Consider the following 114,794-nt stretch of genomic DNA (forward strand, 5'->3'; position numbering starts at 1 on the left):
ACGACAGAATCAGATGTTACTATGGCACCCACCACAGTGGCTGACGTCACTAAAGAAACTACTCCGAAGGCTGATGTCACTTCTGCAACGACAGAATTAGATGTTACTATGGCACCCACCACAGTGGCTGACGTGACTAAAGAAACTACTCCGAAGGCTGACGTTACTTCTGCAACGACAGAATTAGATGTTACTATGGCACCCACCACAATGGGTGACGTCACTAAAAAAACTACCCCGAAGGCCTACGTCACTTCTGCAACGACAGAATCAGATGTTACTATGGCATCTCCCACAGTAGCTGACGTCACTAAAGAAACTACCCCGAAGGCTGACGTCACTTCTGCAACAACAGAATCAGATGTTACTATGGCACTCACCACAGTGGCTGACGTTACTAAAGAAACTACCCCAAAGGCTGACGTTACTTCTGCAACAACGGAATCAGATGTTACTATTGCACCCACCACAGTGGCTGACGTCACTAAAGAAATTACTCCGAAAGCTGACGTCACTTCTGCAACGACAGAATTAGATGTTACTATGGCACTCACCACAGTGGCTGACGTCACTAAAGAAATTACTCCGAAAGCTGACGTCACTTCTGCAACGACAGAATTAGATGTTACTATGGTACCCACCACAGTGGCTGATGTCACTAAAGAAACTACTCTGAAGGCTGACGTCACTTCTGCAACGACAGAATTAGATGTTACTATGGCACCCACCACAGTGGCTGACGTGACTAAAGAAACTACCCCGAAAGCTGACGTCACTTCTGCAACGACAGAATTAGATGTTACTATGGTACCCACCACAGTGGCTGACGTCTCTAAAGAAACTACTCCGAAGGCTGACGTCACTTCTGCAACGACAGAATTAGATGTTACTATGGTACCCACCACAGTGGCTGACGTCACTAAAGAAACTACTCCGAAGGCTGACGTCACTTCTGCAACGACAGAATCAGTTACCATGGCATCTACTACAGTAGCTGACCTCACCACAGAAACTACCCCAAAAGCTGACGTCACTTCGGCAACGACGGAATCAAATGTTACTATGGCACCCACCACAGTGGCTGACGTTACTAAAGAAACTATCTCTAAGGCTGACATCACTTCTGCAACGACGGAATCAGATGTTACCATGGCATCTCCCACAGTGGCTGACGTCACTACAGAAAGTATTTCTAAGGCTGACGTCACTTCGGCAACGACGGAATCAGATGTTACTATGGCACCCACCACAGTGGCTGACGTCACTAAAGAAACTACTCCAAAAGCTGACGTCACTTCGGCAACGACGGAATCAGATGTTACTATGGCACCCACCACAGTGGCTGACATCACTACGGCAATTAAAGAAACCACAGCTAGTGACAGTAGTGTGTCAGGTTTGGTCACAACACAATTAACATACACAAAATATGCCAGCACTACTGAGGATGTGGTTTCTACCAGTGATCAATTTACAACCCGTGGTTTGTTTAGTTCTGGTGATGGCTTAGACACGTCAACTAAAACCATGTCACAATATACCTCTTCTAATGGTGTTCCTGATAGTCAATCCACAGTAGCAGGTCTTACTATAAATCCAACTGTCGATGGTGATGTGTTTGATATGTCAACTAATCAGTATTCAAATCTTACAAGTTTAACATCTACTTTTGGAAGAACAATTGAGCAGTTATCTACTGAATCTGATGTCTCTACTCTATCTACCACTACTTTAGATCAAGTAGAGGTTACAACTACTTCACAATATACCTCTTCTAATGGTGTTCCTGATAGTCAAACCACAGTAGCAGGTCTTACTATAAATCCAACTGTTGATACTGAAAACATAACTTTACCGATGGTTACAACAGGTATTTTATTTAAATAGGATTTTTGGTGTTTTGTTAATAAATTTTGTTTTTAAATTTCTTCTTTTTTACCAGAGCTCCATTTAAGACTAAGCTGTATTGGATATGTTTAGGTTTAGGTATTTAGCACCTTAATGTAGTGCATGTATTTATTTTAGAATATTTGTTTTTGAGATTTTTAGTTTGATTTTTTTTTGTTTTGAAGCACCAATATTTTTTGTTTTAGAGCACCAGTTCTTTGTAGCATGTAATTTTTAGACAGGTTTTCGCATGGTTTGAAGTGTTTTAATTTTAATAATTTTAAGATTCTTACTAAAATATTACTTATATTTAGGTATCAACCCAACTGCGGGATATCCGAACGGTATGAAAATGAAAATATTAAATAACTGTTATAATTTAATTTTTGTTTAAAATTATTTATTTATTATAAATTTTAAGTTAACATTTATTATTAAGTTAGATTCTAAAAAAATCTGACCTATTATCAATTTGTATTAGGTACTGCAGTTCTTTATGTTGATTCTGGGTCAGATTATAAGTCAGTTTTCCTCAAGTTTGAACCACTTATTCCAGTTGATTCTTACAATGTCACCTTAGCAGAAAGTGAAGATCCAAACACTATTATTGATAATTTGACCATTCCATACAAACCAGATGAACCAGTATGAAATATGAACAAGTGTTAATAATAATAATAAAAATTAAAAATTACCAGTTAAAGAAAAGCTTTTCATGGCATGTGTATTTAAAATATTTATAAATATTTTTTTTCTGTTATAGGATTTCACTGCAACATTTTCTAAAAGGCTACAACCTAAAACAAAGTTTAATGTGACTGTGGTTCCACTGATATTTGACAAATCCTATCCCTCATTGTCACATGAAGTCACCACAGGTTTGTTGTTGTTTTATTAACATATAACAAGAATGTGGCAATGGCAAAAAAAATGAATTTTATGATATTTTTTCTTATAAAACAATTTGGGTTTAAAATATTTGTTTCAGATGCATTAGGCAGGCCTGAGGACATTGTAATTACTCATGTTACTTTGACTTCATTCAGACTCCACTGGAAATCTTTGCCAAATGCTCAGGTATATTTAATTAATAATCATAGATTTCATCATTAACTATTTAGATGCTAATATACTTACGAACAATTATTTTTGCCTAATTTTACATATTAATAATACTCTTTAATACGACATATAAATTGGTATTTTTAGAGCTATATTGTCCAGTTAATTCTCCCCAACCGAGTTGTGAAAAGAGCGATTGATGAAAACAATTTACTTGTTTACGAACTTCCTGATATCCTCTTCAACTCCACTCAAATAACTGGACTTGAACCCGGGACAATTTACACGATTCGTTTGTTGGCGGTTATTAATGGATTTAGAACAGAATACATTGAGATAACCCAAGCAACGCGTAACTTATTTTTTAATTTATCTGTGTAATTTTATAATAACTATAAAATCTTTTTTAAAACTCGCATTATTTGTACACGGTAAATATAAAAATCCTTTGTACGTGTGAATTGGCTCTACTTCATATTATTGCATACTTTTTTAATAACTTGTTAAAATATAATGTGGTTTAAATTTTTTATAATTAAAACCTTTTTGTTTTTAGAACCCAACCCAGTATCCTTTTTACATCTACAGCAGGAAGGAGTTTATGATATTGGTGTTACATTTGGAGAAGCAGAGGGAAATGTTCAGTATTACAAACTAACTATAGCACCACTGACTAACACATCGGACATTGCAGGGACAATTACAGTAGGGTTTATAATACAGCAGTAATTAAACTTAATTTTTTTCACCTTAATTATTGTTTAGTTCTATTAGTTATGCAATTAGATTTTTTCATATTTATATACATTTAACAAAATTATAAAAGGGTTGTATAGGTTACTTTTTATAAATTTTAATACTATAATTCATATAAAAGTTGTAGCTTATATTACATAATACTTGTGTTTTAATCTTAATGTAAAATTTTAGTTAATGGAAGTTTTACACAGGTTCCAAGCGAAAATGTAACTGGAAATGCAACAGTCAAGTTTACCAACCTCACTCCAGATACAATGTACTTTGCTACTGCAACAAGTCATGTTTTAACTGAATCGAGTGTCCCTGTGTCTCTATCTCAAGCTAAAACCGGTAATTTATTTAAAGTTGTCAGCGCATGAGGTTAATTCTTTGAATGCTGTTTTGTAGAAAAAAATATAGTTTTATTTCCTAAAGATTTAAATGAAAAATCTGAATGTTAGTTGTAGATTTGTTGTAGGAAATGAATAATATAGATTCTATATGTTTGTTTCTTAGTAATAATAGTTAATAATGTTAAACTAGTTATGTTACATAAGTAGTTTTTTATAATTTGATTTATGTAAAAAAGCTTGTTAGTAAATGTAAGGCATGATTATGAAAAATTCCAAATAGATTTTTTATTTACAAAAATGTTGTTAAATTAGAAATTATTTTAAAAAGGCATGTTTAATATTTGCATGTTGCATGTCAACTTTCTTGCAGTTCCAGAGCCAAGCAGTGCTATTACCACAACTACTGAAGGTAGTGTGTCAGGTTTGGGCAATTACACAACACAAATAACATACACAAAATATGCCAGCACCACCATAGGTAAACTCACAGAATTAATAACAGGCACAAAAGAATCGTCAACACAAAGCAAAACAACCATATCTGAAAGTGAACAAACAACCAATAAAAATTCTAACCAGTTTCAAACCACTTCAAATTACGTTGACTTGAGTGCAAGGGATGGTTCAACGACAACTTCAACCTTGCGCAAAGATGCCACAACTGATATTTTCCCAGAAGATGATTCCACTATGTATACTTTAGACATTTTCCTAACAACACCAATAATACTATCAACTAGAAGAACACCAACTACAACAGAACATCAATCTACAACTAAGATTAAAGACAATACCACAACGGCAAACATTGTAACACAATTTTTAACTGAACTATCCACAATAAATGAAAAAGTTATAACTGCTTACCAAGATTTAAACAATGAAACAACCTCACTTGATAAACCCATCGTTGAAGTTACAACTGCTTACCAAGATTTAAACAATAAAACAACCTTACATGATGAACCCATAATTGAAGTTACAACTGCTTACCAAGATTTAAACAATGAAACAACCTCACGTTATGAACCCATCGTTGAAGTTACAACTGCTTACCAAGATCTAAATAATGAAACAACCCCACGTGATGAACCCATAATTGAAGTTACTACTCAAGATTTGTTTTTCTCTGGTGACGATTCTACTTCAGATGAAACTAAAGAACAATATTCGAATATTACAAGTTTGACTCCTACTTCGGAACAAACAACAATTTTATCAAGCATTTTTGCTGAACCTACTCAAAGTATTTCAACTATTGCCGATAATTCCAAAACGGAGGTCAATTCTCAAGATTTAACTCCTGTGGATGATCACGCAACTACCCCGCAATATACTGAATCTACAACAAATGATTTCATTACAACTGAAACTTCTGATTCATATACAACAATTTCAGTGACTCCACCAAGTGAAGATACTTCCACTGTTTTGTCAACTTCTTTAAATCAATATTCGAATATTACAAGTTTGACTCCTACTTCGGAACAAACAACAACTTCATCAAGATTTTTACCAAAAAACATAACTTTATCAGCTACAACTGAGGCCAGATCAACTTTAACAACCTTACCTCATACTACTACCGTTCAGGGTCTGGATAGTGAAACAATTAAACCGGAAGAAATAAGTACTATCAGTGACAAAAGTTTGAATAATTCTGCATCTACCACAGAGCCTGACGTCACTTCTACATTGACAAAATCGGTTACCATAGCATCTACTACAGAAGCCGACGTCACCACAGAAACTATTACGAAGGCTGACATCACATCTGGAATGACAAAATCTGTAACAATGGCATCTATCTCAGAGGCCGACGTCACTACAGAAACTACTACAAAGGCTGACGTTAATTCTACAACAACAGAATCGGTAACAATGGCAACAACCTCACGTGATGAACCCATAATTGAAGTTACAACTACTTACCAAGATTTAAACAAAGAAACAACCTCACGTGATGAACCCATAATTAAAGTTACAACTGCTTACCAAGATTTAAACAATGAAACAACCTTACTTGATGAACCCATCGTTGAAGTTACAACTGCTTACCAAGATTTAAACAAAGAAACAGCCTCACGTGATGAACCCATCGTTGAAGTTACAACTCAAGATTTGTTTTTTTCTGGTGACGATTCTACTTCAGATGAAACTACAAATCAATATCCGAATATTACAAGTTTGACTCCTACTGCGGAACAAACAACAACTTCATCAAGCTTTTTAACAGAAAACATAACTTTAACAGGTACAACTAAGGCCAGATCAACTTCAACAACCTTACCTCATACTACGAGCGTTCGGGGTCTGGCTAGTGTAACAATTAAACCTGAAAAAATAAGTACTACCAGTGACGAAGGTTTAGTTGGTTCTGCATCTACCACAGAGGCCGACGTCACTACAGAAAGTACTCCGAATGCTGACGTCACTTCTGCAACAACCAAATCAGATGTTACTATGGCACCCACCACATTGGCCGATGTCACTACAGAAACTACGTCACAGAATGACATCGTCACAGAAACTACGTCACAGGCCGACAACGTTACAGAAATTATGTCACAGGCTGACGCCACTTCTGCAACAACAGAATTCAACGTTACCATGGCATCCCTCACAATGGCTGACGTCACTACAAAAACTATTCCTAAGGCTGACGTTACTTCTGCAACAACGGAATCAGATGTTACCATGGCATCCCCCACAGTGGCTGACGTCACTACAGAAATTATTACAAAGGCTGACGTCACTTCTGCAACGACAGAAACAGATGTTACCATGGCATCTACCACAGTGGCTGACGTCACTACACAAACTATTCCTAAGGCTGACGTAACTTCTGCAACGATGGTATCAGATGTTACCATGGCATCTACCACAAAGGTTGACGTCACTACAGAAACTACTACAAAAGCTGACGTCACTTCAGCAACGACAGAATTAGTAACAATGGCATCTACCTCTACAAATCAATATTCGAATATTACAAGTTTGACCCCTACTGCGGAACAAACAACAACTTCATCAAGCTTTTTACCAAAAAACATAACTTTATCAGCTACAACTGAGGCCAGATCAACTTTAACAACCTTACCTCATACTACTAGCATTCGGTCTCTGGCTAGTGAAACAATTAAACCGGAAGAAGTTAGTACTATCAATGACAAAGGTTTAGTTGATTCTGCACTTACCACAGAGCCTGACGTCACTTCTACATTGACAAAATCGGTTACCATGGCATCTACTACAGAAGCCGACGTCACCACAGAAACTATTACGAAGGCTGAAATCACATCTGCAATGACAAAATCTGTAACAATGGCATCTATCTCAGAGTCCGACGTCACTACAGAAACTACTACAAGGGCTGACGTTAATTCTACAACAACAGAATCGGTAACAATGGCAACAACCTCACGTGATGAACCCATAATTGAAGTTACAACTACTTACCAAGATTTAAACAATGAAACAACCTCACTTGATGAATCCATCGTTGAAGTTACAACTGCTTACCAAGATTTAAACAAAGAAACAGCCTCACGTGATGAATCCATCGTTGAAGTTACAACTGCTTACCAAGATTTAAACAATGAAACAACCCCACGTGATGAACCCATTGTTGAAGTTACAACTGCTTACCAAGATTTAAACAAAGAAACAGCCTCACTTGATGAACCTATCGTTGAAGTTACAACTCAAGATTTGTTTTTCTCTGGTGACGATTCTACTTTAGATGAAACTACAAATCAACATTCGAATATTACAAGTTTGACTCCTACTTCGGAACAAACAACAACTTCATCAAGCTTTTTACCAGAAAACATAACTTTATCAGCTACAACTAAGGCCAGATCAACTTTAACAACCTTACCTCATACTACTAGCGTTCGGTCTCTGGCTAGTGAAACAATTAAACCGGAAGAAATAAGTACTATCAGTGACAAAGGTTTAGTTGGTTCTGCATCTACCACAGAGTTCGACGTCACTACAGAAAGTACTCCGAATGCTGACGTCACTTCTGCAATGACAGAATCAGTTACCATGGCATCTACTACAGAAGCCGACGTCACCACATACACTACCCCGAATGCTGGCGTCTCTTCTGCAACAACAGAATCAGACGTAACTATGGCATCACTCACAACGGCCGATGTCACTACAAAAACTATGGTTGCTGACAGCGTCACAGTAACTACATCACAGGCTGACATCACTTCGGCAACAACAGAGTCCAACGTTACTAAGGCATCTACCACAGTGGTCGGCAATGTCACAGAAACTACGTCACAGGCTGACATCACTTCGGCAACGACAGAGTCCAACGTTACTAAGGCATCTACCACAGTGGTAGGCAATGTCACAGAAACTACGTCACAGGCTGACAAAACTTCGGCAACGACAGAGTCCAACGTTACTAAGGCATCTACCACAGTGGTCGGCATTGTCACAGAAACTACGTCACAGGCTGACATAACTTCGGCAACGACAGGGTCCAACGTTACTAAGGCATCTACCACAGCGGTCGGCAATGTTACAGAAACTACGTCACAGGCTGACATAACTTCGGCAATGACAGAGTCCAACGTTACTAAGGCATCTACCACAGTGGTCGGCATTGTCACAGAAACTACGTCACAGGCTGACATCACTTCGGCAACGACAGAGTCCAACGTTACTAAGGCATCTACCACAGTGGTCGGCAATGTTACAGAAACTACGTCACAGGCTAAAGACAATACCACAACTGCAAAAATTGTGACACAATTTTTAACTGAACTATCCACAATAAATAAGAAAGTAACAACTGCTTATCAAGATTTAAACAATAAAACAACCTCACTTGATGAACCCATTGTTGAAGTTACAACTGCTTACCAAGATTTAAACAATAAACCAATCTCACATGATAAACCCATTGTTGAAGTTACAACTGCTTACCAAGATTTAAACAATAAAACAACCTCACTTGATGAACCCGTCGTTGAAGTTACAACCGCTTACCAATATTTAAACAAGGAAACAACCTCACGTGATGAGCCCATCGTTGAAGTTACAACTGCTTACCAAGATTTAAACAAAGAAACAACCCCCCGTGATAAACCCATAATTGAAGTTACAACTGCTTACCAAGATTTAAACAATGAAACAACCCCCCATGATAAACCCATAATTGACGTTACAACTGCTTACCAAGATTTAAACAATAAAACAACTACACTTGTTGAGCCCATCGTTGAAGTTACAACTGCTTACCAAGATCTAAATAATGAAACAACCCCACGTGATGAACCCATAATTGAAGTTACTACTCAAGATTTGTTTTTCTCTGGTGACGATTCTACTTTAGATGAAACTACAAATCAATATTCAAATATTACAAGTTTGACTCCTACTTCGGAACAAACAGCAACTTCATCAAGCTTTTTACCAGAAAATATAACTTTATCAGCTACAACTGAGGCCAGGTCAACTTTAACCACATTACCTCATACTACGAGTGTTCGAGGTCTGGCTAGTGGAACAATTAAACCGGAACAAATAAGTACTATCAGTGACGAAGGTTTAATTTATTCTGCATCTACCACAGAGGCCGACGTCACTACAGAAAGTACTCTGAATGCTGACGTCATTTCTGCAACAACCGAATCAGATGTTACTATGGCACCCACCACATTGACTGACGTCACTACAGAAACTATTTCTAAGGCTGACGTCACTTCTGCAACAAAGGAATCAGATGTTACCATGGCATCTACCGCAGTGGCTGACGTCACTACAGAAGCTATTTCTAAGTCTGACGTCACTTCTGCAACAAAGGAATCGGATGTTACCATGGCATCTCTCACAGTGGCTGATGTCGTTACAGAAACTATTTCTAAGGCTGACATCACTTCTGCAACGACGGAATCAAATGTTACCATGGCACCCACCACAGTGGCTGACGTTACTACAGAAACTATTTCTAAGGCTGACGTCACTTCTTCAACAAAAGAATTAGATGTTACCATGGCATCTTCCACAGTGTCTGACGTCACTACAGGAACTATCCTTAAGGCTGATGACACTTCTGTAACAACAGAATCAGATGTTACCATGGCACCCACCACAGTGGCTGACGTCACTACAGATACTATCCCTAAGGCTGACGTCACTTCTGCAACGACAGAATCAGATGTTACTATGGCATCTCCCACAGTGGCTGACGTCACTACAGAAACTATTTCTAAGGCTGACGCCACTTCTGCAACGACAGAATCAGATGTTACTATGGCATCTCCCACAGTGGCTGACGTCACTACAGAAACTATTTCTAAGGCTGACGTCACTTCTGCAACAACAGAATCAGATGTTACCATGGCATCTCCCACAGTGACTGACGTCACTACAGGAACTATTTCTAAGGCTGACATCACTTCTGCAACGACGGAATCAAATGTTACCATGGCATCTCCCACAGTGGCTGACGTCACTACAGAAACTATTTCTAAAGCTGACGTCCCTTCTGCAACAACAGAATCAGATGTTACCATAGCATCCACCGCAGTGACTGACGTTACTACAGAAACTATTTCTAAGGCTGACGTCACTTCTTCAACAACAGAATCAGATGTTACCATGGCATCTCCCACAGTGGCTGACGTCACTACAGAAACTATTTCTAAAGCTGACGTCCCTTCTGCAACAACAGAATCAGATGTTACCATGGCATCTCCCACAGTGGCTGACGTCACTACAGAAACTATTTCTAAAGCTGACGTCCCTTCTGCAACAACAGAATCAGATGTTACCATGGCATCTCCCACAGTGGCTGACGTCACTACAGAAACTATTTCTAAAGCTGACGTCCCTTCTGCAACAACAGAATCAGATGTTACCATGGCATCCCCCACAGTGGCTGACGTCACTACAGAAACTATTTCTAAAGCTGACGTCCCTTCTGCAACAACAGAATCAGATGTTACCATGGCACCCACCACAGTGGCTGACGTCACTACAGAAACTATTTCTAAGGCTGACATCACTTCTGCAACGACGGAATCAAATGTTACCATGGCACCCACCACAGTGGCTGACGTTACTACAGAAACTATTTCTAAGGCTGACGTCACTTCTTCAACAAAAGAATTAGATGTTACCATGGCATCTCCCACAGTGTCTGACGTCACTACAGGAACTATCCTTAAGGCTGATGACACTTCTGTAACAACAGAATCAGATGTTACCATGGCACCCACCACAGTGGCTGACGTCACTACAGAAACTATTTCTAAGGCTGACATCACTTCTGCAACGACAGAATTAGATGTTACTATGGTACCCACCACAGTGGCTGACGTCACTACAGAAACTATTTCTAAGGCTGACATCACTTCGGCAACGACTGAATCAGATGTTACCATAGCACCCACCACAGTGGCTGACGTCACTACAGAAACTATCTCTAAGATTGATGTCACTTCGGCAACGACAGAATCAGATGTTACTATGGCACCCACCACAGTGGCTGACGTCACTACAGAAACTATTTCTAAGGCTGACGTCACTTCTGCAACGACAGAATTAGATGTTACTATGGTACCCACCACAGTGGCTGACGTCACTACAGAAACTATTTCTAAGGCTGACGTCACTTCTGCAACGACTGAATCAGATGTTACCATAGCACCCACCACAGTGGCTGACGTCACTACAGGAACTATTTCTAAGGCTGCTGTCACTTCTGCAACAAAGGAATCGGATGTTACTATGGCACCCACCACAGTGGCTGACGTCATTACAGAAACTATTTCTAAGGCTGACATCACTTCTGCAACGACTGAATCAGATGTTACCATGGCATCTCCCACAGTGGCTGACGTCACTACAGAAACTATTTCAAAGGCTGACATCACTTCTGCAACGACTGAATCAGATGTTACTATGGCACCCACCACAGTGGCTGACGTCATTACAGAAACTATTTCTAAGGCTGACGTCACTTCTGCAACGACTGAATCAGATGTTACCATGGCATCTCCCACAGTGGCTGACGTCACTACAGAAACTATTTCAAAGGCTGACATCACTTCTGCAACGACTGAATCAGATGTTACTATGGCACCCACCACAGTGGCTGACGTCATTACAGAAACTATTTCTAAGGCTGACGTCACTTCTGCAACGACTGAATCAGATGTTACCATGGCATCTCCCACAGTGGCTGACGTCACTACAGAAACTATTTCAAAGGCTGACATCACTTCTGCAACGACTGAATCAGATGTTACTATGGCACCCACCACAGTGGCTGACGTCATTACAGAAACTATTTCTAAGGCTGACGTCACTTCTGCAACAACTGAATCAGATGTTACCATGGCATCTCCCACAGTGGCTGACGTCACTACAGAAACTATTTCAAAGGCTGACATCACTTCTGCAACGACTGAATCAGATGTTACTATGGCATCCACCACAGTGGCTGACGTCACTACAGAAACTATTTCAAAGGCTGACGTCACTTCTGCCACAACAGAATCAGATGTTACCCAAGCATCTACCACAGTGGCTGACGTCACTACAGAAACTATTTCTAAGGCTGACGTCACTTCTGCAACAACAGAATCAGATGTTACCATGACACCCACCACAGTGGCTGACGTCACTACAGAAACTATTTCTAAGGCTGACGTCACTTCTGCAACAACAGAATCAGATGTTACCATGGCATCTCCCACAGTGGCTGACGTCACTACAGAAACTATTTCTAAGGCTGACGTCACTTCTGCAACAACAGAATCAGATGTTACCATGGCATCTACCACAGTGGCTGACGTCACTACAGAAACTATTTCTAAGGCTGACGTCACTTCTGCAACAACAGAATCAGATGTTACCATGGCATCTCCCACAGTGGCTGATGTCACTTCAGAAACTACCCCGAAGGCTGACGTCACTTCTGCAACGACAGAATTAGATGTTACTATGGTACCCACCACAGTGGCTGACGTCACTACACAAACTACCCCGAAGGCTGACGTCACTTCTGCAACGATGGAATCAGATGTTACCATAGCACCCACCACAGTGGCTGACGTTACTACAGAAACTATTTCTAAAGCTGACGTCACTTCTGCAGCGACGGAATTAGATGTTACTATGGCACCCACCACAGTGGCTGACGTCACTACAGCAACTACTACGCATTCTGTCGTCACTTCTGCAACGACAGAATCTGTAACAATGGCATCTATCTCTACAAATCGATATTCGAATATTACAAGTTTGACTCCTACTTCGGAACAAACAACAACTATATCAAGCTTTTTACCAGAAAACATAACTTTAACAGCTACAACTGAGGCCAAATCAACTTTAACAACCTTACCTCATACCACTAGCGATCGGGGTCTGGCTAGTGCAACAATTAAACCGGAACAAATAAGTACTATCAGTGACAAAGGTTTAGTTGATTCTGCATCTACCACAGAGCCTGCTGTCACTTCTACAATGACAAAATCGGTTACCATGGCATCTACTACAGAAGCCGACATCACCACAAGAACTATTACGAAGGCTGACATCACTTCTGCAATGACAGAGTCTGTAACATTGGCATCTACCTTAGAGGCCGACGTCACTACAGAAACTACTACAAAGGCTGGCGTTAATTCTACAACAACAGAATCGGTAACAACGGCAACAACCTCACTTGATGAACCTATCGTTGAAGTTACAACTCAAGATTTGTTTTTCTCTGGTGACGATTCTACTTTACATGAAACTACAAATCAACATTCGAATATTACAAGTTTGACTCCTACTTCGGAACAAACAACAACTTCATCAAGCTTTTTACCAGAAAACATAACTTTATCAGCTACAACTAAGGCCAGATCAAATTTAACAACCTTACCTCATACTACTAGCATTCGGTCTCTGGCTAGTGAAACAATTAAACCGGAAGAAATGAGTACTATCAGTGACAAAGGTTTAGTTGGTTCTGCATCTACCACAGAGTCCGACGTTACTACAGAAAGTACTCCGAATGCTGACGTCACTTCTGCAATGACAGAATCAGTTACCATGGCATCTACTACAGAAGCCGACGTCACCACAGACACTACCCCGAATGCTGGCGTCTCTTCTGCAACAACAGAATCAGACGTTACTATGGCATCACTCACAACGGCCGATGTCACTACAAAAACTATGGTTGCTGACAGCGTCACAGTAACTACATCACAGGCTGACATCACTTCGGCAACGACAGAGTCCAACGTTACTAAGGCATCTACCACAGTGGTCGGCATTGTCACAGAAACTACGTCACAGGCTGACATCACTTCGGCAACGACAGAGTCCAACGTTACTAAGGCATCTACCACAGTGGTCGGCAATGTCACAGAAACTACGTCACAGGCTGAAGACAATACCACAACTGCAAAAATTGTGACACAATTTTTAACTGAACTATCCACAATAAATAAGAAAGTAACAACTGCTTATCAAGATTTAAACAATAAAACAACCTCACTTGATGAACCCGTCGTTGAAGTTACAACTGCTTACCAAGATTTAAACAATAAAACAACCTCACTTGATGAACCCATCGTTGAAGTTACAACTGCTTACCAAGATTTAAACAATAAAACAACCTCACTTGATGAACCCATCGTTGAAGTTACAACTGCTTACCAAGATTTAAACAAAGAAACAACCCCCCGTGATAAACCCATAATTGAAGTAACAACTGCTTACCAAGATTTAAACAATAAAACAACCTCACTTGATGAGCCCATTGTTGAAGTTACAACTGCTTACCAAGATTTAAACAAAGAAACAACTCCCCGTGATAAACTCATAATTGAAGTTACAACTGCTTACCAAAATTTAAACAATGAAACAACCTCACGTGATAAACCCATCGTTGAAGTTACAACTGCTTACCAAGATCTAAACAATGAAACAACCCCACGTGGAGAACCCATAATTGAAGTTACTACTCAAGATTTGTTTTTCTCTGGTGACTATTCTACTTTAGATGAAACTACAAATCAATATTCAAATATTACAAGTTTGACTCCTACTTCGGAACAAACAGCAACTTCATCAAGCTTTTTACCAGAAAATATAACTTTATCAGCTACAACTGAGGCCAGGTCAACTTTAACCACCTTACCTCATACTACGAGTGTTCGAGGTCTGGCTAGTGGAACAATTAAACCGGAACAAATAAGTACTATCAGTGACGAAGGTTTAGTTTATTCTGCATCTACCACAGAGGCCGACGTCACTACAGAAAGTACTCTGAATGCTGACGTCATTTCTGCAACAACCGAATCAGATGTTACTATGGCACCCACCACAGTGGCTGACGTCACTACAGAAACTATTTCTAAGGCTGAAGTCACTTCTGCAACAAAGGAATCAGATGTTACCATGGCATCTACCGCAGTGGCTGACGTCACTACAGAAACTATTTCTAAGTCTGACGTCACTTCTGCAACAAAGGAATCGGATGTTACCATGGCATCTCTCACAGTGGCGGATGTCGTTACAGAAACTATTTCTAAGGCTGGCATCACTTCTGCAACGACGGAATCAAATGTTACCATGGCACCCACCACAATGGCTGACGTCACTACAGAAACTATTTCTAAGGCTGACGTCACTTCTTCAACAAAAGAATTAGATGTTACCATGGCATCTCCCACAGTGTCTGACGTCACTACAGGAACTATCCTTAAGGCTGATGACACTTCTGCAACAACAAAATCAGATGTTACCATGGCACCCACCACAGTGACTGACGTCACTACAGGAACTATCTCTAAGATTGATGTCACTTCGGCAACGACAGAATCAGATGTTACCATGGCATCTACCACAGTGGCTGACGTCACTACAGATACTATTTCTAAGGCTGACGTCACTTCTGCAACAACAGAATCAGATGTTACCATGGCACCCACCACAGTGACTGACGTTACTACAGAAACTATTTCTAAGGCTGACGTAACTTCTGCCACGACGGAATTAGATGTTACCATGGCACCCACCACAGTGACTGACGTCACTACAGGAACTATCTCTAAGATTGATGTCACTTCGGCAACGACAGAATCAGATGTTACCATGGCATCTACCACAGTGGCTGACGTCACTACAGAAACTATTTCTAAGGCTGACGTCACTTCTGCAACAACAGAATCGGATGTTACCATGGCATCTCCCACAGTGACTGACGTCACTACAGATACTATCCCTAAGGCTGACATCACTTCTGCAACGATGGAATCAGATGTTACCATAGCACCCACCACAGTTGCTGACGTTACTACAGAAACTATTTCTAAGGCTGACGTAACTTCTGCCACGACGGAATTAGATGTTACCATGGCACCCACCACAGTGGCTGACTTCACTACAAAAACTATTTCTAAGGCTGACGTCACTTCTGCCACGACGGAATTAGATGTTACTATGGCACCCACCACAGTGGCTGACGTCACTACAGCAACTACTACGCATTCTGTCGTCACTTCTGCAACGACAGAATCTGTAACAATGGCATCTATCTCTACAAATCGATATTCGAATTTTACAAGTTTGACTCCTACTTCGGAACAAACAACAACTATATCAAGCTTTTTACCAGAAAACATAACTTTAACAGGTACAACTGAGGCCAAATCAACTTTAACAACCTTACCTCATACTACTAGCGATCGGGGTCTGGCTAGTGCAACAATTAAACCGGAACAAATAAGTACTATCAGTGACGAAGGTTTAGTTGATTCTGCATCTACCACAGAGCCTGCTGTCATTTCTACAATGACAAAATCGGTTACCATGGCATCTACTACAGAAGCCGACATCACCACAAGAACTATTACGAAGGCTTACATCACTTCTGCAATGACAGAGTCTGTAACAATGGCATCTACCTTGGAGGCCGACGTCACTACAGAAACTACTACAAAGGCTGGCGTTAATTCTACAACAACAGAATCGGTAACAACGGCAACAACCTCACTTGATGAACCTATCGTTGAAGTTACAACTCAAGATTTGTTTTTCTCTGGTGACGATTCTACTTTAGATGAAACTACAAATCAACATTCGAATATTACAAGTTTGACTCCTACTTCGGAACAAACAACAACTTTATCAAGCTTTTTACCAGAAAACATAACTTTATCAGCTACAACTAAGGCCAGATCAACTTTAACAACCTTACCTCATACTACTAGCATTCGGTCTCTGGCTAGTGAAACAATTAAACCGGAAGAAATAAGTACTATCAGTGACAAAGGTTTAGTTGGTTCTGCATCTACCACAGAGTCCGACGTTACTACAGAAAGTACTCCGAATGCTGACGTCACTTCTGCAATGACAGAATCAGTTACCATGGCACCTACTACAGAAGCCGACGTCACCACAGACACTTCCCCGAATGCTGGCGTCTCTTCTGCAACAACAGAATCAGACGTTACTATGGCATCACTCACAACGGCCGATGTCACTACAAAAACTATGGTTGCTGACAGCGTCACAGTAACTACATCACAGGCTGACATCACTTCGGCAATGACAGAGTCCAACGTTACTAAGGCATCTACCACAGTGGTCGGCATTGTCACAGAAACTACGTCACAGGCTGACATCACTTCGGCAACGACAGAGTCCAACGTTACTAAGGCATCTACCACAGTGGTCGGCAATGTCACAGAAACTACGTCACAGGCTGAAGACAATACCACAACTGCAAAAATTGTGACACAAATTTTAACTGAACTATCCACAATAAATAAGAAAGTAACAACTGCTTATCAAGATTTAAACAATAAAACAACCTCACTTGATGAACCCGTCGTTGAAGTTACAACTGCTTACCAAGATTTAAACAAAGAAACAACCCCCCGTGATAAACCCATCGTTGAAGTTACAACTGCTTACCAAGATTTAAACAATGAAACAACCTCACTTGATGAGCCCATCTTTGAAATTACAACTGCTTACCAAGATTTAAACAAAGAAACAACCCCCCGTGATAAACCCATAATTGAAGTAACAACTGCTTACCAAGATTTAAACAATAAAACAACCTCACTTGATGAGCCCATTGTTGAAGTTACAACTGCTTACCAAGATTTAAACAAAGAAACAACTCCCCGTGATAAACCCATAATTGAAGTTACAACTGCTTACCAAAATTTAAACAATAAAACAACCTCACGTGATAAACCCATCGTTGAAGTTACAACTGCTTACCAAGATCTAAACAAGGAAACAACCCCACGTGATGAACCCATAATTGAAGTTACAACTCAAGATTTGTTTTTCTCTGGTGACGATTCTACTTTAGATGAAACTACAAATCAATATTCAAATATTACAAGTTTGACTCCTACTTCGGAACAAACAACAACTTCATCAAGTTTTTTACCAGAAAATATAACTTTATCAGCTACAACTGAGGCCAGGTCAACTTTAACCACCTTACCTCATACTACGAGTGTTCGGGGTCTGGCTAGTGAAACAATTAAACCGGAACAAATAAGTACTATCAGTGACGAAGGTTTAGTTTATTCTGCATCTACCACAGAGGCCGACGTCACTACAGAAAGTACTCTGAATGCTGACGTCATTTCTGCAACAACCGAATCAGATGTTACTATGGCACCCACCACATTGACTGACGTCACTAAAGAAACTATTTCGAAGGCTGACGTCACTTCTGCAACAAAGGAATCAGATGTTACCATGGCATCTACCGCAGTGGCTGACGTCACTACAGATACTATTTCTAAGTCTGACGTCACTTCTGTAACAAAGGAATCGGATGTTACTATGGCACCCACCACAGTGGCTGATGTCACTACAAAAACTATTTCTAAGGCTGACGTCACTTCTGCAACAACAGAATCAGATGTTACCATGGTACCCACCACAGTGGCTGACGTCACTACAGGAACTATTTCTAAGGCTGACGTCACTTCTGCAACGACGGAATCAGATGTTACTATGGCACCCACCACAGTGGCTGACGTCACTACAGAAACTATTTCTAAGGCTGACGTCACTTCTGCAACGACGGAATCAGATGTTACCATGGCACCCACCACAGTGGCTGACGTTACTACAGATACTATTTCTAAGTCTGACGTCACTTCTGTAACAAAGGAATCAGATGTTACTATGGCACCCACCACAGTGGCTGACGTCACTACAGAAACTATTTCTAAGGCTGACGTCACTTCTGTAACGACGGAATCAGATGTTACCATGGCACCCACCACAGTGGCTGACGTCACTACAAAAACTATTTCTAAAGCTGACGTCACTTCTGCAACGACGGAATCAGATGTTACCATGGCACCCACCACAGTGGCTGACGTCACTACAAAAACTATTTCTAAGGCTGACGTCACTTCTGCAACAACAGAATCAGATGTTACCATGGCACCCACCACAGTGGCTGACGTCACTACAAAAACTATTTCTAAGGCTGACGTCACTTCTGCAACAACAGAATCAGATGTTACCATGACACCCACCACAGTGGCTGACGTCACTACAGAAACTATTTCTAAATCTGACGTCACTTCTGCAACAAAGGAATCAGATGTTACCATGGCACCCACCACAGTGGCTGACGTCACTACAGAAACTATTTCTAAATCTGACGTCACTTCTGCAACAAAGGAATCAGATGTTACCATGACACCCACCACAGTGGCTGACGTCACTACAGAAACTATTTCTAAATCTGACGTCACTTCTGCAACAAAGGAATCAGATGTTACCATGACACCCACCACAGTGGCTGACGTCACTACAGAAACTATTTCTAAATCTGACGTCACTTCTGCAACAAAGGAATCAGATGTTACCATGACACCCACCACAGTGGCTGACGTCACTACAGAAACTATTTCTAAATCTGACGTCACTTCTGCAACAAAGGAATCAGATGTTACCATGGCACCTCTCACAGTGACTGACGTCACTACAGAAACTATCTCTAAATCTGACGTCACTTCTGCAACAACAGAATCAGATGTTACCATGGCACCCACCACAGTGACTGACTTCAATACAGAAACTATTTCTAAGGCTGACGTCACTTCTGCAACAAAGGAATCAGATGTTACCATGGCACCCACCACAGTGGCTGACGTCACTACAGCAACTACTTCGCATTCTGTCGTCACTTCTGGAACGACAGAATCAGTAACAATGGCATCTATCTCTACAAATCGATATTCGAATATTACAAGTTTGAATCCTACTTCGGAACAAACAACAACTTTATCAAGCTTTTTACCAGAAAACATAACTTTATCAGCTACAACTGAGGCCAGATCAACTTTAACAACCTTACCTCATACTATGATTATTCGGGGTCTGGCTAGTGTAACAATTAAACCGGAAGAAATCAGTACTATCAGTGACGAAGGTTTAGTTGATTCTGCATCTACCGCAGAGGCTGACATGACTTCGGCAACGACAGAGTCCAACGTTACTAAGGCATCTACCACAGTGGTCGGCAATGTAACAGAAACTACGTCACAGGCTGAAGACAATACCACAACTGCAAAAATTGTGACACAATTTTTAACTGAAATATCCACAATAAATAAGAAAGTTACAACTGCTTACCAAGATTTAAACAAGGGAACAACCTCAGTTGATGAACCCATCGTTGAAGTTACAACTGCTTACCAAGATTTAAGCAAAGAAACAACTTCACGTGATGAATCCATCGTTGAAGTTACAACTGCTTACCAAGATTTAAACAATGAAACAACCTCACTTGATGAATCCATCGTTGAAGTTACAACTGCTTACCAAGATTTAAACAAGGAAACAACGTCACTTGATGAACCCATCGTTGAAGTTACAACTACTTACCAAGATTTAAACAATGAAACAACCCCCCGTGATAAACCCATAATTAAAGTTACAACTGCTTACCAAGATTTAAACATTGAAACAACCTCACATGATGAATCCATCATTGAAGTTACAACTGCTTACCAAGATTTAAACAAGGAAACAACGTCACTTGATGAACCCATCGTTGAAGTTACAACTACTTACCAAGATTTAAACAATGAAACAATCTCACTTGATGAGCCCATCTTTGAAATTACAACTGCTTACCAAGATTTAAACAAAGAAACAACCCCCCGTGATGAACCCATAATTGAAGTTACAACTGCTTACCAAGATTTAAACAATGAAACAACCTCACATGATAAACCCATCGTTAAAGTTACAACTGCTTACCAAGATTTAAACAATGAAACAACCTTACATGATGAACCCATATTTGAAGTTACAACTGCTTACCAAGATTTAAACAATGAAACAACCCCACGTGATGAACCCATAATTGAAGTTACAACTCAAGATTTGTTTTTCTCTGGTGACGATTCTACTTTAGATGAAACTACAAATCAATATTCAAATATTACAAGTTTGACTCCTACTTCGGAACAAACAGCAACTTCATCAAGCTTTTTACCAGAAAACATAACTTTATCGGTTACAACTGAGGCCAGGTCAACTTTAACCACCTTATCTCATACTACGAGTGTTCGAGGTCTGGCTAGTGAAACAATTAAACCGGAACAAATAAGTACTATCAGTGATGAAGGTTTAGTTGATTCTGCATCTACCACAGAGGCCCACGTCACTACAGAAAGTACTCTGAATGCTGACGTCATTTCTGCAACAACCAAATCAGATGTTACTATGGCACCCACCACATTGACTGACGTCACTACAGAAACTATTTCTAAGGCTGACGTCACTTCTGCAACAAAGGAATCAGATGTTACCATGGCATCTACCGCAGTGGCTGACGTCACTACAGATACTATTTCTAAGGCTGACGTCACTTCTGCAACAAAAGAATCAGATGTTACCATGGCATCTCCCACAGTGGCTGACGTCACTACAGAAACTATCTCTAAGGCTGACATCACTTCTGCAACGACGGAATCAGATGTTACTATGGCACCCACTACAGTGGATGACGTCACTACAGATACTATTTCTAAGGCTGACGTCACTTCTGCAACGACGGAATCAGATGTTACTATGGCACCCACTACAGTGGATGACGTCACTACAGATACTATTTCTAAGGCTGACGTCACTTCTGCAACAACAGAATCAGATGTTACCATATCACCCACCACAGTGGCTGACGTCACTACAAAAACTATTTCTAAGGCTGACGTCACTTCTGCAACAAAGGAATCAGATGTTACCATGGCATCTACCACAGTGGCTGACGTCACTACAGGAACTATTTCTAAGGCTGACGTCACTTCTGCAACGACGGAATCAGATGTTACTATGGCATCTACCACAGTGGCTGACGTCACTACAGGAACTATCCCTAAGGCTGATGACACTTCTGTAACAACAGAATCAGATGTTACCATGACACCCACCACAGTGGCTGACGTCACTACAAAAACTATTTCTAAGGCTGACGTCACTTCTGCAACAAAGGAATCAGATGTTACCATGGCATCTACCGCAGTGGATGACGTCACTACAGAAACTATTTCTAAGGCTAACGTCACTTCTGCAACGACGGAATCAGATGTTACCATGGCACCCACCACAGTGGCTGACGTCACTACAAAAACTATTTCTAAGGCTGATGTCACTTCTGCAACAAAGGAATCAGATGTTACTATGGCACTCACCACAGTGGCTGACGTCACTACAACAACTATTTCTAAGGCTGACGTCACTTCTGCAACGACGGAATCAGATGTTACTATGGCACCCACCTCAGTGGCTGACGTCACTAAAGAAACTACCCCGAAGGCTGTCGTCACTTCTGCAACGACGGAATCAGATGTTACTATGGCACCCACTACAGTGGATGACGTCACTACAGATACTATTTCTAAGGCTGACGTCACTTCTGCAACGACGGAATCAGATGTTACTATGGCACCCACCACAGTGGCTGACGTCACTACAGAAACTATTTCTAAGGCTGATGTCACTTCTGCAACGACGGAATCAGATGTTACTATGGCACCCACCACAGTGGCTGACGTCACTACAGAAACTATTTCTAAAGCTGACGTCACTTCTGCAACGACGAAATCAGATGTTACCATGACACCCACCACAGTGGCTGACGTCACTACAAAAACCATTTCTAAGGCTGACATCACTTCTACAACCACAGAATCAGATGTTACCATGGCACCAACCACAGTGACTGACGTCAATACAGAAACTATTTCTAAGGCTGATGTCACTTCGGCAACGACGGAATCAGATGTTACCATGGCACCCACCACAGTGACTGACGTGAATACAGAAACTATTTCTAAGGCTGACGTCACTTCTACAACGACGGAATCAGATGTTACCATGGCACCCACCACATTGGCTGACGTTACTACAGAAACTACCCCGAAGGCTGACGTCACTTCTGCAATGACGGAATCAGATATTACCATGGCACCCACTACAGTAACTGACGTCAATACAGAAACTATTTTTAAGGCTGACGTCACTTCTGCAACGACGGAATCAGATGTTACCATGGCACCCACCACATTGGCTGACGTTACTACAGAAACTATTTCTAAGGCTGACATCACTTCGGCAATGACGGAATCAGATGTTACCATGGCACCCACTACAGTGACTGACGTCAATACTGAAACTATTTCTGAGGCTGACGTCACTCATGCAACAACAGAATCAGATGTTACCATGGCACCCACCACAGTGGCTGACGTCACTACAGAAATCATCCTTAAAACTGATGTCACTTCTGCAACGACAGAATCAGATGTTACTATGGCATCCACCACAGTGGCTGACGTCACTTTAGAAACCATCCTTAAGGCTGATGTCACTTCTGCAACAACAGAATCAGATGTTACTATAGCACCCACCACAGTGACTGACGTCACTACAAAAACTATTTCTAAAGCTGACGTCACTTCTGCAACGACGAAATCGGATGTTACCTTGGCACCCACCACAGTGGCTGACGTCACTACAAAAACTATTTCTAAGGCTGACGTCACTTCTGCAACGACGGAATCAGATGTTACCATGGCACCCACCACAGTGGCTGACGTCACTACAAAAACTATTTCTAAGGCTGACGTCACTTCTGTAACAACAGAATCAGATGTTACCATGGCACCCACCACAGTGGCTGACGTCACTACAAAAACTATTTCTAAGGCTGACGTCACTTCTGCAACGACGAAATCGGATGTTACCTTGGCACCCACCACAGTAACTGACGTCAATACAGAAACTATTTTTAAGGCTGACGTCACTTCTGCAACGACGGAATCAGATGTTACCATGGCACCCACCACATTGGCTGACGTTACTACAAAAACTATTTCTAAGGCTGACGTCACTTCTGCAATGACGGAATCAGATATTACCATGGCACCCACTACAGTAACTGACGTCAATACAGAAACTATTTTTAAGGCTGACGTCACTTCTGCAACGACGGAATCAGATGTTACCATGGCACCCACCACATTGGCTGACGTTACTACAGAAACTATTTCTAAGGCTGACATCACTTCGGCAATGACGGAATCAGATGTTACCATGGCACCCACTACAGTGACTGACGTCAATACTGAAACTATTTCTGAGGCTGACGTCACTCATGCAACAACAGAATCAGATGTTACCATGGCACCCACCACAGTGGCTGATGTCACTACAGAAATCATCCTTAAAACTGATGTCACTTCTGCAACGACAGAATCAGATGTTACTATGGCATCCACCACAGTGGCTGACGTCACTTTAGAAACCATCCTTAAGGCTGATGTCACTTCTGCAACAACAGAATCAGATGTTACCATGGCACCCACCACAGTGACTGACGTCACTACAAAAACTATTTCTAAAGCTGACGTCACTTCTGCAACGACGAACTCGGATGTTACCTTGGCACCCACCACAGTGGCTGACGTCACTACAAAAACTATTTCTAAGGCTGACGTCACTTCTGCAACAACGGAATCAGATGTTACCATGGCACCCACCACAGTGGCTGACGTCACTACAGAAACTATTTCTAAGGCTGATGTCACTTCTGCAACGACGGAATCAGATGTTACTATTGCACTCACCACAGTGGCTGACGTCACTACAGCAACTATTTCTAAAGCTGACGTCACTTTTGCAACGACGAAATCGGATGTTACCTTGGCACCCACCACAGTTGCTGACGTCACTACAAAAACTATTTCTAAGGCTGACGTCACTTCTGCAACGACGGAATCAGATGTTACCATGGCATCCCCCACAGTAACTGACGTCACTACAGAAACTATTTCTAAGATTGATGTCACTTCGGCAACGACAGAATCAGATGTTACCCATGCATCTCCCACAGTGACTGACGTCACTACAGATACTATCCCTAAGGCTGACGTCACTTCTGCAACGACGAAATCAGATGTAACCATAGCACCCACCACATTGGCTGACGTCACTACAGAAACTATTTCTAAAGCTGACGTCCCTTCTGCAACAACAAAATCAGATGTTACCATGACACCCACCACAGTGGCTGACGTCACTACAGAAACTATTTCTAAGGCTGACGTCACTTCTGCCACAACAGAATCAGATGTTACCCAAGCATCCCCCACAGTAACTGACGTCACTACAGAAACTATTTCTAAGATTGATGTCACTTCGGCAACGACAGAATCAGATGTTACCCATGCATCTCCCACAGTGACTGATGTCACTACAGATACTATCCCTAAGGCTGACGTCACTTCTGCAACGACGAAATCAGATGTAACCATAGCACCCACCACATTGGCTGACGTCACTACAGAAACTATTTCTAAAGCTGACGTCCCTTCTGCAACAACAAAATCAGATGTTACCATGACACCCACCACAGTGGCTGACGTCACTACAGAAACTATTTCTAAGGCTGACGTCACTTCTGCAACGACGGAATCAGATGTTACTATGGCAACCACCACAGTGGCTGACGTCACTACAGAAACTATTTCTAAGGCTGACGTCACTTCTGCAACGACGGAATCAGATGTTACTATGGCAACCACCACAGTGGCTGACGTCACTACAGAAACTATTTCTAAAGCTGACGTCACTTCTGCAACGACGGAATCAGATGTTACTATGGCAACCACCACAGTGGCTGACGTCACTACAGAAACTATTTCTAAAGCTGACGTCACTTCTGCAACGACGAAATCGGATGTTACCATGGCACCCACCACAGTGGCTGACGTCACTACAGAAACTATTTCTAAGGCTGACGTCACTTCTGCAACGACGGAATCAGATGTTACTATGGCAACCACCACAGTGGCTGACGTCACTACAGAAACTATTTCTAAAGCTGACGTCACTTCTGCAACGACGGAATCAGATGTTACTATGGCACCCACCACAGTGGCTGACGTCACTAAAGAAACTATTTCTAAGGCTGACGTCACTTCTGCAACAACAGAATCAGATGTTACCATGGCACCCACCACCGTGGCTGACGTCACTACAAAAACTATTTCTAAGGCTGACGTCACTTCTGCAACAAAGGAATCAGATGTTACCATGGCATCTCCCACAGTGGCTGACGTTACTACAAAAACTATTTCTAAGTCTGATGTCACTTCTGCAACGACGGAATCAGATGTTACCATGGCACCCACCACATTGGCTGACGTTACTACAGAAACTATTTCTAAGGCTGACGTCACTTCTGCAACGACGGAATCAGATGTTACTATGGCATCCACCACATTGGCTGAAGTCACTACAGAAACTATTTCTAAGGCTGACGTCACTTCGGTAACGACGGAATCAGATGTTACTATGGCAACCACCACATTGGCTGACGTCAATACAGAAACTATTTCTAAGGATGACGTCAGTTTTGCAACAAAGGAATCAGATGTTACCATGGCATCCCCCACAATGGCTGAAATCACTACAGAAACTATTTCTGAGGCTGACGTCACTTCTGCAACAACAGAATCAGATGTTACCATGGCACCCACCACAGTGGCTGACGTCACTACAGAAACTATTTCTAAGGCTGACATCACTTCGGCAATGACGGAATCAGATGTTACCATGGCACCCACCACAGTGACTGACATCAATACAGAAACTATTTCTGAGGCTGACGTCACTTCTGCAACGACAGAATCAGATGTTACTATGGCACCCACCACAGTGGCTGACGTCACTAAAGAAACTATTTCTAAGGCTGACGTCACTTCTGCAACGACGGAATCAAATGTTACCATGACATCTCCCACAGTGGCTGACGTTATTACAGCAACTACTACGCATTTTGAAGTCACTTCTCAAACTGCAACGACAGAATCAGTAACAATGGCATCTGTCTCTACTAGCGTTCGGGGTCTGGCTAGTGCAACAATTAAACCGGAAGAAATAAGTACTATCAGTGACGGAGGTTTAGTTGATTCTGCATCTACCATAGAGGGCGACTCCACTACAGAGACTATTTCTAAGGCTGACGTCACTTCTGCAATGACGGAATCAGATGTTACTATGGCACCCACCACAGTGGCTGACGTTACTACAGAAACTATTTCTAAGGCTGACGTCACTTCTGCAACGACGGAATCAGATGTTACTATGGCACCCACCACAGTGGCTGACGTTACTACAGAAACTATTTCTAAGGCTGACGTCACTTCTGCAACAAAGGAATCAGATGTTACTATGGCAACCACCACATTGGCTGACGTCACTACAGAAACTATTTCTAAGGCTAATGTCACTTCTGCAACAACAGAATCAGATGTTACCATGGCATCTACCGCAGTGGCTGACGTCACTACAGAAACTATTTCTAAGTCTGACGTCACTTCTGCAACAACAAAATCAGATGTTACCATGGCATCTTCCACCGTGACTGACGTCACTTCAGAAACTATTTCTAAGGCTGACGCCACTTCGGTAACGACGGAATCAGATGTTACTATGGCAACCACCACATTGGCTGACGTCACTACAGAAACTATTTCTAAGGCTGACGTCACTTCTGCAACGACGGAATCAGATGTTACCATGGCATCCCCCACAGTGGCTGACGTCACTACAGAAACTATTTCTAAGGCTGACGTCACTTCTGCAACAACAGAATCAGATGTTACCATGGCATCTCCCACAGTGGCTGACCTCACTACAGGAACTATTTCTAAGGCTGACGTCACTTCTGCAACGACGGAATCAGATGTTACTATGGCACCCACCACAGTGGCTGACGTCACTAAAGAAACTATTTCTAAGGCTGACGTCACTTCTGCAACAACAGAATCAGATGTTACCATGGCACCCACCACCGTGGCTGACGTCACTACAAAAACTATTTCTAAGGCTGACGTCACTTCTGCAACAAAGGAATCAGATGTTACCATGGCATCTCCCACAGTGGCTGACGTTACTACAAAAACTATTTCTAAGTCTGATGTCACTTCTGCAACGACGGAATCAGATGTTACCATGGCACCCACCACATTGGCTGACGTTACTACAGAAACTATTTCTAAGGCTGACGTCACTTCTGCAACGACGGAATCAGATGTTACTATGGCATCCACCACATTGGCTGAAGTCACTACAGAAACTATTTCTAAGGCTGACGTCACTTCGGTAACGACGGAATCAGATGTTACTATGGCAACCACCACATTGGCTGACGTCAATACAGAAACTATTTCTAAGGATGACGTCAGTTTTGCAACAAAGGAATCAGATGTTACCATGGCATCCCCCACAATGGCTGAAATCACTACAGAAACTATTTCTGAGGCTGACGTCACTTCTGCAACAACAGAATCAGATGTTACCATGGCACCCACCACAGTGGCTGACGTCACTACAGAAACTATTTCTAAGGCTGACATCACTTCGGCAATGACGGAATCAGATGTTACCATGGCACCCACCACAGTGACTGACATCAATACAGAAACTATTTCTGAGGCTGACGTCACTTCTGCAACGACAGAATCAGATGTTACTATGGCACCCACCACAGTGGCTGACGTCACTAAAGAAACTATTTCTAAGGCTGACGTCACTTCTGCAACGACGGAATCAAATGTTACCATGACATCTCCCACAGTGGCTGACGTTATTACAGCAACTACTACGCATTTTGAAGTCACTTCTCAAACTGCAACGACAGAATCAGTAACAATGGCATCTGTCTCTACTAGCGTTCGGGGTCTGGCTAGTGCAACAATTAAACCGGAAGAAATAAGTACTATCAGTGACGGAGGTTTAGTTGATTCTGCATCTACCATAGAGGGCGACTCCACTACAGAGACTATTTCTAAGGCTGACGTCACTTCTGCAATGACGGAATCAGATGTTACTATGGCACCCACCACAGTGGCTGACGTTACTACAGAAACTATTTCTAAGGCTGACGTCACTTCTGCAACGACGGAATCAGATGTTACTATGGCACCCACCACAGTGGCTGACGTTACTACAGAAACTATTTCTAAGGCTGACGTCACTTCTGCAACAAAGGAATCAGATGTTACTATGGCAACCACCACATTGGCTGACGTCACTACAGAAACTATTTCTAAGGCTAATGTCACTTCTGCAACAACAGAATCAGATGTTACCATGGCATCTACCGCAGTGGCTGACGTCACTACAGAAACTATTTCTAAGTCTGACGTCACTTCTGCAACAACAAAATCAGATGTTACCATGGCATCTTCCACCGTGACTGACGTCACTTCAGAAACTATTTCTAAGGCTGACGCCACTTCGGTAACGACGGAATCAGATGTTACTATGGCAACCACCACATTGGCTGACGTCACTACAGAAACTATTTCTAAGGCTGACGTCACTTCTGCAACGACGGAATCAGATGTTACCATGGCATCCCCCACAGTGGCTGACGTCACTACAGAAACTATTTCTAAGGCTGACGTCACTTCTGCAACAACAGAATCAGATGTTACCATGGCATCTCCCACAGTGGCTGACCTCACTACAGGAACTATTTCTAAGGCTGACGTCACTTCTGCAACAACAGAATCAGATGTTACCATGGCATCTCCCACAGTGGCTGACGTCACTAAAGAAACTATTTCGAAGGCTGACGCCACTTCTGCAACGACGGAATCAGATGTTTCCATGGCATTCCCCACAGTGGCTGATGTCACTTCAGAAACTATTTCTAAGGCTGACGTCACTTCTGCAACGACGGAATCAGATGTTACCGTGGCACCCACCACAGTGGCTGACGTCACTAAAGAAACTATTTCGAAGGCTGACGTCACTTCTGCAACAACGGAATCAGATGTTTCTATGGCATCTCCCACAGTGGCAGACGTCATTACAGAAACTATTTCTAAGGCTGACTTCACTTCAGCAACGACGGAATCAGGTGTTTCCATGGCATCTCCCACAGTGGCTGACGTCACTTCAGAAACTATTTCTAAAGCTGACGTCACTTCTGCAACGACGGAATCAGGTGTTTCCATGGCATCTCCCACAGTGGCTGACGTCACTACAGGAACTATTTCTAAGGCTGACGTCACTTCTGCAACGACGGAATCAGATGTTACCCAAGCATCTACCACAGTGGCTGACGTCACTACAGGAACTATTTCTAAGGCTGACGTCACCTCTGCAACAAAGGAATCAGATGTTACCATGGCATCCACCACAGTGGCTGACGTCACTACAGAAACTATTTCTAAAGCTGACGTCACTTCAGCAACGACGGAATCAGATGTTACCATGGCATCCACCACAGTGGCTGATGTCACTTCAGAAATTTTTTCTAAGGCTGACGTCACTTCGGCAATTAAAGAAACCCCAACTAGTGACAGTAGTGTTTCAGGTTTGGGCACAACACAAATAACATACACAAAATATGCCAGCATTACTGAGGATGTGGTTTCTACCAGTGATCAATTTACAACCCGTGGTTTGTTTATTTCTGGTGATGGCTTAGATACGTCAACTAAAACCATGTCACAATATACCTCTTCTAATGGTGTTCCTGATAGTCAAACCACAGTAGCAAGTCTCACTATGAATCCAACTGTCGATGGTGATGGGTTAGATATGTCTACTAATCAGTATTTAAATCTTACAAGTTTAACATCCGCTTTTGGAAGTACAATTGAGCAGTTATCTACTGAATCAATCGTTGAAGTTACAACTGCTTACCAAGATTTAAACAATGAAACAGCCTCACTTGATGAACCCATCGTTGAAGTTACAACTGCTTACCAAGATTTAAACAAAGAAACAACTTCACTTGATAAACCCATCGTTGAAGTTACAACTGCTTACCAAGATTTAAACAATAAAACAACCTCACTTGATGAACCCATCGTTGAAGTTACAACTGCTTACCAAGATTTAAACAATAAAACAACCTCACTTGATGAACCCATCGTTGAAGTTACAACTGCTTACCAAGATTTAAACAATAAAACAACCTCACATGATGAACCCATAATTGAAGTTACAACTGCTTACCAAGATTTAAACAATAAAACAACTTCACTTGATGAACCCATCGTTGAAGTTACAACTGCTTACCAAGATTTAAACAATGAAACAACTACACTTGATGAACCCATCGTTGAAGTTACAACTCAAGATTTGTTTTTTTCTGGTGACGATTCTACTTCTGATGAAACTACAAATCAATATTCGAATATTACAAGTTTGACTCTTACTTCGGAACAAACAACAACTTCATCAAGCTTTTTACCAGAAAACATAACTTTATCAGCTACAACTGAGGCCAAATCAACTTTAACAACCTTACCTCATACTACTAGCGTTCGAAGTCTGGCTAATGAAACAATTAAACTGGAAGATATAGGTACTACCAGTGATCTGCGTCTGGTTTCTGCCACAATCAAAGTGGAAGACAAAAATACTACCAGTGATCAGCGTCTAGATGGTCAAACAACGAAAACTGATGATAGAATTACTACCAATGAACAAGGTTTAGTTGAAATCGCACAATATTCAACTGGTCGAACTAGTGAAGTTAATACAACTACACCTATTATTGAAGCAACAACAAGTTCCCCATTTGATGTTTTACCTCCTCCCACTCCACCACCACCGCCTCCTTTTCTAAGAAACTTTACTACAATTAAACCAAATGTAACAACCACTGCTTTGTATGCCACATCTGATGTTGGCACCTATAACTCTACCATTTCTGCTAAACCCACTCAAAGTTTTTCAACTATTGCGGATAGTTCTAAAGCGGAGGTCATTTCTCAAGATTTAACTCTTGTGGATGATCACGCAACTACGCCGCAATATACTGAATCTACAACAAATAATTTCATTACAACTGAAACTTCTGGTTCATATACAACATTTCCAGGGATTTCACCAAGTGAAGATACTTCCATTGTTTTGTCAACTTCTTTAGATGAAATTACCAATTTAATTGTTACCTTACCGCAAGGTACAACAACCAATGACTTAGATTTTAATGTAACAACTGCTGAAATGAAAAGAACTGAAGTTTTTACTCAGAATAAGAGTTTATTGGATGACACCACAATGTTGGTTGATACAACATTGTCAGATTCATTTTCAGGAGACGATTCAACATTACTCCCAACATCAACTATATACATGACACGGCCTATAACACAAACACAAACATTGCCAAAACCTATAAGCACTACCTTCACATCAGCTGTGAGGGACACCACGTACACACAATCCACACCACTCAATATTTCAGTAACATTGCTCAATGGTATGATTCTTTATTTATTTAAGCATGGTTTATAGGTTGTTTTAGTTGGCATGGCATTTAGATAAGTTGTGTGCATTTGATGTGTTGTTATTTTCTTTTTTTTTAACGTTTAAGTTACAATTTAAATTTTGTTCTATTTGGTTTAGATGTTCTAGTAACAACTACTCCTTTTGTCTCCAACACAACTCGTGAGTATTTTATCTCTTATTATATTGTTACCAATCACAATTAAATCTAAATAGTATTACTTTTTAACAAAATTTTATTTAAAGAACCCGCGACTTTTCCTACCAATACAACAAGTGGTAATAACTATTTGGTTCAAACTAATAAATTCTTGTTGTTATTTATTAAATCTTTATTAACTGGGATTATTTGAACTAGTTTGTTAATACCTTCTTTTAAAATCTTATCTTTTGTTTACCATATATCTTATTTTCTGCTTGTTGGAATTCTAACTTGGTTTAAATCTTTATTTTTTTTTAATTGCATGGTTGAGTTTACATCTGGTACTAACATGTTTAATAATTTAAGGTTATAATATTAACAATGTGAATTTAAATTGTTATTGGTATATTTATATATTTTAATACAACAATTTATTTGATATATATATATATATAGACATTAACCACACCATAAGAAGGATTAAAATTATATTTTTTTTATTTTAATTTAGCTTCACAAGAAATTGTGGTTGAAATTGTAAGTTTGGACGCCACAACTGCTCATTTGAGGTGGAATAAATGGCCAGGTAAGACAAAACTTTTTTTCAAAAGTCTTAGTTTAAACTGGTTTTATTCTATTTTTATGTTGTTTTACACTAAATATTAGGGGCTGTGCTTTATGTTACCCCACTCACTGGGGATGGAGTGACCAAGGTATTTAATGAAACCTCTCCCTATGTTTTCCTAAACGACCTTGAACCTGAAACCAATTATTCCCTTCAAGTTTTTGCTTCTTCCCCAGAGAATAAAATCCTCGCAGAATCAGCTCCACTTGCTTTTACAACTTGTAATTTTAAATTAGAATATTATTTTAAAAATGTTTTAAAATCAACAGACAATAGTTAAAGATATATGTATTTATTGCTTGTAATATTTATTAATTGTTTTAAATAATAAGAAGCATAGAAAACAAAATCCGTTTTATTTTAGTGCCAGAATATGGAGTTAGACCCATCGCAACTTGGTCCAATCCAGTTTCAGCTTATGTTATATTTCAACCAATTGATGACAACATTGAGAATTATTTGATTGACATCGCACCATTTGCCAACCTTACAAATATTACTGATACTGTCATGCTTAACTACACTGGACCGAACTCGGTAAATTATTTAATAAAAGTTTAATTTGAATATATTTTTTAAAGCATTTTACAGTATCCTAGGTTTAGCTACAGCTTAAAGTTTATTTTAAATGGTGTAAATTTTTATTTTTTGTTTTAGACGTACAACGCATCTTTTATTGACAACTTGGTTCCATTAACTCACTACCAATTCATTATTTCCACAATTATTGGCCATGTTCAAGGAAATCCTGTTCATGTGGATGTTACTACAAGTAAGTTTCTACTGAGTGTTATCATTTTAGTTTTAAATTTGCTAATTTTGGTTAACTATGTCAAATGTTTCAGAGTATTCACTTAAAGTCAAGTAATTTTATAGCATTGTAATAAAGATTAACTATTATTTTTTTGGTTTAATTGCAAAAAATATTTTTTATTCATCAAATTTTTATGTTATTTCAGAATCATTTGGAATGCCTTCAAACATAAAAGTAACTGATGTTACTCCTACTGGGTTTACCTTGGATTGGAATCCTGTAAAATTTGCTGATGTAAGCATTTTTTATCCTAAGGATTAATTTTTGTGGATAAAGAATTTGTCTTTACATTTTGTATCAGTTAAAATCCAATTTATTTGGTTCCAAGACTTACATTTCTTGAATTAAAATTCAAATCAATTTTAGGGATACATTGTAAGAGTGTTTCTGCATGACAACTCAATGCTGCGAACATATAACGGAAATCAATCTTTAACTTTTGTCCAAGAGGAAATATTGCCCGACCCTCATGCAGTTATAACGGATCTCAGCTCAGGGACTGTTTATCTTTTGCATGTACATGCTCATGTTAATGGATATATATCTGATCATGTGGAATTACAACAAGCTACAAGTATTATATCTAAGTTTTGAAAATTAGAAAACTAGGAATCTATAAATGTGTGATATTTTTAGTTTTTTTACTTACTGACCTAAAAGTCAAGCTAATAGTCTGTTAAATGTCCTAAAAATGCTTACGATTTTATGTCCATATAGTGCCCGTTTCAGTTAATAACCTTGAAGTAACGAAGTACGGACTTACTAACCTGACAGTTCAGTTCACCGGGGTGGCCAGTGGAGTTTCTTTTTACACTCTCACTATATCTCCCTCTGATGATCCTAATAACGTGATCCAAACAATAGAAGTCAGTACATTTTTATTTAATATTAAGTATTTATTGCAAAAAAAAACAAAATTAAAAACTATAATATATTTGAGTTTGGTAACCATGCCATAACATTCTTAAAATCTTTTTTTGAACATTATTAGTGATGGCATGTTTTAAATTATTAAATTGATTTTGTCATTTTTTTCTGTCACACTAACGTATATTTTTTTATTTATTTTTAATAAAGGCGCGTAAAACCAAAATAAAAAAACTGGCATGACATTTTTAAAGGCCGTATTTTAGTAGAGCTTCAGCTTTTTAATTTACTTTAACATTTTAGGTGGACCCCCTTGATGCGAGCCCGAATGCGACCGAGGTTTTTACTGATTTGGATCCTGGCACTGAATATTTAATTTCGGTTACAACTGTTCTACAAAATGTTCAGAGTGATCCTGCTACTGTGTTGGCTACCACATGTAAGTACATTAGTTTTTGTTAATTTAAAATAAAAGTTGTGACTTAGTTTTTTTAAATTATCATGAAATTATTTTTTGAAATTTATTTTGTAGAGTTTCCAATTATTTTTGAAAATTTATTTCAGTGCTTCCCCCACTTCCACCACCATCTGGCATCGTAGTACCAAGCGGGGACAACTCAATCATGGTGACCCTTGACCCTTCCCCTTCAACAGGGGTCACAACCTACAATGTTCAACTTTTTACCTCTGATGACCTTGACACAGTAGTGGACAGCAGAAATGTTGTTAATATTTCACCCCTCCCAGTTACCAGGTTTACTTCACTAACAAGTGGTCAAGAATATGTCGTATTTGCTTCTTCTTTGATTGACACGACTGAGGGCCCATCTAATAACCTGGGATCTGCTGCTTTGCGTAAGTTGATTTGCTTTTTTGTTTTTAATTTATTGTTAGCAACAAAAATTTTTCTTCTGTCATTTAATTTTTTTTACATAAGAAACTTTTTTTCAATCTAATTGGTGTTATTATAAAAAAAAACTTTTATGTTTAGCGCCATCGCCTGTTGAGGAAGTTACAACCTCTCTTGAGGGTTCGAGGGTCATTGTTAGATTCTCTAGTGCCCCTGGTGTTGCTGAAAGTTACTTCATTGCTCTACGAGATGCTGCCGACCACAACCCAATTATCATCAATGCTACAGTTAACGCTAACCCCAACTTTTCCCCTCAAACTTTCACTGTAACTTTTACCGGGTTAAGACCTGGGACAAACTACAACGGTGAAGTGATCTCTTTAAGTAATGGACTGGAGAGCATACCTAAGACCTTTGATTTCGAGACAAGTATGTTTTATATTTTTTGGTAATAAATAAGAATAGCGTACTGTGGTTAAAACACTTCACTTTACTACATGACATTGTTGGTTGGATACCTGATGTTATAAAAAATGTTTTTTTAGGTGTAGCAAGTTTACCAGAAGTTTTACATTTTGGATTTGGATTTGTTTATGTCAGGATTCCATCTTCAATATTTCTTCCCATCACCAACATTATATCCCTCGTTATGACCTCTGATCCCACCCAATCCCTTCAAACCCAGATGGTTCCATCTGGTCAAGTCTCTAGCACAATTGAGTTTAGTGGGGTCACCGCTGGAGGGCAGTACAGGGTCGTGGGGTCACGATCTGGAGCTATCAACGATCAATTTGAACTTGATTCTTTTGTCATGCGTGAGTTTTGTTTCCTTGTTTATAAAATCTGAAAAAGTTCTAAAATTTATTTAAAATTTTTATACATTTCAGCCCCAAATCAACCCCGATTTGGCCGAAGTTATATTGGTTCAACTCGTGCTGATGTTGATTTCACTCAAGCTACTGGATTTGTGGATGATTACAAGTAACTTTTAATTAATTTTTTATTTATGGAAAAAATTCTAAACCTTGATTAGAAAAAAATTTAAAAATTACTTGCATATGTAAAAGTTAATTTATAAAACAATAAATACGTTATTTTAAAATAGTATATTTATTGCTGAAATATGAATACTGTTAAAACAATATTTTAAATTGTAAGTTTTGTCGTTAATTAACGGTTTTGTTTTAATTGTTAAAAAACCTTAATAATTGTGTTTCATATATTTTGTTATAGAGTTGAACTTATGACCATGGATGGGAAGGTCGTTTCCACCCAAACAGTCAAACATATTCAAGGTCAAACTGAAAATACTTTGACCTTCAATGATCTGACCTCTGATACAAAATACCGAATCTCGATGTCGAGCGAAAGTTTTGGGGTTCTGGGCTTCCCTGTTACTTACACTTTTACTACTTCTGCCAGTGTGTTAATATAGTTTTTAAATTCAGTATTAATTGCTTTTTTTTATTTAGTTTATGTAATAATAAACCTAGGTAACTTTAAATAAATGATGTCTAAAAACTGTCACTTTTTTATCTAATATTTTGCATTATCTCACAATATGTTAATTTTTTTTAATACACATAGATGAATGTTACAAATATGATTTAACTATTTAAAAATATTTTTATACGCACAGTATTCAAAGAATTTAATCCCCCAACTGCAAGCAGTTCCTTCCAACAATTATTACTGCAAGCCTCTCAAGTAAGTGATCCAAGTAAAACTTACATTGCTCGAGCTTTCTCTGAGGCTTCGCTTTCCAACCTGGAAAGTTTGTTTTTTAACCTTGTTCCTGGTGAGCGGTATATAGTGCATAAGGTGGAGTTTGTTGGTGGAAGATTTGAAGCCGGAGATTTTGTTGGTTACATTGTTACAGGTAAATGTGGCTCAAAATGAATCAAAGATAGGTTAAAATTTATATTGGTTCATAAAATTTACTGTTTTTTATATTATATTTTTAGCTCCACGAGCTATATCACAGGCCCGTGTTATAAAGTCAAGTTCTTCTTCCTTGGAATTCCAAATTACCCCAAGTTCTGTTGGAAGGACTGAACAGTATCGGTAAATAATATTTATTACAGGTTTTTGTTACATTATTTTTAATTTTCACCATTAACAACAATACCAGTATGAACTTCTGCTTAGCCAGCACTTAATCAGCAGCTTAATTACGGGCAATTGTAATTTATATAATATTCCAAACTGCCACAGGCAACTCGAGACTGGGTCAGGGTAACTGATGTTACTCTGTTGAGGTCGTGTGTTGGACTTTTTCACATTGAGGATAAAGAAATATACAAAAAAAAATCTTTTTAAAAAAGTTTGCAAAAATTATTATTTTAAAGATATGAATTCTTAATATTTGCTTAATAAAAATGTTAAAATTTAATTTTTTGTTTAGGTATGAACTAATGACCGGAGGTGTTGTCGTTAGACAAGGAATATTAAATGAAACAAGTCAACCAGCAAGTGGCGCTATTGTATCATTTGATGGTTTATCCCCAAACACAAATTATGTGTTTAATGTTTGGAGTGTTAGTTATGGCAAAGAAGGACCAGTTTATATTTTAAGAAATGTTGTAACTCGTAAGTTTACAATTGTTGCACAAAATTGTTGTTTTTTATATTTTGGATGATAATTCTAAAAATACATGCTTACATTTTTTTAATTTAAATTTCCATTAACACAAAGACATTTTCACTGGTTAACACAAAGACATTTTCAATAGTTGTACTAAAAAAATGTTGTTTTTTTTATTTTGGTTTTTCTCACATCGATAAAAGTAAATAAAAAATACGATATACAATTAATATTACAACAATACTACGGGAAAAAATGACAAAATCAATTTAATGATTTAAAACATGCCAAAAGTATCAATGTTTACATAAAGATTTAATTTTTCCTTTAGCAAACCTTCCGGTTCCTCGTCTCGTCTTCTTCTCCAAGTCTGGAACCGACCTCGATGTTACCGTTTGGCCAGGATTATCTGAATGGGCTCAATACCGGATCGCTCTGACACCAGAGGGTGGCACAGAGCAGTTATCAGCGATTATTAACGTGAGATGTTGTATTGTTTTTTTAGCAAGGTCAACAAAAGCAGCTTAATAATAATGTGGCATTAATGATCTCTGTATTGTAGGCAACTGATGATCTAAACCAGGAAATCACGGCGAAATTTGTTGATTTGTTGCCAGGACAACGGTATAGTGGAACAGTTACTTCTTTGGTTGGAGGGCTGACTGGGCAACCTTATTCATTTGGACCAATCACTATTAGTAAGATTTGTTTATTTTTTCAACCATCTAACAAATCTTTAAAAAGTAAATTAACTGTGTGTTGAACTAATTTATTTATACAACATATGTTGATACAACCATAATTTAAAGCCAGTTTAAACTCATTACAGACCCAGCAAGAGTTACAACTGGCCGTTTAACTTCAACCACGTCCTCAATTCAACTTGATTTTAACCCAGTACGCGGCAGAGTTGATTATTATAGAATGTATGTGGTGAGGACTGACTCTTCTTGGAACTTGTTACAGGTTTGTCTTGTGTTTTAAATTTTTGTACTAACTATTTTAGGATGAATTATTTTTTGTGGTAAATTTTTACATTGTACAATGGCAAATCATGTTTAAAATTTATGTTTATATTTTTTCTTGCAGACTTTTAATTACCCATTTGAGGCAGGAAGAACGGAATATTCTTACAACTTTGATAGCTTAACATATAACAACAGTTACTCTGTTTATGTTATAACATCCAGTTATGGCTTGGACAGTGAACCCACTATTCTAAGAGCATCAACAGGTCAGTTAAACGATTGAAATTTTTACTGTTTAGTATCTTAAAAACCAACCTTCTTCTTGATTTATTTTGAGTTTTGTTTTAAATTGGTTACATTTCTTGTTTTTTTTGCAGTTATTCCCCCTCCTCCCACTGGAAACTCAACCGTAAACATGAACAACACTCTGACCACGATATTGATCCCAGTCACCCATCTTCCCGTCACCAGCTACGTTGTAAGCGTTGCTCTTTCCACCTCGCCTTTCAGCTACATCCAGAGCAAATCAGTGGATCAGGGTGATGCCCCTACTGTGGAATTCTTCCATTTGATCTCGGGTCAAACTTACACAACGACCGCCATCTCGAAAGTGGGGTCAGATGAAAGTATTCCAGGGATTATAGATGTCGATACTTTATGTAAGTTGGAATAGCTGTAAATTTTTGCTATAATAAAAGTTTTTATTTTTCTTTTGTGAATAAAAATTTATTTGTTTTAAATTTAATATTTGATGTTTTAAAATTTATAGACCCCGGTCCTGTGCAACCAACCGTGGTGATGACCCCAACGACCTCTGACATGAGTTTTGCTGAACCCGAAGGTGTTTCTGATAAATATCAGATTTCGTTGTTTGACAAAGATCAACCAACCGTGGAGATTCGACGAGCAGAGTTTGATAGAGTACTAAGGGGTAGGTTGAGTTTTTTTGTATTAAACTATCCTCGATGCGGGAACGGTTGACTTTGACGACCTAAACATAGAGTAACATTTGTTACCCTGACCCAGTCTTAAGTTGACTTTACCAGTTTGGAATTTTATAGATTATAATTGCTCAATAATTAAGCTGCTGATTGATTTTTGGCTCAGCAGGAGTTTATACTGTTTTTGTTCAAGGGCGTAACAGCATGAAAGCAACAGAGGGCCTCATGTGGTAAAGCCAAGTCTCAAATTGTTTTTCCTATATTCAAAAGCCAACCATTTTAAACAATATTTTAACTCTTTTTAGGTTTGGTTCCTTTACATCACACGGTGTTCAGGAACTTGACACCTGATCATGGTTACCTAGCAACTGCATTTGCCTTTAGTAAAGGTTTGCAAGGAATGGTCACAACATTGGATCTAAGGACTTGTGAGTTTTGTTTCAAAATAATTTTTATTGAAAAAATCCTGTTTTTAATGAAGGTTATAAAATTATTTTCTTAAAGTAGTTTATTATTTTATTCAATGCATCAAAACCAAAAATTTAAAATCAATTTTCAGTGAAACCAGCTCTGGCTAGCGGCATACTGAGTGAGGTTACTGACCGTGGTTTTAGTGTGACTGTTGTGCCACCATCAGATCAAGAGTCTGCCTCACTAGTGTCACACTACAATGTTCTTATAGCTTCTGAGCCTAATAACGATATTTTTATCCGGAATGTAACAGTTTATTCAAACGATTTATCACCAATTAGGTTTGTTTTTTATTTATTTTGTTACCAGTAGTTTTTACAAGTGTTAACAATTTTGTCATAACATATTTGCTACTTTAACTTTATATATATTATAGCAATGTTTGTTAACTTTTTTATGATTCAAATTAAGATTAAGATGCTACATAATTTGCTTGTTGATTTTTAATAAAAAATTAAATCATTTTTGAACAGATTTTCGGACCTGGAAGCTGGGCAGAGATACACGGTTTATATTGTTAACACTGTTTCTGGTGTGGAGAGTGAACTTGCTAATGTTGGGAGAGTTGTTATTGGTAAGTTCTATTTCGAGCTTTTAATTTTATAAAATAAAGTTTTAAATTCTGTCGTATATTCTTCAGCTAAGTAAGTTTTTTTAAATAAAATAAGTATTTTAAATATAATCACCCATATTAAGGTAATGTTAGGTGCTTTATAAGGATATAAACAACAGTAGAATATTTAAGCTAATGTTTTTTACAGTTTTTTGCTTATAAAGTTTATTTTTATTTCAACTAATATAGTAAAACTTTAATCTTGAATTTAGACCCGAACCCAGTGTCGGAAGGAAATGTTGAAATTGATTTCACGGACATGGATTGGACGTTTCAAACTCCTGAAGGAAAACATGATTTTTATTATTCCTATCTGTTCAAAGCAAGCGACCCCGACATTATTATAAGATCTCAGAAGGTAATTGAAAATAAATAAACTTTCAATAAATAAAGTTTGTGTGTATAAAATGAACAAATATAAACTGCTTCATGAACAAATATCAAAATATTGATTATGTGTTTTAAGTTGTAATATTTTTGTTTCAGATCACACCTGAAGCAAATGCAAGTAGTTTTGTTGCTAGTTTTAATGAACTGGAGCCTTCAACTGAATATTTGGTTGGAATTGTCACCGATAGTTTCTTTGTTAGAAGTCCGATCACTTTGTTTGATGCAACAACGGGTAAGTTTAGAAACTAAATAATTTGTGCTTTTTAACATTTTTGTAAGCTTGAAAAATTTTTTTAGAAAACAACCAATAACAGAATTTATTTTGATAATGGTTCAACTTGTGAATATACTTAATTTAATCTGTTTTTTTTAGATACTCCACCAATAGTTAATGGAGAAGTAAGGGTAACAAATGAGAACACAATATTAGTGACCATGCTTCAGCCAGCAACCCCGTTTCAATCTTTCCTAATTAAACTTTTGTTGAATGGAGTTGAGGTGGACAGCAAAGTTATTCAAAGCTCGGATGACCCACTGCAGGTAATAAAATTGTTTACATTTAATTTAGGATGGTCAGCATTTCACGTTCTTTATTATTGTTAAACTTGCGATAAGTTTACTCAGCACATACTACCTTAACTATTTACTTAGAATAGAAGTGGTAGCAGTGCGAGCTTAAACTTTAAGCCTAAGACTCTAGCATGTTAATAAATTTGTTTATTTTAAGACTGAATTTACTGAAGGATTGATTCCTGGAGAGAAATATGAAGTAGAGTTTATGATGAGGGTAATCAACGGTGAATTTACACCCCCTGAATCTTTAGGGGAGGCGGTTTTAAGTAAGATATTTCTATTTTAAATAAATTTAAGTAGTCTTGGTGTACTTATATATAGGTAATCTGCAAAAGTGCAAAAAACTAAATTGAAATTAATTTTCATTTTCAGAACCAGCCACTGTGTTGGATGGAGTAGCAACTGCAGATTACGAGCATTTGTTCCTTACATTTTCACCAGCAGAGGGCGTATATTCAGGTTACAGAGTCCTTGTAGTTGAGCGGGATTCCCCTCTTTTAATACAAGACCAATTTGTTGTCACACCCGATCAACTGGAGGCTGGAAAAGTAAAAGTTATTTCAAAGTTTTTATTAGATTTTATTTTAAACTACAAGTTGTGGTGTTTCACAAACAATTTTATTATTCTCAGTTCAACACCAGGGCTGAGGTGAAGCCAAACACAGACTACACTGCTTATATTTTTACTCAATCCAATGGAAAGGAAAGTGTACCAGCTATCTTTAACGTTACATCAGGTTTGAACTTTAAATTTTACTTGACAGAAAAATATGATTGGTATTTTTAATTTATTTATCTCTAAAAACCATATTGCAACCTGCTATAAACTTAAACAATATCAAAAATTTTAGATCCCCTTCCAGCCAATGGAATAGGAAATGTAACAGTAACGGGACCAACCGAAGTCTTTATTCAATTTACAAAACCTGAAGATTTTGACACTTTTGTCGAGTACACCGTCCACCTTGCCACATTAAACAACCCCTCCTCCCCTGTTGCCACATGGGTGTCACCCAATAACTTGAGCATGTCTTTTAATCACACCTTTGATGGCCTCACACCTGGTGAGGGTTATGTTGCCACGGTAACGATTGTCCACGAGGGGGAAGCAGGCGCTAATCCGATCAATCTTGGGAGTGTTCATTTGTGTAAGTCTGTAAACAATTTTTTTTGTTAATTCAAATTAAGAGCATTGTTAATAGAAAAGTCTCTTGTAGATTTCCATTTACTTTCTTTAACCAAGTATATGTTAAATATAAACTAAAATATATTGATGCTGTTGCACCAAAGTTAATTTAATACCGTTTTTTTTTAGCACCAGCTCAGGTAGTATATGGAGAAGTAGAAAGGGATTATGTTAATGCAACTTTAACTTTTACTGAGGGGGTCGGAAAAGTGGAAAATTATTTCATTACCTTAACTCCAGCTGATGATAATGATTTAGTAAGTTTGTTTTGGTGGTAGTTTTTGTATGTCTATCTTTTTATGGTTATCTAGTTTGTTAGTTGTTATATTTCAGGTACTTCACTGAACTATTTTTTTCTTTGTTTTAACATTATTTTATTAATTTTAGATTTTGAACCAATTTACTCGGACCCCAATTTCTTCAACTGAAGAACATGAAAACTTTGTGGCTCAATCTGGATCCAATTTAACTCCAGGAGCTAGTTATACTTTTCATATCTTACCTGTGGATGTCGTGAATGGATCAGTTGCAACGATTGAATTCCAAACTTGTAAGTTTTAATGTTATAATGTTTTTATATTAGTTCTATTTTACTACTGGCATTATTTTGTAAGATTAACCTTTAAAGGTGCTTAGTTTGATTCTTAATGTCAATGGAATTCTAGTAGGATTTATTAGTTGTTATTTTCAGTCAATGCAATATAACTTGATTATTCTAATAAAGAACTATATATTTTTAGTAATTCCTCCAACGGCAGAAGTTGATAGAATAAATTCAACTTTAAATTCACTTTCTGTTCAGTTACTGAAGAATTCTCTTCCCCATGCTCACCAGTATATTGTAACAATAAATGGGTGAGTTGAAATATTACCTGTGAAATGTTAATAAACTGGCACGTGGTGTGGTGGTTAAAACACTTGGCTTTACTACATGAGGTCTTAGGTTTGATTCCCACTGCTGCCAAGCTGTACTGGCCTCAAGTTAGGTGCTATAAACAATATGAACTCCTGCTGAGCAAATATTTAATTAGCAGCTAAAATATCGGGCAAATATAATCTATATTATATGCCAGACTCCTAAAGTTAACTCGGAACTGGGTTCGAGTCGACCTTCTTACATTAAGGATAAATAAAAATAAAAACAAATATTGGTGGTATGAAAAAAACATTTTGTTTTAAATTAAGTGGAAACACTGCTGAGAACCAGACTTTATCGTCAAACTCGAATGACGTCATCGCCGATTTCACCAACGTTGAACCAGGGTTGACGTATAAGGTTCAAGCTTTCATTCAAATTGATGGAGTTGTAGGAGAACCTGCTGTGTTGTATCACACTATTGGTATGCTTTTACTTATTTATTTAGTTCTCTACAATATAAGTCAACTCAACACCGGCAGCATGGTTAAAACACATGACTTTACTACCTAAGGGCTAAGGCTTAATCTTCATTGCTCTCGCCTCTCATGCTGTAGTGTCCTTGAGTAAGGCACTATAAACGGTTTAAACTTGGCCTTCTCAGACATTAAAGATACAAAAACTTTAAAAACGCAGAAAAACACGTTGGTTAAAATTAAAGGTTACTTTACTATTTTGTATCACAATCCTGGTTTGTTTTTCACTATGTCATTTAACTCTTTTCAATATAAGTCAAATAAACACGTGATTTAAATACTTATTATTCATTATTCAGCTCCCCTAAATGTCTCCATAACTGAGGTGGATCCAGGTACTACAGATGTTGCGGTTACCTTTGTTCCTCCCAAAGAAGGAAATGTCGACTATTTTAGGTGAGGTTTAAGTTTCTGATTTTCTCGAATATTAATTCATTAAATATAAAAACGGCGGCGTGGTGTAGCCGTAAGAACACTTTCCACACCACATGAGGTCGTGGGTTTAATCCTCACTGCTCCCATGCTGTAGTGCCTTTGAGTAAGGCGCTATAAACGGTATGAACTCCTGCTGAGCCAGCACTTAATCAGCAGCATAATTATCGGACAATTATAATCTATAATATTCCAAACTGCCACAGGCAACTTAAGGCTGGGTCGGAGTAACTGATGTTACTCTATGTTTAAGTTGTGCATTCGACCTTTCCACATCAAGGTTGAAGACATACACAAAAAACTAGATTCGTTTAAAATTTGAAGACTTTTTTTCCAAGAGATAATTAATAATATACTTTTTATTTTAGAATAACTTTGTTTTCCTCGGTTAACGACGTTGATGCTATTGTCGCGCAACAAACTATATTATCAACAAACAGTTCGTCTTATGAAGTCACTCTTGATGAGAATATCGCACCATCACGTGACTATGTTCTATCTGTCGTTTCTATTAGCAACACAACGGAAAGTGTGCCCACTAGTGTTCCACTTCGAACCGGTAAAAATTAATTTTAAGACACAAGATCAAATAAGAACTAGATATAAACAATTCGGCATTTAAACTTGATTTTAAACTTTTAAAATCATCTTTAAACTTAATTTGTCTTCCATAGATGACTCACCGACCCCCAGTGGCCAAGTTACGAGCACCAATTCATCCGTGACGATTATCTTGAACTCTCCTCCAGTTCCTGTAAACAAAACAACGTAAGTTTCATCTTTGAGTAAAACTTAAATTTTCTTTATTCAAAATCGACTTTGAACTCAGGTTTAAAATCGAGCGTCTTGCTGCACCATTTGACGTCATCACCAACATAAACATCACCGATGACGTAACAATGTACACATTCAACGATGGGACAATACCTGGTGAACTGTACCGAGTTAGTGTTCAATATTTTATCAAAAATGTTGGCGGCCAGATGGCGCACTTTGAAGTTAATGCAGGTTTGTTAATTACGGGTTTACTAATTGAACTTTTAACAAATGGGGATTTAAATATTAGGCACAAGCCTTGACTTTTCAAAATCATGTTTGTTTTTTATATAAAAACCTTTTTTTCAATTTTTTTTTTATTTATTGGTTGACGATTTATAAGTCGCTCGTGAATTCTTTTACTTTTAGTTAAAATGACGTCATAAATATTTATTTTACGTCACAATAACAAATAACGATGTTTATTAAAAACGTTTCTGTTTCAGCGACGTAATTTCGGATTTAAAGTTTAATTATTAATTAATTTAATAAGGAAATAATTACAATCGCGTCGAATTCCTTTTAAATTGTAGATTTTTTGTTCGTTATTTTTTGTCATTGCAAATACATTTAAATATAACTGCAGACTTAATTATTGCATGCAATAAAAGAATCGCAAGAATGTTAATTACACGTTGCACAATACTCATAAAAACTTTTAATTCTTTTAGTTCCCGCACGGATCGAATCTGCTGCAATTACGCCAACAAATTCGCAATTCCAAATCACATTTCCCCCCGCACTAGGTGTGGTTGATTTTTACAACATCACCATCTCACCAAGTTGTAGTAATTGCTCAACTAAGTTTATTGGCTTCACCGTGGCGAGCTCACCAGGTATAATTATCCTTTAAAACCGCCCTAGGCATCTAGGTATACGTTAGTTAATTTAGTTAAGGGAAGATCTTTGTTTTAATGTTGATAGTCAACAGATAAGCATCTCAATGAAAGTTTTAATTTTTTTATTTATTTTGGTGAGATTAGGTGAAGTTACGTCAGGTAAGTTATTTAAATAGTAAAGAAATTTGAGTTTATTTAACTTATTACTAAAGTTAATTACAATAAAGTAAATAATTTAAGCTTTTAGTCGGTTTTATACTCTTGGTAATAATCGTAATATTTAGTTATTGACGTAACAAGTGTTTATATTTGTGACGTAACAAGTGTCTATATTTGTGACGTAACAAGCGTCTATATTTGTGACGTAACAAGTGTCTATATATGTGACGTAACAAGTGTCGTGTTTTATAGTGGACGGTGAAAATGTTACTGTGACATTGAAAGGTGACCTTCAACCCACGACCCCCTACGTCATAGAGGTCACGTCGGTTAGTGGGGTCAAGCAGAGTTCACCTGCTTCATTTGACGCCGAATTACGTAAGTTTTAAGTTGAATTTATTTAAGTAAGTTTTAAGTTTGTTTTGTTAAATTTTATTCTAGTATTAAACAACGTTATTTGTTTCCGAATTCACATTTAATTTGAAATAATTTGATTATTTTGTGAGTTCTAAGCACGAAATTGGTTTCCATTAAACATTTCTCCCCCAACATTTCAACTTTTTATTTTTAGTTCCATTACCTCAAATTATTTCAATCTCGGCCGTCCCACAACAAAACGGGAGTGTCCTCGTTACTGTGGTTACGCCTTCCTCATATGATGGGGATTATGACGTCAGTATCTATTCTAACGCGACGGGAAATATAACGGCACAGGTAAAATAAACAAAAATTATAAAAAAATTTTAAAAAATTAAAATTTTAAAAATAATTGTTTTTATTTATTTACTTTAAGGTCCTAAGTTTAATTCCCAGCGAAGGATATTTATTTTTAAATTTATTTTTTTTAAAGAAGTACCAACTAATGACAAACAATTATTTTTAGTTTACCAACCCATCTAGCGAGCCAACATTTTTGGTCCCGGTCACCCATCTTAGTAACGGGGATAAATTCAATGTAGAAGCAAACACCAGGGTCGGGAATCAAACCGGTGACCCCATCACCACTTTTGTTTGTACCTGTAAGTTGTTTTAGTGCTTTATTTTAATGAAAAAATGAAAAAAATTAATTTTAGAAAAGTTATTTACTTTTAGGAATAATTGTTAAAAAATAATTTTTTTTTAAATATTGGATCTTCTGTTATTAAACCTTTTGGAGTTGGTTTTGATATAAAAATAAAAATTTTTGTTTTTTCAGATCCAGCCCAAGTGAGCAACATCAGCGTTTCCGCTAATGACGACTTTCGACCGATCCTCTCTTTCAACGGAGCTCCTGGTTCCTCATCTTCCTATTTTGTGTCCTTTAGTGGGGGAATCCCCCATGACATCAGAGTTGAAAACGTTACGATTGGTTCGATTGTTGACCTATCACATTACAGTAGGTTGTTCGGGATTGTACTCCACCCGCTGGCTGATTATATGATTTTTATTGTGACGATAAGTTGCGACAAGGAAAGTGAACCAGCAACTTTCTCATACACCGCTCGTGAGTTTGTCCTCAATTCAAATTTTAATTTAAGTTATAAATCTAATTATGTTTTAATATTAATTAATTTTTTTTAACTTCTGTATTTTTTCTACAGCTCGAACATATCCTCCAACTAATCTTCAGGTTGTGGATTTAGTACAAAATTTATTGGTTTATTTCACACCATCTCAAAAAATCACAGATGGTTATCTGGTCACTGCAACACCAGTAAACACCAACAACACCATTTCAATTAACTTGGGACCCAGTGAAACCTCAACCATTATACCAAATATTGTGCAAGGATCAAAATATGATATTAATGTTTACGCCCAGTTCTTGGGAGTTAATAGTTTGCCTTTAAACCAAGAATACACTTTACGTAAGTTGCTTTATTCCTTTTGTTGTATTTTTGATTGTTTTTTTGTGATAATTGTAAATTTTAATTTACATACGTAATTTTTTCTATGTAGCTCCTGTTCCAATTATAAACGGAGTAGTTACGGTTACCCCAACCCAAGCCACTTTAACTTTTGACCCCCCTAATGGATATTACGATGGGTTTATTGCCTTTATTACCCCCCCTGACAACTCGGTTACAATTCAACAATGGACAATCGAAGCTGACCAAATCACAGCAGACAACAACTTTGTTGTAACTTTTAATGAAAGTAGTTTGCTACCTGGATCAAGTTATGTGATTAATGTTTTAACAAGAACTGGAGCTTTAAGAAGTAGTTCAGCCAAGTTTTACCCAGTTCTAGGTAAGTTTTGACAAGGGTACTTTATGTATTATCTTAAAATTATTTAACATTCTGATAATTTTTTTAGTTTAAAACAAGTTATACGTTAAGATATAGAATTGTCAATATTTAATTTTTTAATTTTTATTTAGTTTAAATTAATTAATTTTAATTATTCATTAAGCTCTTCCACCACCAATCACACAAGGAAATGTAAATGAAGATGGTGACACAATTGTGTTCACTTTTATGCCAGCAAATGCAAGTCACATAAGTGGTTACAACATCTCAATCATCAATGGAAGTGGCACAGTGGTGAACGTGACACATGTCACACCCGATATGCCACTTATGGCACGTGTGAGTGGAGGTTTAATGTCAGGTCAAGGATATTATGTCAATGTAACAACTTTGATCAGGGATGTTGAAGGAATTCCGGCCCAATTTTCTGCATCGTTAGGTTTGTTAAATAATTGTTTTTGTTAATTTAAGTTTGTGGGGTTTAATACTTAGTAAAATGGCATCCTCATTGTTTTTCTTTTTTTATTACCAACAATTTACTATTTTACCAGAATTATTTAACTTTTTTTACTTTCAGCTCCTGAAATGATTCCTTACGGTGAGGTTTCCACAACTTTAAGAAATGTGACAATTTTCTTTGATCCAGCACCTGGCTATGTTCAACAGTATAGGTGTGTTTATTAATTTGAAAAGTAGCACTCATTAAGTTAGCAAGTGGCTAAATATGAAACTGGATTAAACAATGTTCATTTTTACAGAGTTTCGTTATTCCTACCAACAAATCGAAGCGACCCAGTTTCAGTCAAAACTGTCGATGCAACAGATTTAACTGACACTAAAACATTCACAACAACCTTCACACAAGGGGTTGTCCCTAAACAGGAATATGTTGTTGAAGTTGTATCTCAGAGTTTTGGCAAAAACAGTCCACCTTATATTTTTATAAAATCAACTCGTAAGTTTTATGTTGTTATCTAGTTTTAAAATGTTAAAACAGAAGCTTGTTGTAAAGACATTATTTTAATACAAAACTCTAAATTAACTTGTTTAAGTTTGTTTCTAATAAATTATATTTTACTTCTTTTAGCTACTCCACCTGCTCCTGATACATTGGATCTAACCAGGGCTTCCAACCAAACTTTAACTGCAAAGATTACTCCTGCAAGTGTCCCAGTGGATCAATATTACTTCACAATTCAACCGGCAACACTGGAAAGTGGACAACCTTTGATAAGTGCAACAATAAATGCAGACTCGCCAAACTTGGAATATAGTTTTAAAGGCTTGGTTCCTGGTCAGATGTATGTTGTTAATGTTACATCAGTGGTGAACAACGTGACTGGATTGATACTCAGTGGAATTGAAACTGTCGGTAAGTTCAAGTTATATAAAAATTAGTTTATTAGTTTAACTAAATTTTTTTGTAAAAACTAATATGAGATTTATTCTCTTCTATAGTTTTGTATTTTAATACTAAATGTATAAGGTACCATTCTGAAGTAAACAAAACAAGTTTAAATATTTCAATATACTTACTAGCACCAATGATGGTAGTAAATGGGAGCATTGAGACAACTTGGATTACAGCAAACTTTAGTTTTATGACACCAGGAGGTAGAGTTGAGGAATATAGAGTCAACTTTGTTAACCCGCTGAAACCTTTCCAGACTTTCCAAACCCAGGTAATTTAATTTATTACAGAAATATTTCTATGTTTAAGCTAGTTGTTTTTTCAAACGTTTTTGGTAACTTTTAAAAACTTTTAACATTGTTTTAAATATGTTACAGACTGTCTCAGCACAACCAGAAGGAGCTGTTAACCAAATTTTGTTTAACGATCCAGAATTGATTCCAAATGGTGATTACATTGCTCAAGTTGTAACACTCAGTAATGAAGTGGCAAGCCCAACTTACAGACTCAACTTTACAATGAGTAAGATTAAAAACTTAACACTCTATATAACCAAAAGATGTGCATTTGATTTTGTTAAAATATAAATAGCAAAATGTTATAAAATATTTAATTTTTCTTAACAGAACCCACCCCATTGGTTAATGATCCTCTAATTTCTACAACCCCAACAAACATCACTCTGTTTTTTGATGCTAATGACAAATTGTTTTACTCGTATAACATTAAAGTTTACACCACCAGTAATGGAACTGATTTGAAAACGGTAAAAAATTCAAGAAACTTCTAACATTTAAATTTAAAAGTGAAAGCTAATTTATTAATTAACGAAATCTTTTTAATTAGATGACAGCTAACACCTTAACTCCTGGTGGGACAGCTTTGGAAACCTTCAACGAGTTGATCCCGGGTCAAACTTACACATTTGGGATCTCAGGGGTGGTAAGAGGGGTGCAAGGTCCCTTATCCAACTTTAATATCACAACTGGTAAGTTAATTCAAATTGTTTTGTTGGATTTTGTAATAAAATAATTGTCATTACATTCATTGGACTTTTCTGCAATTTTAAATGTTGATTCTGTATTGTTATTGGTTGCTCTTTCTAATATGACTTTAATTCTTATATTTAAAGTTTGAGTAAGTGTTTAATAATATTTATTTACTTCAGATACCCTTCCTGTAACAAATGTTAATTTATCTGCAACTTTGGATGAAATAAATGTTGTTTTTGAACCAGTGCCAGGAGTGGTTTCTTCTTACAGAGTCTACTTAGTTGAGGTAAGTTGTAAAAAAAAATAATTTTATAAATTTGCTTGTACAAAATTTAAAAATCTGTAAAAATAATTTTAGGAGGAAAACCCTCTAGTGGCCATTGATGACATGACAGTTATACCGACTCCTGGTGGTGAAAATTTACAGACTTCGTTTACAAGAAGACTGGTGTCAGGACGGCGCTACCTAGTGTCTATTGATACTCAAAGTAAAGGTCGAAGTGCAAGGTCACCAGAGTTCAACATAACTCTGCGTAAGTTTGTTTGTATCTGGCAAATTTGTTTAACTTTTTGTGATTACATTTTTGTACGATTCAAAATTTAATAAAATTTTATCTTTATTAGCGTTTCCCCCTACAATAAGAGGATGGGAAATAGTAACCACCCCTACGACCCTCCTTCTTAATTTTACTGAACCAGACCTGATTGTGGGTGACATTAATGTTTGGTTGGCACCTAAAGATGATCCAGAAAATGTGATCAGGTTTGGATCAACATTTAAAATAGGTGGGTCCTTTCATTTACCATTAAATAATTTTTTGTATTTATGTTTAGACGAAGGGTGATCCAACCTCCTAAGGTTTCATCCTTGATGGAGAATTTGATCCCGAACACGGATTATTTATTGATGGTCACCTCCATGGTTGGAAACATTCCTGGAGAGTTATCCAACTTGACTGCTCATACTGGTTTGTTCTTTGTGGATGGTTTAAAAATTTGATTTCAGAAATGTGCCAATTTTTCAGTTAAAATATTCAAAACTTTTTATATTTTAGACCTTCCTCCAGCTCCGATCAACTTAACAACAATTCCTTATTCTACTTCAGCTATTCTTAGCTTTCAGCATGGAAATAGCAAATGGGTCGATCAAATCGAATATTACAATGTAAGAAACTTGGCATCTTTAAGTTTAAATAGAGTTAAAGTTATGATTAACAACATTTACTTGTGCATAAAAGCTATTCTAGTAAAATATTCTTTATATTTTAGGTCCAAGTATTCAATTTAGCGAATGATTTAATATTTTCCACAAATGTGAGTTCCCAACAAGGTGTTATGGAAGTTGAAATTGATTCATTATCTCCTATAACTTCCTATAATGCAGTTGTTCAATCTGTTATCAGTGAAGTTAGCAGCAACCCAAGTCAACATGATTTTGCTACAGGTTTAAAGCATTTTATTGACAATTATCGTTTTAACATTATGCTATATTAAGTGTTATGCTTAACTAGTAAGTATTATCCTGGCAGTGTAGTGTAGTGGTCAGAACACTTCCTAAACTACATAAGGTTCTGGGTTCGATCCCTAGTGATCTCATGCTGTAGCACACTTAAGTAAGGCACTATAAACGGTATAAACTCATGCTGAGCCAGCACTTAATCAGCAGCTTAATTATTGGGCAATTATAATTAATAATATCCAAACTGCCAAAGTTAACTCAAGACTGGGTCGGAATAACTGATGTTACCCTATGTTTAGGTCATGCATTCGGCCTTCCCACATCAAGAATAAAAGATACATACAAAAAAAATAAATAAAATCTAACTTTAATTTTTTTTTAGTGCTTCCACCTCCAGTATATTTTACATTAACTTCTGGTTTAACAAACATTGAAGTTTTTGTCGATACTTTGAATTTATCGAACTCTGATGCAGTTGATGGATACAATGTTCAAATTAGTTCTCAAAACTTCACTTCTCAAACTCAAGTAAAATAGATTTTTATAAACTTTTAACATCTGTTATAGTTTAATTGGCTTTTAACTAAACTATTTATTAAATATTTTTTTTAATAGAGAATAGTTTTTGTATCAGTTGTGTTAGTAAAAGTTTAATTATGTTTCAGTATATTTCACTCTCATCTGGTGAAAATGTTGTCACTTTTAATAACTTGCAACCAAATAAAACTTTTGCTATTTCAACTTTTTCAATGGTTCAAAATGTCAGTGGTCCAACACTCACCCAGAATATAAATACAGGTAAGATGTTACAATAAGAGTTGTAAGAGGTAAAAATACTTGTCTTCTAACACCGTTTAATTGTTGTAGACTTCCCTCCAAATGTGATTGATTTTAATGTTACAACAACAATGGTGACAGCAACTTTAAATGTTGAAAGAATTCCTGGTTTTAATGGACTTTATTTTGTTCAAGTTAAACCTGTTGGAACAATTCAAGGTAAATAAACATAAAATATTTTAACCAAAGTTATACAAAAATGTTATTTTTGGCGTTTATTTAAAATGTTTTACTGAAATTTAGATCCGCCAATAGAAAATGTGACAATCCCGGCAAACAATGATCCATTAACAATCACAATCCCTCTATTGTTACCCTCACAATTATATCAATTTCAAGTTTCAACCTTGAAATCAGATGTTTTGGGAAATCCATTAATCAAAAACCAAACAACTCGTAAGTTAAAACAAAAAGTATTTTTATTTCATTTGCTTTCTGTGTCATTTTTTAACAGTAGCTAAATATTAAAACTTATATTATTTTCAGTGAATCCACCTTTGATTGAGAACTGGTCGGCGATCCCAGGTTTGAAACGGGTGACCGTAGTCTTACCCCCTCCCAACTCTTACCCTGAGGTTGACAGCTACTTTATTGGCATCACCGGGAATCAAACCATGAAGAACATGAGTGTGGATGTTGGAAGTAGAATCCCACTTGCCAACTTTGTTGATTTGTTGCCGTTTACTGAGTATGTGTTGGATGTTAAGGCATTTGTGGCTGGGGCTTATGGGGAAAGTTCATTAATGAATACAACCACTTGTAAGTCATAATTGTTGTTGTATTATCTTAAAATCATATTGCTATTAATTAATATTAAACACTATTAAACTTGGTAATATTGGATTTTAACAAAGCAAACTGATATTAAGTACCATGCTTAACAACACTTTGTAACTTGATTAATTCTTAATATTTTAGTGGATACTCCCCCTGTTGAGACCTGGGTTATAACCACAACTCCATCAACCATCAAAGTGTCGTTAACCCCCGTTAACTTACCAGTGGGTGGATATGTAATCAGTTTAAGCGATCCACTAAGTGTGGGAGAAGTTCTGCAAACCATTCAACTTAATTGTAATTTACAGTTTTTTAGATATTAAGCCTATTTAAGCCTATGTTTATTTTGCATTTTTAAAGAATTGTATTTATTTTTTTTATGTTTAAATAATATGTAAAGTTAGGTAATAAATGTTGGACTTGCAATTAAGTTTTATATATTTAAATCAATAAACTTGATCTTTTAGCAACTGACATCCAGAGTTTAATGGGCACGTTCATTGACCTTATACCAGAGAAGGAATATGTCATTTCTGCTGTAACTGTAACTGACCACAGGACAAGTTTAGCAAAGACTGGACTAGCAACAACCAGTAAGTTAACCAAATAATTAATCTGAATAATTTAGACATTTTAAGAATTAAATTATCAATTAAAATTATTAACAAATTACTAAAAATATTATTTAATTTTTTGAAGAATCTCCTCCTCCAGTATTGAACATGGAAGTCGATGTTTTGGACGATATCAATGCCGTAGTTGAAATAACACCACCAGAGGGCAATATAGACATGTACAAAGTGTTTATTACATCACAGAACGATCCAACCCAACTAATTGTTGCAGAGAAAACAATTAATGCTTCAGATATCAACAATAATATTGAGTTCAACAATTTGAATGCACTCCATCCTTATACTGCTACTGCTTTGGTTGTTATTAATGGAGTTGAGGGCCCTACAACCACTGTCAACTTTACAACAGGTTTGGAACACGACAAATATTTAAATTGTGGTTGTTAAAACAACTTTAGCCTTTGCCTTAACATTTTCTAAGCCTACTTCTAAGCAAACTTTTGGACCTGCACCTACTTAGACAAAAATTTTGTTTATGTAAAATACTTTTGTATATAAGATTAATTTACATATTAATATTCTTTAGGTTTACCAGCAACTGCTTGGGCTAACTGGACCCTGATCCCAACGCCATCAAGTGTTGAAGTAAACATAACTTTAATTCCTGAACCTTTTGATTTTACTGATTATGTTGTTTCTATTGCAACCTCTGACCAACCCAATAATGACATTAATGTAAGTCAGGTTTTTAATTAAGTATATTAATTTGTTATGTAAATGTTAGACTTTGTTACAGGTTTCTGTTTGTATGAACCAATATATTTATAATTCAACTTTAAGTTTATGTTTAATGAAACTAATATTTGATTTGTTATTAGGAGACAACGTTGCCAGCAAATACGAGCAATCTGACTTTAATTTTCCCCAACTTGAAAGCTGGACAGAAATACAATGTTAAGTTGGCCCTGCTAAGGAATGGAACACTTGGTCCTGCTGTTGTTAAGGATACTCAGACTTGTAAGATTATAACTTGTTGTTTATATTTTTTTTATTGAAATTACATTTTAGTATTTTTAATTATGTTGGTTATAAACGATTTTTTTGTTTCAGAATTTTAATAAATTTTGTTGTTTTTTAGTGGCTCCAGTGCTTCCAATAAACTTTGTCGCTGTTAACACGACCGAAACGAGGATAAACTTAAGTTGGAACGGAGACGATTCAGTTTCTAGTTACAACGTTACAGCCACCAACTTGGATGACCCAAGCCTAACTCCAACAACTATTTCTATTGCTTCAAATATTTCTGAGTAAGTTTAAATGTTGGTTGTTGCATTTTTTATTAAGATTTAATAACTAGAATTCTTTTAAAATAGATTTACATGAAATTAAACTATTATAAGTTTGTATAAAGTAGAGATATGTAGTTTAGGATTTTATTTAAAATATTAAACTTAAACTTTCAGTGGTCCAGTTGAAGCTACACTCACAGATCTGAAACCAGATTCAAATTATGAAATTAAACTCACACCTGTTGGTGTTCTAAGTGACAGCTTTGGACCAAGTGCTAATGTTACTGCCAGAACTTGTAAGTTTATTTCAATTGTGGTTGTTTATTAAATTGTGGTTAGTAAAAGTTAAAAAAAACTTTGTGATAAAAAAGTATTAAATTTATATTGAACATTATTGAACAGGTTGCAATGCCAACCATAACTAAGTTTGCACAACTAAAATACATTTAAGCTATTTTTTTCTTATTTTTTAAAATGATTAAAGTTTAATCGAAAATTATTTTAATTAGTGAAACCATCTCCTGCTTTGAACATCACTGTTTTGAGCACCAACCTAACTTCAGCTAAAGTAATGGTTGTACCTTCTCTTGGACCAGTTGACAACTATCTTGTAACCATTAAGCTGGCTGATGATGACCAAGTGATTGGAAGTACAAGCTTGAATGACACGACAGATTTGATCAATTTCATGGACTTGGATTCAAATGTGACTTACACTGTGACTGCTGTGGCGAGACTGCAAGGGGTTCAAAGTGACCCAATCTCTGTTAATTTCACAACTAAAGGTTTGTTGTGATTCTTATTCGGGGCTCTTTGTAAAAATAATGGTTCATAAATTAGTGATAAACCATTATTAATAAATATTTTAGTGATTTTATTCTTTTTTTAATCAGTTATAAATGTTTTTTGTCAAAGTTTCATTTGTATTTCTTGATTTAAAACAGTGATACCACCAACAGTATTGGAGTGGGATGCTGTAGCTGTCAATCAAAGCATTAATGTGACTTGGTCGCCGGTCTATCCTGCTGATAATTATATTATTTCCATCAGTGACAGGTCAGAGTTTAAATTTTACATTACTTAAAAAAAAACATAATTTTTCGGGGAAAAACTTAATCTGGGCCTAAATCTTTACATTTATAAATATTTTAGATCTAGAATTAATAAATGTTTTTATTTATTAAAATGTTTTTTATGTTGCAGTGAAACTCCTGATGAGATCTTACAAACTAAACAAGTGCCAGCAACTGAACCAAACCAATCTGTTGGTTTTGACAACCTTACCAGTGATGCAAAATATAATGTTAAGATTAAGGCTCAATATCAAGGAACTAATGGACCAACCTCACAACGCAATGTTACCCTCGGTTTGTTGAATTCAACTTTTAATTTCAATATGTGTGGGTTAACTGTTTAATTTCTCGTAAATTGATTATATAGATTATTTAAGGGATAATATAAAGAAAATATATTCAAACAGAAACATGCAAAAATTCTGTAAAATAAGTTGGATTACATTTTAAAGTAAGATAATAATGTTTGAAATAATTCTCATTTAACACAACATCTTATTTTAGTTGGTATGCTTGCACTCGATTGGACAACAACTCCTACTCATTCTGCAGTTGGGGTTGAAATAATTTCACCAATTTCTGAACCAATTAACATTTCTATTTCAACCGAAAGTGATCCTCGCGAAATATTACAAGTACGTTAAATGTTGATATTTTTAAACTTATCAGACTTCTATTAATCATTTAGGTTTGTCATTAGAAACTGTGCTTTACAAAACATTAAACCCTTAAATTATTGAATTTAGATGAGCACTTTAACTCCTGGAATAAACAACACAATTTTCAGCAACCTTAAATCTGGTCAAAACTACCGAGTCACTCTTGTGGATGATGCAGGACTTTCTTCAACTAAAATTGTCACGACTCGTAAGTTTATTATAGATTGTAAAGTTGTTGTTTTTGTACTAAATACCTAAATTAATCGATTTTTAGTAAATGCAATAATTAATGTTTAAACCAGAAACTTTTTGAAACTTAGTAATTTGTGTTTTCAGTTGCTCCATTGAAACCTGAATCTCTGCTGATCCATGAAGTGACGGAGACGAGCATGCAGCTGATGTGGATTAACGACCAATCTGTTACTTCCTACCAGATTAAAATGTTCAACCAAGATTTCCCTGATTTGCCTTCAGTCAATTTAACTGTTCTTGCACAAGATTTTACTGGGTAAAGTTTTATTTTCATTGAACAAGCTTGTAAATTAAGTTTAAATGAAGGGCCTTGTATATTTATTGAATCAATAATTAATGTTATTTGTTCAATATTGTGACAGACTTGATGTAACGGCTAATGTCATCAACTTGGTGCCGGGATCTTTGTACTCTGGAGAACTAACGCCACACGGGGTGCTAGAGAACTCTGTCGGAAGAACTTTTAACTTTGAGGACCGAACTTGTAAGTTTTGTTTGGTTCTGAAGAGTTACAATTATTTTTAATTTATGATTAATTTGTTTGGGCAATATAATAACATGTAAACTAATAATAATGTTGACTTATTTTGTCTAGTGCCCAATGCTGTCAGTCAAGTTAAGTTTTCAGTTGATGAGGCAATATTAAAGATCACATTTGATCCATCAATTGGATTTAAAGATGGTTATCAAGTTAATTTGTCTCTAACCAGTGATCCAACAAATATATTGCAATCTGGTGAAGTTAGACCAGGGTAAGAACTGGTTTTCAGAATTTTAGGCAACAATTATATTTTAAATATGAAAACTAATCATTTAACGAATTTATGTAAATATTTTAGTTATGAAGAAGTTGGATTAAATTTTACTGAAAATGTTTTTGTTGACGTGAACTACACGATCACCATTACAACTCAAGCTGGTGACCTGGAAGCTGTTTCAACTTTCACATACCCCACAAGTAAAATTATTAAAATTATTCTGTAAATTTCCCCCCTGAAAGTTGGTTGGATTCTTTATTAGGGTTTGTTGTAAAATTGGGGTTTGTTGTTTCATTTGTATTTTTTAATTTAAAACAGTGATACCACCAACAATATTGGAGTGGGATGCTGTAGCTGTCAATCAAAGCATTAATGTGACTTGGTCGCCGGTCTATCCTGCTGATAATTATATTATTTCCATCAGTGACAGGTCAGAGTTTAAATTTTACATAACTTAAAAAAACATAGTTTTTTTGGAAAAACTTGATCTAGGCCTAAAACCTTTACATTTATAAGTGTTTGAGATCTAGAAATAATTAATGTTTTTATTTATTAAAATGTTTTCCATGTTGCAGTGAAACTCCTGATGAGATCTTACAAACTAAACAAGTGCCAGCAACTGAACCAAACCAATCTGTTGGTTTTGACAACCTTACCAGTGATGCAAAATATAATGTTAAGATTAAGGCTCAATATCAAGGAACTAATGGACCAACCTCACAACGCAATGTTACCCTCGGTTTGTTTAATTTCAATATGTGTGGGTTCAGTGTTTAATTTCTAGTAGTTTGTTCATGTTGATTATTTAAGGGATGATATAAAGAAAACATATTCAAACAGAAACGTGCAAAAAAGTCTGTAAAATAAGTTGGATTACATTTTAAAGTAAGATAATAATGTTTGAAATGATTCACATTTTACACAACATCTTATTTTAGTTGGTATGCTTGCACTTGATTGGACAACAACTCCTACTCATTCTGCAGTTGGGGTTGAAATAATTTCACAAATTTCTGAACCAATTAACATTTCTATTTCAACCGAAAGTGATCCTCGCGAAATATTACAAGTACGTTAAATGTTAATATTTTTAAACTTATCAGACTTCTATTAATCATTTAGGTTTGTCATTAAAAACTGTGCTTTACAAAACATTAAACCCTTAAATTATTGAATTTAGATGACAACTTTAACTCCTGGAATAAACAACACAATTTTGAGCAACCTTAAATCTGGTCAAAACTACCGAGTCACTCTTGTGGATGATGTAGGACTTTCTTCAACTAAAATTGTCACGACTCGTGAGTTTATTATAGATTGTAAAGTTGTTGTTTTTGTACTAATAGCCTAAATTTAATCCAGTTTTAGTAAAAATGCAATAATCAATGTTTAAACCAGAAACTTTTTGAAACTTGGTAATTTGTGTTTTCAGTTGCTCCATTGAAACCTGAATCTCTGCTGATCCATGATGTGACGGAGACGAGCATGCAGCTGATGTGGATTAACGACCAATCTGTTACCTCCTACCAGATTAACATGTTCAACCAAGATTTCCCTGATTTGCCTTCAGTCAATTTAACTGTTCTTGCACAAGATTTTACTGGGTAAAGTTTTATTTTCATTGAACAAGCTTGTAAATTAAGTTTAAATGAAGGGTCTTGTATATTTATTGAATCTATAATTAATATTATTTGTTCAATATTGCGACAGACTTGATGTAACGGCTGATGTCATCAATTTGGTTCCGGGATCTCTGTACTCCGGAGAACTAACACCACACGGGGTGCTAGAGAACTCTGTCGGAAGAACTTTTAACTTTGAGAATCGAACTTGTAAGTTTTGTTTGGTTCTGAAGAGTTACAATTATTTTTAATTTATGAGTAATTTGTTTGGGCAATATAATAACATGTAAACTAATAATAATGTTGACTTATTTTGTCTAGTGCCCAATGCTGTCAGTCAAGTTAAGTTTTCAGTTGATGAGGCAATATTTAAGATTACATTTGATCCATCAATTGGATTTAAAGATGGTTATCAAGTTAATTTGTCTCTAACCAGTGATCCAACAAATATATTGCAATCTGGTGAAGTTAGACCAGGGTAAGAACTAGTTTTCAGAATTCTTGCAACAATTATATTTTAAATATGAAAACTAATCATTTAACGAGTTTATGTAAATATTTTAGTTATGAAGAAATTGGATTAAATTTTACTGAAAATGTTTTTGTTGACGTGAACTACACGATCACCATTACAACTCAAGCTGGTGACCTGGAAGCTGTTTCAACTTTCACATACCCCACAAGTAAAATTATTAAAATTATTCTGTAAATTTCCCCACTGAAAGTTGGTTGGATTCTTTATTAGGGTTTGTTGTAAAATTGGGGTTTGTTGTTTCATTTGTATTCCTTGATTTAAAACAGTGATACCACCAACAATATTGGAGTGGGATGCTGTAGCTGTCAATCAAAGCATTAATGTGACTTGGTCGCCGGTCTATCCTGCTGATAATTATATTATTTCCATCAGTGACAGGTCAGAGTTTAAATTTTACATAACTTGAAAAAACATAGTTTTTTTGGAAAAACTTGATCTAGGCCTAAAACCTTTACATTTATAAGTGTTTTAGATCTAGAATTAATAAATGTTTTTATTTATTAAAATGTTTTCTATGTTGCAGTGAAACTCCTGATGAGATCTTACAAACTAAACAAGTGCCAGCAACTGAACCAAACCAATCTGTTGGTTTTGACAACCTTACCAGTGATGCAAAATATAATGTTAAGATTAAGGCTCAATATCAAGGAACTAATGGACCAACCTCACAACGCAATGTTACCCTCGGTTTGTTGAATTCAACTTTTAATTTCAATATGTGTGGGTTAACTGTTTAATTTCTAGTAAATTGATTATATATATATTATTTAAGGAATAATATAAAGAAAGTATATTGAAACAGAAACATGCAAAAAATTCTGTAAAATAAGTTGGATTACATTTTAAAGTACGATAATAATGTTTAAAATAATTCTCATTTAACACAACATCTTATTTTAGTTGGTATGCTTGCACTTGATTGGACAACAACTCCTACTCATTCTGCAGTTGGGGTTGAAATAATTTCACCAATTTCTGAACCAATTAACATTTCTATTTCAACCGAAAGTGATCCTCGCGAAATATTACAAGTACGTTAAATGTTGATATTTTTAAACTTATCAGACTTCTATTAATCATTTAGGTTTATTATCAGAAACTGTGCTTTACAAAACAATAAACCCTTAAATTATTGAATATAGATGACAACTTTAACTCCTGGAATAAACAACACAATTTTGAGCAATCTTAAATCTGGTCAAAACTACCGAGTCACTCTTGTGGATGATACGGACCTTTCTTCAACTAAAATTGTCACGACTCGTAAGTTTATTATAGATTGTAAAGTTGTTGTTTTTGTACTAATTGCCAAAAAATTATCGATTTTTTAGTGAAATGCATTAATTAATGTTTAAACCAGAAACTTTTTAAAACTTAGTAATTTGTGTTTTCAGTTGCTCCATTGAAACCTGAATCTTTGCTGATCCATGAAGTGACGGAGACGAGCATGCAGCTGATGTGGATTAACGACCAATCTGTTACTTCTTATCAGATTAAAATGTTCAACCAAGATTTCCCTGATTTGCCTTCAGTTAATTTAACTGTTCTTGCACAAGATTTTACTGGGTAAAGTTTTATTTTCATTAAACAAGCATGTAAATAACTTTTAAATGAAGGGTCTTGTATATTTATTGAATCTATAATTAATGATATTTGTTCAATATTGCGACAGGCTCGATGTAACAGCAGATGTCATCAATTTGGTTCCGGGATCTTTGTACTCCGGAGAACTAACACCACATGGGGTGCTAGAGAGCTCTGTCGGAAGGACTTTAAACTTTGAGAATCGAACTTGTAAGTTTTGTTTGGTTCTGAAGAGTTACAATTATTTTTAATTCATGATTAGTTTGTTTGGCGATATAATAACATGTAAACTAATAATAATGTTGACTTATTCTGTCTAGTGCCCAATGCTGTCAGTCAAGTTAAGTTTTCAGTTGATGAGGCAATATTAAAGATTACATTTGATCCATCAACTGGGTTTAAAGATGGTTATCAAGTTAATTTGTCTCTAACCAGTGATCCAACAAATATATTGCAATCTGGTGAAGTTAGACCAGGGTAAGAACTGGTTTTAAGAATTTTAGGCAACAATTATATTTTAAATATAAAAACTAATCATTTAACGAATTTATGTAAATATTTTAGTTATGAAGATGTTGGATTAAATTTTACTGAAAATGTTTTTGTTGACATGAACTACACGATCACCATTACAACTCAAGCTGGTGACCTGGAAGCTGTTTCAACTTTCACATACCCCACAAGTAAAATTATTAAAAATTATTCTGTAAATTTCCCACCGAAAGTTGGTTGGATTCTTAATTGGGGTTTGTTGTAAAATTGGGGTTTGTTGTTTCATTTATATTCCTTGATTTAAAACAGTGATACCACCAACAATATTGGAGTGGGATGCTGCAGCTGTCAATCAAAGCATTAATGTGACTTGGTCGCCGGTCTATCCTGCTGATAATTATATTATTTCCATAAGTGACAGGTAAGAGTTTAAATTTTACATAACTTAAAAAAACATAGTTTTTTTGGAAAAACTTAATCTGGGCCTAAATCTTTACATTTATAAATATTTTAGATCTAGAATTAATTAATGTTTTTATTTATTAAAATGTTTTCCATGTTGCAGTGAAACTCCTGATGAGATCTTACAAACTAAACAAGTGCCAGCAACTGAACCAAACCAATCTGTTGGTTTTGACAACCTTACCAGTGATGCAAAATATAATGTTAAGATTAAGGCTCAATATCAAGGAACTAATGGACCAACCTCACAACGCAATGTTACCCTCGGTTTGTTTAATTTCAATATGTGTGGGTTTACTGTTTAATTTCTAGTAGTTTGATTAAATAGATTATTTAAGGGATAATATATAGAAAATATATTGAAACAGAAACATGCAAAAAATTCTGTAAAATAAGTTGGATTACATTTTAAAGTAAGATAATAATGTTTGAAATGATTTACATTTTACACAACATCTTATTTTAGTTGGTATGCTTGCACTTGATTGGACAACAACTCCTACTCATTCTGCAGTTGGGGTTGAAATAATTTCACTAATTTCTGAACCAATTAACATTTCTATTTCAACCGAAAGTGATCCTCGCGAAATATTACAAGTACGTTAAATGTTGATATTTTTAAACTTATCAGACTTCTATTAATCATTTAGGTTTGTCATTAAAAACTGTGCTTTACAAAACAATAAACCCTTAAATTATTGAATTTAGATGACAACTTTAACTCCTGGAATAAACAACACAATTTTGAGCAATCTTAAATCTGGTCAAAACTACCGAGTCACTCTTGTGGATGATGCGGGCCTTTCTTCAACTAAAATTGTCACGACTCGTAAGTTTATTATGGATTGTAAAGTTGTTGTTTTTGTACTAATAGCCTAAATTTAATCCAGTTTTAGTAAAAATGCAATAATCAATGTTTAAACCAGAAACTTTTTGAAACTTAGTAATTTGTGTTTTCAGTTGCTCCATTGAAACCTGAATCTCTGCTGATCCATGAAGTAACGGAGACGAGCATGCAGCTGATGTGGATTAACGACCAATCTGTTACCTCCTACCAGATTAAAATGTTCAACCAAGATTTCCCTGATTTGCCTTCAGTTAATTTAACTGTTCTTGAACAAGATTTTACTGGGTAAAGTTTTATTTTTATTAAACAAACTTGTAAATAATGTTTAAATGAAGGGTCTTGTATATTTATTGAATCTATAATTAATATTATTTGTTCAATATTGCGACAGGCTCGATGTAACAGCAGATGTCATCAATTTGGTTCCGGGATCTTTGTACTCCGGAGAACTAACACCACACGGGGTGCTAGAGAGCTCTATCGGAAGAACTTTAAACTTTGAGAATCGAACTTGTAAGTTTTGTTTGGTTCTGAAGAGTTACAATTATTTTTAATTCATGATTAGTTTGTTTGGCGATATAATAACATGTAAACTAATAATAATGTTGACTTATTCTGTCTAGTGCCCAATGCTGTCAGTCAAGTTAAGTTTTCAGTTGATGAGGCAATATTTAAGATCACATTTGATCCATCAATTGGATTTAAAGATGGTTATCAAGTTAATTTGTCTCTAACCAGTGATCCAACAAATATATTGCAATCTGGTGAAGTTAGACCAGGGTAAGAACTGGTTTTCAGAATTCTTGCAACAATTATATTTTAAATATAAAAACTAATCATTTAACGAGTTTATGTAAATATTTTAGTTATGAAGATGTTGGATTAAATTTTACTGAAAATGTTTTTGTTGACGTGAACTACACGATCACCATTACAACTCAAGCTGGTGACCTGGAAGCTGTTTCAACTTTCACATACCCCACAAGTAAAATTATTAAAATTATTCTGTAAATTTCCCACTAAATGTTGCTTGTAATTCTTAATTAGGGTTTATTGTAAAATAATGATCTATAAATTAGTGGTGAACCATTATTAACAAATACTCTTCATTTTTTTAATCAGTTATAGATTAAAATGTTTTTGGTCAAAGTTTCATTTGTATTTCTTGATTTAAAACAGTGATACCACCAACAGTATTGGAGTGGGATGCTGTAGCTGTCAATCAAAGCATTAATGTGACTTGGTCGCCAGTCTATCCTGCTGATAATTATATTATTTCCATCAGTGACAGGTCAGAGTTTAAGTTTTACATAACTTGAAAATAAACCTATTTTTTTCGGGGAAAAACTTAATCTGGGCCTAAATCTTTACATTTATAAATATTTTAGATCTAGAATTAATAAATGTTTTTATTTATTAAAATGTTTTTTATGTTGCAGTGAAACTCCTGATGAGATCTTACAAACTAAACAAGTGCCAGCAACTGAACCAAACCAATCTGTTGGTTTTGACAACCTTACCAGTGATGCAAAATATAATGTTAAGATTAAGGCTCAATATCAAGGAACTAATGGACCAACCTCACAACGCAATGTTACCCTCGGTTTGTTGAATTCAACTTTTAATTTCAATATGTGTGGGTTAACTGTTTAATTTCTCGTAAATTGATTATATAGATTATTTAAGGGATAATATAAAGAAAATATATTCAAACAGAAACATGCAAAAAATTCTGTAAAATAAGTTGGATTACATTTTAAGATAATAATATTTGAAATAATTCACATTTTACACAACATCTTATTTTAGTTGGTATGCTTGCACTTGATTGGACAACAACTCCTACTCATTCTGCAGTTGGGGTTGAAATAATTTCACCAATTTCTGAACCAATTAACATTTCTATTTCAACCGAAAGTGATCCTCGCGAAATATTACAAGTACGTTAAATGTTAATATTTTTAAACTTATCAGACTTCTATTAATCATTTAGGTTTGTCATTGAAAATTGTGCTTTACAAAACATTAAACCCTTAAATTATTGAATTTAGTCGATCACTTTAACTCCTGGAATAAACAACACAATTTTCAGCAACCTTAAATCTGGTCAAAACTACCGAGTCACTCTTGTGGATGATGCGGGCCTTTCTTCAACTAAAATTGTCACAACTCGTAAGTTTATTATAGATTGTAAAGTTGTTGTTTTTGTACTAATTGCCTAAAATTAATCCAGTTTCGTTGAAATGCATAATTCAATGTTTAAAACTAAAACTTTTTGAAACTTAGTAATTTGTGTTTTCAGTTGCTCCATTGAAACCTGAATCTCTGCTGATCCATGAAGTGACGGAGACAAGCATGCAGCTGATGTGGATTAACGACCAATCTGTTACTTCTTATCAGATTAAAATGTTTAACCAAGATTTCCCTGATTTGCCTTCAGTTAATTTAACTGTTCTTGCACAAGATTTTACTGGGTAAAGTTTTATTTTCATTGAACAAGCTTGTAAATTAAGTTTAAATGAAGGGTCTTGTATATTTATTGAATCTATAATTAATATTATTTGTTCAATATTGCGACAGGCTTGATGTAACAGCAGATGTCATCAATTTGGTTCCGGGATCTTTGTACTCCGGAGAACTAACACCACACGGGGTGCTAGAGAGCTCTATCGGAAGAACTTTAAACTTTGAGAACCGAACTTGTAAGTTTTGTTTGGTTCTGAAGAGTTACAATTATTTTTAATTTATGATTAGTTTGTTTGGCGATATAATAACATGTAAACTAATAATAATGTTGACTTATTTTGTCTAGTGCCCAATGCTGTCAGTCAAGTTAAGTTTTCAGTTGATGAGGCAATATTAAAGATCACATTTGATCCATCAATTGGATTTAAAGATGGTTATCAAGTTAATTTGTTTCTAACCAGTGATCCAACAAATATATTGCAATCTGGTGAAGTTAGACCAGGGTAAGAACTGGTTTTCAGAATTTTTGCAATAATTATATTTTAAATATGAAAACTAATCATTCAACGAGTTTATGTAAATATTTTAGTTATGAAGATGTTGGATTAAATTTTACTGAAAATGTTTTTGTTGACGTGAACTACACGATCACCATTACAACTCAAGCTGGTGACCTGGAAGCTGTTTCAACTTTTACAACTCTTACAAGTAAAATTTACTTGCTGCACTTAGAATGCTTTATAAGGCACTAGCTAGTTGTATTGATTAAACTTTTGTCACTTTATTATAATCTACAACCAATTAACTATTCAGTAAAATTTTAATGCACAAGTTAGATCTTAATTTAAATGTTTAGTTTAAATAAATCACTGTAGTATTTTGATATTAATGTTTGACATTAATATTTTAGATGCAACCACTTTATTACCCCCTCCACCACCTCCCCCAACTCCCCCTCCCTTCCCCCCTTTAGTAAATGTTAACCTGTCAACCACATTACTCCCTCCACCCCCTCTTATCACCCTTCCACCCACTCCACCACCTCTTGTCACCATCACAGGTTAGTGGAAAATATGAAGTTTTGTAAACTATTAGATAAAAATTTTTAACTTTGCTTTAAACTGAATAAAAAATTGAACTTATTATTAGGTAAGTTGTTTATGTATACTTTTTAGAAAATCGTATCTTAAGTTTCTTGATTTTATTAGGTAGTATTTTCACTTAAAGTTAGCAAAATTTTCACTGTAGAAATGCACTTTAACACCTTAACTATATAAGTTGGATGAAATATTTACTTTTATGTTTTAAGGCACAACTGCATCTGTTAATATTACTGGGACAGATTTTACAACCGAACCTATGGTTACAACCATGCCAGCTCTACCTGTCCTTACTACTATGTGAGTAAATTTCGATAATTTAAGTAATAATACAAGTCTTTGAGTTGAAACTCAAATTGCTTATGAATAAAACAAATAATATTTTATTTAATATTTTTGCAGTGGATCTACAACTGGGCCAGATACAACTACAATTGGTAAGTCTCCTAGTAAACATTTCAGATTTTATTTAATTTTTCACTTATTTTATTAATAATTTACCAACAGCTTTTGTTGATACCACCAAAGACCAGACAACAACTGAAGACACCAGTGCACCAGTAGAACCAACCACAACTGGAACCATAACAACTGGTCAAACAACCACTTCTATGGTTGATGAAACAACCAGTTTAGAAGGTAGTACAGCTGTTAAAACAACCAGTATGGAAGAAACAACAATTATGCTAACCACCTCTCCAGAAACAACCATTCAAGACATCACAACTACTGAAAGTACCATTATTGAGACAACCAGTGTATTAATTTCTGATACAACCAGTTTGGATGAAACAACCAGAACACAAAACACCACCTTTGATCAAACAACCATTTTAATAACCACTCCAATACCAACTGTACCTGGTCGTTCTTATGTTGGTGTTGTTACCATTAATTCTATGAACCAGCAGACATATGGTGAAATTGTAAATGGAACCAGTCAGTCTCCTGGTTTGGACCAGATTGAATCTTCTTTGAAAAATTTTGTAAGTTTTATAAGAACTTTGAATAGTGATTTAAACAGTTAAAACCTTTACTTTTAGTTTTGTTAAATTACATTCTAGAATAATTAATTAAATTAATTTTATTTTTAGGTAATGGATACATTCAACAACTTTGAAACAAACAAAACGAATCAAATTCATGACGTTGAGATTCAATATTATCAAGTTTTGCCAGATGAGAAAGTTAATGCTCATTTTATGATAACTTTTGATGGTAATTAATTTTATCCTGTTCACAACTTCACTATTATTCAAATTCCATTTACATTATTAATGCAAAAAACAATTCTTTAAAACACAATTTTACTTTCAGCTTCCAGCAATGTTCAACCTTGCCTTCTTGAATATATTATTGTTGGAACTTTGAACAATTCTGTTCAACCTCATGATTTAGAACTTGATCCTTTATCGTTCAGGGTTTCAGGTGAGTTTACACAACAGTTATAACCAATTGTTTTATCGACATAACAAAAATAAATTTTTGTTTAATTTATTCTCAGGCAAAAGATTGTTTGGGGTTAGTGCTGTGATAGATAAAATCAATGAAGGTTTTATTGACCTTACTTTGGGGGTCACTCAAGATTTCTTCAGGATATCGGTCGATGCAGCTGTAAGTATTTATTATAAACAAAAAAAAGTTTGTTTAATGAAACATTTTTATTGCTTTCTAACTTTACATTATCAGATAACATTAAAGTTAAAACACAAAAACAACTCAATTTATTTAAGTGTATAAACTTACCTGGTTTATATATACTCAGATTGACCAAACTATTAGTCCAAGTTCATTGACCAACTACGACATAGCTCCTGGGGTAAGGAAGCAATATGAGGGGATCACACGAAGTACAATCCCACTCGGGCTAAAGTTTTTCTATTCTCTCACATCCGCTTCTAATGATGTCACTGCAATACCTTCCAGGTTTCAAGCTCTGATGAGAGATGGACTTGAAGTTAACTTCATTAATGTGAACAGATCCTTCGTGTTTGTGGAACGTAAGTTTTGTTGTAGTTTTAAAAAATGTAAAAAATAATAAAAGTAAATCAGTTTTTTTAGATGAATTGCTTTTAGGTTATTGATTTTGCATGATTAATATTAACTAAAGTTTAACTTACAAGTCTATATATTTTTAGCAACTGGATTTATTTCGTCGCGACCTGAAAACCGAAGATTTTGCCCACCAGGAATTATCCCCGACCCCACAGTTGTTCATTCGATGTCATTTGTGATATTTGTGTCTCCTCCTGATGTCTACAATGTTATATATCGACCAAACACAACCGATTATCAAGTTATTAAAGCACAAACTGACGAGTTTTTGTTAGATTTAAAAACTCATCCTGGTTTAAATGAAACAATTTTTGATCTTGAGGTTCAATATTACCAACCTTCCACACCTCCTGCTTATTAGTAAGTCATTTCTTTTTATAAAACATTTTTTATGTAACTTTATTTTCAATGTGGGAAGGTCTACTTAACGACCTAACCATAAAGTAACATCAGTTACTCTAACCTAGTCTCGAGTTGACTTTGACAGTTTGGGATATTTTAGATTATAATTGCTCGATAATTATATTGCTGATTAGGTGCTGGCTTAGCAGGAGTTTATTTTGTTTATAGCGCCTTAGTTAAAGGCGCTACAGCATGAGAGCAGTGGGAATTAAACCCCCGACTTCATCTGGTGTAACAGGTGTTCTTACAAACACAACACACTGCCAGAAATTATTTTCTACAAGTAAACTTTTATTAAAACTGTTGAATTTATAAACTAACTTTATATAAAATAATTTTATTTCTTGTTTTAGTGTAACTGTCCACACAGCTTTGTCCACCTTACCAAGTAACAACAACTCAAAATTGTTGGTTGAAGAAATGAATAAAATAATTTATAATTCTTCAATTGCTGACAACATTCGTCTTGAATCAAACCTTACAGTACCAGGTGAGTTATTACAATACCAAGTTAAATTAAAAAAAAAAATTTCATTTTAATTTATGTTTATAAGTTGCAAAAGCAAAACTTTATATTTTAAATTTTTTGTTAAGGTTTAAGAGACATGAGTGGTGAGATGAAAATCTCGAATTTAAGCTCAGTCAGTTTATCCTCAATTGAGGCGGTAAACTCGTTTGACTCAAGTGACTCTGAGGATGTTGCTTACACTCAACTTCTAAGTTCGATCTTCCCAACTTTGCTCAACAACCTTGCTAACGATGCTAACCTTAATGTCACATTTCTTGTTTTCAATGTAAGTTTTTGTTTAAAAACTTTTCAGTTGTTGGTTATCGAGCTTTTATTGGGGTAAAAAAATATTTAATTGCTTAAATATTAAATTATTTTTCAGGCTACCATTGACAAAACCTCACCTGACCTTGCCCTCGTACAATTTGAAATTTATCCTCGATATCCGACTCCCATAACACCACTAGAGGTTGCTAGTAAGCTAAATAAGGCTCAAGATCGAAGAAACGAGCAAAATTTCACGAATATTGGAAGCAAAGTTTTAGCAAATTCGATTATTGTTCATCCACTTGGGGTGGTTTATGGAATGGCAATTCCTGGTGAGTTATTTAAAAACTTTTAATTTTTGATTTTGTGAAAAGTTTCTTCATGTTGAAACAATATTAACTAGGTTTGATCCCCACTGCTGCCAAGCTGTTCTGGCTTCAAGTTAGGCACTATGACGATATGAACTCCTGCTGAACCATCAGCAGCTTAATTATCAGGCAGTATAATTATTAACATCCCAAACTGCCAAAGTTAACTCAAGACTGGGTCGGCGTAACTGATGTTACTCTATGTTGAGGTTGAAAATTCAGCCATACTGCATCGAAGATAAATAATTATATAAAAAAGGTTTTAATTGTTTTAAATTTTTTTTAAGGTTTGGTAAATGTGAGTGGCTTAACAGTGGAAAGAATTTATGATATAATGTTGGACCCATTCTCCTCTGAAGCTTTGTTGTTGAGGACTGAACTTGTTGCGATGGTGGTCGACACTTTAACCAACTCCTCGCTTGCTTATTTAATTGATTTTGGTAAACACTTTTCAAAATTTATTTTTTAACCTGGCAGCGTGGTGTAATGGTAAGAACACTTGCTACTTTACATGAGGTCATGTGTTCGATTCCCAGTGATCTCCTGCTGTAGCCCTCTTGGGTAAGGCGATATAAACTTTTTCAAAGCCAGCACTTGATCAGCAGCATAAAAATCGGGCAATTATAATCTATAATATACCAAACTGCCACAAGCAACTCGAGACTGGGTTGGAGTAACTGATGCTACTCTGTGTTTAGAGTTGTTTTTCCACATAGAGGATAAAAATAATATTAATTAATAGTAACACAAATTTAATTCTTTGGTTATAAAATATTCTTTGCTGAAACAAAACTTTTTCACCAACTACCAGACATTTTAACTTGAATAAAACCTTTTTGTTGTAGACATGACAAAAGTTCAATATTTTGAGTCTAATGAGAACTGGACCGAGTCAGTGATCCTCCATTTTATCATACAAATGAAGAACAACACCTCTCCAGATGATTTTGATGATGATATTGCCCAACAACTTCTTGTCTCTTCTTTATTAGGTAAGTCAAGTAAAAAGAAAGTGGTTGTTATAAGGTACTCCAGCATTATTGAAGGTTAATTATTTTTATCCATTATTTTACATTTTCAGCTCCTCCCTTTAACAGTGAATCCGTTGTTATTGGCCGACCCCATAAATATAATGGAAAAGGAATTGTGAGAATACCACCAACTGGGGATTTCCCTGATACATTACTTTCCATTCAGGTTAGTACAAAAATAAAAATTTTAAAGCTTTCAAAAATTATTTTATGTTTTATGTTTATTTTTTTGATTAATTGATTATTTTTAGTTGAAGCTGATGGCTGGATATTTAAACAATAATGTTTACCCGAGTGAGATCAGCAATATTCGAACTGAACCAAATGACAATACCACATTAATGTTTTACTTTGACATCACAATGGACAAGTATGACATCACAACTCCACTTATGCTTCAGAATGAGCTGAATCAAATTGAAATTGAGTTTGCACCGAGCTCGATTGTGAACAACTCAATTCGAATTTTCTGTAAGTTTTTGTTAAATGAAATTTTAAAAACTTTAAAATTAATAAATTTGACTATTTTAGTAAATTACTGTAAAAATTTAAATTGATTTTTTATTAAATTTTAGTCACATTGCCTCCACTACCAACCACAACACCTGAGCCCCCTGTTTTGCTGGGTAAGTTTATTAATAACTTTATATAAAATTACAGGTTTATATTCTACATAATTTAATTAATAGAGTAATTATTTTTGTCGTTACATTTAATTTAAAATTTTGACTTATAGAAACTTACAATGGAGCGATAAGTTTTACTCAAGTTGTCCCCTCAGTTGATTTACTCAATGCCATGAAAAATCCTCAAAGTGTCTCGTTTCAACTTCAACAAACTAAAACCCAACTACTGGTAATTTTGTGGATCTAACTTTAAGCTTACCATTTTAAATAAATCTATTTTGATTAAGTGTTTTAATCAAGGAAATTTGTTTTTAGTTGGATCAAGCTTTAGAGGGGATGGCTGTTGATATTACAGTTCAATACTTTTCACCTTACAATGATGACAACAACAATGACATTGGGTTCAATGTCGACGGACTAACTGCCAACTTTAAAGTTAAAACAAACGCTAACGACAGCGCCATCTTGCAGCAGATGTTGATCGCTTTCTCAGAACAACAATCTTTGCTTGATCCTTCGGTGTAAGTTGGGATAAAAGTTTATTTTATTATTCTTAGTTTTAAAAAAGTAAAAAGTGTTGTTTGTAGTTTTTTGTTGTATTAATTTTAAACTTTATGATACTTTATATATTTAAAATCATTTTACTTTTGCAGTTATTTGGAATCTAGCGTTCAGGTCCCAACTGAGCGGGAATTAGTTGGCGAGGGATTTGTTGTTAACATTCCATCAGATGAGCAGGAGAGATGGACTCAACTTCCTCTTAACGATGTTGACCTTCTCACTTTTGCTCAGAGGTTGAAGAATATTTACAACAGAGAGATGGACACAGGGGTGGAGATTATAACAGATCTTTCAGTCACTGAGTAAGTTTAAATAAATAAACACCTTCTTAGTTTGCACAAAAGCTTTGTCACAAAGCTTGTCAGTTTTATAATTTTGCCAACTTTCTTATAGTTTGTTTCTGACGCGAGACGGTCGCCTAAAAGTTTATTTTAAACTGACCCTCGCCTACAATGACGTGTCCGACCCATTTACCATGACAACTGATGTCAGAAGGATCTTGGGTGCTGTTCCTGATCGTTTTTCAACAAGTAATTTATTAATTTACCACAATTTTTGTTTAAACATTTGAAACCTATAACAATTTATATTAACCATGAAACTTTTATTTTTGTAGTCCCACTTTTACTTGAAGCACAAACAGTCAACATCTCGGTAATCCTATCTCCACCAATTGGTAAGTTAATGAAACAAGCTCTAACATTTGTTCAGTACTAACTAATTCATTCATAATATCAAAAAATAAAAATATTATTTGTTTACAGAGTTATACACTGCCGAAATAACATTCGCTTTTGTAAACTCAACTGTTGAACAAATTCCAGCCTCCATCTACAACAATAGTTTAAGTTTTGTTAACCAGATTGATTCAACAAATCAACTTGTAAGAACTTAAATTTAAATTGATTAAGGTTTTGAACATAAAATGCCTTTACAGCTTTACTAAAATTCAATTTTTAATGTCAAGGGTCCTAGAACTTTGCTTATTTATTAGTTCCAAACGTTATATATCAATTGCAATAAAATAAGTGTTTTAAATAATATTTCATTAACATTTAACATTGTTTACAGCTCCAAGATTTGCTTTACCTACCAGCAGAATTATCTCAATATAGCATCACAGGACAGGCCCAATACTTCTCTCCTTATGGCTTACAAGGCTTAACCGGCCACTTTATTATAACGACTGATTACATGAACACAGAAGAACTTGAAAATATATTGAAGGATAATGCTGAAAACTTAGCTACTGAATACAAGTACAAAAAAGCTTTAATAAATGTTATATTTTGTATTTGGTTTTGATTCTTTATGTGAAAACTAAACACTAGGCTTCACTACATGAGGTTCTGGGTTCGATCCCACTGCTCTTATACTGTAGCGTTCTTGAGTAAGGTGCTACAAACGGTATAAACTCCTGTTAAGCCAACCTTTAATCAGCAGCTTAATTATCGGGCAATTATAACCAACAATATTCCAAACTGCCACAGGCAACTCGAGGCTGTGTCAAAGTAACTGATGTTACTCTATGTTTAAGTTGACTTTTCCACATTGATGATGAAGATATATACAAATAAATCAGCTGCTAATTTAAAACTTTTTATTTTCAGAATACTTCCTGACACGATAGTTGTTCCAACTGTTCGTGAGTTTTACTTTGAGGCTCAACTTGATGGAGTTAACTCAACAATACAACAACAACTACTTGACAAAACTTCACCAATATATGCTCAAGCTACAACTTCTGTTCCAACACAACTCTTGACTGACTTCCCGATGTTTTCTAATATTGTGGTCGACAGGTTTGTTAACGAGAATCTAAATAAGAAATATTTAAAGCAACCTGATATTTATTTTAATCATACTTATATCTATGCTTGTTTAATTTTATACATTTTTATGTAATCAAATTGTAACATAATTGGTTAAAATTGTTAAAATCTTCAACAGATTTGAGCCATACAAAGCTGGCATAAAGTTGGTTACCGTAGCAACACTGGATACCAAATTGTACAACGATCCCTTCGAATTAACTTCATCTGCGAGAGATATTATTGGTCAATTCGAAGATGGATATTTTGTGTCAGGTATTACACATTATTTATAACTTTTTAGAAAATGGGAACTTTTCAACTAAAGTTGTCAAAAAAATTTTAATTTATATAATATTTTATTTTAAAGTGAATGAAGAATTTGAATTAAACACACCAGCTCCATCTGGCGGTGAGAGTAATATAGAGCCCACTAGTGGTGAAAGTGTGAGAATTTATTTGAACGGAACCAATGCAAATGTAACAACTTATTTCTTCCCAGCTGTAGAACCAGGTAACAATTAAAAATGTGTAATTAAAAATTTTAATTGTAAATTGTTGATTAAAAACAAAAATAAATTGTTTTAATTAATTTTAGAATACGTGACCTACATTGGTCATGTGACTTTTAACGCTCCAATAAACAAGACAGCACGGGACGATCTGATTGGTTCTCCACTTCAGCCGGATACTCCATTCAAGCAGAAAGTTGATGACTTCTTGAACCTTGCCATTAAATCCCAACTGAAGGACAATCCTCCAGTTTCAAGTGAGGTTGAATATTATCAACCTGATTACCTTCCTCAAATGGTTGCTCATTTTAAGGTTAGGCTGTGTTTGTGTCTTATAATTATGTTTTAATTGTGTCTTTACTACTTAGGGTCCTGGGTTTAATCCCTCATGGGTTTTTATATAGCGCCCTTAAGTAAGGCACTATGTATGATATGAGCAACTTAGACTCTATGTTAAGGTCATAAAGTTGACCTTCCCACATTAAGGATAAATAAAAAAAAATTTGACATTTAATTTTTAACTGTTTTGTTTCAGGTAACCTACAAACAAGGAACACCCTACCAACCCATCCTTGATAAATTATTAAATTCAACCTCGTTGCCATGGAAACTACCTGAGATAGAGGTCATCCCGTCGACATTTAAACTTGGTCTCGAAGTCACACGAGAGTTTGTTGGAGAAATTAATTTTAATTCACCACCAGAGGGCAATGCAACCGATGAAACTGTTCAACAAGTTTGTTAAATTTTTTTTTAACTTTATTTAAAGTGAATGTTATCATTTTTTATTTATCTATTCTCGATGTCGAATGCGCGACCTAAACATAGAGTAACATCAGTTACTTCTATCTAGTCTCAAGTTGCCTGTAGCGGTTTGGAGTATTATATTTGCCTGATGATCGAACTGCTGATTAAGTGCTGACTCAGCAGAAGTTCGTGCTGTTTATAGCGCCTTACTCAAGGACACTACAGCATAAGAGCAGTAGGGATTGAACCCACGACCTCATGTGTGGTGTTCTTACCACTACATTACACTGTGCTGGTACCATTGGATCTTTATATATTATCATTTATTTTTGTTTAGTTCTTGGATGCTCTGAACTCAGATGCAGACTTGAATGTTACAGCAACTTTTGGACATTACGTTCCTTTGGACAACAATACAAGAAAGGCTAAGGTAAAGTCAGATGGTTTGGTTTACTTTTAACTTGGATATCAGATATAAGGATATCCAAGCAGGCTAACTTTGATTTGTGCAAATCTCTCTAACGATCATGTTTTTAGGTTTGGATAACAAGTGAGCCAGGATTGGATCTTACTCCAGATATATTGACCAATCGTGCGCGAGCTCGAATTCCTGACTCATTCTTCGACAAATTTAATGCCCAACAACCAAGTGTGATTGTTATAGGTAGGAGATTTAACTATTTTCCTTGTTTATTTTAATTATTTAAGATCACAAAAGCATTAAAAATAAATATTTACAACAAAATTTTTAGCCCGAGGTCCTGAAGATGTGGTTACAACTGCTTCTCCTGGTACACAGCCAGATGACACCACCCCTGCTCCTCCTCCAACGCCGAGGGTGGCATATGCAGTGTTTCCAAATATTTCTCTCGCTGATGTGCTTGCACTTTATCCTCCAGTCGACGAAGATGTTTTCAACAATTATGAGGACAAGGTGAGAATGTTGCTTCAAACTTTAATTTTTTTTATTTAAATTTGTTTTAAAGCAAGTCACAAAAACAAATGAAAACTTCTTGTTTCTAGATTTTGACTCCATTGTTGGAAGGATTAAATGGAAAACAATGGAATCCAGATGTTCAGTATTTTGAACAACTTCCTGATGGCACAGTCTTGGGGCACGTGGCACTGTCACAACCCAGTGATGACCCCTCTTCAGTTCAAGAAGTTGAAGATGATGTAAATTCTGTTTTAAATAATTCTGGAGTTATCAGCAACTTCACCTTCGAAAGTAAGTGAACTTTTCAACCTAAAAATCCAATCTTAAAATTTTATTAAATATTAACTAACTTAAAATTTAATTTTTTTTATTTCAGAACCAAGAACTTTCGAGATATCTTTAACTTACAACACAACTTCGCTCGATGAAATATTTCCAGTCAATTCCGATGTTTCAGATCAAGTTAAAGCAGTGGTAAGATTATATTTAAAATAAAACATAACTGTAGGTCCGTGTAATCTAACTTGTGTAAGTGGGTTCAATTCCTATAAAACAGCAAGTATACTTGCTGAACCAAAAAACAATAAGAAAGTTGATTATTTAGCAATTACAATCAATAATATCCCAAACTGTTAAAGGCAACTCGGGACTGGGTCTGGGTAACTGATGTTTACTCTATGCTAAGGTTGTGCATTCGACCTTCCCACATCAAAGATAATTAAATTTAAAAAAATCAATTCCTAAGTTAAAGTTCAGTTTTGAATATTTTTAGGTTCTTGACATTCTTCCTATTGTGAGCAACATTAAATTAACTGAAATCAGTCCAACTACCTCGGACAGTCAAATTCGATTCAACTTCACCTTCGAGGTTCCCCCAAACCCAAGTTTCCTTGCCTCAGGATTGAACCAAGCTGCACAAACAACTCTTCCCCTTGTTAACACCAACTTAACTAATCCTGCATTGATTCTCACAGAAGGAGGCTTGCATGTCAAAGGTTTAAATTAAAATGTTTATGACATTTATTTTGTGGATATTTTGTGTGTTTTAGTTTTATTTATGTTCATTTCAGTTATGTTTCTATTATTTTGTACAAATTTTTAACATTTGGTTGTTTTTAGTGCCTGGTCCATTCTTACCAGAAGATATTAGATGTAAGTTAAATTTGTTTTATTTTGTTTGTTTATTAAACTTTTGAATAAATATAAAAATGTTGACATTTGTTTTAGATGGAAGAGAATACATCGGTTGGTTTGATATCCATAACGTTACATTTACCGACGTTGTTGAAATGTGGTTGAACAAAAGTTCAAATGCTTCAAAATGGAATTTAATGAAGTTTGAAAAATTGGTTAGTTTTTTTTTTAACTTTAATTTTGTATTTGTTGGTATAACAATTTAGTGCTTTTTAAAAACTCAATTTTATCTTTAGATGGACTATCTGCCCTTAAATTTAACTTTGGACTATTTTGAACCACTCTCGGTTTCAGAAATTCGATTTCATTTCCATGTTAATGGTAAGGATTTATATTTTGTGTTTAGTTTTGTTTATAAGAAACAATAAACTTTGTTATTTTTACTGTTTAAACTAATATTGTCAACTTTGTAGTTTCACTCACAACCACGAGTCGAGCTGTCTACAACTTAATTGATTTGAGTGCTCAACTCACTAACACAACTCTCTTTAACTTGAGTATCGGGGATGAGCGAAGGTTTGCTGGACAAATATTGGTGACCAACAACATCACTGATAACCAAACATTGAACCAGGTAGATTGGTGTCTAACTTTAATTTAAAAATGGGCATAAAGGGATAACTTTGTAATGTTGGCTGTTATCTTAAACTTAACTTAAAAGTAAATTCTGTTTTTAAGTATTTAAATTATTAACCAAAAGTAAAACTGATTTTTTTGTACTTTTATTTTTAACCAAAATAAATAAACTTTCAGCTGCAAGCCATGTTTGGAAACTTGGCCGAGTTGAAACTTTTCAAGGAAGAGGACAAACCAAATTTTGAAGACTGGAGCAAGGAGATCGAGATGTTGACATCCTTGTTCGTGAATGAACCTAAGGATCAGGAGGAAGGTTCAGGTAAATTTGTTATTTGAAATTGAAATATTAATCGGTGAAATTTATTAATATCACATTTTACATTCTCTAAGTTTGTTTATGTAGTTTTGTTTAAATAAATTTAATATTAACATTTTATATGTTTATAAACATATTTTTCCCCAAACCTGTTACTTAAATCACCTAATGTTTAACTTTAACAGCGTCAGTCAACCGCACAAAAAGGGAGGATAAAGAAAGGATGTTCCAGTTTGAGATATTTGGTCTTCCCAACCAACAAGTAATGCCAAATGTCTTGTACGATATTCTCTACAACAAACTTGATGAAGGGGGCCCCATTGCTGCAACATTTGATATTGACAGTCTCAGAGTTTATGGTTTGTTAATTTCTTAATAATGTCACATAAAATAGGTTATAAACCTGCTAAGTTATTAATTTATAAACTTGTAAATTCTACCTAATGCCTTAGTATAGCATTTAAAAAGTAGCATCTTAGTGAAATTTTATATTATAATTTTTTAATGATTCAAATTTAATTTTCAGTGACCCCCCCTCTCTTCCTTTCATCAACCTCAACCCAAGCACCAATCTACCAAAGTTGTAAGTTTTAAAATATATATTTGATAACCATGACCGAACTTAAGTTAAATAATTTAATATTTGGTAAATCTTTTATATGTTCCTAATTTAACACTTTGTTTTTAAACAGATATCATTCCAGCTGTTGTGTACGTGGACTTGGACAATCGAACAGTCTTCAGTGACGGAAAAGATAACATCACAAACGAAGTTTTGAATGCTGTAAGTTTATAACAAAGCATTGTAACTTGTACCTGATAAAAATAAGGCTGACTTTACAAAAACTATTAACTACTTTCTTTGTTCCTAGATTAAGGATGCATTTTCTCGCTACAACCGAACTTTCCGACTTTCTGATGCAATTTCTGAGCTTTACCAAGACCCAGACGATGTTTTCAAGAGAAATATTTTAAAGGTATAAATCTACATTAATGTCACTTACTTATTTATGTATATGTGGCTAGAAGTGCTCGTTTATACAATATATTCAAATATTACAGGTTCAGTTCAACATGTCAACTAACAACGACCCATCTCCAACCTTTGAAAGCACAGTTCAAGCTGAAGTGAGGACCGTGTTTGAAGAATTTCCAAAGATTTTAAGAGTTAGTTCAGGGGAGATTATTCCAGACAAAACCTTTATTGGAAGTAAGTTGTGGGTTTTCGAAATAAGAATCTGTAGGAGATATTTAAATTTGGCGAAATTTTGTGATAGAAACACTTTTCTTAAAACCCAATTATTTTAGAATACAATCCTTGTCTTGATGCATTCCTTCCCGATTGTTCCATCAACGCAATTTGTTTGGGTAACACAACGACGAACACTTTCACTTGTGAGTGTTTGCCTGGATATGAGGACACCAATCCTGCTCTACCTGGAAGAAGATGTATTCCACCCCGTTAGTTCTTCATGGATATTTATAAATATTACTTTGATACTTTCTGTAGGCTATTTTTTAGTGAATAAAATTTTATAAGTAATTTTTGGTTTTAATTAAATGTTTTTTAATTTAGTTGCTGAAGCGAGCACTACTCTTGTTCTAATCCTTATTATTTTGGCCTCATTGATGTTGGTTGTTATCTTGGTCTTGGTCTTCATGGTTTATAAGAAAGTGACTGGGTAGGTTCTTGTGATACAAAGTACAGAAATCTCCAACTAAATTGCGTGTAAATTTTAATTACTTTTAGTAAGTTGATTAAGTTGTAAACCTTTTTGTTTTGTGTTTTAGGCAAGGGACTTACAGCTTCAAATCACCAGGAGTTTAAACATAAAAAACTTTAAAAATTAGAACATCTTAAACACTTTAATGTAGTTTTGAAATATTTAATCAAATTTTGTGAATAATTTTAAATAAATTTACAATACACTTAGTATAACAGTGGTTTTCTTTATGTTTTTTTAAAGTCTTTATACTTTGAACTGAAAAGTTATTTTAGTAAATATGTCTAGACCGAAATAAAATAAATTGGAAACACTGTCCTCCGCATTATCAGCAAATTTAATTTTCCGCTTACTCAGTGGAATTTTGTTACTCGAATATTTTGAGGTTAACAGCGGTTGTGTAAGATTTTAAGTCAGCAAAATTACAAATTATCTAAACTTTAGACTTTGCCAGAGCAACAAAAGTTAATATAGATTAACATAAATTAATACAACAAAAGTTTTAGAACTGCAGTGCTGTCAAAATATTTATATCGATTCAGTTTCACACGTTACGTATGTTGTCAATCAATCGGTTAAGAGTTTAGTTCAGGGAGGAAGTTTAAAAATCTTGGGTTAGTGATTTTAATGTATTTATTGAAAGGTACTGATAGTAATAAATATATGATACATCTGTTATCTCGATATTTTAACTAGCTGACTTATTGCTTTATAAACTTGCAGACCTTTTTTGTATAAAAGTATTTTGAATACAATCTGACAATTGACAATAGTTAAAGTTGTTTGTGGTTTTTAAATGGCTCAAGTTGTTGCACAATCTGGTGATGTGGCGTGGCCGGTCAATAAAGATGATTACGACCTTCAGGAAGTTATTGGTTTGTAACAATTTGTGTTTTAATAAAAGATTAAATTATTGGGTTTGTTAACTGATTATTGGGGGTAACCAGACACTTCGGCCCCCGGACACTTCGACCAAGACACTTCGGCCAAAATTGTTTTTTCAAAATAGCGGGGATTTTGCATTTTAATTACCGCGAGAAATTTTATTTTCGCGTAGTTTTATACAGTTTTTTAGACAGTATTTGAAACAAAATAAGCAGTAAATTAATATTTTTTTTTAATAATAATGTGCAAGAACATGTTATCTTTCTTTTGGCGTGTCAATTTTTTAATTTTACAAACTAAAACCTATAAAAAACTAATTTTGAAAGAGCGCACTTTTAGGTGACGGAGGACAATCCATAATGATATCTCGTATTTTGTCAAATAGTGCCGCCTTTCCAAACAATATTTGAAGAAAATAGAGCGTTAATTTTTCATTTTTTACACTAAGGATTATGCATAAATATGTTATCTTTCTTTTCCCGTGTCAATTTTTTAATTTTACAAACTAAAACCTATAAAAAACTAATTTTAAAAGCGCGCGCTTTTAGGTGACACAAGACGATGCATTATGATATCACGTATTTTGCGAAATAAGGGCCGTCTTTCTAAACGATATTTGAAGAAAATTGATCATTAATTAATCATTTTTTATACTGAGGAATGTGCATAAATATGTTATTAGTTATTGTCCGTGATAATGTATATAAATTTATAAACTAAAACACAAAGAATGAAACGTTTAAAGAGTTGCCAGAAGATTTGTCCTGCAAAAAAACGGCGGGGAGTCGACGATGAAATTCCCGTGTATATAGTCAGCGCAAGACCATATTTTACTGATATTCAAAATAAAATTTTGCATAAAGTACAGTATATATAAAAGTTTTTATTAGTTGTTACCTTAATGACATATGTTAGTTTTTAAAATATTATTTTTTTTTAATTTTTGTTTTTTTTACCAAATTTTATTTAAAATATCGGTAAAATATGTTCTTACGTTAAAGGTATGCGCGGGCTTAACGCTGCAGGCTCCTCGCAGTTTAATGAAAAATTTCGCAGGCCGAAAGCGATTAGTCGTAAAATTTTGAAGGCCAAAAGCACCCGTCTTTAATTCGTTTTAAAAAAAGGTTTTTGAAACAAAAATTAAAAAAAAAAAATAATATTCTAAAAACTAACATATGTCATTAAGGTAACAACTAATAAAAACTTTTATATATACTGTACTTTATGCAAAATTTTATTTTGAATATCGGTAAAATATGGTCTTGCGCTGAATATATACACGGGAATTTCATCGCCGACTCCCCGCCGTTTTTTTTTCGGGACAAATCTTCTGGCAACTCTATAAACATTTTATTCTTTGTGTTTTAGTATATAAATTTATATACATTAACACGAGCAATAACTAATAACATATTTATGCACATTCCTTATTGTAAAAAATGATTAATTCATGATCTATTTTCTTCAAAGATCGTTTAGAAAGATGGCCCCCATTTCGCAAAATACGTGATATCATAATGCATCGTCTTGTGTCACCTAAAAGCGCGCGCTTTCAAAATTAGTTTTTTATAGGTTTTAGTTTGTAAAATTAAAAAATTGACACGGTAAAAGAAAGATAACATATTTATGCATAATACTCAATGGAAAAAATAAAAAATTAACGCTCTATTTTCTTCAAATATTGTTTGGAAAGGCGGCACTATTTGGCAAAATACGAGATAACATTATGCATTGTCCTCCGTCACCTAAAAGCGCGCGCTTTCAAAATTAGTTTTTTATAGATTTTAGTTTGTAAAATTAAAAAATTGACACGCCAAAAGAAAGATAACATGTTCTTGCACATTATTATTAAAAAAAAATATTAATTTACTGCTTATTTTGTTTCAAATACTGTCTAAAAAACTGTATATAACTACGCGAAAATAAAATTTCTCGCGGTAATTAAAATGCAAAATCCCCGCTGTTTTAAAAAAAAAATTTTGGCCGAAGTGTCTTGGCCGAAGTGTCCGGGGGCCGAAGTGTCTGGCATTCATTATTGGGTATCTGTAAAGTATACTGGACTGCAGGGTTCGCATAAATTAAATTATGAATTTAGGGAATAAATTGCATAAAATAAAAGCATCCCATTAATTAGGCTTTAATCCTTAGCAATTCATTCAATCTATAAGATCCAAAAGAACCATTCGATATTGTATATTTAAGTTTTGCTAATTATTACTCATCCAGTCTGGAAAGTAGAGCAGTTCTGATGAGATCTCGGTGTGCAAATGTAAAAATGATGTGGCCGTGCATGCCTGCATGCCAAAGTTTTTAGTTAATACGTACACACATGCGTTTGATAATTTATACAAATTTTTTAGACACCAATCCTGCAAAGCACTAATTTTAGGCGCGCATTTTTTTAAACGAAAAAATCTTGTACAGGCACACTGCCCTGCTTTTCTGAAATGTTGTTTGAATCATCATAATTTTTAAATGTGAAGCAACAAAATTTAAAAATTAAGTTTATTTATTGTTAAGGTCATGGAGCCACTGCAGTTGTGCAAGCAGCTTTCTGCAAGCCAAGGAGAGAAATGTGCGCCATAAAAAGAATCTCGCTAGAATCAACAAATCAAGATGAATTATTGGTTCGTAACTTTGTTAATTTACAGCAAACTGATTAAACTAACCAATGTTCTTTTATAATAGAAAGAGGTTCAAGCTATGAGTCAATGCAATCATCCAAATGTCGTTCATTTTTACAAAGCTTTTGTCGTTAAAACTGAAGTCTGGCTTATCATGAAATTGCTGGGCAGAGGTTTGTAAAACTTAAAGTTTTTGTTGCCCAAATTAATTTTTATTTTTAGTGGGAATTGTTAAAAGTTAAAACTTTTTTTATAGGGTCAGTGTTGGATATTATAAAGTACAGACTTGCCACTAACCAACATAAAAGTGGAGTTCTCGAAGAAACTGTCATAGCAACAATAATGAGAGAGGTTGCCAAGGGTTTGGATTACTTGCACAGAAGTGGACAAATCCACAGGTTGACAGTTTAAGTTTTTGATTCCTAATTTAAATATAAGCATTTTTATAGCGCTTATATATAGTTCAATTAAAACTTATGAGACATAGCATAACTGTAACCAGTGTTGGTTAAGTAATATGTAAATTTTATTTTCAAAATATTTAAACATTTTAATAATTATTTCTTTATTAGAGATGTGAAAGCTGGAAATATTTTATTGGGGGATGATGGGACCGTGATGTTGGCTGACCTTGGGGTGAGTTCGTTCATTGCCCTTGGCAACATGATGTCACGGGATAAAACTCGTCACACTTTTGTTGGGACTCCGTGCTGGATGGCCCCAGAAGTTATGGAACAAGTTAGTTTTGAGTTTTTGTCGCTTTTAATTTTTTATTTTCTCCTTTTAACGTTTTAATTATAAGACAAAATTTTAGTTAACTACCAATGAACCATGATATTAAAAAGTTGTTTGTCAGACAATTTATTCAAGTAGGGGGGAAGATATTACCTTTAAAAAAAGTCTAATAAATATTTACTGTCTAAGATTTAACATATTTATGATTGCAGTTACATCACGGAAATGTTTAATTTACTCTTAAACTTACTATGTTAAATGTTCTAGGCAGCAAACGGTTACGACATCAAAGCCGATATTTGGAGTTTTGGGATCACTGCGATTGAGCTCGCTACAGGGAAAGCCCCTTATCATCAATTCCCTGCAATGAAAGTAATTTTAAACTTTTATTTAATTTGACTTTGTGTACTCTAAGTTATAATTTTTGGTTATTCTGAGGTGAAATGAACAGTTTTGATTTAAAACTAAAGTTAGTTGTATATAACTAGTAGATGCCTTATGTGGTATATTTTAATTGTCATAAAATAGTTGTAACTTTTAACTAATATTTGCCCTTAATAAACAGCATTTCTTAATTTAAGGCCTATAAATTAAACTACAAACATTTATATTTATATCGTTTACTGAAGTCCATTGTATGTTTATGTAAATTATTGTTTTGTTAAGGTCCTTCTTTTAACTTTGCAAAACGAACCTCCTGGGTTGGACACTGGAATTAATGACAAGAATATGACCAAGAAATACACGAAACAATTCAGGAAAATGATTGAAAGTTGCTTGCAGAGAGATCCTGAAAAAAGGTGAAATGGTTAAATATAATTTTCATTTAAAAAGTATTTTAAGTTGTTTGGTTACATATGTTGCAAAGAAAATCAATACATTACAATTATTATCAACTTTAATTGGCAAACATGGGCTCGTTAGTGTAATTATATATACTTTAAAACAACTGATAAAGCTAGTTTGATTAGTGGCTTATTGCAGAAAAAAAACCTTAAGTAGATTTGTGATTTTGATTTATTTTTAACCTTAAATTGATTTAAATATTTTTAAAACTTTCAGACCAACAGCCGCCCAACTTTTAAAAGATCCATTTTTTAAGAAAGGGAAAGGAAAGGAATATTTGGTCGATAATTTACTCTCAACTGCTCCTACTTTAAAGGATAGGGCTAAGAAGGTAAAACTAAAATTTAAATATCGTGTTTAATGTAATTAACACCGGGCGTGGTATTTTAGTAAGAACAGTTGCTACACCACCATGACGCCCTGGGTTCAATTCCTAGTGCTATTATGCAGTAGCACCCTTGAGAAAGGCATTATAAACAGGATGAGAGGTATAATTATCGGGCATTAAAATCAATAATATCCCAAACTGCCACAGACAACTCGAGACTGGGGTGGAGTAACTGATGTTACTCTATATTTAGGCCGTGAAGTTGACTTTCCACATTGAGGATAAAGATATTTACTTTAAAGGTTTTAAAAATAATAAAGATAAAAAATATTTTAAACAAACTTTTCTTGAAGCCAAGACGTGTTCCAGGGTCGAGCGGTCGACTTCACAAGAACGCAGACGGTTGGGAATGGAGCGACGATGAATATGAAGCTCCATCAAGTGGTAGTGGTGCTCCTTTTTCGAATATTACTCCCCCTAGTGGCAAGGGTCCCGGTGATGACCTGGAAGGGGAAGGCATTAGCATACAAGTAAATATTGAGGATAAATTTTGTTTTTTCAAAAAGTAAAAAATATTTTTTTTTTGTAATTTTTAGGTTCCTGATCTTTCAATTGATGTTCAAAAAGGGGAAACCCCTTCTGGAGACACCCCAGTTAGCCCATCGTCGCCCACTCACCCCAGTTTTTATGAACCCCCCAAACCACCCTCCAGAAACAACTCTGTGAAGGAGGGAAAACCCCTTAAAAAAGTCCCCTCAAAAAAGGAGAGGAAAGTTCCATCTCCGACACCCGGAACTCTCAACTTTGTGTTAAGATTAAGGTAAACACTTTTAAGGTAAATACTTTAAAAGTAAACACTTTGGGTAAGCATTTCAAAGGTAAATACCATGGGTAAGCATTTTCAACAAAATTAATCAAGATATTAATATTTTTAGAAATCCCCAGCAAGAACTCCATGATATTAAGTTTGACTTCAAAGCTGGACAGGATACCCCAGATGGGATCTCACAGGAGATGGTCAGTGCTGGGTTGGTCAACGGGAGAGACAAAGTTATTGGTAAGTTCAGTTGTTTATATACAACACTTGGTAGATGGCAGGGTACGAACAAACGTTTAAAAATCAATTTTCCAAGTCATGATCTTTGTTTTTTTTTTATAACACTCGACACCATGTGATGCATATTAAAATTACACTATATTCATGCTTACTGAAGTTTAACTTAATTTCGCAACCACTTAACGAACTGCTAGAGTAAAATTTACGCAAGATCGTAGAAAGTCATTGTTGTTAAATGCCTTATAGTAACCTTCATTTACGCAGGGACATGTTGATGTGATTAAATTAGTACAAAAACGGTTTAAAATTAGCTTTGTCAAAAATACATATATAAATATACACGGGTGTTTTATTATCACTCAAATCGTTTTTGGTTAATTTGCTATTTTTAATATATTTGTGAAAAAGATTTACTTTGAACAGCGACCCTGTTATTTTGTTCCCTGCATGGTATTGTGCACGGGGATACAGAATTCATTTGACAAAATGTTGTAGGTTTATTTTGTTAAACGTCAAGGTTTTTGGTTTGATTCCCTGTGCTGGGATGTTAACTCATCCTGACCTTGAGTAAGTACAGTTAACCTTGTAGTTGAACATTTAAAAGTACAATCAAGGTCATTTGGTCCACTAGTTAATAGCGCCCCCTATAGTTAACTTTAATTGTTGTCAAAGGGCCACAACTTTCAACTAATATTTACCTGTGATAATTTACCCACAAACAGCAGTTTTATTTATTTTGTGGGGTATAATTTGGACGTATATACATTGTCCTTTAGGCTTTGTTATATGTGTGATCTTATAATGCCTCATGTTAAGATTTTTAAATGTAAACTTTGTCAACTCTGTAATTATTCTTCCACAGTTGCTGCGAATTTGTCCAAGTTGGTGAGCGGAGATGGACCACCAACGGTGACCTTTGCTCTCCATAACGACCCCGCTGATGCCCCTGCTGACGAGAAAACATTGCAGGGTTTCGCCCAGCTAACAATTTCTGACAAGTAAATTTATAAAAAGGTTTGCTTGAACATATTTAAGTAAATGTTGCTATTAGCATCCATACTGGTGTATATTTAACCTTGAATAACCTTGGTCAAGTAATGTGCAAATACAAGGTCAGTTATTGAAATACAAGGTCAGTTATTGAACCATAAACATCATAAAACATTTATATTGTGAATGACTTTAAATTATTATTCAATAGTTTGTGCTTAAATTGTTCTCTTAAATATTTACTTTTATTAACTTATTTTATGAGTTTTCTGCTTTAAATTTATTTGTTCCATCCATGTTGTTAGGCAATTATTTACAACCGATATTAATTCTGCAGACAGTTGCAATTTTAACAAAATTTTAATTTTGTATTTACCTAATTTTAACAAAATAATCAAATATTGCAACAATCGCTGCTTCATGTTGTTATTGTGATTTAATGATGTCATGTGTTATGATGTCATAGTGGGGTGGCAATCATAAAAATTTTAAGTTTTAAATGTTCGCTGTTTGTATTAATCAAAAATATTAAATTTTTTGCCTTAAAATATGTTTTGAATTAAAAGCTTACAACTAAGATTTATTTAAACTAAACTTTCAAGAAAAAATATTTTGTGGACAGTTTTATTGGAACTTTTAAACATTATTCAAGCATAAAGTACAATTTGCACAGCATAAAATTAAAACTTCTGTGGGCGACAATAATTTAACATTTTTGCAGGGTTTCCAAATTTATATTTCAGCAGTGATTCCCTTTTTTAATTCTCCAGAAGAGTAAGCTGCAAAAATGGTAAAATTATTTTATTTTAAATTTTCAAAAATAAGTTTAAAATTTTACTAAAATTATTTTTTTACCGATGGCTTGCTGATCTTCCTTCTCATTTTTTTCCTCCTCCTGGTTTCCATAACAACGAGGTGAAGTGATGCAGGTGAAAGGTCGATGCAGGGGGAGGTTCCAAGGGTCGGGGCACATCATTAGGGAGAAGCCCACGACCACTAGGAGCGCTGCAACGAGTCGGAGAGTGCTGAACATGTCGCCTCGAATCAACATATCAACGGCTGCAAAGCAAGTCTTAGTTTATTATATTCCGTATTTAACTTCAAAATTTATTGTTATGTGATGGACTTAACATTAATTAATATGTTTAGGTAAACACCAAGTGGTTAAACCTAGTACGAACCTGCATTAATTGGAATGCCCAACATCATTGCCACTGAGATGAACAGAGGGTAAGTGAAAGCGACTCCGAAGTTGACCAGAAAGTTGAAAACTTAAAATAAAAATGTTTGATTAGAATTTGGTAACTATAGGACTATAGCTTAAATAAACAAAGCAATAATTAAATATTTTACCCAATCCTAGAGCAGCAGAACCGCACAGGTACGACCATGGGATGCTTGCTGCTGTGATTTGCTCCAATCCAGTAAAGTAGAGAATAAGGAAACCAACCCACATAATCATTCCATTTGTGGTGCCAAGTAACGATAAAAATAAGGAGACTTGACCAAGTGAAGCGTTGCCAACAACTTTCTTAAACACAACCTGGTTGGGGGATTAATTGTAATGTGAGTGTGTGAGGATGTAATTATAATGAATTGTGATACTCAGTATTCAGTTTGTGTTTGTATAAGTTATATGCATTGTCATCCTTACACTGCATTGTAAATATTTGAAAATATTAAATAAATAATGAACAGCAAATATTTAAACTAGTTCTTTATAAAGTGAAAGCACATTCATCTTACAAAATACCTTTTTTATTATAGTTTTTTTTGCTTTAAAATATTTTAACAGTTTGTTTGACTTTTATTAAAATAATAAACCTTGTACACAGCCGATCCAATGGCGGACACAAGAGCGAGGATAACTCCGATGGCGATATTTGATCCGCCTCCGAACCCATCCGCATAACCGAACAACACAACCCCCGATATACAGATCAGTGAAGCTATGGCCTGGAAATATTTATTGTTGGTGTTATAATGGATGCTAAAAGGTAACTTTTTATTGTCACTAGCAAAGTTTATTTATTGTTTTAAGTATCGTTTATTTTTTCAGTATTAGTTGTTCTAAAAATTGAAGGTAATAAAACTTTAATGTTGTGTGCACAACACTTTTATTAGTTTTAATAAACTCACTCTGATTAAATAAACTTTTTCATTTAGCAACAGCAAGGAGAGAATGTAACAAAATGCGACATTTGAGGCCATGATTGCCGATGCATCTGTTGCCGCGATGTACTTAAGTGCGAATATGTAAACATAATTCACTGCTATCCATAAAATATTAAATGGGAAAACTATTAAAAAAACTTGACGAATTTTCAACTTTTCTTGGCCAAAAATAAATAAGGAATCTCTGCAAAAAAAGAAATAAATTAACATTCTAAAATCATAAAATTTTAATCAATATTTTTCTTAAATTTTTAATCGTACCTGATGGCTTCTTGACGATCTTCCTTCTCCTTGGTAACGAGGATAAAAAGAGCGTAACCAGGGAAACACAAGGTCATCCAACATGTACTAAACCATGTCACAAAATAGGGGGAATCAAAATCCTTCGAAGTTACGGCACTTTGGGCAAATTGTTGAGCCCCGACCCAGGACACGGCAAGAAATAAAACGATCAGCAAACCTGGGGTTTGTGTGAAAATAAAATGTTTAATAAAACCTGAAGTTGAAGGTTTTTCAGACTTACAGCTATGGATTTAATTTCAAAAACTGCCAAGGGTTTTAAATTAAAAACAAGGTTTAAAAAAGTTACCAATAAAAGTTTTTTTTTGGGTTTCTGAACACCCGCAACATCTTCTTCTTTCTGGTTCGTTCTCGACCAAACGATCTTCTTAACATAAAATTTTAAAACATTATTTGGGACAAAAGTTTGAGTAAAATCTTAAACTCACCGATTTGTTCAGTTTTAAACGAGGTCCCAAGCCTTTCTGTTCTTTCACTTTCTCGAATATCGTCCATTTTGTTAAAAAATATTAAAATTTACTTAGTACGTTTGGTTCTAAACATCAAATTCTTTTAAAAATGTTTTATTCTTCACTTTCTATGCGCAGTCCTATTCACAAATCGTCTAACTTGAAATGAATGAGAAAATTTTACTACAAACGTCGAAGTCGATTAATTTAAGGTGGTTCCCCTGCAAAACAAAGCTCGCAAACGTTTTACGACTTTTTGTTTACGATGTTGGTTCAACTTTATTATTTTTATTAACTTTGATTTTTTTAATACCAATCTTAATATTTTAAAATATTTATTTCACTGTATATAAATTTAAAAATGTTTTTTTTATTTGTTTTGTTGCATTACGTTTGTTAACTTGTGTTTATATTTGCCTTCTCTGCCCATGATATCAAAGTCCAATACAAAAATTTGAACTCATAATCTTTGAAAATGACGAAATATCGAAGTAAATAAAATTTAAGTTAAAGGTAACTAAGTTTCAAGCCAGCATGAAAAGGGTTTTAACTTCTTTTTGCTTGATAAAAGTCAAATCTGCAAGGTCATTATGATTTCTAACAAATGAAATATGAAACTATAAATAAAATAAACCAAAATTTTTTATATTTATTGAAAAAAAATAACTGAAATTTGATTTTAATTTACCAATAGTTTTAAATACTAAAATGACGTTTTTTAGATTTTAAATGAGGACAAACTTTAAAAGACCATAGTGAAGAAAAATTGTTGAATCAGTGAACCAGATCGATCGATCATGAAGAGAAAAAGGCAAGAATTGTAAACACGACGATTTTTGTTCCGAAAATTGGATTTTTTGCGGTTTTTGTATTTTAGATTTAATGGAGCGTATAGCAAAGTTATTAAGCCAACAAGTTATACATTAATGTAGTTTTGTAAACTTTTGTTTATTGTCCAAGGTTGAAACTTAACATGGTTGAACTAGATAAACTTAAAAATAAGTAATAACGATTAACGAACGCACATAAAACAAATTACTGGACGGTCAGACGGTATTTTACAATTAAACGAATTATTTTACTATTATGTGGCAGTTAGCTGTTGTTTTGTTTTGTTGAAAAGATATTAAGCCTTTTTAAATTTAGATAAGTTTAAAAAAGATGTTACACAAATCATCAATAAATTAAACGAAAGTGGAATTATTCTAAAATTGGATTTAAACAAGAATTATGCATCCATCAAATAACGAACCCAAGATGGAGGATAAAGTAAAAAATGTAAAACTTCGATCTTCAGTCCCTGCGGTGGCCAGAGTTCAATCAACTTATTCTCGGCGTCGGAGTTTAAATATTTCTCATTTCAATGCTGTGCAAAACGCGGTTTCAAATTTAGCGAGAATCGATGATTTTCATCTCGAGGAACTTGGTTACGGGTTCTTCTCCGATGTTTTTAAGGTTGGTTTAACTAAAGCATAACTCTTTATTTGGTTGTTTTAAGCAACATCCTTGTCAGCAAGATTTAAACTGGTAACAACATTTTGAGAGTAAGATTAAGTTATGAATTGTGGACGAATTGTTATGTTGAACTTTTTACAAAGAAGGAAAAATTTGTCTGTGAAACGTTTTGTATGTGTGTGTCGATGTGGAAAAGTTACCCCAAGTCTAGAGTTGCCTGTGGCAGTTTGGGATATTCTTGATTATAATTGCTCAATAATTAAACTGCTGATTAAGTGCAGGCTTAGCAGGAGTTCATACCATTTATAGCACCTTACTCAAGGGTGCTACAGCAGGAGTTCACTGGGGATCGAACCCAAAATCTCATGTAGTGTAGGTAGTGTTCTGACCACTACATCACGCTGCCAGGATAACACTTAATATAGCATAATGTTAGAAGGTCTGTGAAACAACCTCTTTAAAACCAAAATGTTAAACTAGTTTGTTTTTCAATGATTTGTTTTTTTTTATAATAGCTCAAATTAATAATTAATTTAAAATATTAATTTACTCAACAAACAAAGTATAAATTTACTATAACATAAGGTGCATAAATATTTGTTTAATTTCGGATGTTATTTGTGAATGTGTAAAATGTTAATTTGTATGGAATTTAAAAAAAAAAAAATTTGTTTAAACTAAACATACCAAAAAACCATTTAAATTGAAAAATAGTGATTTAGTTTGGTTTGTATTTCTAACCAATACAATTGCTAACAAAACGGTCATTTCCTTAACCACCTTCTTCGATACAAATATGAGCACAAAAATGTCTCTGTTTATATTGAATGTGAGTTTGTATTGATAACTTCCCGTGCACTTTACAACGGACGTAATTTTCACTTTTATTTTGTTCCTACTTTCAATATTTAATCTGTCTGGAGCGAAAAACATGAAATATTGTGTGGTTTTGGCAGACGCGGTTTCAATTCATTTTGGTTTTTAAATGTGGCTTTATTTTTCTTCTAATTTTTAGTGAAATATTTTTGTTAAATCAATTTCAAAATCTTTGTATTATGCAAGAAAATATAAACTATATTATTTCACTGTTGGCATGTTTAAAAAATGTGATTTTTTAATAATATAATGTATGTATTATAGTCAATTTGTGAAAATAAATGAATTCATCTTTTACTAAGAGTTGAATAAATTGAAATTAACAATTTGATGACTTTAAAGCACTACAAGCCATTTAGAGATTGATTAAGTAGGTCACATGGCAGATTAATCAAGATATGCTCTAGTTAACATTTCCTTATGTTGTTGTATTACATGTGTACTTGTAGTTTGGCTTGTTTGCTGTTTTACTAAAGTTTAAACTAATTTAATTCCTAGACAATTTCAATAAACAATTTTAAATCATCATAAATTCAAAAATATTAGCGTTAAACAATTGTAGTTTTTTAAAACAGGGACGCATTGAAAAAACTGATTGTTTAAATTATGTTGGTTTGTTATAAAATTGAATTTTTGTTTTGTTTATTAAATTTGTTTTTACTGAACAGGAACAGGATAAGCATGGGCAGAAGTTAAGTTGGGCAACTTTTAACTTAACTTGCATTTAATTCATGACGACATAAAGTTAGATAAGTTTTCGTTGTGTCGTCATAACATAAAAGTTGTTTTGCAAAAAAAAAAATTTTCTCCTAACGTTTATACTCACCTGACCTTGGCGTTAAATCACGTGACCTTCACGGCTAATCACGTGACCCCGACCTTGTGGTCGATCAAATTGCCGAGATTTCTGATTAAATTTCCCGGTTTCAAGTGAAATTAATGCGCGATATTTTTCGCCTTTTTGTTTGTATTTCGTTTTAGTTTTGCTTTGCGGCCATTCGAGTATCGCAAAACAAATTAAAAATGTTTAAATAAATAAAAAATCGTTTTATTTTAACCATACGGCGATAAATTTAACTTTACTTCATGCTTTTCACAAACCTATATAAGCAAATATAAAAGTTATTTCCAGTATCATAAACTTAGTTCAGTAATAAAATATTTAAGTAAAGTTTAAAAGTTGTTTAAAACAAGTTAAACCTTTACCACGTGGTTCGCATTCCTTTCATCTCGTAAATGACGTCATGAATTGCTTTTGTTTGCCCATAAAAACACTTGGCGAAATACTTGGCGTTATTAGATATTTTGTGTTTTGTATCTTAAATGTTTTTACAAATTCTGTTATAACTTTTGTAAACTTTTGAACAAAAAAAAATAATTGGTGAATTATTTTTTGTTTTCTTTTAAAATATTTTTGGCTGTCGTCATTGTTTATTTATAACTTTAAAACAATATTTGCACATAGATTATTAATTTTTAAATAGCTATTAATGTACATTAATGCATTACAACTGATTGGTTTGTTTATATTAAGTTTTATTTACTTCATGGTAATGTGGAAGGCCAATTTAGTTCATGCAATTACCATTTTATTTAACGTTTTAATAAACAAACAGTAGCACGGACATTTATCAATAAACACGCGCTATAAATTGTTTAAATATAACCTTTAAATTAAATAACTTTTAATACCAAGTAATTTATTGTTCCAATAACAAACTCTTTTAACTTTAGGTCACTCATAAACAGACTGGTAAAGTGATGGTTTTAAAAAGGAACAAGAACACGAATTCGAAGATGAATATTTTAAGGGAAGTTCAGCTCATGAACAGACTACGTCATCCAAATATTTTAAAGTATTTTAACTTGTTTTTATTAAAATCTATATTTTAATGTTTTATTGAACACCTAATATAGGTAAATATTGTGAATCAAAATATGATATATCAGTTTAATAATTAATCTATATGACCTCACATGTTAATTAGTTTATTTTTATGATTTATAATTTATAATTAAAATATAAAATCAACAATTTAATATTTATTAAACTTTGGTAAATTCATTTTGTTGTTTTAACGTAATATAATATTTCTTATTTTCACGCAGATTCAAGGGAGTTTGTGTACACGAGGGCCAACTGCACGCACTAACCGAGGTGAGAATAACACTTCCGCACTTTATTACTTGCTTGTATGCAGTTAAGCCTAATTTAGCTCACCTATAATGTTCCTCATACCTTGTGTGTTAAGTGTACATTCACTTATAAAGGAGGTTTGTTGAATAGAAAGCCAGACATTCAATCAAGTTTCTGAATGGAATTTATTTCCTTATTTACTTCTAAGGAATTTCTTTTATGCTTTAAACTTCACTGTTTGAACCATTTAAATCGTTTTAAATTTAATAGTACATAAACGGCGGTGACTTGGACCAGCTAGTAACGAAGGAGAACGTGGATTTGAGTTGGAAGCAGAGGGTTCAGATCGCGTTGGACATCGCTCGTGGTTTGCAATATCTTCACTCCAAAGGAATATTTCATCGCGACCTCACAGCTAAGGTTGACATTTTATTAAAACGAATTTTTAAATATTTTTGTTAATGTTTATAACGCTATTTTTACTTATGACGTCACAGAACTGTTTGATTCGAGAATCACGTGACCAGGAGGGTAACATCGTCGGTTATGGGGCGGTTGTGGCCGATTTGGGGCTAGCTGAGAAGATTCCCACGACCCCGGAAGAAAGTGCGAAGTTGTCGATCGTGGGAACTCCTTACGTCATCGCCCCGGAAGTAATTCACGGGAAACCTTACGACCAAACTGTAAGTTTTACACGAAGTAAAATATTCATGATTTAAACCGGGCAATAAGAGAATGAACCGAACTTATTACGTCATAATTACGACTTAAATACTTCATAATAAGATAATCATTTACAATATCACGCGTATAAGATTTAAAATTAACTCGATTTGTTAAAGTTATCGAGTCACCACATGATATCACGAGTTGTATCACGTGATTTATTACTAATCTCACGACGTGATTATTAAGTGTTAATCCGCGCAATAAACACTCGTCCCATTGTTATAACAATGCCCATTATTGAAACAATAATAACAGAACAATGGGTTCATTGTTATTTCCTTGTTTCTTATTTTTTGTGCTTTTTACTCCATGTTTTCACGTTTTAAAATTGGAAATAAATCAAATAAACAAAATTAATCAAAACAATGACGTAGGCAATCATGTTTGCCCTCGGTCGGTTATTTTTAAATTGCACGAATTTAATTAATTAATTTTCTGTGCTAATTGCAGACAACGCTGCAATGGACAACAAATTATTTTCACGTTTAAATGAACTTTAGTAACCTTTATTGTGACGTCATCAAAATATTTCCTGCAGGCCGACGTGTTCTCGTACGGGATCCTTTTATGTCAGCTGATCGCTCTCGTGTCATGTGACCCGGAGGAGCTACCACGTGCGCAGGACTTCGGGCTAGCACGTGACCTCTTCCATAAAATGATTTCCGGTTCCAAGGGTCCCGGTTCCATGCTCGGGTCCGCACTTCCGCCCCCGTCTCTCTTCCTCAAACTTGCTTACGAGTGTTGTAAGGTGAGTTGTTGTTGGTTGTGACGTCATGAGCTTTTTAAGCTAGGTTTGTGAGGTCATGAGCATTTTAAGCTAGGTTTGTGACGTCATAAGCTTTTTAAGCTAGGTTTGTGACGTCATGAGATTTTAAAACTGGGTTTGTGACCTCATGAGATTTTTAAGCTGGGTTTGTGGCGTCATGAGATTTTTAAGCTGGGTCTGTAATTAGTTAAAATGCAAGTATTGAGGTTTCTACATTTTGTGTGGTTAAATTTTAATATGACGTCATCAGTGTGGTATTGTAACGTCATAATTTAACGGTTTTTAAACCCGCTATTGTTAATTATGACTTTCAAATATTTTGATTTTATTCGATGTCCGGTACATGGGAAAATAATTTTAGTTAGATTTTAAATAACATGTTTTATTGTTCAATGGAATAAGTTATAATTTTTAAATTGAGTTTTTATTGTATTTTGGTTGACATTTTTATGCTTTATACCCAGTTAAAGAATTAATTTTCATTACCTGACCAATTTTGAGGAAAATTAAATAATTAAAGAACCAACCAAAAGTAAACAAACACTGGGTGGGGATAAATGTTATATTTAATTTAAATTAGTCGTTAAAACTTCGGGGTCGTTAAAGTTGTTTACGGGAAAAATCTTTAAAGTTTCGGGGAGAAAAGGAGAAAAGTTTTCGGGGTTTGTTCAAATAATTTTGAGTTGTTGTCGGAATGCGGTGATTGTTTCGTCATAGATACTCCACTTAGTTTTGATTGTTGCTCGTTTATGACGTAACAGCTTTGGCACCTTATTCTAGGTCGTAAAAGTTTTTAATACTCAATTATTTGTTTTATTGTGACATCATCTTATTATTGTTTACAGATTGACCCCAAATCCCGTCCATCATTTGACGTCATAATCGAAAGGTTAGAGTTCATGCTGAGTTCAATAAAGAAAAAACTTTTACCGAAACGATCTTCCTCGTTTAAAGGTTTTTACTTTTGTATTTAACACCACGACAGAATATGTTTGATTTTACACCACGACAGAATATGTTTGATTTAACACCACGACAGAATATGTTTGATTTAACACCACGACAGAATATGGTTAATTTAACATCACGACAAAATATGTTTGATTTAACACCACAACAGAATAAGTTTGATTTAACACCACGACAGAATATGGTTGATTTTACACCACGACAGAATATGTTTGATTTAACACCACAACAGAATATGTTTGATTTAACACCACAACAGAATATGTTTGATTTAACACCACAACAGAATATGTTTGATTTAACACCACAACAGAATATGTTTGATTTAATGCCACGACAGAATATGTTTGATTTAATGCCACGACAGAATATGTTTGATTTAACACCACAACAGAATATGTTTGATTTTACACCACGACAGAATATGTTTGATTTAACACCACGACAGAATATGTTTGATTTAACACCACGACAGAATATGGTTGATTTAACACCACGACAAAATATGTTTGATTTAACACCACAACAGAATAAATTTGATTTAATGCCACGACAGAATATGTTTGATTTAACACCACAACAGAATAAGTTTGATTTAATGCCACGACAGAATATGTTTGATTTAATGCCACGTCAGAATATGGTTGATTTAACACCACGACAGAATATGGTTAACTTTAAGCTGTTTTGTTTGCAACCCTTTCATTTTAGAGACCTAACTATGCCAACACTTTGGGCCACAAAAACACGACCACTGTATTGAAAGGGTTAATGTAACCGTACACTTAATTTAAACAACTTTTTATTTATAAATTTAACGGTTTTCGATCAAATATAAAAAGGTCTCTTTAGGTCAATTTGTTTAAATAGCTCGTCATTTAAAATATAAATCACCAATAATGTTAAATAAAAGTTTAAAATATTAATAATAACATGAAATATCATCTACGTACAAACATTAATATTTTATTTATATTTTCACACACTGGTCTGATTAACTTCACCAAAGTTTGTGCGGTTAGTCAGGCTTATATTCTACGTCATCTCATGTCCTTTTATTTAATATATGAACGTGTAATAACACGATATTGTTTTGTTTACTTTTCTGCAGCTTTTTGTTGCAGTTTGGTTCCTAATCTTAATGTTATTAACATCCTGGGTTAAATATATTTTCAAATTTAATTTGAAACAACTAAATTTTAAACCCAGTTTAAGTCAAAATGATTTTACTTGAATAAATTTTTATTGAAAACTTTTGACAGCGATCTGAGGTACAAGGAAGCGTTGGTGTTTCCTGCAGGTCACGTGACTATCACGTGGTCACACCGGAAGTGTTGACAAATTCAAAATTTATTTTTTTTTAATATTTTTTTTGTCAAGTTATTTTTTAGGATTTTTTATTTTGTTTTTAGGCGATGATGACGTCAAACGCAGATTCTCCGCTCAAGAGCAAGAGGGAGAAAAAGTGGGAAACGAGAGAGTGAAATATGAGAGAAAGGAAAGAAGGGTGATATTAGGAAGAGAGAATAAAAACATAAAACGAATTGTAAGAGCAACTTTGAGTCAATAAAAACAAACATACTACACTTGTGGTATGACGTCATACAACTGTGTTATGACGTCATACTACACTTGTGGTATGACGTCATACAACTGTGTTATGACGTCATAAGTAATAAGTGAATGTTTTGTCATACTAACTAGTTTATTACGTCACAGAAAGCTCGACCTTCCTCGTGTTCTCGACTTTCTCGAAGTTTTTCCGACATATCGCGTGAGCTGCTCACTCATGCGGCAAACATGATTATTGCGTCACAATCAAACACAGATAACAAAGATGACGTCACTGGGTTATATTCGAATCCATTTTCAGCTTTGGAGGTAAAATCTTTTTTATGACGATTTTGAATTAATTTTAGGATTTTGTTTGTCGCAAGTGGGCGCTCATAAACTTAAATATTCCTCAATATTAAAGCATTTAAGTGATGGAAACATGAAGTTGACCGATGAACCTAGTCTCGCTCTGTTGGAGATGACCTTTGACCTTGCTCAGCACGACCAACGTAAGACGAACCACAACGCGAACAAACGACCTCATTCTTCATTCTTTGGTGAGTCATACGAGGCTGTTTGTGACGTCATTTAAACACCTTAACCTATTTTATGTATTTAGCGGACATGGCGTTACATGACCACATCACCCCTACGTCGCCCATTTCACCTCGATCGCCCATTAATGACGTCACACCCATTCCCGTGACCCATTGTGACGGAACAGAGGGTCTTCAACGCGCAGTTCACCGAGCTATGGTTCTCTCTCCTCGGGGAAATAACCTTACGTCATGGTTATGTGCACGTAAGCATGACGTCACAGACAATAGACAATCGATCGTGTCTGTGATGTCAGTTCTATCAAAGAATATGAGAAGCGTTCGACGATGCATCAGTCTTCCCGATCTTTCTAGAATGTCAGCTTTGTTTCAAGCCGATCAGCGATCCAGAGATCGATCCTACTCTGATCGGAACCAGTTTCGGTCACCTGATCATGGTTCCGGGAGGTACCTGTCACCTGATCATGGTTCCAGAAGGTACCGGTCACCTGATCGTGGTTCCGGAGGGTACCGGTCACCTGATCATGGTTCCAGAAAGTACCGGTCACCCGATCGGGGTTCCGGAGGGTACCGGTCACCCGATCGTGGTTCCGGAAGGTACCGGTCCCCGCTTCGGAGCCGAGCCCGGACTCACGATGGGGATGTGTTCGACGAATCTTCGATCCTGGAGGAAAACGAGGAAGAAATTGCTCGAATTGATCCTCCGAGTGATCTTGTGTTGAGTTCGGGTGAGTTGACTCAACGCAGAAGACGCGGTGACGTAGACAATCAACAGAACAATAACTCGTCCGTGGTTCTAGATCGTGATTCTGGTTTTGCTGAATCTTACCACCCAACATTCCAACCTTCTTGGGGGGCAACACCGGAGGAAAATACCCCCCTAATCAACCCCTTGAGAGGTCTAGGAGGATGCGGGGTCGACTGGAACAGCAACGAAAATACAAAGTTTAATTATGACGTCATTAAATTATGATCTAAATATGACGTCATAACTGCCATATTAACAACACGGCGTCTTTAACTTGCCGTATCGTTGCTTTTATGACATCACTAAGCAGTGTTCACGTGATCAATTGGTGACCTCAACACATGACGTATTCAACTAGTGACGTCATAAATTATTGTAACAAAGTATTTTGATCCGAGTATTAACCAGAAGCAAGTTATGCAAATTATTATTCGGACTTTAAAGGTGTAATCATTCCCGTCCTATCAGGGGAATTCCTCTGCTTACGTCATATTAATGACGTCAAAATTTTAACGACGCTTTCCTTATGTTATTTTATATTTTATACAAGATGTTCCCGGCCTGTGATTGGCCAATTTTTGTTGATTGACGTTTGTAGCCACGCCCATTCGTATTTTATATTGGGACAATACAAAAATTAAAATATTAAATTTTTTTTAAGTTTAATGATTAAGCTTTCTAACTACTCCCGTGTTTATTTAAAACCTTGTAGGTGTTGGGTAAGTAATTTATTGACAACATTTTAACGCAATCTACTTAATTCACAACAAATTTATTTCTTGGTTAAACCTCGAACTTTAACAAGTTTCTCTTCACATATTTTAATCCACATGCTTTTATCTTCATCACTCATATCTTTAGCATTTTTCCAAGCCTCCAATGCCCTCACATAATAACCTTCTGCCTCTGATGGTTGAGCTTGGTAGAGATACCATTGAAAAAAAGGAAGTGCAAGTGGGCCGCATAAACCCCATACTCATTTTCTGAAGATCCCAAAACATCCTCCATCAACTTCACTGCTTGCTTATGTGTTTGGGTGGAATCAACATCGGACAAATATTCACACCCAGCTATGTAATATAAACACCTGGCTTCCACTTCACATCTCACCTTCGCATCAGATTGTGTGTCGTTGTGGACGAGCTCTGTCATTTCATGCATGAGTGGTGTCACATGATGTTGGATGACACTTTTCATGTTTCCATCTTCTTCTATTTTACGAACGCAACCCCACATACCACCCACACAAGACTTTATCCCCTTAACAGATTGGTTGAGCACTTTACTACCAAGACCATACAACCCACCAGCTGCACTGTAGAACAAGATTGACTCCAGATATTTCTCCTTAACTTGAAGATGGTCAGCAAATAACTTGACTTGCTCAGCACTAACTTGGATGTTGCTTTGAATCAGGGAAGAAACCTCGTTCTTAGCTTCCATGGCTTTGTCATATTGGTTGGTCATCAAACAGGCGACATAATATTGGGTCAGCTTTGGAAGAAGGTCAAAGGCCACACCAAACTTGTATTTTTGCTCTTATTGGAGAATGGTTTTGTCGTTACTTTTACTCTTTGACTTGTTCCAGATTGATTCTTTAATAAAGTTAACTCATGTTAGAAACAGTTCCTAATGTTAAACATATTAAAGTTGTCATAACAACCATTTATTGGTAACTGTTACGTCATAGTGTGTTACAACATACTATAAATTGTTGATTTTAACTTTGCTGTATTGTTCGTTTTAGTAATTAATATTTTAATTAAATTTAAATTAACACGTGTTGCTAATTGGTTAATACAACATTGACCCCTTTTTGCAACAAACTGTGACGTAACAATAACCAAATTTAACCAACCAACCTCCTAAAGCAAACAGTTCCTCCAGATCCTTGGATGTTACTTCCAATCCTAATAATTAAAATAAAGTTGTTAAAGTTGTTCTCATAAAACATTTCACAAAAACTTAACTTTTATTAACTTACCAATTTGCCTTTTTTTCACTGTTTTGGTTGCCATGGAAGCAGTCACGCTTAGATGAGAACTGGTCATGCTTCCGTGACCACTGTCCAAGGTCATCTCACTCTCAAGGTCAAAAGGTCGTCGCAACCCAGAATATCGATTCTTAACATCCAAGAGACCAAACTCGGACGAAATATCTGAATATTTTGTATTATTATAAACTAGTTTTTGGGCCTATGTTGTTTAAAAAGTAGTCCTATTTAAATATCATATAATGCAATATTTAATAGATTTGTGGTAAGTTGACTTGTTTATTGTTAATTTAAAACTACTTGAGGCATATTTACTATAATCATTTGTATAACAAATACATAACTTACCTTTTGTTACTTCTTTCTCTACCTAAAACAAAGAAAAACTTTAATTTTAATCGTATTAAAAGTATGTTTAACACAATCTGAAACAGGTTAAAAGATAAGCTTAAAGTAACACAAACTACCTTAAAGTATTATGGTTTGATATAGATAAAAAATTTTCACTTACTTTCTCATTAAACAACTCAGAAGTTATGATCCGAGCATTCTCTTTCATCTCCTCAAAATCGTCAGCGAAACTTTCGAATACTTCGTACTTCGTCATGACAACGGATTCAAACTTTCCGATGTCGTCATCATTTGGATACTGGGAAAGATATTTGTTTAATCTTTCAAGCATCGACTTTGAACTATAATCGAACATGAACTGATCAGAAGCTTCCTGGTTCTTGGTGCAAACGCTAACAACCAATGATCCTCCGCCAAGGTAATCGATTTATGCATCCAGTCTACCAACAATTCCGTCTAACACACCCCTCCAGAACGGTCGAAGTTCAGGTCTTAAAGCAACATAAGCAATTCCAGCTACTGCCACAGCACTGGCTATTGTACGTGCAGGTTGCCCTTTCAATCTCAAATCGAAACTACCTTGTGCAACTTTTAAGTCAACTATGTCTGCCATTTTTAGATAATTACAGTTTAATTTTAATTTAAATATTTAAGAATAATTGTAACTTTACTCAAACTAGAAATAATTCAGCATATTTCTCAACCAAAGTTATCTTTAAACTATGTTATCTGCATTGAAATATACACAACAGTTTATATTAACTTTATTTCATGCTTTACAGAATATGTTTAAAATACTTTAAACGTTAACTCAATTCCTACACAACAGGGCAAAGTTTTGTCTCTAAAAAGTTTAACTACCAACCTGCGCACACAGAATGTCAAATATTAAATAAGAATTTACGAATGTTCAGATAACTGCATTTTTATGATCGTGATTTTATTACAAGGCCACCTAACAAAATTTAACCTAATTAAACTTTATTTTATTTTACATTTTTGTTGTAATAAAGTTAAATTTTATTTTACTTAAGTATTTTATGTGTATTAAAGTTGTATTTTAATAAAAATCGAAGTTTTAATGAAAAATAAATTTAAATTGTTTTTAACTAATCTTTTATTTTTACCAATATACACAACTGTGTGCTAAAAATATTAAAACTGACCGAAGAGAGGTTTGTTAAAATATTTTGACGTCATAAATAATAAAATATTAATCTTTAGTGCCGCCTCACGGAAAACGTTGAAAATTCCCCGATTTTTAGAATTTTTTAATTTTCTAATAGCTCAGAATGCGCACGTGCTTTTACCACCACCTTTCTGCCAGAGAGTTGGCAGAAAGTAGCAGAGAATTTTGCTTGGGCGGATAATTATAAAAAATAGTGATTCCAAATATTTTATAATCGTACAATACAAAAAATAACGAGGTAAAATAGCCCCTTTAAAGGGAACAAATTAAAACCAAACCTAATATAGAATAAGTTGGCAAAGTTTTTAACACTTTAAAATTAAAATAAAATTAAACAAAACATTAAAAAACTGTTAAAAACAGGAGTAAACTTTGGTACTGAACTGAAATACGTGTTATTACTAACGTCACAAATCGGGAGTTTTGACAACTTACCTATCATGTCGCTCCAATTTATTTTTGATATTTTGTGGAGGACAACGTACCCAACCACGACATATCTTCAAAAAAGTAAACAAAATATTAGAAAGTGGTCAAATGCAGGTGTAAACTTTGTATTTTCGTAATATACGCTATATAAGTGACGTCACAAATCGGGGGTTTTGACAACTTACCTATCATGTCGCTCCAATTTATTTTTGATATTTTGTAAAGAACAACGCACTTAATTACCACATATCTTCAAAAAAGTGAACAAAATATTAGAAAGTGGTCAAATACAAGTGTTAACTTTGTATTTTCGTAATATACGCTATATAAGTGACGTCACAAATTGGGGGTTTTGACAACTTACCTAGCATGTCGCTCCAATTTATTTTTGATATTTTGTAAAGAACAACGCACTTTATTACCACATATCTTCAAAAAAGTGAACAAAATATTAGAAAGTGGTCAAATGCAGGTGTAAACTTTGTATTTTCGTAATATACGCTATATAAGTGACGTCACAAATCGGGAGTTTTGACAACTTACCTATCATGTCGCTCCAATTTATTTTTAATATTTTGTAAGGAACAACGCACCCAACCACGACATATCTTCAAAAAAGTGAACAAAATATTAGAAAGTTGTCAAATACAGGTGTATACTTTGTATTTTCGTAATATACGCTATATAAGTGACGTCACAAATCGGGGGTTTTGACAACTTACCTAGCATGTCGCTTCAATTTATTTTTGATATTTTGTGAAAAACAACGTACCCAACAATTACATATTTTCAAAAAAGTGAACAAAATATTAGAAAGTGGTCAATTGCAGGTGTAAACTTTGTATTTTCATAATATACGCTATATAAGTGACGTCACAAATCGGGGGTTTTGACAACTTACCTATCATGTCGCTTCAATTTATTTTTGATATTTTGTAAAGAACCACGCACTTAATTACCACATATCTTCAAAAAAGTGAACAAAATATTAGAAAGTGGTCAAATACAGGTGTATACTTTGTATTTTCGTAATATACGCTATATAAGTGACGTCACAAATCGGGAGTTTTGACAACTTACCTAGCATGTCGCTTCAATTTATCTTTGATATTTTGTGAAAAACAACGTACCCAACAACGACATTGTTTCAAAAAAGTGAACAAAATATTAGAAAGTAGTCAAATGCAGGTGTAAACTTTGTATTTTCGTAATATTCGCTATATAAGTGACGTCAAAAATCGGGGGTTTTGACAACTTACCTAGCATGTCGCTTCAATTTATTTTTGATATTTTGTAAAGAACAACGCACTTTATTACCACATATCTTCAAAAAAGTGAACAAAATATTAGAAAGTGGTCAAATACAGGTGTTAACTTTGTATTTTCGTAATATACGCTATATAAGTGACGTCACAAATCGGGGGTTTTGACAACTTACCTATCATGTCGCTCCAATTTATTTTTGATATTTTGTAAGGAACAACGCACCTAACCACGACATACCTTCAAAAAAGTGAACAAAATATTAGAAAGTGGTCAAATACAGGTGTAAACTTTGTATTTTCGTAATATACGCTATATAAGTGACGTCACAAATCGGGGGTTTTGACAACTTACCTATCATGTCGCTTCAATTTATTTTTGATATTTTGTAAAGAACCACGCACTTTATTACCACATATCTTTAAAAAAGTGAACAAAATATTAGAAAGTGGTCAAATGCAGGTGTAAACTTTGTATTTTCATAATATACGCTATATAAGTGACGTCACAAATCAGGGGTTTTGACAACTTACCTATCATGTCGCTCCAATTTATTTTTGATATTTTGTAAGGAACAACGCACCCAACCACGACATACCTTCAAAAAAGTGAACAAAATATTAGAAAGTGGTCAAATACAGGTGTATTCTTTGTATTTTCGTAATATTCGCTATATAAGTGACGTCACAAATCGGGGGTTTTGACAACTTACCTAGCATGTCGCTTCAATTTATTTTTGATATTTTGTAAAGAACAACGCACTTTATTACCACATATCTTCAAAAAAGTGAACAAAATATTAGAAAGTGGTCAAATGCAGGTGTTAACTTTGTATTTTCGTAATATACGCTATATAAGTGACGTCACAAATCGGGGGTTTTGACAACTTACCTATCATGTCGCTCCAATTTATTTTTGATATTTTGTAAGGAACAACGCACCTAACCACGACATACCTTCAAAAAAGTGAACAAAATATTAGAAAGTGGTCAAATACAGGTGTAAACTTTGTATTTTCGTAATATACGCTATATAAGTGACGTCACAAATCGGGGGTTTTGACAACTTACTTATCATGTCGCTTCAATTTATTTTCGATATTTTGTAAAGAACCACGCACTTAATTACCACATATCTTCAAAAAAGTGAACAAAATATTAGAAAGTGGTTAAATACAGGTGTATACTTTGTATTTTCGTAATATACGCTATTTAAGTGACGTCACAAATCGGGGGGGTTTTGACAACTTACCTAGCATGTCGCTTCAATTTATTTTTGATATTTTGTGAAAAACAACGTACCCAACAACGACATCGTTTCAAAAAAGTGAACAAAATATTAGAAAGTGGTCAAATGCAGGTGTAAACTTTGTATTTTCATAATATACGCTATATAAGTGACGTCACAAATCGGGGGTTTTGACAACTTACCTATCATGTCGCTTCAATTTATTTTTGATATTTTGTAAGGAACAACGCACCCAACCACGACATACCTTCAAAAAAGTGAACAAAATATTAGAAAGTGGTCAAATACAGGTGTATACTTTGTATTTTCGTAATATACGCTATATAAGTGACGTCATAAATCGGGGGTTTTGACAACTTACCTAGCATGTCGCTTCAATTTATTTTTGATATTTTATGAAAAACAACGTACCCAACAACTACATATTTTCAAAAAAGTGAACAAAATATTAGAAAGTGGTCAAATGCAGGTGTAAACTTTGTATTTTATAAATATACGCTATATAAGTGACGTCACAAATCGGGGGTTTTGACAACTTACCTATCATGTCGCTTCAATTTATTTTTGATATTTTGTAAAGAACCACGCACTTAATTACCACATATCTTCAAAAAAGTGAACAAAATATTAGAAAGTGGTCAAATACAGGTGTTAACTTTGTATTTTCGTAATATACGCTATTTAAGTGACGTCACAAATCGGGGGTTTTGACAACTTACCTATCATGTCGCTTCAATTTATTTTTAATATTTTGTAAAGAACAACGCACTTAATTACGACATATTTTCAAAAAAGTGAACGAAATATTAGAAAGTGGTCAAATGCAGGTGTAAACTTTGTATTTTCGTAATATACGCTATATAAGTGACGTCACAAATCGGGGGTTTTGACAACTTACCTAGCATGTCGCTCCAATTTATTTTTGATATTTTGTAAGGAACAACGCACCCAACCACGACATACCTTCAAAAAAGTGAACAAAATATTAGAAAGTGGTCAAATACAGGTGTATTCTTTGTATTTTCGTAATATTCGCTATATAAGTGACGTCAAAAATCGGGGGTTTTGACAACTTACCTAGCATGTCGCTTCAATTTATTTTTGATATTTTGTAAAGAACAACGCACTTTATTACCACATATCTTCAAAAAAGTGAACAAAATATTAGAAAGTGGTCAAATGCAGGTGTTAACTTTGTATTTTCGTAATATACGCTATATAAGTGACGTCACAAATCGGGGGTTTTGACAACTTACCTATCATGTCGCTCCAATTTATTTTTGATATTTTGTAAGGAACAACGCACCTAACCACGACATACCTTCAAAAAAGTGAACAAAATATTAGAAAGTGGTCAAATACAGGTGTAAACTTTGTATTTTCGTAATATACGCTATATAAGTGACGTCACTAATCGGGGGTTTTGACAACTTACCTATCATGTCGCTTCAATTTATTTTTGATATTTTGTGAAGGACAACGTACCCAACAAAGACATATTTTCAAAAAAGTGAACAAAATATTAGAAAGTGGTCAAATACAGGTGTAAACTTTGTATTTTCGTAATATACGCTATATAAGTGACGTCACAAATCGGGGGTTTTCATAACTTACCTATCATGTCGCTTCAATTTATTTTTGATATTTTGTAAAGAACAACGCACTTAATTACCACATATCTTCAAAAAAGTGAACAAAATATTAGAAAGTAGTCAAATACAGGTGTTAACTTTGTATTCTCGTAATATACGCTATATAAGTGACGTCACAAATCGGGGGTTTCGACAACTTACCTATCATGTCGCTTCAATTTATTTTTGATATTTTGTAAAGAACAACGCACTTAATTACGACATACCTTCAAAAAAGTGAACAAAATATTAGAAAGTGGTCAAATACAGGTGTAAACTTTGTATTTTCGTAATATACGCTATATAAGTGACGTTACAAATCGGGGGTATTGACAACTTACCTAGCATGTCGCTCCAATTCTTTTTTTATATTTGGTGGAGGACAACCTACCCAACCACGACATATTTTTAAAAAAGTGAACAAAATATTAGAAAGTGGTCAAATGCAGGTGTAAACTTTGTATTTTCGTAATATACGCTATATAAGTGACGTCACAAATCGGGGGTTTTGACAACTTACCTAGCATGTCGCTCCAATTTATTTTTGATATTTTGTGGAGGACAACGTACCCAACTACGACATATCTTTAAAAAAGTGAACAAAATATTAGAAAGTGGTCAAATGCAAGTGTAAACTTTGTATTTTCGTAATATACGCTATATAAGTGACGTCACAAATCGGGGTTTGACAACTTACCTATCATGTCGCTCCAATTTATTTTTGATATTTTGTAAGGAAAAACGTACCCAACCACGGCATACCTTTAAAAAAGTGAACAAAATATTAGAAAGTGGTCAAATACAGGTGTAAACTTTGTGTTTTCGTAATATACGCTATATATGTGACGTCACAAATCGGGTGTTTTAACAACTTACCTATCATGTCGCTCCAATTTATTTTTTATATTTTTGAGGACAACGTACCCAACAACGACATTCCAAAATATATTAACATAAAATGTTCATTCCACAATTTTGGAAAAAATTTGCAATTTTGTAAAGTGTCATCCTAATTAAATATAATTTTTCCAAATTTTAAAGGGTGTTTTAATAATTTAATTCTATTTAAAATAGCTAAGTAAGAAAAATTATCCACATGCACTAAAGAAGTTAAATAGGCATCGACGACGTATTTTAAAAACCAACAGATGTTGTAATTAATGTAATATTGCATTATTTTATTATGCATATCATTGGAGTGATAATAAATTATTGTTGCCAAGTCAAGCCAATGTATATTTTGATTATCAACATTTTTAAAAGCGATATCACAAAAATTGGTAACTTTAAAAAATTATCGTATAGACCAATTAGATTCGTAATATTTTAAATGTCAGCATTTATCATCTCAATTGTTTTAATTTTTAATTGGTTTATGGAGTGTTTTTGTAATAAATTTTGTTAATCTACCGATGGTAAAGGCTGTGAATTTGATGACGTATTTTCAAATTTTAGCCTTTTCGCTGATTCGTGTAAAATCCCTTGTTTCTGCGTTTTTGCTTTTTAAATGAAGAAACACCAACAGCGTCATTTTAAATGGGGACTTCTTTTTTGCTTTAAAGGTTGTGTTTTTGCATATGTTTTATTTTCCTTAATAAGTTTCCTACCCATTTTTAAATTAATGAATTCGCTTGAAAACTGTTTTCGGTTTCAATAATTTCTTTATGATATTGCTTTACGAAATGGTCCAAACCAGAACTACGTTTACAATAAAGATTTGTTTATTTAAGTTCCTTAAAATCTTGTTCTATTAAACTTAGAGTAAGGTTGTTGGTTAAAACCGATTGTAAAGAACAGTCTAGCATACTTTTAACAAGTGTGATTATCAAAATTGGAGCGACATAATAGGTAAGTTGTCAAAACCCCCGATTTGTGACGTCACTTCTATAGCGTATATTACGAAAATACAAAGTTTACACCTGTATTTGACCACTTTCTAATATTTTGTTCCCTTTTTTGAAAATATGTCGTGGTTGGGTGCGTTGTTCCTTACAAAATATCAAAAATAAATTGGAGCGACATGATAGGTAAGTTGTCAAAACCCCCGATTTGTGACGTCACTTATATAGCGTATATTACGAAAATACAAAGTTAACACCTGTATTTGACCATTTTCTAATATGTTGTTCACTTTTTTAAAGATATGTGGTAATTAAGTGCGTTGTTCTTTACAAAATATCAAAAATAAATTGACGCGACATGATAGGTAAGTTGTCAAAACCCCCGATTTGTGACGTCACTTATATAGCGTATATTACGAAAATACAAAGTTTACACCTGCATTTGACCACTTTCTAATATTTTGTTCACGTTTTTAAAAATATTTCGTTGTTAGGTACGTTGTCCTCCACAAAATATCAAAAATAATTTGGAGCGACATGATAGGTAAGTTGTCAAAACCCCCGATTTGTGACGTCACTTATATAGTGTTACAAGATAAGTTTGATAGTCTCGTAATTTAGCCTAACGTTTAGGTGGCGATATAATAAAGGTCCTAATTGTATTAAACCCTCACCCTTAACTGTTTAGTAGGACGAGACGATTTCCCTAATTTAGTAAAGCCTAGGATACCCCGCTTTAACGGTCCACCGTAAAAACCAAGTTGGCTAACTCTGTTATTTATATTAACATGTACGGTAGGTGTGTAAACTTACTTTTAGTATTCGATAAAAACTACTAAAACAATACTTGCAATAAAAACATAAGAGTAATAAAACAGTATAAAAACAATACAACTACACCTAACCGCACCCAAGTCAGCACTAACCTTGTGGTAGGCGCTACATTTCCGTTTAGGGCAAGAAATCCTGATAAGGTTAATTAATTAGATATACTAGGGCATATACAGACTATCAGGTGTCAGGAGCCACTGACGCATGACAAAACATATATGTTACAATAGCGTATATTACGAAAATACAAAGTTTACACCTGTATTTGACCACTTTCTGATATCTTGTTCAATTTTTTGAAAATATGTCGTTGTTGGGTACGTTGTTCCTTACAAAATATCAAAAATAAATTGGAGCGACATGATAGGTAAGTTGTCGAAACCCCCGATTTGTGACGTCACTTATATAGCGTATATTACGAAAACACAAAGTTTACACTTGTATTTGACCACTTTCTAATATTTTGTTCACTTTTTTGAAAATATGTCGTGGTTGGGAGCGTTGTTCCTTACAAAATATCAAAAATAAATTGGAGCGACATGATAGGTAAGTTGTCAAAACCCCCGATTTGTGACGTCTCTTATATAGCGTATATTACGAAAACACAAAGTTTACACTTGTATTTGACCACTTTTTAATAGTTTGTTCCCTTTTTTGAAGATATGTGGTAATTAAGTGCGTTGTTCTTTACAAAATATCAAAAATAAATTGACGCGACATGCTAGGTAAGTTGTCACAACCCCCGATTTGTGACGTCACTTATATAGCGTAAATTACGAAAATACAAAGTTTACACCTGCATTTGACCACTTTCTAATATTTTGTTCACTTTTTTAAAAATATGTCGTTGTTGTGTACGTTGTCCTCCACAAAATATCAAAAATAAATTGGAGCGACATGATAGGTAAGTTGTCAAAACTCCCGATTTGTGACGTCACTTATATAGCGTATATTACGAAAACACAAAGTTTACACCTGTATTTGACCACTTTCTAATATTTTGTTCACTTTTTTGAAGGTATGTCGTGGTTGGGTACGTTGTCCTTCACCAAATATAAAAAAAGAATTGAAGGGACATGATAGGTAAGTTGTCAAAACCCCCGATTTGTGACGTCAGTAATAACACGTATTTCAGTTCAGTACAAAAGTTTACCCCTGCTTTTAACAATTTTTTAATGTTTTGTTTAATTTTATTTTAATTTTAAAGTGTTAATAACCTTGCTAACTTGTT

The 114,794-nt window shown here is 34.9% G+C and overlaps 5 protein-coding genes and 1 long non-coding RNA gene across 6 annotated transcripts; 5 read left to right on the top strand and 1 right to left on the bottom strand.

The window, feature by feature from the left end:
* Positions 1-1,323: 1,323 nt before the first annotated feature.
* LOC145746050 (uncharacterized) lies at positions 1,324-49,854 on the top strand. The gene is made up of 58 exons (XM_082564229.1): positions 1,324-1,870; positions 2,202-2,231; positions 2,369-2,532; positions 2,651-2,765; positions 2,876-2,964; positions 3,097-3,301; positions 3,506-3,654; positions 3,900-4,038; positions 33,012-33,053; positions 33,138-33,170; positions 33,545-33,619; positions 33,700-33,879; positions 34,023-34,195; positions 34,316-34,430; positions 34,618-34,706; positions 34,839-35,046; positions 35,190-35,338; positions 35,643-35,778; positions 35,904-36,194; positions 36,331-36,618; positions 36,735-37,004; positions 37,077-37,170; positions 37,423-37,610; positions 37,829-38,068; positions 38,154-38,253; positions 38,594-38,778; positions 39,105-39,253; positions 39,336-39,471; positions 39,603-39,739; positions 39,863-40,007; positions 40,119-40,400; positions 40,511-40,672; positions 40,988-41,110; positions 41,242-41,434; positions 41,627-41,727; positions 41,979-42,124; positions 42,253-42,388; positions 42,530-42,696; positions 42,884-42,995; positions 43,102-43,277; positions 43,361-43,466; positions 43,581-43,877; positions 44,045-44,172; positions 44,303-44,465; positions 44,656-44,770; positions 45,101-45,255; positions 45,607-45,703; positions 46,108-46,298; positions 46,414-46,507; positions 46,569-46,747; positions 47,227-47,391; positions 47,806-47,931; positions 48,125-48,267; positions 48,437-48,572; positions 48,749-49,036; positions 49,134-49,400; positions 49,492-49,782; positions 49,850-49,854. Exons 1-58 carry the CDS (start codon positions 1,324-1,326, stop codon positions 49,852-49,854), a joined length of 9,405 nt encoding a protein of 3,134 aa, XP_082420355.1.
* On the top strand, positions 49,287-82,901 carry LOC145745091 (uncharacterized). Its single transcript, XM_082563085.1, has 117 exons — positions 49,287-49,400; positions 49,492-49,782; positions 49,946-50,221; positions 50,360-50,453; positions 50,541-50,737; positions 50,870-51,154; positions 51,322-51,464; positions 51,571-51,715; positions 51,820-51,959; positions 52,040-52,181; positions 52,362-52,471; positions 52,544-52,718; positions 52,810-52,948; positions 53,020-53,153; positions 53,241-53,350; positions 53,455-53,629; positions 54,027-54,172; positions 54,310-54,442; positions 54,512-54,640; positions 54,725-54,877; positions 54,968-55,240; positions 55,400-55,555; positions 55,726-55,851; positions 55,958-56,242; positions 56,420-56,568; positions 56,712-56,850; positions 56,972-57,140; positions 57,297-57,418; positions 57,632-57,907; positions 58,067-58,178; positions 58,326-58,489; positions 58,700-58,830; positions 58,942-59,062; positions 59,191-59,362; positions 59,469-59,590; positions 59,702-59,858; positions 59,946-60,064; positions 60,183-60,294; positions 60,440-60,603; positions 60,803-60,933; positions 61,045-61,165; positions 61,297-61,468; positions 61,575-61,696; positions 61,808-61,964; positions 62,051-62,169; positions 62,288-62,399; positions 62,545-62,708; positions 62,922-63,052; positions 63,164-63,284; positions 63,416-63,587; positions 63,694-63,815; positions 63,926-64,082; positions 64,170-64,288; positions 64,407-64,518; positions 64,663-64,826; positions 65,026-65,156; positions 65,268-65,388; positions 65,520-65,691; positions 65,798-65,919; positions 66,030-66,186; positions 66,273-66,391; positions 66,586-66,697; positions 66,846-67,009; positions 67,216-67,346; positions 67,458-67,578; positions 67,709-67,880; positions 67,987-68,108; positions 68,219-68,375; positions 68,462-68,580; positions 68,783-68,932; positions 69,182-69,272; positions 69,375-69,409; positions 69,480-69,958; positions 70,067-70,190; positions 70,290-70,400; positions 70,477-70,586; positions 70,738-70,972; positions 71,111-71,387; positions 71,783-71,919; positions 72,024-72,223; positions 72,320-72,536; positions 72,860-73,012; positions 73,418-73,564; positions 73,654-73,769; positions 73,855-74,074; positions 74,179-74,229; positions 74,340-74,458; positions 74,545-74,750; positions 74,883-75,092; positions 75,184-75,320; positions 75,407-75,466; positions 75,555-75,673; positions 75,862-76,049; positions 76,401-76,592; positions 76,741-76,877; positions 76,972-77,115; positions 77,200-77,426; positions 77,649-77,849; positions 78,198-78,290; positions 78,398-78,524; positions 78,613-78,794; positions 78,884-79,088; positions 79,174-79,271; positions 79,570-79,792; positions 79,917-79,949; positions 80,025-80,146; positions 80,228-80,312; positions 80,405-80,565; positions 80,745-80,886; positions 81,069-81,242; positions 81,410-81,466; positions 81,576-81,667; positions 81,756-81,860; positions 81,946-82,093; positions 82,192-82,344; positions 82,460-82,565; positions 82,675-82,901. The coding sequence occupies exons 3-117, from the start codon at positions 50,011-50,013 to the stop codon at positions 82,709-82,711; spliced, it is 17,082 nt and encodes a 5,693-aa protein (XP_082419211.1). The 5' UTR covers positions 49,287-49,400; positions 49,492-49,782; positions 49,946-50,010; the 3' UTR covers positions 82,712-82,901.
* Positions 82,902-83,338: 437 nt separating this feature from the next.
* LOC145745095 (serine/threonine-protein kinase OSR1-like) lies at positions 83,339-90,994 on the top strand. The gene is made up of 12 exons (XM_082563090.1): positions 83,339-83,482; positions 86,013-86,119; positions 86,181-86,289; positions 86,373-86,514; positions 86,689-86,854; positions 87,119-87,223; positions 87,518-87,651; positions 87,914-88,028; positions 88,379-88,555; positions 88,622-88,845; positions 88,961-89,082; positions 89,945-90,994. Exons 1-12 carry the CDS (start codon positions 83,404-83,406, stop codon positions 90,082-90,084), a joined length of 1,620 nt encoding a protein of 539 aa, XP_082419216.1. The 5' UTR covers positions 83,339-83,403; the 3' UTR covers positions 90,085-90,994.
* LOC145745096 (solute carrier family 35 member F4-like) lies at positions 90,695-93,140 on the bottom strand. Its single transcript, XM_082563091.1, has 9 exons — positions 92,976-93,140; positions 92,837-92,914; positions 92,509-92,707; positions 92,212-92,431; positions 91,897-92,028; positions 91,426-91,615; positions 91,254-91,343; positions 90,928-91,131; positions 90,695-90,851 (listed from the first exon to the last, which is right to left on the bottom strand). The coding sequence occupies exons 1-9, from the start codon at positions 93,040-93,042 to the stop codon at positions 90,805-90,807; spliced, it is 1,227 nt and encodes a 408-aa protein (XP_082419217.1). The 5' UTR covers positions 93,043-93,140; the 3' UTR covers positions 90,695-90,804.
* On the top strand, positions 91,176-93,408 carry LOC145745098 (uncharacterized). The gene is made up of 4 exons (XR_014281248.1): positions 91,176-91,302; positions 91,436-91,638; positions 91,908-92,069; positions 92,239-93,408. It is a non-coding gene; the product is annotated as an uncharacterized LOC145745098 (long non-coding RNA).
* A 714-nt stretch (positions 93,409-94,122) lies between these two features.
* Positions 94,123-103,416, top strand: LOC145745093 (uncharacterized). Its single transcript, XM_082563087.1, has 11 exons — positions 94,123-94,451; positions 97,062-97,183; positions 97,437-97,485; positions 97,735-97,884; positions 97,962-98,147; positions 98,732-98,941; positions 99,805-99,913; positions 101,341-101,474; positions 101,648-101,809; positions 101,904-102,039; positions 102,102-103,416. The coding sequence occupies exons 1-11, from the start codon at positions 94,227-94,229 to the stop codon at positions 103,010-103,012; spliced, it is 2,394 nt and encodes a 797-aa protein (XP_082419213.1). The 5' UTR covers positions 94,123-94,226; the 3' UTR covers positions 103,013-103,416.
* Positions 103,417-114,794: the final 11,378 nt, after the last annotated feature.

The sequence above is a fragment of the Corella eumyota genome, chromosome 3 (genome assembly GCF_963082875.1).
Source record: "Corella eumyota chromosome 3, kaCorEumy4.1, whole genome shotgun sequence".
Lineage (NCBI taxonomy): Eukaryota > Metazoa > Chordata > Ascidiacea > Phlebobranchia > Corellidae > Corella > Corella eumyota.

What these genes read in the sequence shown, in the direction of transcription:
- LOC145745095 (XM_082563090.1), top strand. Translation starts at nt 83,404, where the DNA reads ATGGCTCAAGTTGTTGCACAATCTGGTGATGTGGCGTGGCCGGTCAAT. An exon ending in CAAATCAAGATGAATTATTG is followed by an intron (nt 86,120 to 86,180) that starts GTTCGTAACTTT and finishes CTTTTATAATAG; the next exon opens with AAAGAGGTTCAAGCTATGAG. An exon ending in CCCCAGAAGTTATGGAACAA is followed by an intron (nt 86,855 to 87,118) that starts GTTAGTTTTGAG and finishes TAAATGTTCTAG; the next exon opens with GCAGCAAACGGTTACGACAT.
- LOC145745096 (XM_082563091.1), bottom strand. Translation starts at nt 93,042, where the DNA reads ATGGACGATATTCGAGAAAGTGAAAGAACAGAAAGGCTTGGGACCTCG. An exon ending in TTCTGCTGCTCTAGGATTGG is followed by an intron (nt 91,344 to 91,425) that starts GTAAAATATTTA and finishes TTTTATTTTAAG; the next exon opens with TTTTCAACTTTCTGGTCAAC. An exon ending in GGGCATTCCAATTAATGCAG is followed by an intron (nt 91,132 to 91,253) that starts GTTCGTACTAGG and finishes CTTGCTTTGCAG; the next exon opens with CCGTTGATATGTTGATTCGA.
- LOC145746050 (XM_082564229.1), top strand. Translation starts at nt 1,324, where the DNA reads ATGGCACCCACCACAGTGGCTGACATCACTACGGCAATTAAAGAAACC. An exon ending in TCCACTTGCTTTTACAACTT is followed by an intron (nt 33,880 to 34,022) that starts GTAATTTTAAAT and finishes GTTTTATTTTAG; the next exon opens with TGCCAGAATATGGAGTTAGA. An exon ending in AGTTATCAGCGATTATTAAC is followed by an intron (nt 39,254 to 39,335) that starts GTGAGATGTTGT and finishes TCTGTATTGTAG; the next exon opens with GCAACTGATGATCTAAACCA.
- LOC145745093 (XM_082563087.1), top strand. Translation starts at nt 94,227, where the DNA reads ATGCATCCATCAAATAACGAACCCAAGATGGAGGATAAAGTAAAAAAT. An exon ending in AACTGCACGCACTAACCGAG is followed by an intron (nt 97,486 to 97,734) that starts GTGAGAATAACA and finishes TAAATTTAATAG; the next exon opens with TACATAAACGGCGGTGACTT. An exon ending in TTGCTTACGAGTGTTGTAAG is followed by an intron (nt 98,942 to 99,804) that starts GTGAGTTGTTGT and finishes TATTGTTTACAG; the next exon opens with ATTGACCCCAAATCCCGTCC.
- LOC145745091 (XM_082563085.1), top strand. Translation starts at nt 50,011, where the DNA reads ATGCCAGCAAATGCAAGTCACATAAGTGGTTACAACATCTCAATCATC. An exon ending in CTTGAACAAGATTTTACTGG is followed by an intron (nt 65,692 to 65,797) that starts GTAAAGTTTTAT and finishes ATATTGCGACAG; the next exon opens with GCTCGATGTAACAGCAGATG. An exon ending in AGATGGATATTTTGTGTCAG is followed by an intron (nt 76,878 to 76,971) that starts GTATTACACATT and finishes TTTATTTTAAAG; the next exon opens with TGAATGAAGAATTTGAATTA.